The sequence below is a fragment of the Nicotiana sylvestris genome, chromosome 11 (assembly GCF_000393655.2).
Source record: "Nicotiana sylvestris chromosome 11, ASM39365v2, whole genome shotgun sequence".
NCBI lineage: Eukaryota > Viridiplantae > Streptophyta > Magnoliopsida > Solanales > Solanaceae > Nicotiana > Nicotiana sylvestris.
In genome coordinates, this window is record NC_091067.1 from 98,069,161 (window position 1) to 98,213,339 (window position 144,179).

A 144,179-nucleotide genomic window follows, 5' to 3' on the forward strand; every position below is an offset into this window, starting at 1 on the left:
AGTGGTGTTTTAGGCCTGTACGGATGTGTCATGCCACCAGAGTAGTGTGTTGGATTAGAGGAGATCGTTGGGATCTTTAATGAATACAAACAGATTCGATTTCAGCATGTCGGGAGGATAAATATCGAGGTTCGGCTCAGAAATTTGCTATGGTCCTTGCCAAAGGAGAAGTGGCCTTATGAGTGGTTGATCCGAGAAATGGTTATGGTTTATTGCGTGTTTCATTTATTATTGGCAGTATATGGAAGTGTTGGAATGAGATTTTAGTTGATAAGAGGTTTTCTGTCAGTATTCAGTTGTTATATGCAGCTGCAGTGAATAGAAGTTATCGCTACGAGTGTTTGAGTTATATGGTATATCATATAATTGCACATGAGGTTGCAGGCATAGGCTATTACAGCTGATTCGGGTGTATGAGTGTGAGGTTTTGATCGCATTGATGGTTTCAGAAGTGAAAATGTGGTTCTATGATTCATGGGCTAGATTGGGTTGTGTAATTTCAGCTTCTATATGTTATCACACCTATATGAGATAGGGTGACGTGGGATCACCCCCAAGTTATGCATGGTAAAGTTATTCAACTATTGGTTGGCTTTTAGAACAACTCTGAGTACGTTCGAGGACGAACATGTGTTTAAGTGGGGGAGGATGTATTGACCCGACCGGTCGTTTTAAGCTTTTGTACTTTGATCTCCAGTTCTCGGGCATGACTTACCCCGTGTAACGTATTATGACTGATGTAAATCGTTGGTTTTGGTTTTCAGGAAAAAAATCGGAATGAATTTGAAGAAACAGTCTAAGTTGAAAGCTTTGAATTTAAAAGGTTGACTAAGAGTTGACTTATTTGTATATGAGCTTGGATCGAAAATTTTATGATTTGGATAGTTTTGTTGGGTGATTTATGACTTAGAAGCGCGATCGGAATGCATTTTGGAAGTCCGTGGAAGGATTTGGCTTGAATTGACAAAGTTAGTATTTTGGCGAATTCCGGTTGATAGGTGAGATTTTGATCCGAGGGTCGGAATGGAATTCCGATAGTTTTTGTAGCTTCGTTATGTCATTTGTGATGTGTGTGAAAAATTTCAGGTTATTCGGACATCGTTTGGTCGGGTTTTTGATCGAAAGTGTATTTCAGAAGTTCTTGGAAACTTAGACTTGAATTCGATGAGTTTGGGTAATTTGATGTTGTTTGAGGTGTTTTGATGATTGGAACAGGTTTGAATGATGTTATGAATTATGTTGGCATGTTTGGTTGGGGTCCCATGAGGCTAGGATAAGTTTTGGAAGAGTTTTTGGAAGATTTTTGCCATTTTGAGCATAAGCATGTAATGATCCAAATGTCCATTTTTAGTTCTAGAGATCGAAATTTGATTTTGAGACTTCCAGAATTTTGATAATGAATTATAGGACTGATCTGAAAAGTTTGGTCTAATTTCATCAAGTCGCGATTGGGTTTTTGACACGAAACATGAGTTAATTGTTTAACGAGCGAAATGGGTATTAAACTGAGCAAATGATCTCCGAATTGAGTTTCGACTGAAGGGCTATATTCGTATTATTATTTGACTCATAGGAACAAGAATCATCGAATTTTTGGGTTCGTATGATGGAGTTAGAGCCTTTTTAGTGAACAGAAAAGCTGCTGCAATTTTCTGGGCAGTTTTTGCATTTTTCGCACGTGTGAACAGTATCCGTGTACAGTACCAGGTACAGTAAACATGAACAGTATCCGTGAACAGTATTCGTGTACAGTACATATGAACAGTACCCCGTATACAGTACCCGTGCACAATACCCATGAATAGTAAAATGCGTGAACAGTAACCACGAAAATTTCTGGACAATGTATGATTCGGGCAGTCCGAGAGTTTTCTCATTTTTTGGAGCTATGGAGCTGGGATTGAAGCGATTTTCGAAGCGATTTTTACCATATGGATTGGGGTAAGTGTTCTATATCCAAAAGTGATTATATTTAATGATTTCATGGTTATTTTCATCAAGAATTAGTGAATTAAATGGAAGAAATTGGAGAAAATTTGTAAACTTTTCAAAAATAAAAATTCTAGATTTGGAGGCCGAATTGTTATCGAAATTTAGTAATTTTGGTATGGTTGGACTCGTGGTTGAATGGGTTGTCAGATTTTGTGAGTTTCGTCGAATTCCGAAGCGTGGGCCTGGGGGCCGGGTTTGAGCAATTTCGGGATTTTGATGTTAAATTGGATATTTTCGAGTGGGCTTCGCTCCCTTAGCATATTTTAATGATTAGGTACTGATTGTGGCTAGATTTTGAGCATCCGGAGGTCGATTCGTGCGGACGAGGAATCGCGGGCTAGATTTTGGACCGGATCGGGATAAGTAATGATTGCAAATACTGTCCCGAGGGTTTGAAACCCCGGATTATACGTCGTTTTGTTACTTTGAGGTGACTTGCACGCTGGATGACGAGCGTGGGGTAGAGCACCGCTGGGGATTGTTACCTAGTCCATCCCGAACGAATATTTTAATGTGTATTTGATAGTTAATTATTTGACATTATTATATTTTTGGGTTGTATGCCATGTTGGGGCCTTGTGCCGACTTGTTGAGACCCTTAGGGACATTTTTACTATCTTTCCTCACTCTATTTGTTTGAAAGCATATTCTCACTCATGTTTTACATGTTTACTGCTCAAATCTGGCTTTATCACTATGTTCTTAAAATGTGAAAATTATTTTGGGCTGAGTTCCCTGTTTTACTGAGATAGACCGATGGTCTGATTGTGAGATTGATGACTGAGATAGATTGAAAGTCTGATGGTGAGGTTAATGACTGAGAGAGGCCGAGGGCCTAGTTGTGAGGATTATATATCTATGGATCGGGCTGCACGCCGCAGCAATGTATATATATATATGTATATGGATCGGGCTGTGCGCCGCAGCAATATAGCGCTTGGGCTGTAGGAGCCCCTCCGGAGTCTGTACACTCCCAGTGAGCGCAGTCAACTATTTATATGGATCGGGCTGTGCGCCACAGCGATGCATGGATCGGGCTGCATGCCGCAGCGGTTACTTTGATTTCAGTTATTGTGAGAGATATACGGATCGGGCTGCACACCGCAACGGTTGCTATATGGTACCAATTGAGCGTGAATGTTGAATGCGAGTACTGATTGGTAAGAGTTGAGTCACGAGTGACAGAGAGGCTAGCCCGAGGGGCGATAGATAGATATATACATGTATATGAGTGATGTTTTTGCCTGAGAGGCCTGTTTATGGACTTATTGATTTCACTCCTCTTTAAAGTGAATTTCTATCGAATATGTTGATTTATCGACTGTTTTCACTCATCTTTATATTGAGCCTCTGTCGGAAAGTTGAACAAATGTTTTAAAACAACTTTTATTTAAACTGGGGTTTATGAGATGTTCAGAAATTAATCACTGATTTGGCATTGGTTATTTCCACTGAGATTTTTAAGTTATGAAGTGTTTATGATTACTGTTTTGCCCGAGGGGCTGTTTTACAAACTATGTTTTGCCCGAGGGGCCGATTATGGCTTTAATCTCTATTATTATCTTAAATGGTATTGAACCCCTACCGAAACCGCTGGAAAGTATTTCAAAATGATTTTTATTAAAAGCTGGATTTTAAAAGAGAAGATTGACTCGTATTATGATTTGAAGGCCTGTTGTCTTTATTGAGCCTAACGTGAATGTGGATTTATTTTTTCCTACTGCTCAGCCATTATTTACTCTTATTACTTACTGGGTTGGAGTACTCACATTACTCCCTGCACCTCGTGTGCAGATTCAGGTATATCAGAACCCGGTAGCGGGTGTTGATAGCTCAGCCGCGGAGTCATCAGAGTTAGCAAGGTGGCTGCATGATGTTCGCAGCACCGCTTCCTTCCCCTCATTGTTGTTACTATATTTAGTACATTTTTAGACTTTTGTTGTATTCAGACCTTGATAGTTGCTCATGACTAGTGACACCCCGATATCGGGCTGGTATTTTATTCCGCACTGTTGTTCCAAGATTTTATTATGAAACATTGTTTAATTTAAAGACTTAAAAATGACTCTTAATGCTCAAAGGGTTAAGGTGAGTGTTGTGTCAGATGGCCTTGTCTTCAAGAGAGACGTCATCACGATCGGACTGGTTTGGGGTCGTGACAGTCTATCTATTTAATAGAAGAAGATCCTAAGACTTATGATGAAGCAATGAGGTCAATGATGCTAATTTTTGGAAAGAGGTCATTAAAAGTATATTAGACTCTATAGTTTCTAATTACACTCTTGGGACTTGTCTGATTGCCTAAAGATTATAAACCCATAAGTAGGAAGTGGCCATTTAAGAAAAAATTAAGACCTGATGGTACAATTGAGAAATATAATGCTAGACTTATTATTAGGAGTTTTAACCAAAAGAAAAGCATTGATTACTTTGACGCTTATTCTCATGTGACTAAGATAGCGACCATTAGAACTCTTGTTGCTTTAATCGTTATTCATAATTTAGTGATACATAGAATGGGTGTTAAAACGGCTTTTATAAATGGTGATTTAGAGGAATAGATCTATATGACTCAACATGATGGGTTTGTGATCCAAGGACAGGAGAATAAAGTATGAAAATTGAAAAAGTCTTTTTATGGTCTAAAGCAGACACCTAAGTAGTGGTATGAAAAGTCTAATAATACATTTGTGGATAATAATTTTGTTGTTAATGCATCTGATACTTGTGTTTATTCCAAGATGATATGATCAAATTGTGTGATTATATGTTTATATGTTGATGACATGTTAATCTTTGGCCTTAATGTGAATGTTGTAAATGAGACTAAGAATTTTTTTTTTATCTTCTAAATTTGAAATGAAAGATCTTGGAGAAGCAAATGTGATTTTAGAGATTAAAATTAGGAGAACTTCTAATAGGTTTTCATTGTCCCAGTCTCTTATATTGAGAAAATGTTGAAAAGGTTTGATTGTTTTGATGTAGCTCCTGTGAGAACTCCTTATGATCCTAGCATACACTTAAGAAAGAATAAAGAACTCAGTGTTTCTCAAACAGAATATGCTAAAATAATTGGTAGTGTGATGTTTCTCATGAATTATATTCGACTTGATATTGCTTATGTTGTTAGTAGATTGAGTAGATATACTCACAACCCCAATAGTGAACATTGGAATGCTCTTCATCGTTTGCTAAGGTATTTGAGAGGCATTATGAATTGGTATTTGTATTTTAGTAAATTTCCTGCTATTTTAGAAGGATTTTGTGATGCAAACTAGGTTACTGACAATAATGAAGTAAGCTCCACTAATGGCTATGTATTTACTTTGAGTGCACGAGTTATTTCGTGGAAGTCTTCAAAATAGACTTGTGTAGCACGATCAACTATGGAGTCTGTAACAAACTAGGTAGTAGACAACTCTCTTTCAATAGAAATGGGCGATTATATTGAACATTAAGCTGGAATTACAAGGAAAACTAAAGGAAATTGCTAAGAACAAGCATAGTAGAAAAAGGGTTGAGGAATACAAAGAGAATTGGGGATGAGGAAACCTAAACTTTGACATAATTCGCCTTTCCTTCCAAAACTGCCGATGACACCTTTTTATTCCCTTTGTCATGTACTTCCTACTCAACCTGGATCCCAAGCAAATGTATTGTTAGGCTGTTTGATTCCTTGGCCATATCGCGGAAAAAATTGCATGGGAACCCTATTTGGCCGCCCCCATTTAACCTATACTCATTTTTTAAAATTTTTTTAACTTGTACCCACTTTTTAAACAACTTCAGCCCTCTTTCTCCTTCGTTTTCTTCTTCTTTCCTTTTACGTTCAGTTTCGTCTGTAGGATATTTTTGTAACAAAATTATTTATTTGTTCATTCTGCCAATGAAAATTCAGGAATAAAAATATATGCGCCTAGTTTCCCATTTCAATTTATCCACCCCTTTTATATTATATAGTCTAAAGGACCGAAACATGCGAATACACATCATAAATCAGTCTGTTTGATTGGAGAGAAAAACCAGAAAGGAAACCAAATTGGGAAAGACAAATAAAAAGGAACAACAATTTTCAACTTCAGCTCGTTCGCCAGTTGCAAAAACAAAAACTTCAGCTCTAGAGCTGAAATTTTTGTGTTGTAACTAGAAAACTTCAGCTCTAGTATGTAATATTAATAGGTGGTAAAAAAACTTCTGCTCTAGGGCTGAAGTTTCCCCTTTCCCCCATATCGCGGTTTAGCCCCAGGCCCAATAGCTTGGCCAATCTTTGTCCAAATAACTGGCCCATAAGAATTATCTAACTTATCCATGTTCACAACAATACTCCCCTCCTCGATAAGAACCTTGTCCTCAAGGTTCGAGTTAAGAAATCCCAGGCTCACGGGCTTTAGTAAACCAGTTGTAGTTATATGGACTTCAATAAGCTTGAAGTGCACTGGATGGCAAGCACATGCCAATTCCTCTTGAGCAAAATTAAGAGCGCCATACCAAGCTCTATTCTTGTCTGGCACACCAATAATGACTGCATAGTGGACTTCATTTTGGACAAGGACATGATCAGATATATATTGTGTTTCTTTTGAATACTTCATAAGCCACAAAAGCAATGGAATGAATAGCAAAATAGCTATTATTCTAGAAGTGGGTTCCACCATCATCTCTGCTTTCACTTTCTTTATTAGTGTACCAGTTAAATTTGAGGCATGGATAAATGGGTATCTACTCCAATAACATGCTGGGGTCCTAATGCCCAAATCATCCATTCTTCTAGATTGCGTCCTTGTAGCATATTCGAAGTGGTTGTGATGATCTTTGGAGCCTTAGGTGTAACTTTGGCTCTCCCCTGTTGGCCAAAATATGGGTTCCCAAGATCAAAAGGCAGTAGACAATCAAGGGGCTTTTCCAACTTAGACCCATTCTGGTGTATCCAAGCAATTATAATATGCTGGGCTGACTTTCCATCGCAGGAGCAGCCACAAATCAGTTCCAAAATTCTAGCATTGGACATAAACACAACAAGAATCACATCATCTCCAAGCGTAAGAATGGTGTCACTACAGATCTGCTCATTTGAAGCATTAACATAAGCAAAACGCAAGTGATTGATAGCTCCCCTTCTAGTTGAGGGATTCACAACATCATGAGTAAGTGCAAGCGCTAGCTTACTAGACTGGACAGACTTAACAGATCCAAGAAGCATCACATGGAAACTACCATATATAGTAGTTGGTGGTACAAAAGACTCGAGCACAGTGAGTATGTTCTTGTCAATCATGTCATCGATTATCCCTCTCCAAATGTCCAATCAACTAACTTTGACATACATACACCTATCAATCAGAATAATCACAAAGGAAGCTAGAGAGAACTTACTACCCTTACGTCGCTGCCCAATGCCAAACAAATTAGCTATATGGACATTGATATCATGTTGGAAGCACAACATACAATTAGAAACTCCCTTCTGTTTTGTCAAATGTTGCCTACTTGGGTTTGAGTGTGTAAAATGGTCCTCTAACCTTCTCTGAGGTGACTGCACCCTGAGTAAAGGAACAGCACCAGGGCCAGGATCAAACGGAAACGGAAAATGTAATTCAAATGCATCATGTGGAAACCGATGCAAACGAGACTTCTCCTCTAACCACTGGGCAAGCCCAAGTCGATGTTGAGGGCAAAGTCTTTTAGGATGTTCAGCAAGTAATTGATTCGAACAACCATATCCCATATCAAATTCAATGGCAGGAATTGGAATTTCTGCATTAGATGTAACATTCACTACACCAATCGTACTGCTTTGTTGAGAGAGCATCGGATTGGTATGGCTAACAACCTCCCTGATGCGCATCGTACCGGTTTCTTTTCTCTGAATAATTTTATGCAACATTTTATTCGCATCACTTTCTAAAATGTATGCAGTTTCTTCAATGGATATCCAAGGTGGTATATCATCCAAAAAAACAGTTCCTTTCCTATGAGCAGATTTGTCAAATAATTGAACTACAGCGTAAGTTGAATTTTTCTCCACCATCGCGTAGACTTGCTGGTCCTTCTCTGATTTGCCATCATTTGAACTAGAGTTTATTTTCATTGTATCAAAAAGTTCCTCCGAGTCTATAGACAAAATCTCAGTACTAGCAATTTGTTCAATCCTTTGGGGAGTTTCAGCGAACACCTTGTCTACGATTGCCACAGACTTGTCTCCATCAACGAGAAGAGAGTCAGTTTCAAGAATTTCGGGGATTTGAGTAGATGTAGACTCAGGAAATTTAGGAATATGGCTCGGTGCAGCAAAAGGAGACACATAAGTTGCTGGAAGAATCAATGTAGCGCAACTCACATGGTCAACACAGGCTCGGGAAGTAACTTCCATTCTCGCCGAATCAGTGATGGTCCGTCGTCGAAATCGCATAAGCAATTTTTCCTTAAAATGCGTCCAATTGAAGAATTGCTTGTTGCGAAACAACCAATTGAACCAAGTAATTGCTTGTTGCAAAACAACCAATTGAACCAAGTAAGAGCTTCACCATCAAGGTAAGATGAGGGGAGAGGTAACTAATCCTTCTCCGTGAAACCAAGATAGGTGAAGTACGGCTCAGCCCGAAAAAGCCAGCTTAATGCATTGTCGTTGCCATTAAATCGATCTAATACCTTCATTGGAGTGCGATGGATGAAAGCACTGATGTAACAAACTAGGTAGTAGACAACTCTCTTTCAATAGAAGTGGGCGATTATATTTAACATTAAGCTGGAATTACAAGAAAAACTAAAGGAAATTGCTAAGAACAAGCAAAGTAGAAAAAGGGTTGAGGAAACCTAAACTTTGCTTTGACATAATTCGCCTTTCCTCCCAAAACTGCCGATGACACCTTTTTATTCCCTTTGTCATGTACTTCCTACTCAACCTAGATCCCAAGCAAATGTATTGTTGGGCTGTTTAATTCGGGGCATTTGTATCTATACCCGTTTTTTGTGTCACCATTTAACTTGTGTCTGCTTTACAAAAAAAATACAAGTGTATCCGCGTTTTCGCATAACTTCAGCACACGGGGCTGAAGTAGCAAAGGCAATCACGCAAAACTTTAGCATTCTAGTAGCCGGGCCTTAAGCTGAGCTCTAGAGCTGAAGTTTTTGTTTTGTAACTGGCGAACTTCAGCTCTAGAGCTGAAGTTTTTGTGTTGTAACTGGGAAACTTCAGCTTTAGAGCTGAAGTTTTTGTGTTGTAACTGGGAAACTTCAGCTCTAGAGCTGAAGTTTTTGTGTTGTAACGGAGAAACTTCAGCTTTAGAGCTGAAGTTTTTGTGTTGTAACTGGGAAACTTCAGCTATAGAGCTGAAGTTTTTGTGTTGTAAGTGAGAAATTTCAGCTCTGGCCTTTGAAAAAAATAAATTGCACAGCTCGCCAAAAGTTGGAGTAGTTCAGTTGTTGGAAGAAGTTGCCACTAAGTTGGGGAAAGACTTCAACTGCAGGTATGATCAGTTTCTGTTTGATTATGAAAGAGAAGGATCATGAAATATCTGGTCTTCCTTGCGTGAAGAAAAAGTGATAAGCTAAGCAAATATAGGTAACAATCCTGTGTACATATACATATACTAATCGCCTTACATAACAAAAGCTTCTCTGTAATGGCAAAAATCACTAAGAAATTGCTTTAGGTCCCATGTCCTGCCATTGCTATCTTGGATCAAGAATAGTTAATGTTTAAGACATTGTCAGTGAGACATCTTTTCTCATTTGAATCATCTGTTTTAGATGCATTCCTCTCATTTTACTCACCAATGCTGATTTCTTCCGAATGACCAACAAAGCAGCAAGAACATCGATGCCTTTGGAAATTAGGAACAGGTGCATGAAGTTTCTTATCTAAAGCTGAAGAAAGAGAGCAATGTTGAAGTCATCGTTGTAGAAGAAGAAAAAAGAAAATGAAGGAGGAGACGGAGGAGGAGGAGAAAGGGAACTGAAGTTATTTAAAAAGTGGGTACAAGTTAAAAATTTAAAAAAAATGGGTATAGGTTAAATGGGGGCGACCAAATAGGGTGCCCCGTGCAATTTTTACGTTTAATTCCTTTGCCATATCGCGGTTTAGCCCCAGGCCCAATAGCTTGGCCAACCTTTGTCCAAATAACTGGCCATGAGAATTATCTAACTTATTCATGTTCACAATAGAGTCTGAGTTCATTGCTCTTGAGTTAGTAGGGCAAGAAGCCGAGTGACTGATAAACTTATTGGCAGGCATGCATTCATGGGGAAGATAAGTTTCACCAGTTCCTCTACATTATAACTCACATGCGTCAATTTAGAATGGCTAAAAATAGTGTGTGTAACGAAAAAGAAGACATACTCACATTAAATACGGTACAATAAAATAATTATTAAATTATGATGTTATTTTCTTGAATATATAAGATCCGAAAAAAATTTAGCGGGTCCTTTAACCAAGGGGTTTGGAAGGAGAGTTATCCTTGAAACGTTGAGGGGATGGGGCCAAAGTCCATGAGTTGAGGAAGTACAGTGGATACCCGTTTGCGGTCAAACGAAGACATGTGAGACCTCAATATGCACTACATTTCCTATCCTTATGGCGTGTGGGAATGCTTTATAAGATTAAGCATATTTTGTTCTTAATGATTCCATAACCTTAAGGTGGTCTATATGTAGATAGACTTGATGGAATCATCTATGTGAGCGTAAAGATACGGTCACCTTTTATGAAAAACTTGAGATGTCTTTCTAGAGCACTCATGAGACCCAAAGTGTGTGCATGACCATAAAAGTACTTTATTCGTATCGTGGAGTTTGCATAAAATTAAGGATATAGTATGTCTTGTGGGGGTCTCAACTCATGTCCATTCAGTTCAAGAGTACTTCACTTTGTGGATGTTAGTTGTTGCCTCATTTCACTACGTGTCAATCCAAATCGAAAGATATTGACACTTAAGTACATGTTCCTTCTTTTGCCTAGAATTATTCTTATTCTATTTTATCTTTGCATTAGTGGGAGATTGCTAATATTATTTATACTTGGTAATGCAAAGTCAAAGATTTCTTTGTGGTCTCTTTTCTTCTCTACTTCTTTGTCTTTTGTGAAAGATAAAGTGTCCATCATCGCTTGTGAAAAGTTTCTTTCTTCTCTTTATATTGAATTACTCTTTGTTGGGCTTGTGAAGAGCTAGTAAAAGGGAGTGGCCTCGCACACATGAGAAATTGGTCCTGAAAGCATAACAGATCGATTTGCCCCCTCCTTGCGTGTGAGATATACGTGAGGCCTAATCTAAATTTGGTTTTGCTAAAAAAATTATTTCTTCATTTTTTAAACTTACCAGAAAAGTGTCCAAATACATGCTTACCAGAATATGTCCAAATTCATTCTCTTTAAATTCAATTATGTAACGTCTAATTTATTGCTTTGTAACAACTATGCTTTAAATTGTTGTAACTGCTACTTGAATTCTATAACAACTCTTTTAATTTTATAACCCTCAACTTAATTCTCCTTCTTGTAACACTTCTAGCATCTTACCTATATAAGGTGTTGTTTGTTAAGTTTTCAAACACAGAAAAACACCATCGCCTTCTCTTCATCTTTAGTCACTTCTGGGGAATTGTTTTGTGTAAACTCTAAATTTCCAACCACGAGTGCACGTGTTTAAAAGTATTGTGGAACCTTAGGGAGCGACCGGTCTTAACAATTTGCATTCAGTCGGGTCAAAATCACTTTCAAAATATTGGCTTGCGACGACACAATATTTATTCGATAAGTTATTTTTATTTCCTTCTTGTTCTTGATCAAAATTATCAGATATTTTTCCTACAATGCATAGTCAATAAGACCTAGAAAATTTGAAGTAACTAAGAATTATGACAGAATAGATAGAATTCTTCCGTTCCTAACTAGAAATTTCGAGTTGAACCTTAGGTAAGGAAAAAAATCTTACTAGGAAACGCTTTGAATGTTACCCAATAAGTATAGGACATGGAATAGCACAATCATAGCAAGGAAAACACAATCGATGGTCGAAATGAGTGCCACGATCAACGACTTCATTCTTGAAACGTGTGCACAAGCAGCCAATCATACTTTTGCTGAATATTAGAATATGACTTGATTCTCTTTTAATTCATCGAGTGGTTGGTTTGTACGCTGCACAACAAAACAAACATGTCACAAGTATCACCTACTCATCCATGACTCTTGTTTCACAAAATTCCAACACTCGAATAACAACTTTTAAAATTGAATGAAAAAAATCTATCTATATTATATGAGGCATGAACATAAATATACCCACATTGCCTATTCATGAGGTATAAGTTCGCTAGAATATCGAATTATCTCTCATATGAGGTCTTAGTGTAATAATTAAGATTTTCAGTTTGGGTTTAATAAAATGTCTTCTGCTTTTCTTTTTTCTTACATTAATAAAAAGATAAAGGGATTTCTCCTTTTCATCATGCAAATTAATCTCAAGTGCTAGTCTCATTTCTATTGAGATAGTTTCAGAGGATGGATCTTTGTTCATTTATTATCTTTTAAACTAAAATAAGCCATGTTTATTTAATTAAAAAGAATTGAGGTTTCTTCGGTACTAGTAATAAGGAAATAATTCTACTATTTAACTTATAAAATAAAATATTAAGATAAATAGTTCTAGATCTGTCACGACCCCAGTCCGCCCTCCGTGAACTATCTTGACGGCACCTAGTCTCTATGACTAGGTAAGCCAAAAAAATTGCGGAATACAGAAATAACAGAATAAAACTAACCATAAACTACAGAAATAACATAACGAAGCGTTTAAGATGCCGCTCGGCATATACAATACAAAATCTCGAAACTGAAACAACATTTTCCAAAATCCGGAATCTCATGAAATCACAAGCTTTTTGAATGTCTACAAGTATCTAACCCCAGAATGTCTAACAAAAGAAAATACAGAAGGGCTAATACTTAAAGAGAGAATTGAAAGGGACTCCTCGGTCTGCGGACGTGGCAAATATACCTCGAAGTCTCTAGGAAAGCCGCCTCGCCTCAAGGGTGGTATGACTAAGTCGAAGTACCTGGATCTGCACATGAGAAACATGCGCATAAAGGGCATGAGTACACCACAGCGATACTCAGTAAGTGCCAAGCCTAACCTTGGTCGGGTAGTGACGAGGAAGGTCAGGACCCTACTGAGGTTAAATGAAATACAAGGTATAACAGTGTAGAATAAGATGACATAATTAAGTGCAATAGTAAGAACTAACACAAGAGAGAAAGAACAACAACAGCTACCATAGAGACAACATAATCACAGAAGGTATACAGCTCAACACAGAGATAACAACCGGGAATCTCCCATGATACCGTCCTGTAGTCCCAAATATAAATATCCGATGGATCTCCCGCGATACCGTCCCGTAGTTCAACTCATAATGTGCGGGGATCTCCCGGAATACCGATCCGTAGTCCCAAATGTAAATACTCAGTACAGGGGGAATCTACCGGGTGCAGTCCCGTAGTTCCAATATAAAAGTGCAGGGGGATCTCTCATAATACCGATCCATAGTCCCAAAGTAAACATGTAGGGGAATCTCCCGGGATACCGTCCCGTAGTCCCAAAGTAAACACACAGCAACAATACGAAGAATACACAATTCAATTCAAATTTCATACCAAGGTAAAACAGGTATTTCTAGCCTAGCATGCTGCACATAATCCAAATAAGGCAGTTTGGGCAAGTAAAACAATTAAATCAATTAGACATGCTTCTCTAAGCTAACAACAGACCTAAATTGCAAGTAGTATAAACAGGAAAAGAAACACAATTAAAATTACTTAAAAAACCGAATTTTTCAACAATTAGCACAAGTACGCCCTCGTCACCTCACGTACAAGGCATTTCAAGTATCAATAATACCAAATCCTAAGGGGAGTTTCACCCACACAAGGTTAGGCAAGCCACTTACCTCGAACTAGCTCAAAATCAACCCGAGACCACGTTTTTGCCACGAGTACTCGACTTCAAATGACCCAAATCTATTCAATTCAATTGCACAATGTAAATATAACTTCAAGTAACTGATTCCACAAATAAATTCTAAGCTAATACGCGAAATTAGGTAAAATGACCAAAATGCCCCCTGGGCCCACGTCTCAGAATCGGGTAAAAGTTACGGATTATGAACCCCCATTCACTCACGAGTCTAACCATACCAAAATTATCTAAATCCAATGTCAAATCCCCAATCAAAACTCGAAAATTAGGTCTATGAACTTTTTCAAAATTTTCCCCAATTTCTCACCCCAAATCCAAAATTAGATGATGAATTCATGTTTAGATTAATGAGTTATAAGCAAAAAAGGAGTTAAGAATCATTACCCGTAAACTCCCTCCGAAAATCTCTCCAAAATTCGTCTCCTACCGAGCTCCCAATTCAATTTTGTGCTATGAACTCAAAACCCTCGATTTTGAAATTTAAGTTCTGCCCATATGCATTCTTCTTCGCGAATGCGAGATACCAGTCGCGAACGCGATGCACAAAAATCCACTAGCCAGTCTTCCTCTTTCGCAAACGCAATGACCATCTTCCCTCCTCCTACACGAACGCGAGACCATCTTTCTGAACGCGTAGGTATAAGAACCCAAAGCCTCGCGAACGCGGGAATACCTTCGCGAACGCGAAGCATTAAACCTTCACCAACCCAAGCTCCTCTTCGCGAATGCAAGACCCCACTCGCGAACGCGAAGAAGGAAACCGGAACTGACTATTGCAAGTTTTTTCTGCAATTCTCTAAGTTCCAAAAATGATCCGTTGAGCATCCGAAAAACACCTGAGGCCCCTGAGACCTCAACTAAACATGCCAACCAATCCTAAAACATCATTCAAATTTGTTCCAATCTTCAGAACGCTCAAAACAACATCACAATACCAATTTAACATTGGTTTCAAGCCTAAGAACTCCAAAAACTCTCAAATTACGCTTTCGATCAAAAAGTCTATCAAACCTCGTCCGAATGACCTGAAATTTTGCAAGCACGTCACATTCAACACTACGGAGCTACTCCAACTTTCGGAATTCCATTCCGACCATGATATCAAAATCTCACTATCGAACCGGAAACTTCAAAAATTCCATTTTCGGCATTTCAAGCCTAAATAAGCTACAGACCTCCAAAACACAATCCGAATACGCCCCTAAACCCGAAATCACCCAAAAGAGCTAACAGAACCGACAAAATTACATTCCGAGGACATCTTCACACTGCTCCGACTACGGTCCAAATTCTAAAGCTTAAGCTCTTATTTAGGGACTAAGTGTCCCAAAACACTCCAAAACTCAAAATCAAATATCTCGGCGAATCAAAATAGCAGAAACAAACACGGGAAAGTAGTTAATAAGGGATCGGGGCGTTAATTCTTAAAACGACTGATCGGGTCGTTACAAGATCATGATGTTATTAGTCTTTACTTTGACTTTCTTAGAAGTACTTTAACATAGTAAAATGCAGCAATTAAGGCAGGCAATTCACATAGCACATACTGAGAAGTCTCGAAACTAAAACTCATATCGAAAACTTGATCTAACACTTATAACGGAAATTGAAAATTGAATATGTGTATGATAATTGAAAGCTAAAATTGGAAACTGGGTCTTTATTTGATAACTGAAAGCTAACTGAGAACTACGTCTTTATCAGATAAATGAAAGCTAACTTAAAATTGAGTCTTTATTTTACTACTTAACTTATAAATAAAATATTAAGATAAATAGTTCTAGATCATGATGTTATTAGTCTTACTTTGACTTTCTGAGAAGTACTTAAGTAGCTAAAATTTTAAAAGTGAACAACTAAGTCTTCTTCCAGTAGTTGGAATCAAATTGACTTTGGATATAACTGAATTATATTAGTAGGTGATGATAGATCATAATTACGTATTTTAGTCGATTACTATATTTCAATTCACTGCACTTTAATTGAGTTTGAGCTTTAATCGCTAGTGTTTTGCACTAATTATGTGTTTTATGCCTTGTAGGAGTGATTCCGAGATATGTAGATGTTATGGAATGAATTCAGGTGATTTGGAGTTTTGAGGCCTGAGTAAAAACACAAGAAATTAAGTCGGGATCGTGTTCGGGGATCAACGGATGATAGAGTAACGAAACGAAGAATCAAGTAGGTATAATGCGCACTGTCTAGTAAAATACACATAACGTTTTTCTCAGAACTCTATTTGGTCTCGCAATATATGGTTGGAAATCTAATTCAAAGGTCTACAACTTTCATGTTTTATGTTTTTCCAAATTCTAAGCAGAACAGGATGAAAAATGCGTGACAAGTGTGTAGTCGCGCACTGGCCGCGGATGTAAGGCAAAAACTGGCCAAAATCTGCGGCCAAATCCGCGGTTGAATCCGCGGCCGCAGGCGTCCTGACCTAGAAAAGTGTCTTTTTTCGTGTAGGAGAAGGTATAATTGTTTGGGTCTGACCCTACTTGGTATATATACATGGAAAAACGGTATTTTGAGCACCTTTGACATGCTTTTGACATAATTTAGACCTAAGGAGGTTAAGGAGACCGGGATTCGACCTAAGGAGGCAAGAATACACTGGGAGAAAGGCGGAGAATTCTTCTACGAGTTTTTCACTTCCTTCTTCCTATTTTCATTATTGGTTATGAATTCTAATATTGTAATTATGCATACTATTATGAATAGCTAATTTGTTATTTTCTTGTTATATTTTTATATAATTAAGCCGTTGGACTTCTCTACTTATTCAACTACGTGTTTGTTGTTGTTGATTGAATGTCCATCAATTGATTGTGCCTATTTAGTGTGTACTGCTTGAGAGAGAGTAAATATTTAGGTAGTTGTTGAATAACATCACTACTAACGTATATGAGAGATCAATACGGAGGGTTTAAAGGCGAGATTAGAGATAACAAAACCTTGGTACGATCATAGTGAGTAGTGAAATAGTGCTAGCTAGTGTAGTTTGAGAGAATACATCTAGTAAATTGTGGTATTTGCTCGAGAGAGAGCTACGATGTGACGACCCGGCCAGTCATCTCATGAGTTACCACTCAGTTTCCCCAATTTCTGCTTCTTATTGCTTTGTCTAATGGTTCTATATGTGATCGGGTTGATTGGTTCGGGTTCAGAAAGGATTTGGTAAGGTTTGAGACACTTAGTCTCTTTTGAGGAAGCTTAAGTTGGAAAAGTCAACCAGATGTTGACTTATGTGTTAGAGGGCTCGGATGTGAGTTTCGGCGGTTTGGATAGCTTCGGGAGGTGATTTGGGACTTAGGATCGTGATCAAAATGAGTTTTGGAGGTTCGGAGTAGATTTAGGCTTGAATTGGCGAAGTTGATATTTTGGCAATTTCCAGTTGGTAGGCGAGATTTTGATATAGGGGTCGGAATGGAATTTCGACAGTTGCAGTAGTTCTGTGGTGTCATTTGGGATGTGTGTGCAAAGTTTCGGGTCATTCGGACGTGGTTTGGTTGGGTTTTTGATCAAAAGCGGAATTCGGAAGATTTTGAAAACTTAAGCTTGAATCCGATGTGTTTTGGTTGATTCGATGTTGTTTGAGGTGTTTTGAAGATTGGTATAAGTTTGAATAAGGTTTCGGGATATGTTGGTGTTTTTGGTTGAGGTCCTGGGGGACTCGGGGTGATTTCGGATGGTTGACGGAGAGTTTGAGATTTTGTTGAAGGTGCAGATTTTTCTGCTTTTGGTATTTCCGCACCTGCGGATTGGGGACCGCAGGTGCGATGCCGCAGAAGCGAGGAAAGGCCGCAGAAGTGGTCAGCCGCAGATGCGGTTGGTTGACCGCACCTGCGATGGCGCAGGTACAGCTACTTGGTCGCAGATGCGGTTTTGGACCATTAAGTGAAAGCCACAAAAGCGATTCATTGACCGCAAATGCGGTACCGCAGAAGCGGAATCTAGGCCGCAAGTGCGGAATCCCTGGGCCAGAAGGTATATATTGTTTCCTTCGCGAAAATTTGCTAAGTTCTCCATTTTTTAAGACGGGAAGCGAGCTAGGGTAGTGATTTCAAAGGAAGATCGAAGGGGATCAGTTGGGTAAGTTTTCTAAGCTTCATTATTTGGGTTTATGATCATTTTTCCATTGTTTAATCATGGTATTAGTGGAGATTAAAGGAGAAAAATTGGAGATTAGGGCTTGAGATTAAGAGACTTTAAAATGGGAATTTGAGAGGTCATTTGGACTCCGATTTCAGTGTGCTTGGTATGTATGGACTCGTAGAAGGATAAAGATTCCGTTGATGTAATTTTTACCGAGTTTCGAGACGTTAGCCCGGGGGTCGGGTTTTGGCAATTTCGAGATTTTTGATATTAATTGATTATTTTCGCTTGGGCTTCGTTCTCTTAGCATATTGTGATGTCGTGATTCTGATGTTGGATAGATTTGATGCGAGTGGAGGCCGATTAGTGGGGCAAAGGCGTCGCGGAGTAGTATTTTCACCGGTTTGAGGTAAGTAACCATTGTAAATCTCGAACTGAGTGTGCAAACCTCGGTATTTGAATTGTTTTGATAAATGCAGTGATGCACATGCTAGGTGACGAGCGTGTGGGTGTGCACCGGTAGGGATTATGACTTGGTCCGCCCCGTAGCGACTATTAAGCCACGTATTTGATTTGAAGTCTTATGATATTCCATACTTTAGTCATTATACTGTATTATGGATTATATGCCACGTTTGGAGCCTTGTGCCAACCTGTTGAGATTCTTAGGGGCATTTTTACTGTTTTTCCTCACTCTACTTGTTTGAAAGCATATCCTCAGTCATGTTTTACCTGTTTATTATTTAAAATTGGTTTTATCACTCTACTTCTTAATGTGAGGACTGTTCGGACTGAGTTCCCTAATTTCTACTATTGTGCTCGAGAGGCTGTAAGGTTAATGACTGAGAGAGGTTGAGAACCTAAAGGTAGGGATATTTATAGACGTATGAATTATGGATCAGGTTGCATGCTGCAGCGATACTTATATGGATCAGGCTGCATGCCGTATCGATATATATATATTGGATCGGGTTGCGTGCCGCAGCGATATGACGCTTAGGCTGTAGGAGCCCCTCCGGAGTTTGTACACCCCTAGTGAGCGTAGTCAACTATAAACTATGGATCGGGCTGCACGCCGCAGCGGTTACTATGATTTTTTACTACTATGAGATATTAATGATCCTGAGTGCTGAGTGTGAGTACTGAGTGGCGAGAGCTGAGTCATGAGTGACTGAGAGGCTGCCCGAGAGGCCATATTCTGAGTGATATCTTGCCCGAGGGGCCCATTTATGATATTTTCACTACTTTCACTCTTCTCTTAAAATAAACCTCTGTGGATGAATTGCTAAGTAAATGATTTCAAGTATTTCAAATGAAACTGGAGATTTAATGACGAAACTGGTTTTAAACTGCAGAGTTTGATCTATTATCCTGTTGTTTACTCCTTTATATGATTTAACTGCTCGTCACTGCTTTCAGATCTTATTTACGTTAGTTACTTACTGAGTTGGCGTACTCAAGCTACTCCTTACACCGCATGTGCAGATCCAGGTGCCCAAGCGGCACAGTGAGGGTCCTCAGCATTATCAGTGTTTGCCGGAGACAGCAAGGTAGTTGCATGGCGTCCGCAGCCCTGCTTTCTTCCTCTATCCTTGTTTTTCCACATTTAGACTTGTTTTGTATCAGACAGTTAGATTTGTATTTGTTAGAGGCTCTAGACTTGTGACACCAGATGTTTAGGCTGTATTGGTTTAACATTGTATTGATTTCCGCACCTTTTGGCTATTTATGCATTTCTTATGAAAAAATGAGGTTTCAAACTTGTGTTAGAAAAATGGTTTTATAAAAGGAATTTGTTGTAGTTAATGGTTTGGGTTAGCTTGCCTAGTAATATGATAGGCTCCATCGACCGGGTAATTTAGGATCGTGACAAGTTGGTATCAGAGTCTAGGTTACATAGGTCTCGCGAGTCATGAGCCGGTTTAGTAGAGTCTCGCGGATCGGTACAGAGACGTCTATATTTATCCTCGAGAGGCTACAGAACCTTTAGGAAAAATTTCATATTCATGAAATTCTTGTCGTGCGAATCTGTTGACCCGAGTACTAAACTTTTGTTATTCCATTCTCTCACAGATGGTGAGGACACGTGCTACCGGGTAGGGTGGACGACCACTAGTACCACCAGTTGGGGCCACTAGAGGCTGAGGACGTGGTCGAGGCTGTGGCAAGGGCAGAGCAGCTAGGGCAGCACCTGCAGATCCACCAGCTACCCCAGTTCCGGATCAGGTCCCAGTCGTGGATGCTATAGTAGCACCAGCTCAGGCACCAGCTGTGCCTATAGTGATTCCAGCCCTTCAGGAGGCTTTAGCTCAGATTTTATCAGTGTGTATCGGTTTGGCTCAGGCGGTCTCAATTACTATGGCCGCATCTACTTCTCAGGCCGGGGGAGGCACCCAGACTCCCATTGCTCGCACACCTGAGCAGGTTGTGCAGGGACTCCAGACACTGGGGGCACCTCCACCCCAACCGGTTGTACCAGCTTAGGAGTATGTGGTACCAGTTATGCCGGATGACGAGCAGCGTCGACTAGAGAGGTTTGGCTGACTTCAGCCTCCGACTTTCAGCAGTGCAAGAGGGTGAGAATGCCCAATGTTTCTTGGATAAGTGCCAGAGGATGCTTTGTATAGCGGGTATTCTAGAGACCAGTGGTGTAGAATTCACTACCTTTCAGTTTTCTTGGGTTGCCTTCACTTGGTGGGAGGCGTATGAGAGGTGTAGGCCTGTTGGTGCAGCGCCCCTTACCTGGAAGCAGTTCTCTGTTCTCTTTCTGGAGTGTAAGCACGTGATTTTTTCCCTATATGAGAATTACTCCCAAAAAATTCAAAAATAAAATAAATTTTCTTGGTGTGCAATTTTTGTGATATTTTGTGTAACTATTTGTATGTTTGTCTATGCATGTTTATTTGTTAAATTATTAAAAATACAAAAATATGTCACATTTTGCATGTAGGATTTAATCTTACAATTGTTAGTAACTAAGTTTGTTTTACAAAAAAATAAAAATTACAAAAATAGGCATCATTTGCATTTTTAGCATTTAATGTCCAAATATATAATTTTATGCTTAATTATTACTTAATTGTGCGTTAATTGTTATTGGGAGTTAATTTGCGCTTTTATAACTTAATTTAGTTCTTAATAATAGTTTAAGTATTTTTATAATTTAGTTTTAGAAAAATAAAAGAAGAAAAGAGAGCAAAAATACAAAAAATCGGAATTGGGCCTTTTCTTCAAATTCAAGCTACAGGCCCAAAAAATGGCCCAATCTTCCCAAACGACCCAGTCCATTTCGAACTGGGTCGACCCAGTCCATAACCCAACATCCTATTATCTTACATTTTACAAAAACAACAAAAAAAAAAAAGAAGAAGAAAACCCTAAGAGCTAAGCCATCCCCCCCTCCCTATCTTCTTCTTCTCAAAGTTTCTCCAAAGCTCATCCATGGCTTCCCCCCTCAAGCTCATCCATGGCTTTTCATTGTCACCCCGTACACACTTACACACCTCGTCTCGTCTCTAAGCAGCCATAGCTGCTACCCAAGCTCCTTCATCATCGTCAACGTCCAACAACCTCCGCCCATATCCTTCATTGACGAGCTTGTCAAGCTCCCATGGCTGCCTCGTCCTCATCTTCTTCATCGCACCATGAACAACCCAACATCAAGCTCGCTTCAGTTGTGTCTGCTATTGTTGCATCGCCACTGCTTCGTCAACCAGCTTCACGTCGCCATGGACGCCGCTGTTTCTTCTTCATCGTAGCCCAACTCCATCGCGCTACTGCTGCTCCATTCCAGCTGCTTCTTCCACGTTCGACGCGTCCAAAACCAACTCCTCCGAGCTGCTGCTTCTTCGCCACGGCCAGCTGCGTCGACCAGCTGCGTCTCCTTCAAAAGAATGCTTAAAACAGTCCATCGTCGAAACAACCTGCCTGCTTCCTCCGTCGTGTTGCTGCCGGCGCTTCTGCTTCATGCTGCTTCTTCTTCCTCACTCGATGAACTGCTACTGCTGTGCTTCACGTTGCTTCATCTTCTTCGTCTCGTCAAAGTTCGAAGGTTTTTTATTGAGTCGAAGTCCAGACAGATTTGTTTACAATCGTTGTTCATCGTTTCATTTCCGGTTAGTTGGTTTTTGAATCTCATTTATTGTCCGTAATTTTTGTCCTTTATTTTCGGATCCAGAATCAATAAATGATTCAATTCTTGTTTTGTTTGTCTATCGTTTGAATTAATTTTTAGTTTGTTCATGTGTTTTGTTGATTTTAATTTTCAGATTCAAATGGGAAATTAATTAATTTGTTTTTCATGTTTATTTCATGTTTGTTTTATTGTTTAGGTAAAAATTTGTTAGTTTAATGTTTGTTAGATTCAAATTAAAATTTAATTGATTATTTCTTCAATTTGTTTCATGATTGTTATGTATTTTCCAGAAATTATTAATGTTGTTTGAGTCATTTAATCCGTCATGTTTGTTGTTTAAAATAGATTTAATTCATGTTCATACTTTGTTTGATTGTTCTTGAATCCGAAATTTGTATAGCTTGATTTCTTGTTTACCATTTATGATTATTTCTTGAATTTGTCTCATAATCTTATTTAAAGTTTAATATAGGAATTGTTTGTTGTAATGTTGTTAGAGTTGATTTTAAGTTCAATATTATTGAATTTAGAAATCTAAATATACTTGTTTGATTGTTGTTGTTGAATCTGAAAATAGGTTTGTTTGTTGCTAAAAATATTGTTCAATCAAATTTTAGTTGTTCTTTGTTGTTCAATTTGTGTTCATATGATTTGTTGTTGAAATCATGTTCATGTGATTTGTTGTTGAAATGTTGAAGAAATCATGTTCATGAGATTTGTTGTTTGAATTTATGTAGAAATTGGTCATATTGGCTATATTTTGGTTGAGTTTGATTAATTGATTTGTTATAGCTGATAGGGGTAATTTGGTAAATCGCAGTACGTTTGGGGGTAAAATAGTAATTGCAATAAGGTCGGAGGGGTAGTTTAGGAATTGTACATTTTTGTAATTTTTTATGTGAAGCATGGGGGACAAACTGTAATGGGGTGGGTTGTGATATAGTTGTTTAATATAAAGGGGGAACAAGACAAAATTTAGTGGGGAGAAATCTTGTATTTGTTTATGTTAGGCATGGGGGACAAAATGTAATGGGGTGGGTTTGATATATTTATTTAATGTAATGGGGGTGAGTGGGAAGATAATGGGTTTGGTAGGAGAAAGTGATTGATTTTAATTGATTTTGGGAATGTGTTATATATAGAGAGGTCTTGATACAAAAGATGGGGACAGAACCAGAGATAGAGAGGAGAAGAACAAAAGAAAAACAGAACTAAGAAAAAAAAGAGATGGAAAGAGAACAACTGAACAGAAACAAAAGAAAGAAAGGAAATCTGCATTTGAATCTGAAAAATATAGAAAGAAAAAACAAAAAATAGACATAGAAAGAAACAGAAAAAGAGAATAAGATAGAGGGGAACAAATCTGAAACAGATAGAGAAGAAAGAAAGAAAAATCGAAACATTGTTTTCTTGAATCTGTCTGTGTTTGTTTGTTGATATTGTTTGGTTTAAATCTGAAATTTTTCTTAAATTTCTGTTACTGTTCGTCTGGGTTTCACGGGTCCTGTTTGTTGCTCAAATCTGTTGAAACATTGGCATTTTCTGCTGATTTTGTTGCTGCTGCTACTGCTGAAATTTGCCTCTTTACCCTCATTTCCAGGTATATATCTTTAGACTCATGTTGTGGAAAGCTTCAACATTGCCAAATAAATGAAGTATGGAATTATAATTATGTCTTCTACTCGTTTAAGTCTATTAGTTTAAATTTCAGTTTTGTTTCATTTGGTTAATATAATAGTATGCTTGACATAATGACTATTACTTAATCATTCCCTTTTGAAGTTCGTATAAGCGTTGTAATAATGTTAACTATTTCAGAATTTCATTAAGTATAGTTATGTTCGAATTGTCAAGACAGGGAACATGGCAGAAAGTTGGCCATTGATTAAATCTTGTGATATTGTTAGCTAAGTAAAGAATAGTATGGAAATATCAAGAAACTACGTCACTAGCCTATTTGGTCAAATATCCGATTTTGTTTAAAGCTAGATGATGTTAGTCGTATTTTTGGCGTAATAACGGTTATGTGTATAACCATAGTGGAAAGATAAATTGATATAATCCGTTACGTTTACGATGTTGGAATATTATGAAATGGTTCAGATATATAACTACGTTATATGTAATGTCATTTTATTAAATCAACAGGTAGATTAGTTCCCTTTCTTAATAACAAATAGCCTAGTTATTTTAGGGATGCGATCAACTCATTTCTTAAAAAATAAAGTATAAAATAATGTCGACGATTTACAAAGTATAGAGTTAGTATTTGTAAATAGCTTGCATAAGCCTAAAATTTGGTTCAATTTTACCTATCCCAAATTCAATCATCATGAGCAAATTAACCAAATAATCATACCTTTGGATTAAAAACAAGTGGTGTAGAAGAAGGTTGGATTTATAAATTGTAACATTTTAAGTCAAAAAATGTATAAATAGCATTCGCTCCAAATAGAATAATGAACAATTCTTCGAAAACTATTAGTTTGTGTATCAAATTAATTCTTTTCCTTTTTGCAAGCAATTCGTTTTTTTACCATATTCATGAAAAAATGGTAAATTTAGTCGCACGTTATTTATTTTTCATATCATTAATTCTTTAACTTTAGATAGTTTTGAGGTATATAATTCATACATTTAAAATACAACCCAATAAATTTTGAATTCTTTTCAAGAAATTTAAAGGCATCCTAAATAGTGATTTTCCATGACTTTCATATAGATGGATGTAATAAACAATTTGTAAAGGATTTTATGTTACCATCAAGAATATTTTTTTGTGAAATTAGGGATACGTTCGCGTGACCTAATTACATTTTTTAAAGGCAGTTCGGATTATGCGTTCGCGCAATTTTGAGCAAAAAATTTTAATAAAAGGAAATTCGTCGGAGGATATTAAATTAATTTTGTATAACCCGAGATGTGCAGTTCACTATTTAGTCATACAAGAGTGACGAATTGTTCTTAATTTTATTTTAATTTTGAACATAAGTTTTTTTTATAAAAAATATATAAAAAAAATTCTCAATCTTATTGTGTACACGTATGCGTAACACGATTCTTTACATTTATGAAAAATGTATAATACGAATATACGTGCGCGTGATTCATTTTCAAGGAAAGTCTATAATTATAAACAATCTGAACAAAAGCGGAAATAAAATCAGGCAACAAAAAAAAATATTTAGTAAATCGAGATAATTAAGCCAAGTATAAAATGGTTAAGCGACCGTGCTAGAACCACGGAATTCGGGAATGCCTAACACCTTCTCCCGGGTTAACAGAATTCCTTATCCGGATTTCTGGTTCGCAGAATGACAAACAGAGTCATATTCTCCTCGATTCGGGATTAAAACCGGTGACTTGGGACGCCATAAAATTTCCAGGTGGCGACTCTGAAACAAATAAACAGATCCCGTTTCGACTGTCCTTTAATTGGAGAAAACTCCTCTGTACCCTCGCGGGTGCGGGAAAAAGGAGGTGTGACATGGAGAAGTATGTGCCACAGTCTCGCTGAGAGGAGCTGCGCAGGCAGTTCGAGCAGTTGCGTCAGGGAGAGATGACTATGACGCAGTATGAGATGCGGTTCTCTGAGTTAGCTCATCACGTGGTCTGGTTGGTTCCCACAGATTGAGAGAGGATTAGGAGGTTTGTTGATGGCCTCACATATTAGCTTCGGATTCTCATGACTAGGGAGAGGGTGACAAGTGCTACGTTCGAGAAAGTTGTTGACATCGCCCGTGAGATTGAGTCAGTTCGCCACCAGGAGCGAGAGGAGAGGGAGGCCAAGAGGCCTCGGGGATCTGGTAGCTTTAGTGGTGCTCCTTCGAGAGGTTAGTTCCAGCAGGGTTGAGGTCGTCCATTCAGACAGGCTCAGTTAGCTCGCCCAGGTTATCGTGGGGCATCATCGGTTCATGGTTCTCATAATTCTCATCAAGGCCATTCATCACTCAGTGACCTTCCAGCCCAGCGTTCGTCCCGTGCTCCATCTGTTCAGGGTTCTTCCATGGCAGGTCCTTCTACTGGTCATTCCGGTGCCATGGGTTCCCTTCAATCCCCATCTCCAGCACCGGGGAGTTGTTATGAGTGTGGAGAGTTTGGGCATATGAGGAGGCAGTGTCCTCATCTTCATGATGGTCTGTCTCAGCAAAGGGGTCAGCCTTCGACTTCAGCTCCAGTTACTTCACCACCCACCCAGCCAGTTAGGGGTAGAGGTCAGTCAGCTAGGGGTAGCCCTAGAGGGGGAGGTCAATCAGGTGGTGTTCAGGCTCGTTTATATGCCCTCCCAGGTAGACCAGATGTTGTTGCTTTAGATGCCTCTTTCAGGTAATGTTTCAGTCTTCCACAGAGATGCCTCTGTATTATTTGATCTCAGTTCCACCTTTTCTTATGTGTCATCATACTTTGGCCGTTATTTGGATATGCCCCGTGAGTCTCTTATTTCACTTATTCATGTATCCACTCCGGTGGGCGATACTGTTATTGTAGACCGTGTGTACCGGTCGTGTGCGGTGACTATTGGGGGTCTAGAGACCTGAGTGGATCTTTTGTTATTGTGTATAGTGGATTTCGATGTCATTTTGGGCATGGATTGGCTATCTCTGTGTCGTGCTATTCTGGAATATCATGCCAAGACAGTCACATTGGCTATACCGGGTGTGCCACAGATCGAGTGGCGAGGTTTGACTGATTATGTTCCTAATAGAGTGATCTCATTCTTGAAGGCCCAGCGTATGGTTAGGAAGGGATGTCTTTCGTTTCTAGCCTTTGTGAGGGATGTCGGTGCAGAGACTCCCACTATTGATTATGTCCAAATTGTGAGGGATTTTCCCGATGTGTTTCCTGCAGACCTACCGGGCATCCCACCGGACAGGGATATTGATTTTGGTATTGACCTGGTGCCGGGCACTCAGCCCATTTCTATTCCGCCATATCGTATGACACTAGCGGAGTTGAAAGAGCTAAAGGAGCCGCTTTAGGAACTCCTTGATAAGGGGTTCATTCGGCCTAGTGTGTCACCTTAGGGTGCGCCAGTTCTATTTGTGAAGAAGAAGGATGGCACTATGAGGATGTGCATTGATTATATACAATTGAACAAAGTAATAGTTAAGAACAAGTATCCTTTGCCTCGTTCAGGTTATCACCAGTTGAAGATCAGGGACTCGAATATTCTTAAGACAACTTTAAGGACCCGATATGGTCATTATGAGTTCTTGGTGATGTTTTTTAGGCTGACCAATGCCCCAGCAGCATTCATGCATTTGATGAACAGTGTGTTCCGGCCTTATCTCGACTCGTTTGTCATAGTGTTCATTGATTAAATTCTGGTGTATTCGCGTAGTCAGGAGGAGGATGCGGAGCATTTGAGAGTTGTGTTGCAGAGATTGAGGGAGGAGAAGCTTTATGCAAAATTCTTCAAGTGTGAGTTTTGGCTTAGTTTAGTGGCTTTTTTGGGGCACGGGATGTCCACTGAGGGTATTCAGGTTGATCCGAAGAAGATAAAGGCGGTTTAGAGTTGGCCCAGATCGTCCTCAGCCACGGAGATTCGCAGTTTTCTTGGTTTGGCAGGCTATTATTGCCAGTTTGTTCATGGATTCTCGTCTATCGTATCGCCCTTGACCATGTTGACTCATAAGGGTGCTTCATTTGTATGGTCAGATGAGTGTGAGAAGAGCTTTCAGAAGCTCAAGACAGCCTTGACCACAACTCCAGTGTTAGTTTTGTCATCAGCTTCAGGTTCATATACCGTGTATTGTGATGCTTCGAGAGTTGGTATTGGTTGTGTATTGATGTAGGAGGGTAGAGTTATTGCTTATGCTTCTCGTCAGTTGAAGGCCCATGAGAAGAACTACCCTATTCATGATTTGGAATTGGCTGACATAGTTCACGCGTTGAAGATTTGGAGGCATTACTTGTATGGTGTGTCTTGTGAGGTGTTTACTGATCATTGTAGCCTCTAGCACTTGTTCAAATAGAAGGATCTCAATTTGAGGAAGCAAAGATGGTTAGAGTTGCTAAAGTATTATGATATTACTATATTGTACTATCCAGGAAAGGCCAATGTGGTGGCCGATGCTTTGAGCCGAAAGGTGGTGAGTATGGAGAGTTTGGCATATATTCCAGTTGGGGAGAGATCTCTTGCAGTTGATGTTCATGCCTTGGCCAATCGGTTCATGAGGTTAGATATTTCGAAACCCAGTCGGGTATTGGCTTGTGTGGTTTCTCGGTCTTCCTTATATGATCACATCAGAGAGTGCCAGTATGATGATCCGCATTTTCTTGTCCTTAAGGACAGAGTTCAGCATGATGATGCCAGGGATGTGACCATTGGTGATGATGGGGTGTTGAGGATGCATGGTCGGATTTGTATGCCCAATGTGGATGGGGTTCGGGAGTTGATTCTGGAGGAGGCCCATAGCTTGCGGTATTCCATTCATCTGGGTGCCGCGAAGATGTATCAAGATTTGAGGAAGCACTATTGGTGGAGGAGAATGAAGAAAGATATTGTGAGATTTGTAGCTCGGTGTCTCAATTATCAGCAAGAAAAATATGAGCATCAGAGATCGGGTGGCTTGCTTCAGTGGATGGATATTCCGAGTGGAAGTGGGAGCGAATCACTATGGACTTTGTAGTTGGACTTCCACGGACTTTGAAGAAGTTTAATGTTATTTGGGTGATTATGGATTGGCTGACCAAGTCTGCGCACTCCATTCATGTGTGTACTACCTATTCTTTAGAGCGGTTGGCTGAGATCTATATCCGGAAGATTGTTTGTTTGCATGGTGTCCCAGTTTCCATCATTTAAGATAGGGGCACTCAGTTTACTTTGCAGTTTTGGAGGTCTGTGCAGCGAGATTTGGGTAGTCAAGTTGAGTTGAGCACATCTTTTCACCCTCAGACGGACGGGCAATCCGAGCGCACTATTCAGATATTGGAGGACATGTTGCGTGCTTGTATCATTGATTTCGGAGGGTCATGGGATCAGTTTCTACCGCTTGTAGAGTTTGCTTATAACACAGCTATTAGTCGAGTGTTCAGATGGCTCCATATGAGGCTTTGTATGGGAGGTAGTATAGATCCCCAGTTGGTTGGTTCAATCCCGGTGAGGCTAGGCTATTGGGGACAGACTTGGTGCAGGATGCTTTAGAAAAAGTAAAGGTAATTCAGGAGAGGCTTCGTACAGCGCAGTAGAGGCAAAAGAGTTATGCTGACAGGAAGGTTTGAGATGTGTCCTACATGGTTGGCGAGAAGGTTCTGTTGAAGGTTTCGCCCATGAAGGGTGTTATGAGGTTTGGTAAGAAAGGTAAATTAATTCCTCGGTTCATTGGGCCTTTTGAGGTGCTTCGGAGGATTGGGGAGGTGGCTTATGAGCTTGCCTTGCCACCCAGATTGTCGAGTGTGCATCTGGTGTTTCATGTTTCTATGCTCTGGAAGTATATTGGGGATTTGTCTCATGTTCCGGATTTTAGCACGGTTCAGTTGGATGGTGATTTGACCTATGATGAGGAGCTAGTAGATATTTTGGGTCATCAGGTTCGAAAGTTGAGGTCAAAGGATATAGTTTCAGTGAAAGTGCAGTGGAGAGGTCAGCCCGTGGAGGAGGCTACCTGGGAGATCGAGCGGGAGATGCGGAGCAGATATCCTCACCTATTTAAGGTTTCAAGTATGTTTCTTAACTCGTTCGAGGACGAACGTTTGTTTAAGTTGGGGAGGATGTGACGACTCAACCAGTCGTCTCATGAGTTACCGCTCTGTTTCCCCCATTTCTGCTTCTTATTGCTTTATCTAATAGTTCTACATGTGATCGGGTTGATTGGTTCGGGTTCGGAAAGGATTTGGTATGGTTTGAGACACTTAGTCTCTTTTGAGGAAGCTTTAGTTGAAAAAGTTAACCAGATGTTGACTTATGTGTTAGAGGGCTCGGATGTGAGTTCCGACGGTTCGGATAGTTTCGGGAGGTGATTTGGGACTTAGAATCGTGATCAAAATGAGTTTTGGAGGTTCGGAGTAGATTTAGGGTTGAATTGGCGAAGTTGATATTTTGGCGATTTCCGGTTGGTAGGCGACATTTTGATATAGGGGTCGGAATGGAATTCTGAGAGTTACAGTAGTTCCGTGGTGTCATTTGGGATGTGTGTGCAAAGTTGTGGGTCATTCGGACGTGGTTTGGTTGGGTTTTTGATCAAAAGCAGAATTCGGAAGATTTTGAAAACTTAGGCTTGAATCCGATGTATTTTGGTTGATTCGATGTTGTTTGAGGTGTTTTGAAGATTGGTATAAGTTTGAATAAGGTTTCGGGATATGTTGGTGTTTTTGGTTGAGGTCCTGGGGGACTCGGGGTGATTTCGGATGGTTGACGGAGAGTTTGAGATTTTGTTGAAGGTGCAGATTTTTCTGCTTCTGGTATTTCCGCACTTGCAGATTGGGGACCGCATGTGCGATGCCGCAGAAGCGAGGAAGGGTCGCAAAAGTGGTCAGCCGCAGATGCGGTTGGTTGACCGCACCTGTGATGGCGCAGGTACGGCTACTTGGTCGTAGATGCGGTTTTGGACCATTAAGTGAAAGCCACAGAAGCGACTCATTGACCGCAAATGCGGTACCGCAGAAACGGAATCTGGGCCGCAAGTGCGGAATCCCTGGGCCAGAAGGTATATATTGTTTCCTTCGCGAAAATTTGCTAAGTTCTCCATTTTTTAAGACGGGAAGCGAGTTAGGGTAGTGATTTCAAAGGAAGATCGAAGGGGATCAGTTGGGTAAGTTTTCTAAGCTTCATTATTTGGGTTTATGATCATTTTTCCATTGTTTAATCATGGTATTAGTGGAGATTAAAGGAGAAAAATTGGGGATTAGAGCTTGAGATTAAGAGACTTTAAAATGGGAATTTGAAGGGTCATTTGGACTCCGATTTCAGTGTGCTTGGTATGTATGGACTCGTAGAAGGATAAGGATTCCGTTGATGTAATTTTTACCGAGTTTCGAGACATGGGCCCGGGGGTCGGGTTTTGGCAATTTCGAGATTTATGGTATTAATTGATTATTTTCGCTTGGGCTTCGTTCCCTTAGCATATTGTGACACCGTAATTCTGATGTTGGATAGATTTAACGTGAGTGGAGGCCGATTCGAGGGGAAAAGGCGTCGCGGAGTGGTATTTTTATCAGTTTGAGGTAAGTAACTATTGTAAATCTGGAACTGAGGGTGCAAACCCCAGTATTTGAATTGTTTTGATAAATACGGTAACACACATGCTAGGTGACGAGCGTGTGGGCGTGCACCAGTAGGGAGTATGACTTGGTCCGTCCCGTAGCGACTATTAAGCCGCGTATTTGATTTTAAACCTTATGATATTCCGTACTTTAGTCATTATATTGTATTATGGGTTGTATGCCATGTTTGTGGCCTTGTGCCGACCTGTTGAGGCCCTTAGGGGCATTTTTACTGTTTTTCCTCACTCTACTTGTTTGAAAGCATATCCTCAGTCATGTTTTACCTGTTTATTGTTTAAAACTGGTTTTATCACTCTACTTCTTAATGTGAGGACTGTTCGAACCAAGTTCCCTAATTTCTACTGTTGTGTCCGAGAGGCTGTGAGGTTAATGACTGAGAGAGGTTGAGTACCTAAAGGTGAGGATATTTATATACGTATGAATTATGGATCGGGCTGCACACCACAGCGATACTTATATGGATTGTTCTACACGTCGCAACGATATATATATTGGATCGGGCTGCGCGCCGTAGCGATATGATACTTGGGCTGTAGGAGCCCCTCCGGAGTCTGTACACCCCCAGTGAGCGTAGTCGACTATAAACTATGGATCGGGTTGCACGCTGCAGTGGTTACTATGATTTTTTTTACTATTATGAGATATTAATGAGCCTGAGTGCTGAGTGTGAGTACTGAGTGGCGAGAGTTGAGTCACTAGTGACTGAGAGGCTGCCCGAAAGGCCATATTCTGAGTGATATCTTGCCCAAGGGGCCCATTTATGATATTTTCACTACTTTCACTCTTCTCTTAAAATAAGCCTCTGTTGATGAATTGCTAAGTAAATGATTTCAAGTATTCCAAATGAAACTAGAGATTTTATGACGAAACTGGTTTTAAACTGCAGAGTTTGATCTATTATCCTGTTGTTTACTCCTTTATATGATTTTAACTGCTCGTCACTGCTTTCAGACCTTATTTACTTTAGTTACTTACTGAGTTGGCATACTCACGTTACTCCCTGCACCGTGTGTGCATATCTAGGTGCCCGTGCGGCAGATTGAGGGTCCTCAGCATTATCAGAGTTTGCTGGAGACTGCAAGGTAGTTGCATGGCGTCCGCAACCCTGCTTTCTTCCTCTATCCTTGTTTTTTCGCATTTTAGACTTGTTTTGTATTAGACAGTCAGATTTGTATATGTTAGAGGCTCTAGACTTGTGACACCAGATGTTTGGGCTGTGTTGGTTTAACATTGTATTGATTTCCGCACCTTTTGGCTGTTTATGCACTTCTTATGAAAAATTGAGGTTTTAAACTTGTGTTAGAAAAATGATTTTATAAAAGGAATTTGTTGTAGTTAATGGTTTGGATTGGCTTGCCTAGTAATGTGATAGGCGCTATCACGACCGGGTATTTGGGGTCGTGACATACGACACTCAGAGTACTCACGATCGGTAGAGAATACTTAGGCGAAATTACAGAAGACGTAGCAAGAATGATTCCAACAATTGAGGAAATCATAACTCTAGACCTCCTAATCTTTTCTTCAACCCTTACTATCCCTAGTTTTTAATTTACTTTTTTAATTTATTAGTTAATTAGTTAGACATAAAAATCTTAATATTATAACTTAGGAATTGTTCGAGCTTGTCTTTCGAGTGATATTGAACAGTTATAGTGAAACCTTAGTTCTCTGTAGGATTCGACTCCGAACTTTTAGACCGGATTATATTTGCAGCGAACGCTTATCCTTTTTAGGATTAGAGTTGGGCGTGATCAGTAGAATAGACACTTTTCGCGAACTATTATTTATTTTTCTTCAAAATAAAATTTACATATTTTCATTTTTGGTGGGAACTATTTGTGATGGAAATTTAATCCGTCGTCTATAACTCTTATCTATTTTGTATTAGAAATTCAATGACAAATATTTATGTTGATTCCAACATTTAATATTCAATAGTACTCTCATTCAAATTTAATATTTTTGTCAGGCTTTTTTCCTCAAAAGCTTAAAGATTCCCAAAGAAAGTTTTTTTGGATTAATCATATAACTTCTTGTTTGTAATAACAACGCCAATGATCTATTCTATAGTTTAAAGAATTATATAAAGACCTTTTTCTAATATAATATATATTATTATAGAGATCGTTCCTACCATTAGATCATGTTATTGATAGTAAAAGTAACGTAGATATTGTTTTAGTTTTTACTCTTCGCTTTATTTTCTATTTTGCCTTTTTTCCTGCTTTCTTTTGTTATTTTGTTTATTCTTTTGCTTTAATGTTACACTCATAATTATTTTTAAGCGTCTATATCTATTAATGGTAGCCAATTCAACATTGAATTTTTATCGTAATAACTCAATTCAAGTTTTGCTCGTGAATATTTCATTTTCATTGAATTGCCGTGACTTTCCTTGCATAATAATAAATGATCCAGCCGCCCCTTCTTTCGAAACTAGTTGGCGGTAGCCCGGGCGGTGCCTGGGCCCAAGGAGCTTATAAATTTTTGATTTAACATAAAAAACTTTTGTTTACAAACCGTGAAGCAAAGTTGAACAAAATCTACATAATTTGATTCAAAATCTATACAATTAATTAACTTTCTTCTTGTTGTTGCTGTAGTTCTATCAGCTATATTAGGTCCCTAATAGTTGTCGTGCTCTTAGGAAGCAGAGTGTTTTTACCTTGCGACCGAGACAACAAGCTGGCCTGGAAAATGCAAAATAAAAAATGCTTTAGCATATGCGTAATACAAATTACCAGAATGAAAAAAGTAGAAAGTAACACATCCGTACATCACAATTATTAAAAGAAATATTTTTTGAAAATTCTCTTTAAATTCTTGATTGTAACATACTTTAGAGTCTACTAACCTAAATTATTGGCTTAATTCCATAAATTTTAACAAAAGAGGAGGGATAATGTATTGGGTATAGCCAATACATTAGTTATAATTTGTGTTTGAATTTGTTTGACTTGCTTTATAGTCTTATATGAGAGTAGTGCAGATGAAGTCTTCTGTACAGTAACTGCACTTGGTGTTGCACTAATATAAAGTATCTAAAAATATTAAATTTAGATATTTGTACCCTGCCGAAGTAAGGAACCATGATAGTTGAGATAAAAATATTTGCTAGTGCTAGAAGTTAATGAATGTTACTCTCTTATGGAAAATTAATTATGTACCCTTTCTCTCTAAGGCATTTCTCACTATTTTTTCCACCAAGATATGAACGTTCCTGATCTGCTCAATTTAGGCGTTGTTCATCTTTCTTTTATTTGTAGGCATATAAATTTATTACTACTAAAGTACAGACATATTAACACAATAACATGAAATATAAAGCATAACTATTTAGCATTATTAATAAGCATATGACAATAGACTAAAGAAGTGCAGAATCACCTATATAGTCGAAGTCATGTATTTTAGTAGAAGCATTGTTTCTGCTTCCCAGGCCAGCACTTTGAAGAACCTGTGAAATCAAGCCATTATATTTCCAACAAAATTTATCAACCAAAAAAAACATAGAAATGTGGATAAGATGTAAACATGTAGGTTAACACTATTATAAATTTACATATCCAGAACAATGTCCTTCCTTAGACATAAAGATCTTTTTGAATCATTTCCGTTGTTCCTTCAATGATCATTTATCAATATTGTAGGGATGGTGATAGTTATTATTTCTTCTAATTTAAATTCTAACAATATATTTTCTACGGACTTTATATGTTCCCAATAGTACTGTAGTTCTATCTGTGATTCATTTAGGGATAAACATTTTGCTGAAGAATAAGGATTAACTAAATTATTCCTAAAGAAAATCATTTTAATTAACACTGACACATGTCTTTCGAGGAAATGCAACAATTAACTCTCAGAAGAAAATTAGAAAAATGAAGTGATACTCAAATGTGCAAACATGTATGTTTGTCTGTGTAGAGACAATGTCATAAGGGACCATCTAGGTTTATTCCTCTAAACATGTAGACCAAAAATTCAAAGAGCAATCTGTTGCAAATTGCCATAATGGAAGACTAAATAATTAGAAAAATATTTTAAATATTCTGAAGGCTTTGTTTTCTGTTGTGCAGTACATTTTAAAATTTCAGGAAAATCACCAAATCAGGAATGTTTACCTGTTAGTCCAAACTATATATACAAAAATACATAGTAGTAGTCGAACCAAAGTCCAAAATTACATGTACAACTAAAGATATTAAAAGATTAATCTAGTCATACCGGATATTGATAAAAACCTTCGATGGATTAACTTTGCAAACAAAGTATACTTTATATATTCTCTCTATGAAATCCCTACGGGAGAAATGGATAAATTTTGAGAGAATCCATTCATAACCCCATGGAAGGATTAGGAGAAAGAATAGATGGAAAGACTTTGAAGGGGAACAAGAGTTGTTTTAAGGCCAAAATTTGGGTGAAAATTAGCCACTTTATGCCATCACTATATTATGCTAGACTCGACTAATCAATACTCTGCATCATTCATTACTTGTACGGTAGGCGCCCCACGAAGAAGGTCATAGAAACTAAGTTTTATAAAATTATGGTTTTCCCTACACGTATATCAATAACAACTACTGAATAGTATATCTAATAAACGTTTTTAAGGAAATTATTATTGGAACCCACAAAAGAGATTTCAAATGCCTCGTCGTAAAGAAATTCAAGGGTAGAAACTGCTGAAATTTACTGATCCATAGTTATGGCAGATACTCCTGATAATTCAAATCTCATCAATCTGTTCACCAAGCATTGTCGCTACAAAAAATTCACTTTCAGACATTAACAAAATTATCACTTAGTATATTTTCGTTGTAAATTCAACAAATAGTAGCCCAGGCAGGTTGAACAATAAGGTAAACAGACACACATTATGATACAACAGGTACATCCAATTGGGATAAAAATCATAACCTTAAAATATAAAAAATTACATTTGATATTCTCAGGTAGAGAATATAAAAAATTACACGATATTATTAGGTAGAAAACTTCCCCTTTCTACATCAATTTTGAATCTATATAGTTATTGGTGTCGCTAGAGCCTATATTTTTAAGATAGTAAAGTAAAAATAATAGATACTTTAACAAACTGAGAATACTACTCAGATTTCAGTTGTGCTGACCAATTAACTTCCGTTTGTTCTCTTTTAAGGATAAATTCAAGAAGCACCACGACAAAACTAAGATTTTTAACAAACTGAGAATACTACTCAGATTTCAGTTGTTCTGACCAATTAACTTCCGTTTTTTCTCTTTTAAGGATAAATTCAAGAAGCAGCACGACAAAACTAAGATTTTCATGTAACTAAACCATTTAGTCAAACATTACTGGAAATAATTCATACACAAAATAGCTATCTATAAGGAATAGCAATTTTTACCTCTTTGTTTTGTTCCAAGTACTACTTCTCGTCTTTATCTCTCGGTATACATGAAGTTTATAATCTAACTCTGAAGGACAAAGATGGATTAACAAGCATATGCAAATTTGAAATACCACAAACATTGCAACAAAAATTGCAGACCGAAATTGGAATAGAGAAATTTTAAGGGCTTGGATTATACAAATTGCATAAACAAATCGAGTGTAAACTGCTAAGTTGAATTAATTTAGGCAGATCCTCGAGAAAACAATCCAAACCCAACAACAGTTGAAGGAAAAGAAACGGAAGAGTAAAACTAACCTTCTAACTTTGTGATTATCTTGATGGAGCAAATATTGAATTGCAAAAACTCAGCAAAAATCACAATCTCTTGTCAATATATAGCAGAAATTGATGCGTCAATGGAGAAGCCAAGGGAATCTAAACAAAGCGAAAAGAGAGATGCGAAGGAAAATCTTGGTAAAGCAGAGATTTAGGCGGTGACAGTTAGAGTGGTTTGCGAAATTACCTATGTAGTCTTTCTCTAAACAACTCAAATATTTCTGCTTGACTGGTCACTTTTATCTTTTTACCTTTTTTCGAAATCAGTGTTTGACCATAATATTTTCAATTTCCATTTGAATATGAATTTCAGAAAAAAATTTAAAAACTCCAAAAAGTTATTTTCAAAAAATTTACTTCAAATCACTCACAAAAATCCAAAAACAACCCAAAATTGTATTCTTGTCCAAACACAACTCTAATTTTCAAATATCATTTTCACTTGAATTTTTTTCCTCACTTTTTTACGTAAATTTTACAATTCTTATGTCCAAACGCTCACTAATTCACGGACTTTTTCTGTATTGCTGAAAACATGCACGCAAACTAACATCGACTGTATCGACAACCGGCACTTCCCTAGGGTTAATCAGTGGTACACCGGCTCCTGGAGCAACTACATTATCGTTTTCCCCGTGAAATCCAAGACTATCATCGCCGTGTATGGGTGCGTATTGTGAGTTTGACATGTTTGAACCTGAGAAAGGGATCCCCTTTATACAGTAAGAAAATCCTAAATAAGGTATACTTCTAATTGTAGCAAGGAATCTTATTATACAACTGTCTAACCATCTAGTACAAATCCATTCTAGAATTTACGTCGTGATCTTAGGTCCACTGCGAGAATCTTGCTCTTTCTGTTATGAAATCATAACGGTATTATTTCGTGGTTGGTCACACTTGGCCTCGGTGTCCATCGAGCACTTCGATCTTCGAGTCTCGTACTCCACTATTTAGCTCGAGCCCGGTCTATTTTAAACATGTTCTCGAAGCAAACCCTTGAGCCTACGAAATCGGGCATACCTGATTTCGACCGTATATAGATAGTCCTTGCATTTCTTTGAATAAGATGATAAGAAACGATTTGATCCTTGATCCTTTGATGCCTCGATCATGATATCAATCCTGTAACGTCAGTGACAGAAGTGATTGAAAGGTCGCGTCTGCATAGTTCCCAAGGTCATTAATTGAAGGCGGCTGATGGTCGGCCATTGGCTTCCCCAAATCGTTGACGCGACCACTATAAATAGGTCAATTTCACAACCTTTGCAATCTTTACTTCTCAAATCTTTACTAGCTTCTTCATCTTCTTTGAGTCCATCCTTTTCTTCAATTTGTGCTTGTTACAATATCAACTTCTTCTCTTCTCTTGAGTTTCACAACAGTGATGGCTAAAACATCTAAAACTGTTCCTCAGAAAGAAAAAGCCTCATCATCATCGCGGCCGGCCGGTGGCACCTCGTATCGAGGAGTGCATTCCTGGGCCATGCAGCTATTTTCCGATTTCAAAATCGATGAGCCTGCATCAATTCTAGGCCGATGCGAGCCCATGTCCCAATACATCTGCTCGATAACTAAAGACGATATCGAGCAGGTGAAAAAGGATTGCAATTGGGAGGATAAGGAGGTGGCAATTCCTTCCCCTGAGGAGGACATCACCACCCACGTGGAAGGATACTTAAGCGTGTATACTTATCCTTTCACACTGGTCCCGTAGACTCAGTTATTCTCGATTTCTGTCATCAATATTGGGTGACCCTTGGCCATATCTACCCTTCTTTCTGGCACATCGTCAATTTGCTCAGGTATTTTTTAAGCAAGGTCAAGGGGATGTCTTTTACCCTCGACCATCTGATCAGGCTATACAGCCCTCGCCTCTATCGAGGTGGGTTGATAAAGCTCCAGCGTCGATCCTCGAAGGCGTTGTTCTTTAGCATCGATGAAGACAAGGATCGAGGATGGATGGTCCGGTTTATCCGAATCAATACCTCCAACCTACTTCATGCCGAAAGGATGACATTCCCCGAGGAATGGAACATGAAGCGTAAGTACAACCCCATCGATGATGCTTACTGCTATGCTTTCTCTATTCTTCTTTATTCTACTTTCTTTTTGATGGTGCAGCTTCCCCTTGGTTTCCTAGTGTGATTCTGGACCTCGCAGTTTGGGTAGACAATTGGCCTCCACTTCTTCACATGCTGAACATTGTTGGCGCGATTTGGCCAAGAGTCGGTGGGAAGCTAAAAACAATAGTGAATTTCTTTGTTCATATGTTGTCGTTTCTCTGTAAAATACTTACTTTCCCCTTACGCAGGCCTCAGGGACACTGTTGTTATGAGGCCGCCTTCGCCCAATGAATAGGAAATCCCGAAGCCAACCAAAGAGAAGAAACGGAAAAGGGCTTCTCCACCAAGTTCCCCGAAGCCCATAAAAAATAGAGCTCGAAAGCCTAGGGTCGATCCTGCAGCCCTATCATCTAACGTGGTCCAACAACTTCGGGATGACGAGGAAGAATGAGAGGATGATGACTGCTTGCTGGTATCTCGGAAGAGGGAAAACACTAAAGCTTCAAAGACTGCTGAATCGGCGGTGGCCGATGCGGTTCAATCTCGAACCGGAGAAATCTCGGAGGGGAGCTCGAGTAGAGTCCCCGATCTATCGGGTGATAAAAGCGCACCTCATCATCTGGCAGGTGAGCCCGAAGGGCATAATTTTGAGGCCCTTCAAAGAGAAGAGAATGTCCCAAGTGAATCACTTGGGATAATTAACATAGATGAATCGCCGCCCGACACTGTGTTTTCTGAAGGGAAGTTCCGAGATGCCCGGGCCATAAAGACTCCCAATGTGGGGACGACCCATGAAGGGAATGATATTTTTCGAGAATGCTTTGCGGGAGTCGAAGATGGTCTCGACCCGGATGCTTCGTTTATTTTTGACGAGGCTCAGCGACTTCTCAAACAAGTAAGTTTCTGCCTCCATAATTATGTTCGTGTTTTATTCTCGTTTTTCTAAGTCTGACTCCTTTTCTTTGTGTGAAGGTCGTGACGCTCCATCAACAAACGTTTTCCAATTCTCAACCCGAGCTTGCCCGATGCGAGGCTGAAATCAAGAAGCTTGTGGAAGAGAGGGTTGGCCTCAAACTCCTCTACGTTAAAAAAGAGGAGGAGATCAGGGACCTCGAGCCGACTTGGCGAAAGCTCATCGAGAACAGCCTGAGCTCATTGAGCAGGTAATATAACTTTTTGGGAGTTTGCTACATGTTCATTTGACTCAGCGATTAACATTTTGACTTTGCAGGCCCAGTAGAATGACGAGCTAGTGGAGCATCTTCGAGAGGAGGTCAAGGCGAGAGAGGCCGAGACCTTAGGGTGGAAGCAACATATGGATCGTCTTGCCTCGGAGAAGGACATGCTTCAGGCCCAGCTGACTTTGGTCTAATTCTAGCTTCAAAATGTAAAGGGGGAAATCTTGGCTCGGAGCCGAAAGATTGAAGAGCTCGAAGCTAAATCAGTCACCGAACTTGCAGAGGCTAAATCTGAGGCGGAGGCGTTTATGGCCTCTTATCGAGCTGACGTTGAGGTTGCCAAAATTCGGGCACAGGAGATCACTATCGCTGCTAAAGTCAAATTTTTGTGTGTTGTCGATCACGCCAGGCAAAAATCCTGGAGAGAGACTCTCAAGGAAGTGCACGCTCGTGGCTTTAACCTCTCAACTGATATCAAAAAGGCAAAAACTTTGGAGGATGAGGTTGCCGCTTTACTCTCCGATGATGAAGACTTTGCTAGTAGTTCTGAGAGCGAAGGAGATGAGGATAAAGTCCCCGAGGAGGAGGTTCTCGAAGATGTGGCTCCCAAAGATGCGGGTCCCAAAGTAGACTAGGCCCTTAGGATTTTGTTTTTTGTTTTTTTGTGTAAGGCCCCTTGTGGGCATTGTAAATACCTTTTGTGTATATAAGGAATTCCTTTTCTTTCCGATCCATCTCCGATTTGTTATAAAGTCTGCTTCATTTTAGTTTTGTGAAATTTTTTGATGTTATAACTTCAATAATCGAGTTAGCACTAGCCCAGATTCAGAGTAAAACAAATCTTAAGTTTTTTTAGAAATCGATGGGAAATCTTATAATAGAATACCTCTTAAGGTTTTTTGATGAATCCTCGAGCTATGCTTAAGTTAATATTATGCGAACTCAGGATGGTGGAACCCTTAGGTCCGAGTTGAGTGAGAATAAGGTCTCGAACTCTAAATGTTTTGGCAAACTTAGGTTCTTTTAGGTTGGGCCGATACGACCGTTAAGAAATGGCTATTATTTTCCCTTTTCGGCATAAAGGCATAGTACAAATTTCTTTATGCCTTGGCATGCATGTTTTACCCATTGGGTTTTTTGAATGTTTAGTGTCGATCGAAACTCTTTTATTTTTTGTGCCTTAGCACAAGTTTGTATTTGAATAATTTGATACCTCTTAAAGTTTTTTGAGGGCTGATTTTATCGAAGCCTTTAATTATTTTGCCGAGCGTAGCCTTTATTAGTTGGTTTTCAGAGAATTCGAAGGTTTGTTTTTATTGCGGGATTCAGACATCTCCGAGCCGCGTTATTTTAGCCGTAGCCTTTATTATGGACGTAGACTTCGGGTATACCTCTTGGACTTGTTTCCCGATAACATTTCGAACTTGTTCGAAATGTCAGTCCCGAGTATGATGGCCTTGGCCTTTACGTCGAGGGGTGCCTGTTTGAGGTCTTATGAATCTGAGTTTAGATAACTCGAATGTGTTGACTGTCGACAACAGTCCCCGAGTATTCGAGGTGTATTTGCATTTTGGCCCTTGAGCCGTTTCATACAGAATCACAAGTATGAAGCTCGTATAATTGCAAATTTCTTTGATACACGAAGTGTTTGATATAGAAAGAATGCTTCTTTGAATAATTCATACATGCGTACATATTTTTCCATCAGGACTCGACTATTCTATATGGACACGGTTCATCTGACCGTTTGGCCCATTACAAAGTTTTCCTATCAAGGCCTTCTTTGGCGTGAAGTATTTTTCTCAAAAATATACCCTCCGAAGGTGATGCCCCCCCCAGTATTCAAGGTTGATTGAAAAGAAGCCTTGGATACTGTTGAATTCTCCTTAGGTAGCACATAGTTTTTGCCTCGTTAAAAACCTCGCCAGAAAAACCCATTTAGGATAAAAATCAGAATAAGGAAAAAAGAGTGCAACGCGTGCTTTAAAACCTAAGATCTTCGTGCTAAAACGTTTCCTCGACGCCTCGATCGAACACCTACAATAAGTTAGTATCGAATACAAATAGAAAAGGGAAAAAGTCATACCTCAACAATAATATCGTTTGAGTAGTGATACGTTCCAATTGTTTGGCAATTGTTTGCCTTCCGTCATGCCAAGTTTGTAAGATCCCTTTCCGATGATACCAATGACTCGATATGATCCTTCCCAATTCGGGCCTAGGTTCCCTTCGTTTGGGTCTCCAGTATTGAGGGTGACTTTCCTTAGAACTAAGTACCCGATTTCGAAGTGGCGAAGGTTAGCCATTCTTTTTTAATATTTTTTGATTCTTTGCTTTTGTGCAGCCATCCGAACAAGCGCAAATTCTCATTTTTCATCCAATAACTCGAGGCTAGTATTCATAGCCTCGTGATTTGATTCCTCCGTTGCATGACGAAATCTGGAGCTAGATTCCCCGACCTCGACTGGGATTAAGGCCTCGAAGCCATATACTAAGGAGAACGGGGTTTCCCCCGTGTTGGACTTTGATGTCGTTCGATATGCCCAAAAGACTTTGGGTAGGACTTCTCTCTATTTCCCCTTAGCATCACTCAACCTTTTCTTTATGTTTTGGATAATGGTCTTGTTCGTCAATTAGGCATGTCCGTTTACGCTTGGGTGATATGGCATTGGTAAGATCCTTTTTATCTTGTGTTCTTCGAGGAATGTTGTTACCTTGCTGCCGATGAATTGCTTTCCATTGTCGCATACGATTTCAGCAGGTATCCCGAATCGACACACGATGTGATCCCAGATGAAGTCTATAACTTCTTTTTCTCTGACCTTTTCGAAGGCATGTGCTTCCACCCATTTAGAAAAGTAGTCAGTCATAAACAAAATGAATTTATCTTTACTTGAACCGTTGGTAGAGGGCCGACGATATCCATCCCCCATTTCATGAATGGCACGGGGATATGACTGAATGAACTTGCTCGCCGGGCTGATGGATCATCGGTGCAAAACTTTGGCATTTATCACATTTTCGAACAAATTCCTTAGTGTCTTTTTCCATGCTATCCCAGTAGTGCCCTGCTCTGATGATTTTGTGAATCAAAGAATCAGCGCCGAAGTGGTTCCCACAAGTGCCTTCGTGGACTTAGCATAAAACATCGATGTGCCCCAGCCCTAAACATACTGCCAACGGTCCATCGAAGGTCCTCTTGTATAATGTTCCATCTTCCCATGTGAATTAGGTTACTTTGGTTCGTAGGGTTCTTGACTCTTTAGGGTCCGATGGGAGCTTTTCATTCTTCAAATATTCAATATATTTATTCCTTCAATACTAGGTCAAACTTGTAGAATTTAGTCCCAGGGATAATATCGTCCTCTTCGACTGATGATCCCAAATTTGCAAGTGCATAGACCTCACTATTTTGTTCTCGAGGTACATGATGTAGAGTCCACTCCTTGAAGCAGTGCAATGTTACCTGTAACTTGTCCAAATACCTTTGCATTCCATCCTCCCAAACTTCGAAGCTTTTGTTTACTTGATTCACTACCAATAAAGAGTTGCACTTGGCTTCAATGACTTCTGCCCCAAGCTTTTAACTAGATCGAGACTTGAAATCATGGCCTGATATTCGGCCTCATTATTAGTCAACCTAGAAGTTTTGATAGATTGTCCGATAGTGCTACCTGTGGGCGGCTTCAAAATAATGCCAAGCCCGGACCCTTTCACATTCGAGTCACCATCCGTGAAGAGGGTCCATACCCCCGATGATTTATCCGACTTTAATAGAAGTTCCTTTTCCACTTCGGGTACAAAGGCTGGCGCAAAATCGGCCACGAAGTCCGCTAAAATTTGAGACTTGATGGACGTTCGGGGTTGATATTTGATATCATACCCGCCAAGTCGACGGCCCATTTGGCCAATCGGCCCGATAACTCAGACTTGTACAAAACATTTTAGAGTGGATAAGTGGTTATCACACATATGGGGTGACACTAGAAATATGGCTTTAATTTTCTATACGCGCTTATTAATGCAAGTCTCAATTTCTCTAAGTGTGGATACCTTATTTCAGCATCTCCTAAGGTCCAACTTACGTAATAAACAAAAAATTGCGTACCTTGCTGTCACGACCCGTATTTTCCACCCTAGGGAGTCATGATGACTCCTACTAATATGAGCTAGGCAAGCTAGTCCTTTAAACTAATTACTTCATTATCCATTTATTTCTTTTTACAAACATAAAGCGATAACGTAAAAATAGCGGAAATTTAAATTAAGCAGAAGAAAATAATAAAATATCTGAAATCTGTATCTATTACAATTGCTTAAGCCTTAATCACCCAAAACCTGGTGTCACAGTACCACAAACGGTCTAAGACTGCTAAATACAAGGTCTGAAAATAAAAGACACATTGTTTCTGAAGCAGAAAGATGAAATAGGAAAATAAAAGATAGAGGAGATGTCAGGGCCTGCAAATGTCTGCAGGTCTACCTTGTATCTCCGCGTAGACTGAAGGTAGCCTCCAAACTACGGTCCAAGAGCTACTCTGGGATCTGCACATAGTGCAGAGTGTAGTATCAGCACAACCGACCCCATGTGCTGGTAAGTGCCTAGCCTAACCTCGGCGAAGTAGTGATGAGGCTAGGACCAGACTACCAAGTAAACCTGTGCAGTTATATAATATACAGCGGAAAGTAAAGCAAAAATAAACAAGTAAAAAGGGGAGGGAACACATACTTCGGGGAATAGCAGGTAAAAACAGAATATCAAGAGAATTACAAAGGAACCAAAATCTAACTACTAACAAGGATAAGGAAAACAAAGGCAGATTTCACTTTCATTTCACATCTTGTTGCAGGCGTGCAACCCGATCCCATTTTCTATATCTCGTGGCAGGCGTGCCACCCGCTCCCATTTTCTGTATCTCGTGGCAGGCGTGCCACCCGCTCCCATTTCATGTATCTTATGCCAGGCGTGCCACCCGCTCCCATTTCGTTTATATCGTGGCAGGCATGCCACCCGCTCCCATTTCAATTATCTTGTGGCAGGCGTGCTACCCGCTCCCATTTCATTTATCTTATGGCAGGCGTGCCACTCGCTCCCATCTCATATATCTTGTGACATGCGTGACACCCGCTCCCATTTCATTTATCTTGTGACAGGCGTACTACCCGATCCCATTTCATTTATCTTGTGATAGGTGTGCCACCCGATCTCAGTTACAAATCAACAACAATCACAAAGAATCCCGGCAAGGGAACAAGAGCAATATAACAACATCCCGGCAAGGTAACAAGGGAAATATAACAACATCCCGGCAAGGGAACAATAATATTTCAATAACCTCCCAGCAAGGGAACAATAATATTTTAATAACCTCCCGGCAAGGGGACAATAATATTTCAATAACATCTCGGCAAGGGAACAAGGGCAATATAACAACATCTCGGCAAGGGAACAATAATATTTCAATAACATGTGAAGTGCAATAATTCACAACGGAGTCATAACAATTATAATACAAGACTCACGGGCATGCTTGACACCGACGTATAGATACTCGTCACCATGTCTATACGTCGTACTCCACAATTAACATGTAGCAAATAAGACACGACTTTTAATCCTCGAGCTAAGGTTAGACCAAACACTTACCTTGATGCCACGAACACAATTCGCGTTTCAATTATAGCTTTACCCCTTGGTTCCACCACCAATTCGCTTGTATCTAGTCACAAGTTACTTAATCACATCAATAAATGCTAAATGAATCAATTCGAATGCATGAAAATGAATTTCCCAAAGTTTTACCCAAAAAGTCAAAAATCGCCCCAGGCCGACATGGTCAAAACCTGAGGTTCGAACCAAAACCTGATTATTCATTCCCTCACGAACCCAAATATATAATTTGTTTTGAAATCGGACTTGAAATCGAGGTCCAAATCCCCAATTTTTGAAAAACCTAGGTTCTACCCAAAATACCCAATTTCTCCCATGAAAATCATTGATTTTGAGTTGAAATCATGTTAAATGATGTTAATGATTGAAGGAAATGAGTTAAAACCAACTTACAATTGATTTTGAAGAAGAGTTGTTCTTGAAAAATCGCCCTAGAAAGTTTGTGTTTTGAAAAAAATGTGAAAATAGGTTAAACATTTGTCTAAGTATAAAAGTTGCAGGTTGCAGATGGGGAAAATGCGAACAGGGGTTCGCAATTGCAAACCCCGACCTCTGCTAGCTTGGGAATTGCGAAAAGACTCTCACATTTGCGAGTTGGGAATTGCGAGAGGGGCGTCACATTTGCGAGTACAGGCTGGGAGAAGGGGCATCACATTTGCGATGGATTTCCTCGCATTTGCGAGATGGAGCTGGCCTGGGCTTCCTTCGCAATTGCGACAAGCCACTCGCATTTTTGATATCGCATTTGTGAGCCAGTGCGAAGCCTGCAGGCCTGCTATGCACAGTTGAAAATCTACAATTTTTCTAAGTCCAAAATACACCTCGTGGCCTATCCAAAACTCACTGAGCCCTCGGGGCTCCAAACCAAACATACACACAACCTCAAAAACATCCTACGGACTTATTCGTGTAATCAAATCACCAAAAAAACATCATGAACATCGGATTAAACCTCAAAATCACTAAAATTTCTCAAAACTTCTTTAAACATCAAAATTTTCATTTAAGGTCAGAATCACGTCAAATGGACTCCGTTTCTTACCAAACTTTACCAACAACACATAAATAACCATATTGAACCTGTACCGGGCACCGAAACCAAAATACGGGCCCGATACTATCAAGTCTTAATCAAAATTCATTTCCAAACCTCATAAATAATTTTCTTTAAAAATTTATTTCTCGGGCTTGGGACCTCAGAATTCGATTCCGGGCATACGCCCAAGTCCCATATTTTCCTACGGACCCTCCGGGACAGTCAAATCATGGGTCCGGGTCCGTTTACCCAAAATATTGACCGAAGTCAATTTAGTTCATTTTATATTCAAAATTTATCATTTTTCACAAATTTTCACATTTAGGCTTTCCGGCTACGTGCCCGGACTGCGCACGAAAATCGAGGTGATGCTAAAAGAGGTTTTTAAGGCCTCGAAATGCAGAATTCATTTTAAAACAAGTGATGACTTTTTGGGTCATCACACTTGCTCTTCTCGAACTAGTACACCACTTACCGCTATTTTGGACACTACCAAGTATAAGTACAACTTCTCATCTGCCTTCGGAGTGTAGAGAAGAGGTGGACTCGATAAGTACTGCTTCAATTCATCAAATGCTCGCTGAAATTTCGGGGTCCATGCGAAATCATTTTTCTTTTTGAGTAAGGAAAAGAACATGTGGCTTCGATCTAATGACCTCGAAATGAATCGGCCCAAGGCAGCTATCCGTCCGGTTATCCTTTGTATAGATTTCACACTGTCTACAACGGTGATATCCTTTATGGCCTTAATTTTATCGGGGTTTATTTCGATTCCCCGATTTGATACCATAAAGCCAAGGAATTTGCCCGAGACGACCCCCGAAGGCACATTTTCCGGGGTTAAGTTTCATGTTGTACTTCCTAAAGATCTCGAATTTTTCCTGCAAATGAGTCAAATGGTCCTCTGCACACAGGGACTTAACTAACATATCGTCAATATAAACTTCCACTGATTTACTTATCTGTTCCTCATACATTTTGTTAACTAGGCGTTGGTATGTAACTCCTTCATTTTTTATCCCGAAGGGCATTATATTGTAACAATAAGTTCCATACTTGGTGATAAACGAGGTTTTCTCCTGGTCTTCTGAGTTCATCTGAATTTGATTGTACCCGGAATAGGCGTCGAGAAAGGTAAGGATCTCGTGGCCAGCCATGGCATCGATCATGCGATCGATGTTAGGCAGTGGAAAAGAATCTTTAGGGCATGCCTTGTTCAAATCCTTGTAATCTACGCACATTCTAAGTTTGTTCCCTTTTTTAGGGACTACAACTACAATGGATAACCATTCGGGATATTTTACTTCCCGAATGGATCCTATTTTAAGAAGCTTAGTTAGCTCATCCTTTATGAACGCGTGCTTTACCTCGAACTAGGGCCTTCTCTTTTACTTCACCGGTTTGAACCTAGGGTCGAGGCTTAGCCGGTGTGTTGTTATCTCTGGTGGGATACCTGTCATGTCTAAATGGGACCAAGCAAAACAATCCATGTTATCGATAAGAAATTGAATAAGTTTTTTCCTAAGTTCAGAGGTCAACCCCGTTCCTAGGTATACCTTTCGTTCGAGTAGATACTCGATTAGTATCACCTGTTCCAGCTCCTTGACCCTCGACTGGGTGCATCTGATTCTTCGAGAACAATGAAAGTTTGAGGAGTAAGGAAATCCTCTTCTTCTTCTTCGATTACCTGTTTCTCTAATTCGGTCGAGGCTGGGGAGGGTGATTGTTATTTGGATGTCTCCTTATCTTTGGTACTCGATTTTTCTGAGGTTTAAGGTGTTGATATCGGGTCACCTCGTCGACTGCAAATATTTCCTTTGCAGCGTGTTGTTCCCCGTAAACTGTTTTTACATCGTCCATTGTTGGAAATTTCATCATTTTGTGAGGGGTTGACGATACCGCCCTCATGTTGTGGATCCAGGGCCTTCCGAACAGTGCATTATATCTCATGTCACATTTGATGACATGGAATTTTGTATCTTGGATGGTCTCGGCCATGTTTACTAGTAGGATTATCTCCCCCTTTATTGTTTCACTTGCCATGTTGAAGTTGTTCAGGACTCAAGACGCAGGCACAATTTGGTTCTGCAGGCCGAACTGCTCTACGACCCTCGATCTGATTATGTTTTCTAAGCTACCTGGATCCACTAGCACACGTTTAACTTGAATTTTATTTAACAAAATAGAAATTACCAGGGCGTCGTTGTGTGGCTGAGAGATGCCTTCCATTTCTTCGTCATTGAACGATAGGATGTCTTCGGGCACATAATCCCGAGTCCGCTTTTCTCGGGTGATCAACATTGGTACGTTTGAATACAGGCCCTTGTGGAACATCGACCCACCAACGATCATATGACTGACATGTTGCGGTTCTTCCTGTTCATTCTTTCTGTTGGCGTCTCTTTCTCTGAAGTGATTCTTAGCTCGATCACTGAGAAACTCTCGAAGGTGACCCTCGTTGAACAATCGAGCTACCTCCTCCCTCAACTGTTTGTAGTCTTCGGTCCTATGGCCACGTGTGCCATGATATTTACACATCAAGTTTGGGTTCCTTTGAAAAGGATTGGTCTGTATAGGTCTGGGCCACCTGGTGTCTTTGATCCTTCCAATAGTCGATACAATCCCCAATGTATCGACACTAAAATTATACTCCGATAACTGAGGTGCTTCTACGGGATCAACATGTTTATCAAAACCACTATAACTCATAAGTCCCCGAGAAATTTGCCCTGGATCACTCCAAGGAGTATTGCGCCTCGAATCATCGTTTCTTCGATCTACGATATATGGTTGATATCGTTCTCTGCTCGACTTTGGTTCCCTGTCAGTATCCCTCAGAGTTTTAACCGCCAATCTATTTGGATGAACTGAACCCGATGAGGCTCACAGTTGGTTGTCCTTGACCCTGATCTTCCATGGATATCGATTGTGCACATCCGCTCAAGTTACAGCTGGATACTCGATCAGATTTTGCTTCAACTATCGTGAAGCTATCGAACTCCGCTCGTTCAATCCCTGTGTGAAAGCTTGAACGGACCAATCATCTATGATCGGTGGTAACTCTATCCGCTCCATTTGAAATTGGGACACGAACTCCCTCAGCATTTCGTTATCCCTTTGTCTTAATCTTGAAAATGTTTGATTTTCTTGTTGCGACTTTTATGGCCCCGGCATGCGCCTTCACAAAAGAATCAGCTAACGTGGCAAATGAATAGATGGAATTCGGTGGCAAGTTGTGATACCAAATCATTGCTCCCTTTGATAGAGTTTCCCTAAAAATTTTCAACAAAACGGATTCGATCTCATCGTCTTCTAAGTCATTTCCCTTTATCTCGCACGTGTACGTAGTGATATGTTCATTAGGATAGGTGGTCCTGTTGTATTTAGGTATATCTGGCATACGAAACTTCTTTGGAATAGGCTTCGGGGCTGCACTATGAGGAAAGGGCTTCTGTACGAATTTTTTTGAATCCAAACCCTTTAAGATCGAGGGTGCCCCCTATATCTGATCAACTCGGGAGTTGTATGTTTCCACCTTTTTGTCATTATCTTCGATCTTCTTTTCTCCCGACTCGATTCTTTTAGTGAGCTCCTCGAGCATTTTCATAATTGTAGGATCAGTCTCTGATCTGTTACCGCTTGTCCTTTCCGGTACTTGCTCGGTACGATGAGTGATTTCTGGCTCGACCACACTCGGAGTTCTATATTGACTCTGAAGCTGAGCAATAGCGGTCTGTTGAGCCTGTAGCATCTCGAATATTACTTGGAGACTAACTCCCCCGTCTCCTACACCCTGTGTTCCATGGCCACCAGATCGGTCGTCCATGCGTACACTTCCTCCGGGATCTGCGCGTAAGTCCGCGTTCAAAGCAATGTGCGAACTAACATCGGCTGGATCGACAACCGGTACTTCCCTAGAGTTAATCGGTGGTACACCGGCTCCTGGAGCAACTACATTATCATTTTCCCCGTGAAATCCAAGACCAGCATCGCCATGTACGGGTGCGTTTTGTGAGTTTGACATGTTTTAACCTGAGAACAAAAATTCTTAACAAGAACAAGTGTGAAAATAAAATGTGTTATCAGAATCAGTACTGAAACAATCATTATTATCCTTAGCCCCACGGTGGGCGCCAAACTGTTTACCCTAAAATCCGAGTAACAATTAAACTTGTATTGTGGTTTTAAAGATATGTGATTTAATCCAATATTAAATGATAAACAACGAATCAAAGATATAAATTAAAGAGTAGATTAAGTCAAACCAGTATGCAAACAAATCTCGACCTCAAGCTAAGGCAGCCTCGAGGTGGGTTAGCAAGAACAAAAAAATAATAAGGTAATTCTGATTAGAAGTAAGCAAGAAAGTGAAGTATGTATATTCTCTTGTCAATGATTGATGTGTTACAAATGATTGGGATCCCCTTTATATAGTAGGGGAATCCTAAATAAGGTATACTTCTAATTATAACAAGGAATCTTATTATACAGTTATCTAACGTTTAGTACAAATCCGTTCCGGAATTTACGCCATGATCTTTGGGCCATTGCAGGAATCTCGCTCTTTCTGTTATAAAACTATAACAGTATTATTTCGTGATTGGTCACACTTGGCCTCGGTGTCCATCGAGCACTTCGATCTTCGAGTCTCGTACTCTGCCATCAGACTCGAGCCCAGTCTGTTTCGAACTTGTTCTCGAACCGAACCCTCTAGCCTACGGAATCGGGCATACCTGATTTCGACCGTATACAGTTGTATAATATGTTTTCATAATATGAATATTATATCAACAGAATGGCTTCATATATACAAAGAAATAATATAATATAAAAAAACAAAAAGAATGTTACAAAAGAGAGAAACCAGTAGCATGGAGATATTTGATTATGTTGCCGAGTTTAGATCATAGCATATTGTCAAATTGGCATGTAATTATTTGCAGGAAAGAGTGGTCCTCTGCTTATCGTTGAATTCTTAATCAAAGGATCGGTTTGATGGACAAGTAGATCTGTTAGGTTGGACCACTTTGATTGTGAGCCCCAAATTATAAACAGAACTAAAAATGAATACTTTACTTTTACTACTACAAAATCTAAGTTACTACTTTCATAGTCCTATTTTCTCGGACACTCCATTTATTGAAGATCAATTTGACAAATTTTTATACATAAATCTAACCACATTAAATTATTTTTTCTGTATCAAAATGTAGGTACATTTAAATTATAACTTTATAGTATGTAGTTGGAGTTGTTCTCATATCAAAAAGGATATAATTTAAAATTAGTTTAAGATCAATTTACTTGATTCTAGGTAAAAGATAAGTTACATTTATTGTTTAGGCAGCCAATTTTCAAAAGTCGGCCAAATTTAATGTATACTTTTTCTAGTCCGTATATATAAATTATATATTGATTATCCACAATTATATATATATATATATATATTATATATTCGTCAGCTATTTTAGTTTAAGAGATTAAGTCGATAGCTATTTGGATTAATTCTTAGCAACCAACAATTCAGGCATTGCCTTTCCTATATTATTAAATTACTTTTATGTTCTGTGATCTCTACCTTTATATGAATTTGAAATCTACTATATGAATATCATTATTTAAGTGAATTTGACACTATTAATTGGGTGTTTATTTTACCTTTTAAGTTTTAACTACTTTTATCGAGATTTATTAAAAATGTATTCTTATCCAATTTCTTTTTTTAGAACAACGATTCTTATAATTTTTACAATATGTATAATAATACTATTTTCACCTTATTATTTTGTTAGTTTTATTATGCTTTTATATGGTTTTTGGGTACCGTTCTTATTTATAATTTTATTGACGTGATACTTATGATTTCCTTAGCGGAAGGTACTTCTTGAATTTGTGCCGACTAACCTACTAACTAAAGTAATAAAACGTTTCTTACGAAAAAGTTTTCACTTGTAAAGCACAAAATGAGACATTTCGTTAAGGGTTCAATAATTAGAATAAAATACTAGTAATTGGTATTGTTGAATTTATGGTTTGGCGGTAATATGAAGTTTTTCATTAGTCCATTTGCCAACTAACAGTAACAGCAACAACTTACTGAACTACCAACTATTGGTAAACTAGTAACTACCAACTATTGGTAACTATTCCTTCATCCTATAATTAGAGGTTTGTGTTAGAGCTCTTGGTACGAATATCCAAATTTAGTCAGACCCCAATGTGAATACCGGACAACGAGTGCAAAACAAAAAAAACAACTTACTCAACTAAAATGGACCAATAACCACCCAGCAAAAAAAAACCATTTCTAAAACCTTCCACAACTGTTCCACTCTCCTCCTCTTCTTCTTCTTGTGGCCTTTAAGCCATGCCTTCAAACTTTGGTGCAGAATTTTCAAGCTTAATATCTTTTAACTTTCCTAGTTAAATAAATACTTTATTCCCACTTCAAGATTTTATTTTATTTTTCCCTTCTGGTGATTTTAGTTGGCCAGCAAGCTCAAATTTGCCTCTTGTTGGACACCAGCAGATGCAGGTTCGTCTTGTTTTTCTCTTTTATATAAACACTTGATTTTCATTTTTTGGTATTTTTTATTTGCATATGTTGTTTTTATTTCAAGAATTGGGTGAGTCTATTTAAGCTCAAAATGCTAGCAATAACATTTCCTTTCCACTGATTAGAGCTTAGTGTGGAGATTTGTCAGATGGGATTCTTGTATGTTTGGAAATTTTGATTGTCTTTACTTAGTGATGGACATAGGGAGTTTTTTATTACTACAATCTTGATTGCAATAGTAATTTGTCTACAACTAGCTGAAGATAATTTATACTTTCTGCTTCTATGTATTGTGATGCATTAGGCTCTTGCAATGTGGATGTCTGATCTTTCCTAATTGATAATGTTCGTTAATTTTTATGATCTTTCTTTCCTAGTGTGATGCATTTAGTAGAAAAGACTTAATCTTTGTGGATAATTTGATCCTTTGGCAAGTCAATTTTGTTGTAGCTTTTCAATACTTCTTTGTTATGCCATACTTATACAAATAAAAAAGACTCTTTGTTACAACTTATGATGGTATTGCTGATGCTAGAGTTTGTTCCATTTTGAACTTTATTACGCATTACCCTCCCCATCGCTGGGTTTTTTGTTGTTGTCGTTAGTTGGTAGGCATTCTGCTCATTCAAAAGCCAACCTTTTCATTTTCAGCAGTATAGTTCCTCGAGTAGTCCTAGTTGCGGTGTTAGTTAAAGACACAGCAATTGATTCATTTTCAGCAGTATAGTTCCTCGAGTAGTCCTAGTTGCGGTGTTAGTTAAAGACACAGCAATTGATCACCTTACAGGGCCCGATAGGTCACATATCTGTATCCGGTAGCAGTCACTTATTCTTTTAGATTTGTGGCAAAAACTGACTTGCAAGTAAAGACAATGGGGACCTTCAGAGAAATGCCTGTTTTCAGCTCCCAGATTGAAGCTGGAAATTATCTTTGGTTTGGTATTTCGTAATCTATGCTAATCTCATCTCATGATGAGAAATAACTTTAGGACTTCTAATAGGAGGAAAATTTGTCATAAATCACATATAGTATCTAGATAGACAGGTTGCAGGATTATCAGGTACATTCATTCAACTCTACTATGTCAAATCACAGATTGGAGAAATTATCATGCACTTTCTAAATTGTTCCTGATGCATATGCACCTTCTTTGATAGATAATTGATTTCATTATCGTTTTCCCCGAGAAAAAGCAATTTTTTGGTTCCAATGCCTCTTTTTGATCTCCTTGCGCCGACGGTCTTTTGGAAACAGTCTTTCTACCCCCAAGGTAGGGATAAAGTCTGCAGGAAGAGTATGAAGGCTCATTCATTTATTCATGATGTACAAAGCTCTTTAAATACAAAGGATGGACCAAGAATTACTCCTAAATTATAGGATAATGAGCTGTATTTGACAAACTAAAGATACACCAAAATCTGCACAAATAAAGAAATAAAATAACAGTACAAAAATATCTACACAAATAAAGGAAACAAAATAACTAAGGATAATCGCCAATACGCCTCCGCAAGTTGAAGGTGGGATCGACAACCTTCAACTTGGGAAGGTGCCGGTGAAAGAGCAGACGAGGCAAAGGCTTTGTAATTGTGTCTGCAAGCTGATCAGCAGAATGCATCTGCTGAACTAGCACCTCTTTTCGCTGCACTTGATCTCTAACAAAGTGAAAATCAACTTCAATGTGTTTCATCCTACTATGTAAGACCGGATTTTGACAAAGGTAGGTAGCACCAACATTATCACAAAATATTATTGGTGGATCAGGTAGCTGCACATGTAGTTCTGCGAGAAGTTTTTGAACCCAATTGACTTCAGCAAGAGCAGAATCTATGGCACGATACTCAGCTTCAGTGGAGGAGCAAGCAACAGTACGTTGCTTCTTGGATGACCAACTAATTGGATTTTGACCTAGGTAAAGAATATAGCCTGAAGTGGAAGTCCTATCGTTAATATCACCAGCCCAATCTGCGCCAGCATACATAAACAACCTAGGAGATGTCTTGCTCATTATCTGTAAACCATGATTTTTGGTATGTTGAAGATACCGCAGAAGTCTCTTAACAAACGACCAGTGTGTTTGGGTAGGAGCGTGTATAAATTGAGATAATTTATTGACCGCAAAGCTTATATGTGGTCTGGTAAATGACAGATACTGAAGCTTACCAAGCACTTGACGATACAAAGTGGCATCCACGGAAGGTGTATCATCCTTTAGTAACAGGGATACAGTGGAACTCATGGATGTTTGAACAGGTTTACAGTCAGACATATTACGGGCAACAAGAATATCAGAAACATATTTGGCTTGAGAAAGAATGATGCCATCTGTTGTTCGAAGGACCTCAATACCCAAGAAAATAGTGCATTTGTCCAAGATCTTTGAGAGTGAATCTCGCAGAAAGAACCTGTATAGCTTGTTTAATAACATCAGAGCTGAACCAGTGATAATAATGTCATCGACATATGCAAGAATGTAAACCAACGCTCCATTATGATGACGAATAAATAAAGAGGAGTCAGAGTCTAAGTTGCGCAGACTCTTCGATTTTGATGCCGTCCCTGTCCCGATACGAGACCGGAGCGGGAGCGGGATATGTCCCGGATACGGTCAACTGACTCCAGACACTTTGACCAGAGTCCATCGACAAATTTGGGAGAAAACTTGAGATTTTGATTTCTCAAAGAAAAATAAAACAGATTTAGGAGAATGAAAGAATAATGTCCATCTTGGAGAGTGAAAGATTGAATTCTACAATATTCATGTAAGTTTTTCACAGAATATCTCTCAAAATTTACATATTTTTATAGCTCTATTTTTTATTAGCCGAATCCCTACACCCGTATCCATATCCGGACCCGCACCCCCGAATCTTAAAATTTAGATTTTGCCGAATTCGATACTCGGATAGGTCGGGTATCAGATACCCGCACCCGAGTCCGAGCAACTTAGGTCAGAGTTATACTTTTGAAAGCCAATCTGAGCCAAGAATTGCTTTAATTCAGAGTACCAGGTGCGAGGGGCCTATTTGAGGCCATAGATTGCTTTATTTAATTTGCACGCATAATGAGGACAATAAGGATGAACATGCCCTGGAGGTTGACACATGTAGAGATCTTCTTCTAGGTGTCCTTGAAGAAATGCGTTATTCATGTCCAGCTGGCGCAAATGCTAATTATGCTGAACTACAAGTGATAAATGAGTCTAACAGTGACAGATTTTACCATTGGACTGAATGTAGAGTGATAATCTACACCTGGTCGTTGGGTAAGACATTTTGCAACCAACCGATCTTTATACCTGTCAACACTTCCATCAGGTTTGGTTTTGATACGATAGATCCATTTGCAATCAACTACATTTTGGGAAGAGGATGGAGGCACAAGCTCCCACGTCGTATTGTTAATCAATGCTTCAAACTCAAGTTTCATGGCTTCTCTCCGGTGTGCGCTCTTTTGGGCTTGATTATAGGTGGTGGGAAGTGGTTCAGTAATGACAATGGCAAGGTAATCAAAAACTTGTTTGGGTTTGATGATATTGTTCTATGAGCGAGTTAGAGATCAGTTAACAAAGGGCAGTTGGGTATATGGTATAGCTGTGGTAGATGGTTGGTTGAGATTCAAAGATGGGCTAGTTATTTGGGCGGATTGTTGGGTTTGCCGATTTCGGCGTTGATACTGGATTAGTGGCTGAGGTGTTGGTGGAGGAACAGTAGAGCAAACTGGATCAGTTGGGTGTTGCGTGTCAGAATTAGAGACAGTAGCAGGAGCTGGCGTGGCCATGAGAGATGGACTTGGAGATGAACCTACGGAGGAAGCCACTAGAAATTGTAGACCTACCTTGATTGGCAATGAAATTTCATGATTTTCAGACGGCATAGATTTGGGGCTAGAGTCATGTGACTCTTTTTGTAGGATATCCCAATCTATATTTGAATTTTTTTTGTCTTTTAAGGATAAAAATATATCTGAAAAAGGAAATTTATTTTTCATAAAAAATAACATCTCTTGAAATATATATCTTTTGAGAGATAGGATCATAACATTGATGGTTGTGATAGGTATTCAAATAGCCTAGGTATACACAAGGAGTGGACCTGGGTTCTAATTTGTGTTTTGCATATGGTTTAAGCCATGGATAACAGGGACAACCAAATAACCAAATTACGAATTGTGTGGTAATTTGGAATTTCACCAAATAACCATTGGTATGGAGAATCATTACTTAGTGTTGGGGTAGGCAGTCTATTAATCAAGAATGTGGCTTGTTGACAAGCAAATGACCAAAATACTAGAGGCATGGAGGCTTGATGTAAAATGGTTTTTGCTGTTTCAATAATGTGTCTGTGTGTACGTTCAGCCATGGCTACTCTTTGTGGTGTGTATGGTGATGATACAAGGTGTTCAATGCCATTAGTATGAAGAAATGGTTTGAGGCCTTCAAACTCACCACCACTATCAGTGTAGATTTTGTATGAAAACAAGGGGTTTGAATTTAGAAAAATTGTTTGGACCTCGCTTTTGTTTTTAATCGTATATAACCAAATATATTTTGTGAATTGATCAACAAAATTACATAACATAATTTTTTATCAATTGACAAAATAGGCGAGGGCCCCCAAAGATCATAAAAACAATTTGTAAAGGCTTCTTGCTCAATAGAGTGTTTTGAGAAAAAGGTTGCATGTGGCTTTTATTGGAACAACACGAATTACAATGATCAAACTTTGTAGAATTTGAAACTGGAATTGAAAACTTGTATAAAAGTGTCTTGAGCACTCTTTTATTTGGATGTCCTAATTTCTATGCTAAGACTGCTGAGATTCTGCCTTGTTGGGTTGGTAGCTCAAATTGCATTGGTATCCTCCGGAGGGCCACTCATAAAGTCCTTCTTTATTCTGGCCTTGTGCCAACAACGCCCCTATGCTCAAATCCTTCACAAGAAAATCATAGGGAAAAAATTCAATTGATATTAGGTTATCGTTACAAAATTGAGACACATATATAAGGTCACGTTTAATATCTGGGGCACACAAAGTATTCGAAAGCTGAAACCTTTTGTTTGAAGCATTTATTTGAACATGACCAGTGTGAGTTATAGGGATTTTATTACCGTTACCCATCGTAATATCCTTTGTACCAGTGTAGTCATCTGAATGTTGAGGATTCTGAGTATCAGTAGTCACATGATGTGACGCTCCTGAGTCAACAATCCAAGGCATGGCAGCAAAGTTTGCCTTGGCTTCCAAGTGATTATGAGAGCATGAGCGGCATACATTTGGCAGTATGCCCAGTGCGACCACATAACTGGCAAACTGGACGATTTTGTTGGGGAGGGGCTGTTGGACGCTAGTTAGGTGATGATAGTGCATTTTGCTGCCTGGGATTTTGTGAACGCCATGGTTGTCCTCGCTTATTGCTGCGAGGCACAAAATTGTTTGAGGAAGCTTTTTGTGCCACTGCGGCAGTGATTGAGGATGTTGATTGGTTCATCTCTTGATGCTTCAGGAGAAGTTCCCGATTCAGAAGCTTGTTATACAATTCTTCATACGAGATAGGTGCATCTCGTGCTAGAATCTCCGCCAAAATCGACTCATACTCAGGTCTTAGACCACTGAGTATTTTGACTGCAAGTTCGTCATCTGGAATAGGAGCTCCAGCAGTTGCAAGTTCATCAGCATCATTCCTGATCTCTCGCAAGTACCCAGTCATACTGCGGGATTTTTTTTTTAATTGTTGCTAAGGAGTTTCGAAGACTGAACAGTATGAGATTTGTTCGCATACAAGTTATGTAACGAGTCCCACGCTTGCTTGGAAGTGGAAGTTTTTGTGATTGCAGAGGTGATCTTCGGATCAATAGATGCCATCAATGCATTGCGGATCAACTGGTCCTGACGAAACAGAGTTTATATTTGGGATTGGGTTCCTCTTAGTTGTTGATGGTGACAGTTTTTGGTGGTATTGTCATAGTTCCGTCAAGATAGCCATAGATGTCGTGTCCCAACATCAGAGAATCGACTTGGGCCTTCCAATTGACAAAGTTGATTGGACCAGTGAGCTTTAGAGGAAGTTGGGAACCTGGATTAAGTTGAACCAGGTAATTGGTGTTATTAGCAGGGATGATGGAGTCACTTGGATTAACCATGGATGACATAGAAATTATGAGGTAGGTTTTAAAAAGACGAGCAGACAATTGATTATTGTTGGAGCTTTGAAAAGCTCCGATTCCATAAAGGTGCACAGTAGGAAGAGTATGAAGGCTCATTCATTTATTCATGATGTACAAAGCTCTTTAAATACAAAGGATGGACCAAGAATTACTCCTAAATTATAGGATAATGAGCTGTAATTGACAAACTAAAGATACACCAAAATCTGCACAAATAAAAGGAATAAAATAACAGTACAAAATATCTACACAAATAAAGGAAACAAAATAACTAAGGAGATTCACCAATAGGTACGTGGAAAATATGGATGCTAGGAAGAGGGAAGTGTGGAAAGAAGCTCCTCTTGTGTGTTTGACCAATTTGGGCATAAAGGAAAAGTAAAAAAACAGGATGGAAGTCAAAGCAGATCTTTTGTTTCATTGGTAATTTTGATGAAAATGGAATATTCTTTTTTGCATAGATGGGTGGGTGGATCTTTGGAAACATAATGACACTACCTTTGTGTGATATTCAGTGCAAAAATCTTGGCTTTATCAAAATGGAGTTCATTAATTAGAGCAGATCAATTATGCTCCTGGGAAGTGGAAAGATATTGTTCCAATTTCATCTTAACTGGGAAGTGGAAAGATATGAGTTCCTTGCACAGAGAAGTGATGTTTACTTTCTTTATCCTGAAATTTTATGCTTAATACATTAGGTTTGATCTTTCATTTACACTGTTAATTCTTCCATTTTTTTCCTCAGGTGATTTATTCTCCTTTATTGAGAGATCTTAGAAGTAGTAATACAAGTTATAGCCATGGCGTATTCGAGCTTCATGGAGATATTTAATGTGCTTGCAGTTAGCTAAAATGAAGACCACACAGGTTCTTATGTTTATATCTTAACATAATTCCTTTTTTGACATGTTCAGATCCTTGATGTTTTTCTCTGCTTTGCTTTATGGATTTTTCACGTTTTTTGGCATTGCTGTATAATTTTTTCAAAAAAGTTTGTCAGTGCAACTTATTGAAACAAACTTATGAATCATTTGACTTGCTGCTTACATTTGTGGCTTATTATTTAAGGCTGAGTGATCTCAGGTCTATAATATAGGTTGTTCCTTTTTATCCTGTAATAGTTAACTGTTTATCTATGTTATTTTCTTATAGAGCCAGCAAATAATATAATCAGATGACTAAAATTCTGAAACCCTATTAAGTTTAGATATTCATTTTTACAACGGAATTCCTTTAATTCGGATGTGGAACTTTTTGTCATAAATTGTTTGTTGCAATAACTGCAGGATCTACAAAACACAACTGAGAAACAATCTTCCAACCAGGCTTCTCACGAGGCTCAAAGTGATCAGCAAAACAATACAACGGAAACACCTGTAGCAGATTCAGGTTCAGTTTCTGCATCAGGCAATGACAACCGGAAAGTTTCACGTGAAGATATTGAGCTAGTAAGATAGTTCTTTTTTGGAGAACATACTATTATACAAGTGTGTGTGAATGCGTAGGGGAAGTTTCTGTTCCCTGTAGCACCTTGTTCTTTAACTTAATTATGACACAATTGGTGATGTAGGTCCAAAATTTGATCGAGCGGTGCTTACAATTGTATATGAATAAGGATGAAGTCGTTAAAACACTTCTTAACCGTGCAAGGATAGATCCTGGATTTACAACTCTTGGTATGTATATCAAGAATGCAGTTGTTTGTGATTGTGGTGTTTTATGCATTTGCTGCTTGATTGAAATATGCTTTCTCATATTTATTGTTACTGAGTGGCTATCGGGTCTATAACTTTGGCTGTTAGGTGTCAGTTCTCAGTCCTTTAAACATCTTTATACTGAATACAGTTTGGCAAAAATTGGAAGAGGAAAATGCAGATTTCTTTCGGGCCTACTACATTAGGCTTAAACTGAAGAAACAAATCATCTTGTTCAATCATTTGCTTGAGCATCAATATCATCTAATGAAATATCCTGTGCCACCTAAGATTCCATTGACTCCGATGCAGAATGGAATAAATACCATGCCAGGTAATTTTATTTATCATTACTGTCATTTCAATTTCATAGCCATTTTTTGTCTTCGTCTTTCCCCCTTTCACTTTCTGAAAAGGAGGAGGACCATCACCTCTTCCCTTTCTGGCACAACGTTAAACTATCAGTCCCTTTCAAATAGGAGTTAAGCTACTTTAAGAGAGAATGATCTTAATTTTATCTACAGAGCTATTGAACAATACTCGTGCATGCTTTCTTGCCATTGTTATTCATTACCTCTTGTTTTCAGTGCAGTCAACAACTTTCCCATGGGATACCCCGTCCTACAGCAACCTCCACTTCCAGCTGCAGGTCAACCTCATTTTAATTCTATGGGCATGTCAAGTTGCCATGTGGTTAATGGTGTCCCCGCACCAAGCAACTATCATCCAATGCGGATGAATTCTGGAAATGAGTGAGAATCCATGTTTCCCTTTAAAATTTTGAAATGTGAGACTAGAACTCAATACTAGAACACTTTCCCAGCTGACCAGTGTGCCCTATTAGGGTCCATGTATTTCTTATTTAGTGACCCTCTTGTACTTGCATGTGCCCAAGGATCTTGAATTTGACTCTACTCCGTTACAAGTGCATATATTTCATGCTTCACAAATCTGGTGAAGACTCCAGCCACTTCTCATTGTTTAAGTATTACTGAAAAGTATAATTGGGTTTAATCAGTGTAGGTTGGTGAAAGAGGTTGCTTTTTTCCTGCACAATCTGCCATACTTGTGTTTTATTGTTGTCCATGCCTAGTTTGTTAATTTTCTCTATCAAGCTTTTCAAATAGGAATAGACAATCAATCTGGTGGAATATAATGTTTTTGGGCTTCAAATGATGAAAAGCTGTTTCTATTAGTTTCTTAAGAGAAATAGCATGACTAATGGCGCTCAACATTTTCCTATCTGTTGACAGTATGGTGGTAGAAACCAGTGTATCTGATGTGGCACCAGCTGTTCCACCTAGCAATGCCATGTCATCTATGTCCGATATGCCTGTAAGCCCTGCATCAGTGGCTTCAAGTGGCCACTTCCCCTTCACTGCTTCGGAGATTTCAGGGATGGGAATTGACACCTCAGCCCTTGACACTTCATTCCCATCTGATGTAGCAAGTTCAGTAGAATTGCAACTTCCGCCAGATAACGGGGTTGGTAATTCTAGAGATATGCTGAGATCTTTTGATCAGATTCCTTGGAATTTCAGTCTTTCAGATCTAACTGCAGACTTGTCAAACTTAGGAGGTAACTTTCTTCATACAAAATTCAAAGTTTTTTAATCGCACGACTCCTGGAAAGCAAATTTTGGTTCTAAGCATTGCTCTTTGAACTTCTTTAATAATTGTGTTGGCTGCATAAAGTTTTGAATTTGAGGATTCCTTTCCTGCTCTTAGCATTTTCTAGTCCCGGTTTCTCGTATATACAAGCTTGTCCCATATTTTTCTTCCCTTCTATCATTTTTCTCTCTTCCTCTTTGGTCTGATTAATTGTAACTTCTGATTCAATACTAATTGCAGATCTAGGATCTCTAGGAAACTATCCTGGTTCCCCTTTTTTGCCTTCCGATTCAGATATTCTGCTTGATTCTCCAGAACAAGAAGATATAGGTGAGAATTACTACTTTCTTACCCATGTAATATTATGCTTTGAATCAGAAACAGATTGAGAAGTTAGAAAAAGCATTAGCTTTAACTATCTCACATCTGTGTGCTCTTTCTGAAAGCTATTCAGATGTATATTAATGGCTGGGGTCTTTTTATAGTCGATATTCTTTTTCTTTTACTTTGAAATCTTGTTGGAATCTGGCTCTGATATTTGTTAATGCAATCTGGCTTTCATGCCTTTGTGTGACATGGTCTGGTCATGAACATTTAGTGCCACCTTGAATGTTCAAATGCAAATTTCTGACTAGCCTGATAAGCCACATTTAACTATTGATACATTGATTGCAGCACGGCTTTAAACATTCTAGTCTTTTGCATTTGCATGTTAAACTTACACGGTTCTCTTCTGAAATTATCAGTCTATTTTTCTCACTTGAAGGAGCACAGTGGTAATTGAGCTGCATGTTCTATGCAGTAACAGTGGTACCATCATTATCCCTTTTAGGGGCTACATTGTTTTATCTATCGGCCTAATGGTAGCTTTGTTGGTTGTATATCCTAGTTGAGAACTTCTGATATCATCTGTCAAGGCGCACATCAAATGTGTTTACTTTCGTTAAATGACTAGCGTCTGCTATTTCACAATATTACTTCTTGCTTTGCCTTCCCTTTTTCTTACTTGTTTCCTAGACTCCCTTATTCAATGAGGTTATTACAAGTTTACAACACAATGATGTTATGATTCGTGCAAGGCATGTCTAGAAAGTTGTACTTGTCTTCAGGGGCGGGGGTAGAAACTCTGTAGCTTTTGCTCAAACAATGTGCTTTTATTAATAAATGCATCAAATATGTACACACGTTAAATTTAGAATCTAGTTATTAGCACTTGAAGTCATCGTTCTAAAATCCAGAACCCATGAAGCTGAAATTCTAGCTCCACCTCTAACTGTCTTGGGATCATGAATAAGTTGCTTGGTAGGAATTTTTCTTATAGTTTATAGATGGCATGGCTGCTAAACTTTTTCTCTTTGCTCTGGTTTGGTTATGAACTAATAGTTCTCGTGCTTTTGGTTTTGGCTTTGTTTTAGTTGAGGAATTCTTCGTTGATGTTGATGCTGCCCCAGGACCTGCAACATGTCCTCAATCAGATGAAGAGAAGTCCTAGTTTAAGTTGAGATGTACGCGTTGTGTTGAATACTATAGTCAAAATAAGGAGATTGGTGCAAAATGATGGTAAAACGAGAGACTGGTTAGTTGAGAATATTGATTTACCCGTGTTAGGTATGTCACTGTAGGTTTTAACCAAACTTTTCGGGTGCCAAAGGCCTACCCTTCTACTTTTCAGGAAGCTCCAAAATTCTTATACTGATCGAGCTGCACCAAGTAGATTTCACGTCCCTTGCTTGCTCGACTTCCTCTTTGCTTAAAAAGAAGGGAATATATCTAAGCTTTGAGTTTTCATAGTCGGATATTTCTTTCATTAGTAGAAGCAGATCAGGATATGTTAATTTCATTCCTTTTGAATATTAAGGTTGTATCTTGATCATTGAACATTAGCAATCAAAAAGAATATGTTAACCAACTAATGTACCAATCACCTGAACAATGATTTTGGATGTATGATTATATGAAAATAAGTTATCACTACAGTCAAAGTGTATGCAAAATGTTCTCTATTATGTGTTAATTGCAGCTTTCATAAATCTGAAATAATACTTCCAAGTTCAAGTTCTTTCCCTTCTTTCTTTTCTTTTTGTTTTGAGTATGATCAAAATGAAAAGTTGTTCCCACATATACTGGTAACAACTCATGAAACATAGCTTAATGACAGTAAAGTGTAAAATTATCAAAGTAAATTGTAAAATTACGAAATCAAAGAGAAACGGACAAGTTTACAAAAAGAATTGACAAATATCACAGTTTTCATAATCTAGCAATGGAAAATAGCCATGGTTTTATTTTTAAAAAACAAAAAAAAATTACACCTGGAACTGGGTGCGAAAACCAAACCTACCTCAATGGTGCAAACTAAATTCTTTTAATCAAAATTTTTTATACGGAACAGATCAGCAGTTGATTACTACTTGTGCTTAATGTTGCAATGGTTTAAGCTTCTATATTAAACTAATGTAGGAATTTAATCTTGCTCATGTCAGGGATGGAGTTATTAAACGAGAAAATGATTAAAGTTATATTAAGCTCGAGATAGAAAACGAAGAGAAAAATATACCAACACAAAAATATAGATTATGTTTATTAAGATGGAAAAAGATGATTTCCACCAGGACCTACTGAGAATTTTGTACTAAATTCAACAACACTTCCTAAGACAAGTTCAGTACTAATTTTACAACATTGATGTCCATAGTTCCGCAATGAAACTCTGTTCTATGAACAAAAATTTACAAATACTACCTTCCAGTCCTCCCCCGATTAGAGGGGAAAGTAGTGTCCGATGATGTTACTTCCTCTCTAAAAGGCCGAGTTGATGCATCTGCTATGCTAGGCAACCTTGAAACACTGCCCTTCCCTTTCTTGGCATTTGGTCCAATCTCCTCTATCATGTACTTCCAACCATCTATAGGCCTCCTTCGGCTGAATATATGGGTTTTAATAAAACTAGCAATCTGCATAATGAACATTTATGCAGAGCATAAGAAACAACACCAAACAATAGACCATGAAGTTTCACCATCTATTGTCAGAACCTTATAAAATCCGTGTTAAACTTTACTTTGCTAAATTGCTACTTTATTCATTACTGGACAGAATCACAGAGGAATACTTGGTACATGTTAAAAGGAACACATGTCAAGATAAAAAATTTTAAAAAAAATAGCAAAGGCAAAAAATAATTTACAATGAGGTCCGTCTGGCATATGTGGAAACATATAGCCTATATTCCTGTCTACAAATAACTCACAAGTCACAATCAAGTGCATAAAATACTAAAATTGTACAACTGACAAGAATGGGATTGGCAATGAGCTTAGAGAACATGAAATTGGAGAATAAGTACTTCAAGCTCATATTGTTACAGAGTGAACTTTATAAAGACAGACCGAAAATGACAAGCCATCATGTTACCGACCAAGGTACGCAACAGCCACCAATTTTATTGGTCAATGATATACTAGGATTATAAGGCAAGCTACGTACTTGGTGAATAATGTAAGGCTAGGATCGGAAATAGAACATGGACCTGCTATCAGAAATGACAAGCTCCAAAGAGAATGTTTACCCCTCCAGAGATGTGGACCGCCAAAGAAAATGAATTGGAAGGGAATTTCAGAGGCTATATTTGGCCGAAGAGATTTGTTGCAGACACTCAGCTACACTTCACTGGTAATGGAAGGAAACAAGAACAAAAGTTTTTCCCCGTTTTTCCCCTAAATGGACACTGCTCAGAGGACGTACAATTACAATGGTGTCATCCTCATTAACCAAGTGGTAAGAGGGAACAGAACAAGGAATGTGACAGGGCAACTTAACAAAACCTCTATGCATAGAGTTCCATTAAGAGACCACAACTTCAAAGCACCCAAATCCATTTGCAGGAAAATAACTAAGTGACTAGAAAGGCCAATCTCAGAGGAAGGTGGTAGTATTGGCTCTACAATGAAAGAGGAAGAGGCTTCAAGTTCGGGCATTTTTTTCGCCTAAATACTGCTGGGAAATTATTAGGCAGAATATTCTGATAGCCCTTCAACATGTCATATGACAGCAGACTATAATACAACGATCATTTGCCACGCCCCTAGAACAAAAAAAGTGCCTGGTAGAAGATATGGTAAGCATATTAGCCTTTTTTTTTTTGGGGGGGGGGGGTTGATAAATTCCTGTGGATGTGATGGTTAATGACTGAAAATTTATCACTCCTTCAGTAGCGGACAATGCCTTCGTCGAAGACTAGTTCTGGATATTCAACAGAGAAATACATTTCTAGTTCGACCCTCGTAAAACTTTGGATGGGCTGCAACTAGCACAACCTTACAGGGTGCTTTGCTGTTTTTTGCTAATAAGTAGCACAGTGTTGTCGCCTCAGTTGGTGTGTGCAGTTAAAATGATTTTTTATACGTTTCTGATCAAAGGAAAAATATAAAAAGGGAGAAAAAAAATCTATAAGAAGAACAAATAAGAAGGATCTAAGCAAAATAATCTGATACTTTTGGCAAGGGTGGGCACCAATTTTTTGGAACAACGACACATGCTTAAACCAAAGCTAGCGGATTCACCAAACTTAACAAGTCTGCTCTGCAACTAAGCTTGAATTCATAAATTGGAATTTCTCCACAAACCTGGAATTTATTGAATGCAATTCGGCGTTCAAATTCTTGGACTAAGATATCTTCCTCTCTTTGTGACATCTCCCATATATTCCCATCTTGCGTTTTCGACGTTGTTTCCCAGCCATCAGGTTTGTTTTTGAACTCAGAATTCGTAATGTTTGAATTGCTTAAATCATCATTAGGTGAATCAAAAATCCTACATTTGCACACACAACAAAGTGAAATTAAAAAGATATAGCAGGTCATCACGGTATCAAACTTAACCTTCAGATTGCATTGAAAGCAAGTATTCACCGCATCAGCTCACACAAGTTCAGGAATTCCATACTCACATTCCACCAAGACAAAAGATGCTTGAAATGTGGCAAGATTTCTGAGAAAAGGTATACTAAAGTCAACACATACTCAAGTGATATAGCCGCAATTCTACTACTTACGACTTGCTTTCATCATCAGTATCTTTCAAGACAATGTTTTAGCATAGGTAGTTGAAAACTTCTGTCTCCCCGGAATGAAGATATTTCTCTTTTGGGATGCGCCAAGATTTCTTATATAGGAAAAAGATCCTGAATGGAAGTATACGAAACCCAATACAGATCTAGCCCTTAGAATTGGGTTCAACCGAATGGCTCGCAAGTAATGCATTGGGTTCAACCGAATGGCTCGCAAGTAATGCATTGGGTTCAACCGAATGTATGCAAAAGATGTCAAAAAATGTCAATAAATAATAAGACTTCTACTAATCCGATCCACTAATTCTAAATTCTAGATCCACCTCTGACAAAATTATTAAAACTCACAATTGCATGCAAACTAGTTAATGAATAATGATACGATAACGAACCAATTCAAATGCACATCAAATAAGCACAGCCAACTACATCAATTTTTTTTTTTGATGAAGTAAGATAATTTCATTAAATGGCATCAAGAAGATGCATAGCAAAAATATACAACAAAAGTGTGGCTGCACATATACAAAAACTTACATAACTAAGGAGCAGACACAATCCCAAAAAGATTCAAAGCTAGTTACAGGGGCTTGGTTAAACCAAGTAAATAAATTGATTAGACAAGTTGCTTTAAGAGAGTGATTAGGAGTTGAAATCCCATCAAAACATCTGCGATTTCTCTCATTCCAGATGCACCAAAAAATAGTAGCAGGCACCATTTGCCAAGTTTTTTTGATGGATTTCCCAACTCTCCATGAGCTCTAGCTCTCGTAAGCATCCTTGATACTGCAAGGCATGACCCAAGCAAGTCTAAAAACGGATAAAAACATGTTCCATATGTCAGCTGCTACTGTGCAATGAAGAAACAAATGTCTCACACTCTCAGACTCCTCCTGGCACATAAAACATCTGTTCACTGTCGGAATGCTTCTTCTACTGAGGTTGTTTTGAGTAAGGCATGCTTCATGCAGGCTTGTCCAGATAAAACCAATTACTTTTATAGGGAGTTTGGTTCTCCATATGAGCTTCCACGACCATTTGTCAATCAGCTCTTTATTGGAGCATAGATTGTCATATCCTCTTTTGACAATATAGGTTTTATCTTTGGAATCTCCCCATTCCAGCTTGTCCTTCACCCGAGTATTGACCTTAAAATCTGATAGTTTTGAAAGCAATCTCAGCAAGTCATTTAGTTCCCAGTCTTGGATATCTCTTCTGAACTGCAGGGCCCATGAGTTATATTGCCAATAGTGCTCAATAGTGGAATCCTTGTTGCTAGCCAAAAGAAATAGACTTGGGTGTTCGTCTTTCAGGATCTCTAACCCTAACCATCTATCTTTCCAGAAAGAAATATGAGCTCCATTCCCAAGCTTGAGTGATGACTTGAGTTGAAAGTCACCCCATAACTTTGAAATGTGTTTCCATGGCCCAGAACCATGAGGCAGTCTACTTTGTCTAGTACACCAGTTGTTTGCCACCCCATATTTTGCTTGTATTACAACTTTCCACAGCCCAGGGTTCTCCATGTTGTACCGCCGGTGCCATTTCATTAACAAACTCTTGTTGTGTAAAGTGAGATCTTTTATTCCTAGCCCTCCATGCACCTTGGGGAGAATAACTCTTGGCCATTTAACCAAATGGAATTTGTGAGTTTGACTATTTCCTTCCCATAGAAAATCTCTCCTTAGTTGATCAAGTCTCCTTTGGACCTTAGCTGGGATTGGAAACAGTGACAAGAAGTAGGTAGGAATGCTATCCAACACACTATTGATGAGTGTAAATCTACCACCCAAAGAAAGATACTGCATTTTCCAGGAAGCTAACTTTTTTTTCAAATTTTTCAATTACTCCATTCCAGATAGCTAGAGCTTTGTATCTAGCTCCCAGACGAAGACCCAGATATGTTGTAGGGAAAGAGCCCACCTTACAACACATTACTTCCGCAAGCTCTTCCAAGTTTGGAACTGAATTGACTAGGTAGATGATGCTCTTCAACATGTTCATGTGTAGGCCTGAGATAGCTTCAAAGATCATAAGTGTAAGATTGAGGTATAAGACCTGTGATTTTTCAGCTCCACAAAAAATTAAAGTATCATCTGCATAGAGCAGATGGGAGACTGTAACAGAGTTGCCATCTGCACTTCCCACCTTGAAACCATCTAGCCAATGAAGCTGGTTTGCTTTATCTAACATTTTGCTAAGCCCTTCCATAGCAAGGATGAATAAGAAAGGAGACAGAGGATCTCCCTGTCTAACGCCTTTTTGGGGAGAAAAGAATCCAACTGGTCCACCATTGATCAGGATTGAGTACTTCACTCTAGTGATACAAAATCTGATCCATCTAATCCAACATTCACCAAATCCCATCCTTCTTAGTGTATTTATCAGATAGGTCCAATTAAGTTGATCAAATGCCTTTTCTATGTCAAGTTCGAAAAGTAGACCAGGTTGCCCTGACTTCATCTTCCAATCCAATATCTCATTAGCTATAAGAGTTGCATCTGTGATCTGCCTATTTTTTATGAAAGCATTTTGATGACTAGACACCAATTTTCCTATCACCCCTTTTAACCTTTCTGCTAAGAGTTTGGAGGCAATTTTGTAAACACTACCAAACAAACTAATTGGCCTATAATCTCTCAGCTCAGTGGCTCCTTTCTTCTTCGGGATTAGTGCTATAAAAGTGGCATTGCATGATCTAACTAGGTTGCCATTCTGGTGAAAGTGTTGAAGGGCTCCCATGATATCATACTTGATCACCTCCCATGCTTTCTGATAGAATGCCATAGTGTATCCGTCCGGACCTGGAGCTTTATCAGGTGCACAATTCATAATTACAGCCAAAACCTCTGCCTCTTCAAATGGCCTTTCCAGCCATATTTTCTCTTCCCCATTTAATGTTGCTACATCTTCCAGTCTTGTGGTAGGTCTCCAGCTTTCATTCTCAGTGTAGAGCTGTTGATAAAATTCTTAAATCTCACCCCTAATTAGATCTTTATCTTCAGTGATGTCATCCCCAACTATGAGTCTATCAATACAATTAGTTCTTCTATTGGAATTGACCACCTTATGGAAGAATTTGGTGTTTCTGTCCCTTTCTTTGAGCCACAAACATCGAGATTTTTGTCTCCAAGATACTTCTTCTGCTTTAGCCAGTTGCTGAATTTCCACTTGGAGTTTCATAATATTGGTTTTTTCTTCCTGGGATTGAGCTCTTCCTTCTGTTTGTTGTTGCAAGAAAGAAAGCTCCTCTAATGCCTTTCCCCTTTTCACTGCAATGTTGCCAAATTCTTCTCTATTCCAGATAGTAAGGTCTTTCTTCAAGAGCTTCAATTTTTGCACCAAAATAAAGTCAGGAGTGCCATTGACATCATAACTCTGCCACCATATCTTGATCTTTTCCAGGAAACCTTCTGTATTGAGCCACATGTTTTCAAATTTAAAGTAGGATGGGTTAGAGTCCCAATCCCCACTCTCCAGCATGATAGGGTTGTGATCTGATATAACTTTAGGAAGAGCAATTTGATTAATCTTTCGAAATATATCATTCCACTCAGATGATATAAGGAACCTGTCTATTCTTGAGGCTTGGATATTAACCTCCCCTCTAGACCAGGTGAAGTAAGCTCCCAGTAATGGTAAATCTACTAAGCATAGATCCTAAATCTACTAAGCATATATCCTGGATGACATCAGAGAATCCCCTCATGGCTCGTGATTTTCTCACACAATTGTGCCTTTCACTTTCAAATCTACAAACGTTGAAATCACCTCCAATCACCCATTGTTCATCCCATAATCCTCTAACAGCTCCCAATTCATGTCATAGTTCTTCCCTTTCCCAGTTTGTGTGTGGACCATACACCCCTGTGAAACAAAATCTGAAATTCTCCTGTGTGTTCTCAAGCATACTTGATATGGAGTGAGTTCCCTGTTGGATTTCAATGCAGTTCCACTGTCTTTTGTCCCACATCGTAACTATCCCTCCCCTAGTGCCACTGGCTTTGAGTTCTGCCCATTCAACCCATCTGTTGCCCCAAAATTGCCTTGCTAGAATTCCATTCCAATCTTCAATCTTTGTTTCTTTCAAACAAAGAATATCCGGCTTCCAATCTCTTACTAATGATTTGATAATATCCCATTTCCTGTTGTCATTCAACCCATTCACATTCAAACTGAGGATTTTTGTTTTCATCCAGAAAAAGATTGGTATTTCCTCCCCTTGTTCTTCTTTTTTTCCCATCATAATTCACCAAGGATACCAACCTCTTTGACTTCTGTTTCCCCTTTCTTTTTTGACTTTCTTTCTCCTTCTTTGGACTTTTGGTTTTTCAATTGAAGCTGTCTCTTTTCCTCCATCCTTAGAACCATCTCTAAGATTTCATGTTCAAACCCTTTGAAATTAACTCCGAATGCCTTGCATGCTTTTCCCATGACTAATTTAGTCCATTTTGATGTCTCAATTATTGTAGGGTTCTGAATTTGATCACCAGAATCATACCAGGGAAGAGAGAGATAATCACCAGTTGATTGTAATGAGAATGAGAATTCTGAATCTAAGTCAGTAAGAGGAGAAAGAGTAGGACCAGAGATGGATCTTGGCATGCAGAGAGAAAGAATTGTGCTCAGCTTCATCGCCCGCTTCATAATCATGGGTGGAGGCTGCTGGCTGGTCAGGCCTCGTATCATTTTTTTTTATTAGGCACAACCAACTATATCAATCAACGAACAACTATGCCTCAATCCAAATTATTTACGGTCGAATATATGAATTCCTACATCCATAAGCACATTCAATCACCAATAAACTGCCCCTCAATCCTACTTATTCAAATAAAAGAAAGATAAAAAATACACCTCCATCCCAAACTATTTGGGGTCGGCTACGAGTCTGGTATATTCATAAGCAAAATCAACTATATCAATCAACGATCAACCACGCCTCAATCTATAATGAATCCTCTATATATGTAAACAATGTCAATTATATCAATCAAAGATCAACTACACCTCAATACCAAACTACGTAATACGCCTTAATCCCTAGAAGAATCCTATAAATATATATATATATATATATATATCAATCAACGATCAACCACGCCTCAATCCGTAATGAATCCTCTATATATCTAAACAATGTCAATTATATCAATCAAAGATCAACTACACCTCAATACCAAATTACGTAATGCGCCTTAATCCCTAGAAAAATCCTACATATCCGTAAACACCACCAATTATATCAATCAAACAATTACACCTCAATATCAGACTACTTGGAAATCCTCTATATCCATAACACAGTCAAATATATCAATCAAAGAGCAATTGCACCTCAATCCCAAACTAGTTAGTGTTCACTACATGAATCCTTTATATCCAATATATGCAAAATCAACTGTATCAACCAATGATCTATTACACCTCAATCCCAAACTAGTTTGGGATCTTGAAATCCTCTATGTCCATAAGCATACAACAACAACTACTACTACAACTATAACTCATTCCCAAACAAGTCGGGGTCAGTTAAATGAATCCTCTTTGACCACATTACGCCATTTAAACTCATCTCGTGCCAATTATCTCAACTATACAACATATTTATCAATTTCATACCCAAAAGAAAAACATAAAATCAAAGAAATAACGGCCAAAAAAATTGTAACTTTTAACAAAAACATACTCTGAGCAGCTATCAAGAAGCTTTTCAATATCATCAGCATTGCCACCAATAGAATCCCCAAGCTTAGCCTCTTCCATTTTATCAATCTCCTTCAACCACAAGCCCGCATGTATTCTCTGCTTCTTCAACCTATAATCCCTCTTTATATTCTCCAAACTATACAGCGAACTCTCATTCTCATTCATCTTTATTATGCCCTTTTCATTATCATCATTAGTACTATTTTTCTGTTGCTTCCCCTTTCTTAAGTGCCAATTCTCATTCATGTCCTCTACAAAGGCTTTGGTTTCGGCATCAACTTCCGAAGCTCTAGGCACATTTTGGGTATTTTCGGTAGTATTGGTAGTATCATCGGGAAGTGCAAAATTTACATCGGCTTCCCATGGAGCTCGATTCTTGCCAGAGAGATCGTCCGGAAGCCATGCGGATTCCCATGCGTCGTTCCACTCGTCGTCGCCGCTTTTGGTCGACAATCGCCGGCGGACGGCGGCGGAGAAGGTGGGGTTTATGAGGGGTTTTTTGAGAAAGGTCAGTGGGAGTTTGCGGATTGAGTTCATTAGGAAATCTAGTTTCTAGGGGTTGGCTATCGTAGTTTTTGGAATTGTGCACATAATGTTACAATTTGGATATTTAAAGCTTGTTTGGATATGTAGCGATCGATTTGGTGTGATCATATTTTTAACTTATATTTTTCTTTGAATCTCACCCTTTATTATTATTAAATAATTTTATTTTATTATTTACCATACCTTTTATATAATATTTTTACCCTGTATCATAATTTTTTTATGTGCATGATTTATGAAATGATGGCAAAGGACATAATTTATTCAAATGTTATATTTATCAAACGATACAGTATAATATAAAATACAGTACGATACGATACATTATCAAACGACACGTGACAACCGTCCAAACAAGCTGTTATGTGCGAGCCATATAACTTTTTCCAGTCAAATGTGTAGGATAAGATTCTTATTTTATATACATAAATGTTGAAGTTAGGACACTATATACACACACAAAGTATAGTATTTAAAATACAGACTTTAAAATGGAGAAATCAAATTGCAACAATTTGTTCTCATTTTATAGTGGCAGTAAAATAAATTTAATTTTTTGAATAATAATAGTATCATATAAAATCGATAGGACTAGTCTAATCTATAACTGCAAAGTCCTTAACAATTTTAGCTTTTAAAACCCTAACACTAGATGATATTATTGATAGTGCTTTTATGATGGAAACTGATGGTGGATGTGAATGGTAATAGTGGATGGTAGTGGCAACTGGCATCGTAAGTGCTTTTATAATTATCTTATTTCTTATGTTTATGTCACTGCTCCAACTAACATTTACACATTACTATCAAGTTATTTTAATGTAATCACTACGGGTCGTTTGGTACGAGGTATCAGAAGGTATAAGGGTGGTATAAAAATTTAATATCACCTTAATACTCTGTTTGGTTAGCAAATTAGGTATAGGTTATCCCGGTATTAATTTTAACTCTGGATAACTTATACTTTATAGAAGGTGGGATAATTAGCATCGGTATAACTTATACCTTCTTTTTAGAAATTATGCAATTGTCATTCTTAATACAATATACCAAACAATGAATAAACAACAATCCCAGCATAACTAATCGCTAAGTCGTTTGTTAATATTATTACTAATATTTAATAATTCTTTTTAAAAAATGACTCTCACTCCGCAATCAGACACCAAAATTTTTTTCTTAAAAAAAAATTCACATAAAATTTTTCTACAAAAGTTCTCAAAATCTAAAATTTCGGTCGCATGATTGAATTGAGACTTAAAACTAACAATAATTGTGGGTGAAGTGCAGTAATAGCCACTTTTAAGCCCCCTATTTAAAATAAACCCACGACTTACAATGTATTTAGAAATTGGTCAATTCACTCAAGCTTTAGGACTTGGTGTCCTGAATTTTTGAGCTGCTAATTTAATATTTAAGACTAAGTGTCCTGAATTTTTGAACTACTAATTTAAAATTCAGGACATAAAATTCCTCCAGGACACTATTTTCGAACTTTAGGACACGATGTCCTAAAGTTTGAATTTTGAGGTTTAACTTTAAGATGTCGCACCTTGAAGTTTTAACAAAATTGACTAATTTTTAAATACATTATAAACTGTAAATATATTTCAAACAGTATACTTAAAAGTGGCTACATAGTGTCATTTCCACAAGAATTGTTGGGGGAAAGATAAGATCCATTCATCCTTAACTAAGAGTTTCAGGTTCGAGCTTTATAAAATTCATGTTAAGAAGTGTTTCTCTTGAGTGGACCTTACACGTTGCGAACCCGAATTAACTTAGGCCCCAATACTAAACACCGAGTGGAAAATAAATAAATAAACAATCATAGATTAAAATAGTTCTTAGATGAAAGAAAATAAAATGAGTTGATAAAGTCTAATCTGTCATTTGGGTCACTACACAGAACTATTGGGCCTGACGTTAAACCCAATCAGTTATGAGACATTATAGCCCATTAGGGTTTAGAGTTGAAATATAAAGTGCTAGCTGAAAACCCTAGTCTGTGATCATCCATTTCCCCCCTCCCGTTCCCTTCAGCAGATCGCCGACGACAGCGGCGGTGACCGGAAAACATGGTACACGTCGCCTTTTATCGTAACTGTAAGTCTTCAAATTTGTATTCTTTCTCTTTATCGGCTTGCCGTGTTATTTCTTTATTTATTTAATATATGATTTCTGAATAATCATGATTGCATGTGTTTGTCCTGTTGATTTCTTTATTTTTTTAATAATTAGTAGGAATTTAGGCAATTGTAGGGTTCATTTTGACGGTGTAGATAAATTCGATCGGTTATAAGTTAGGAAGCTAAAGAATCTGATAAGCGATACAAATTAGTAGTTGGTAGCTGTTATTGGTATTAGGCGCAGTGTTATTCAGAGATTTGTATGTCATTGGAGGGATGTAAAAGATTTTGGGAATCTCTAGTTTTAATATTGGAATGAAACATTCCCAAATTGAGCAGAAAGATATAAGCTATTCGAATAGCCGACCCAGCTCGTTTTGGGACTGATGACTATTTTTTGTATGATCATATACTTGGTAATATGGATGCATAATGTTAGAAGAGTTGATATTTTATTTCGATGTTAATGCTTTGTGCTGTTGTATTGGAACATCATTTCTTCATGATCAGCTGATAAATTACTGGGATATTTTAGAGAATTTTATGTCAATAGAGGGATGTAAAAAATATAGAAAACTGCCTAATAATTACTCAGTTCTGTTTAGGTCAGCCTGTTTCCGTACTGTCATATTCTTGCTAGTACCAATTGCTTTATGTTGGAAGAGTTGAATTTTATTTTGATGTTAACGCTTTAGGTAATTGTGTCGGAACGTCAGCTGACAAAAGCACTTAAAATAAAACCAGTATCATGCATCGCTTCCTTTTTAATGATTTTCATGATACATAACATTGTTTCTATCTGTATTTTCTCTTAAAATTTTTAGCATATGTTTATTTATTTTTACTTTGATGTGTACCTCAGATGGAAAGACCTTTAAGAAGCCTCGACGTCCATATGAGAAGGAGCGATTGGATGCCGAGTTAAAGCTTGTTGGAGAATATGGATTGAGGTGCAAGAGGGAGCTTTGGAGAGTTCAGTATGCCTTGAGCCGTATCAGGAATGCTGCAAGAATGCTTCTGACTTTGGATGAGAAAGACCCACGTCGTATTTTTGAAGGTGAAGCACTCTTGAGGAGGATGAATAGATATGGGTTATTGGATGAGAGCCAGAACAAGCTCGATTACGTCTTGTCTCTCACTGTGGAGAACTTTCTTGAACGTCGTCTTCAAACTCTTGTCTTCAAGACTGGCATGGCTAAGTCAATCCACCATGCTAGAGTACTAATTAGGCAAAGGCATATCAGGTAAAATTCATTGCCACTAAAAATTTATTGCCAGTTTTAGTGTCAAAGTTCAAATAAGTAGGCTTAATATGTTTTTTCCTGATATTTCCTGTGTCTGACTGTATGGTAGCGGGACTGCTAAGCGAATATTTTTTTTAGAATTACCTGCTATGGTGCAATAATATGTGGCATTTATAAAGTGTTTGATAGTCCAACATTTTAATATCTAGCAACTGATCTAGCCTTTGATTACACCTTTTGAGGGACTGTTGTGATGAACTTTTTGTTTTGAGATTCCTTATAAAAGAATCATTTATCTCACATTTTTTTTGCTAAAGAACTTTAATATAAACATGATGTTCGGGTGATAATTATTTTTATAGATGTGCTTTTCTCGAAGGTGCTGGTTGAGGTCTTGGCTTTTTTTTTTTCAAGTGCTCTACCGAACACTTGACTTTTTCTTTAGAGAACAATGGAATGAAAATTCTTATGAAGCTTCTGAGCCTCATTTCATAGGATTGTTTCTTTTAACAGTGAGGTCTTTATTTGGAAGCACTATGCAATGCAAATAATCTGTGATCCGATATTCTTGCAGTGAATTTTTGAGGAGAAGTTGTCAGAATAGTATCTCAACAAGGATATATTATCTGTTTTAGAGTTATATTTGCTTCCACATTAAGGAATCTGATTGAAATATCTAGACTGTTTTCTTGAGAAGCTCTTGTTTATTCGCTCACTGTAAGTTTGTTGATGCATCTCAAAATGGTTTGTGTTTCTAGGTGTTCGTAGAAGCTAATTTGTAGTTATTAAACTTCAGCTGGTAGATTTTTTTCCTTAGCTAGAGGAAGAAAGTGTTGGTTGTGTCATATATTGCATTATTTGTGAGTGTTCCTTCTTATATCATGTACTCTGTTCCTTATACAAAGTAGTAGTCTATGTATTATTTGTTCTGTTGTTTAGTACTGCTGTGAACATTAACAACTTCTCTTGGTCTGCGCATTTTGGGTTTTCTCAGATTTCTTTCACTGTGGGCTAGTATCATTTATCTGTCTGGCAGATATAACGCCATGACCTAATAATCTTGTCATGCAGAGTTGGTAGGCAGGTGGTGAATGTTCCTTCTTTTATGGTGAGACTGGACTCCCAGAAGCACATTGACTTCTCTCTCATCAGTCCTTTTGGTGGTGGGCGCCCTGGAAGAGTGAAGAGAAAGAACCAAAAGGCTGCTGCAAAGAAGGCATCTGGTGGCGACGGAGACGAGGAAGATGAAGAATGAGCTCTTATGTTTATTTGCATTTGGATCTTATACTTCGCCTATTTAGTACTTTCTTGTTTTATGTTTTGCAACTTTTATGTACTGTCGCGTGTTAGAAATGTTTTGGTTTGGTTTAGCACTTGTTAGGCTTTGGCCTAAATTTATGATTGAATCAGATGACCTGGTTTTAAGAGCAGTTTTGTCTTTGTTTAAACTAGACAATGAATTGTTGGGGTTTACTTGAATCAAATTCGAGATCATACATAACAGCTCCCAATCGTTTTTTACTGGCAAGTTATAGCAATTGTCTGATTTACAGTACTTAGTATTTGATGCTTGCAGTTGATAGATATTGTTGGAAAATAAGCTGCAAGTATATAGAAGCGTTGGACTGACCGAAATAATAGCGAAAATGAGATGCAACTTGGGCTTTGTTGTCGTGTGTTGCATATAATTGATGCCTGACTCCGAATAAAAGAAAAATAAATTATGTTATGGAAAAAAAAAATCATCCGTATGAGATACGTGTCAAGTTTAGTTAAATATCCAATAACCAATGCATAACTTATGCATTTTGCTTTTTTTGTTTTCCTTTGGCAAAATACATAAGTTACCACCTGACCTATGTATCAAATTCCTCTTACATGTGGACCAAAATTATCTTACACACTTAACCTTTCCAAAGTATATCTAAGATACACCTTTTTTTATGTTTGACCACTTTATCTCAGAGATTGTATCACATGTGTTAATTAAATCTTGACACGTGTCATAACTCAAGTAAAAAAAGAAAATGCATAATTTGCATCCCAATTGATACTAATTTTTAAACAAGAAAAGAAATCAGAAAACAAACCCAAACCCACTCGTCTCTTATCCCCCCCCCTTCCCCCCAACCGTTTCCTCCCCTTGTCCATCACTTTCCTCTCCGATTAATCAGAAAACTTCCTCATAAAATACCTTCTTTCTCCTATTCTTTAAGAAAAACCCAGAATTTCTTTGATTGATATCTGAAATGGATTATTGATTTTGCACCAATTAAGTTGTAATGGAAGTGTGCAATGATTCTTCCTCTAAAATCTTAGCAGCCATGACAGATAAAAGCTTCAAGAAAAAACCCATTAACTCTCCTCTTTTGCCACTGCTATATTCATATAAATGAAGCACCCAATTGTATTAACTTCTTAATTTTTCAACTTGAAGCAGAATTTAAACTATTTCACTGGCCGGAGTTTCAAGCAGAACTCCATTTTCGACTGATAAAAGACGAAAAAGATAAGGGTTTCACTAATAACTCCATGGCTATGGAGAAAAATACGGGTAGAGATTTTAAATCTAAAGATTATTTCTTTTTTATTCCTACTTGGATCTACTGGAGCGGTTGGGTGACGTATATAGTGGGAACAAGACCAATGAGCAGGGAGGTTGGGGACGGAGGTTTTAGCATTAGCAATCTTTTTTCTTTTCTTTTTTGTGTTTTGTATATAATGGTAAAAGAAAAAAAGGATAAAAAGAAAAAAAGGATAAAAAGAAAAAAAATATTTAGACCTTTGGATCAACTTGCTTGAATCTACAACGTTCAAATAAAATTTCAGATTTTTATTTTTTACCTCTTCACGCACCTGTTTTGCGTGTAATTTACCTGGTCAAAAGTGGGGTGTCTTAGACACACTTCGGAAAGGTTGAGTGTGTAAAGTAATTTTGGTCCGCAAAAAGTGTGTGAGGGATTTGGTCCATAGCTTGGGGAGTAACTTACGTATTTTGCCTTTTCCTTTCTTGAATTTTTAGGTATTTTTAATCTACTATATAAAAATTATTTTTTCTTTTTTCTTTTAAGAAACGGTATGTGGTACCACTATAAAATTCTAACACTATAATGAGTATAATCCATGTTACTTAATTCATGGTTGCTTGATATAGTTTCGCGTTAAAAAATAACATAGTCATGTATTTGGTGATTTCGTGCATGCGTCTAATCTAATGTGAGCAGTTTTTGTCTTTCTAAATGTTATATCTAATGGAACTTTAATGATAAAAGGAAGTTTCATAAATATTTAGTACTAGCGAGATGAGTTTTGGCAAAAATCATTCTTGAATTATGCGCAAATCTAAAGTATATCCTTGTGACATCTTAGTAACAAAAAAACATGCATGTACTATTTATGTTATTGCAAAAATCATTCTTCCAATAATTTTTGTCAAAAAGACTAACGGCTAAGCAAAAGAGCATACCAAGCACGTGAGTTTCCTCCTAAAGTTTCCAAGAATGCCCCTCCCGTCCGATCATCTTCCACCTTCACCATAAAAGACAAGGCTTCAAAAATAAAAATTTCTTTCCATGTGATCTTTAGAGTATTATCTAGGGCAAACTTCTGAGCAAAAAGAGAAGCAAGGGCTATTGTTTCAAGCCTCACAAACAAGGTAAAGAATCAATAGTCAAAAAGTTATAGATTCTCCAATTCTATTACGATTTTTGCTATTTTTCAAAATTAAGAAGGAAAGAAGATGATGAGCAAGGAGCCAGCAGGACGAAGTTAAAAAAGAGACCAAAATCAGTCCACAACAGTAGAACTTCCACTTCTTTCTTAGATGCTATTGAAATTCATCCACCAGACTACCTTGCAGTTTGGACTTCATTATGTCTGAGAGAACGTCAAGTTTTCATAATGTTGAAAAGCTACTGGTAAAAACATTTATTTCAATTTTTTTATTACAGTTTACAAATTAAGAGATTCATATTCAGTGTTTTAATTTGTTCTTTCAGGTTAGAAGAGGTACATCGTTGGTCAGTCAACAAAGTTGCATCTTTTCATCATCTCAACAAAATGACAATTCTTGAAGAATTTTGCCTTCTTATTATATTGAAGAAATATTGATATTTTCTTGTCTTTAATTCGTTTTCTGGTGTTTGGAGTTTTTTTATTTCTTATTAATTAGCTATTGGTTTCTGCATTGGTGTTATGTAGCTAGTTTTTATCTTTAATTAATCAATGGTATTGCAGTATGTGAATACTGATTTTTGCTGAAATTTTTTGTTGTTTTTGTTGTTTTTCCCTGCTCATTATTGACTTTTGCTGGTCCTAATATGATGGTCTAAAGGTGTTCCTTGTTGCTGGGTTTTCACTAGTTTTAAGCATTAACAAAGATGAAAAGTTAACTGATAAATACTTTATTGTAACGTCTCACTGCTTCATCTTAACCAAAATAAAGAACTAGCGGTTTAGTGCACTTGTTCAGAAGAAACAAAATGATACTCTTAGGTAGCAACACTACTTTTTATTGAACATGTGCATAGATAATAAATTTAATATAAAACTGCAAATAAACGAATAATACAATCAGATTTTGCCTCAAATTTTCTCTCGAATTTTAAGACTATTCGTTGCTCTTGTTTAACCACGACATCCAATTTGCTTCTCATTGTTGCAACGATCTTTAAATTGTACTTCGCGATCAAGCACTTTTTTCGAGAGTTTTTTTGAATCACATGAAGGATCTTACATTAGTCTATTCCACTGTTGCTGCAACAAAGAGAAGAAATTTAAATATCTCCACGAATGAAATGGTCTTTGATGTAAACTTGTAGCAAGAAAAATATTTTCTTTTGCAGCAGAAAATATAGTTATCTAATGTAGACTCCTGAAACTAACAATTCTAATTCTAGATGAACAACTTCTAAACTAATATCTTCTTCTCCAATATTTTCTTTTGGGGCAGCATTTAGATTATTCAAACCAAGACGAGGAAAAAAATGAAATTAGAAAATCTTTCTGACATTTCAACAAACAGGTAAGGGACTTGGTTACTTCTAATTGTCCTTTAGACTTGCAGTAATCTCTTTCAAATTAAAGTGACAAAGAAGGCTTACAGTAAGAAGCCAAATACATTAACCAACTAATTCAGTCTGAGAAATAGCAAAAATCGTAATAGAATTGAAAAATCATTCTTTACCTTGTTTGTGCGGCGTGAAAAAATAGCCCTTGCTTCTCTTTTTACTCAAGAGTTTGCCCTTGATAATTCTTTGAAGTTCATTTGGAAACAAACTTTATTTTTAAAGCCTTAGTCTTTTTTGGTGAAGGTGGAAGATAATTGGGCAGGAGGGTATTTTTGAAAAATTTAGGGGAAAATCCACGTGCTTGGCATGCTCTTTTGCTTAGGCGTTAGTTTTCTTGACAAAACTTAACGAAAGGATAATTTTTGCAATAGCTTAAATAGTATAAGGATATTTTTTGTTCGCTAAAACATCACAAGGATGTACTTTAGGTTTATGATCTAGTCCAAGGATGATTTTTGCCAAAACTCATAGCGAGATCATGCTAGAATACAAACTAGTAGTCATTCTATTTCTTCATACATCTTACAAGATAAACTACTTTAAATATACTTGTAATATGATTCAATCACCATATATATTTGTATTATAAAAGGAAACTCTTATACCCTTTCTACTACTGGAAGTCCAAATTTGCTTATGTATTATTTAATATCGAGTATAACTTCAGCATGTATTAAATTTTTGGTCCAATCTTATTTTTGCCTTTGATCCCTAGCAAACCTCTAACCCAAGGATAATTTTACACGTTAAAATCTTATTTTTGCCTTTGATCCCTAATAAAGCTCCAACTCGAGGATAATTTAGATCTTGATAAAAGATTGAAGGGTAAATATAATTTTTTTTATCTCAAAGAATCTGAATAGATGGACTCGTGAAGTGCACTAATTTCACGCTGGAACTCAATTAGAGGTAAAAAAAAAAAAAAAAAACTTTTCCTAACACAAGTTTAACGAGGAAAAATTACTCAATTTTGAATAATACAATTCGAACCTTGCAGAGAAATAAATTTCTGCTTTTTATGCGTAAAAAATAAATGGAAATGACAATTCAAAAGTATCTACTATTAGACTACAAATTAGATGCGAGCATTGAGAAAGCTGTAACCCGCCCCGGGACCCGGAGTTGACAATTCACAGGTTGATCGCCATTTCTGACATCTACTAGCAGAAAACACTGGAAAAATCCAACCCCTATTCAGAGAAACATGTGTAGAGACAAAAGGGTCTCGATTTTCATTGCCTACATAGCCCTTCTCTGCTTGGCTTCAAACGGTACCTATGCATTTGAACCAGAATTCGGGTCGACCCGCGTTGTCTTTCAGGTTGATCTTCTTTCACATTACGTCTCTTTATGAATGTACATGTATTGAGTCATAATAATTCATGTTGTACAGCTGAAGTTAATGCTTAAAAGATCAGAACTTGGTATCTTCTTTTTGTAGTGTATATTACTGTAAATTTGATAAGTTTTGGATCTTTGTTGTGAAAAATAGACGGAAAATGGAAGACATTTCTTGATTAGAGGGATAAACTCCAAGAATGTATATTTTCATGTTTAGTACATTATTAACTGTTAGAGTTCACGCTGTTTAGTTAATTTTGCTAGTATATGTGGTTGAAATCAGAGGTGGATTCAGGAGCCTTTAGTCAGTGGATGCGGAATACAATCGCACTCACTTCTAGTTTGTGGCAATAAGTAATCGGTTTCAGACCGCTTCATATACACACAGCGGTCCTCATCGATCATATTAAAGTAATAAGATTGTAATAACTTGATGAAATCTCAACTACAAATGCCTAAATGATTGTTTTAATCCATAAATGGACCTCTTGAGCTTGCGAACGTTGCACTCTTGAACATTTTGGATAAAATCTAATGGTTACTCGAGACTTAGATGATTCGGGCATCTGAAGAGGAGAGACACAGATGCACTGGTGAGGAGGTGTGAGAGGTTGTCCATGGAAGGCCTAAGGAGAGGTAGATGCAGCCCGAAGAAGTATTGGGGAGAGTTGATTATGCAAGATATGGCGTTGCTCTAGTTTATCGAGAACATGACCATGGATAGGAAGGTATGGAAGTTGAGAATAAAGGTAAAGGGTTAAGTAGCCGAGCGTTGTTTTTGTCTGTAACAATAGCTTTAGTACATGACTTAGTGTCATTTGTGTATTTTCGTATTCCTTGGCTTCTGTTATTACTTGTTGTTTTCGTTTCGGCTTTCTGATTGCAATACCTAGTGTTAGTTTTGTATTTTTACTTCGTTTTTCTGATTGGTGTGCTTGTTGTTTCCCTTCCATTTACCTTCCCTAAGCCGAGGGTCTACCGAAAACAGCCTCTCTATCTTCTTGAAGGTAGGGGTAAGTTTACACACTACCCTCCCTAGATCCCACTTGTGGATTACACTAGATTTTTTGTTGTTGTTGTTGTTGTTGTTGTGTTTGTTGTTCATCTAGCTGTCCATTGAGAAGTGGGTTTTTATATCCATTTGATGTAACTTCAAGTTCATGCTTGCAGTAAATCTCAAGAAAATTCTGGTGTTCTGATTTGTCACTGTGTAGATGACATGACATGTTGTACTTTGCAACTGATATTGAAAGAGTCAAGGAAACTAAATCATTTCTCTCTTCTCATTTTGAAATAAAAGATCTTGGAGAAGCTAATGTGATTTTGGCCATTAAAATTGTAAGATTTGTACTGGTTTGATTCTTATTGAAGCCAACTGTATTGAGAGTCTTAAAAAGTTTGGTTATTTTGATACTAGCTTGCTCCTACACCATCTGATCCTAGCATCAAATTAGCACGAAATTCCAGTGGTGCTGTAGATTAGCTGACTTAATTTTCGGATTGTTGGTCTTATATATGCAATGCATTGTACAAGACCTGATATTGTTTATGCAGTATGGACATTGAGCAAGTTTACTAGTCACCCCAGAGTTGAACATTGGAATGCCTTAAGCCGTATTTTAAGGTATTCAAAAGAATACAATTAATGTTGGAATGCATTACTCTCCCTTTCCGACCGTTCTTGAAGGGTATAGTGATGTGACTCGGAATTCTGCGACTCTAAGAGCACGTTTGGACATAAGAAATTTGTTCCCTTTTTTTTTCCAAAAAAATTTCACTTGTTTTTCGAAATCAACATTTGTTTGTAAAATTTTCAATTTTCACTTGAAGATGCATTTTGGAAATTTTCGAAAATTTGAAAACCTACAAAAAGTTTTTTTTTTCAAAATTTTCACTCAAATTACTGACAAAACTTCAAACAACCCAAAATTATATTTATGTCCAAACACAACTCTAAATTTCAAATACCATTTTCACTTGAAAAATGTGTTCACCCTGTTTTAGAATTTTACAATTCTTATGTCCAAACGCCCACTAAGTCAATTATTGCTTGGACACTTTAGCTGAAACAACAATTGCTTGGAAATCAAAGAAGCAAATATGTATTACTCACTCAACAACAAAAGCAAAATTTATAGCTACGTCTTCTGTTGGAGAAGTAGCCGATTGGCTTAGAAGTATTTTAATAGATATTCCTCTATGGAGTAAGCCAGTGCCACCTTTGACTATCTATTGTGATGATAAATGTGGTATATTTCGGGCTTTAAGTGATGTTACAATGACAAATTGAGACAAGTTTGTCCCAAACGTAATAACATGAGAAGATTATGGGAGGATAATGTATTATCCGTTGAATATATTATATCCAGGTTTAATTTAGCAGCTCCTTTGTCTAAAGGATTAGGCAAAGAGTCGGTGAAAACTTGTAAAGGGATGAGAATAAAACTTGTTGTAAATTTACTGTACTTTATGAAAACCCTACCTAATGATACTTTCTTAGGTTCAAAAGGACAAGCAAGTAAAGTTACATTCGTTGAGATGTCTTGAGCACATCAATAAAATTCCCATTATTTGAAAAGATGTAATGGATGTGCATATTTCTCTTGAAAAGGAGGATAATATTCTATTCTCTTAATAAATCTTGGACCAATTTCGACTGTAGTTAGTAGGAACACTCTTGATAGATTTATCAACACTTTGTTGTAAAGGAGTTTGAGACTAATATCTCTTAGTGAATTGATAGACTATTTTGGTCCGAGTATGCAAAGTTACTCTTGATCAATTCACCGGTCTAAGTGCATAGTGCAGGCTGCTTCGATAAGATTTAGAAAGGCAAAATTTTAGCACTTAGATAAAAGGATTCAGAGCACATGGGTGTAAGGTGACAAAGTTTCTCGATTTTCACAGGAAAATAGTAATGTGCATTCTACTTCATACAATGAACTCCTTTGTTCAAGATTCATTCACTAGCAATTCAAGATTCATTCACTAGCAGTTCAATGATTTAGAATGCTTTCACTAGCTAATGGTTCAAGTCCGGAAGATACCACTATTGATGCGTGTAACTAAATCAATTGTCTCAAACCTTCAAAGTTTCTTAAACAAGTAGAGGATTGTTGGAAATAAGTGTTTCAATAAATTTGGAACAATAATTTTTTTCCGGAAGACTTAGTTTTCCGCAGTGAATCAATCTTGAGAAATGAATTTAGAAAACTTTCTAAGTTCAATCTTGAACTCCTAAGATACATTCTTGATTTTGCAAATATATTTTGGGTATTCTAAAAATCATGAATTTATTCATGAACTCTATTTAACTTTGTTTACATTTTTCTAGAAATTCTTTGTGTATAAGTAGAGGTTCTTTCATTCGGAAAATATAAGTACAAACAACACAGACAAGCATGTTCCTTATTCTGAAAACAAAAGAAAGACATTGGTTAGAAGGTGAAATCCTAGATTCAAGAATATAAGATCAACGTTCTTGAATGCTACCTTGTTGAGTCTTAGTTGAACACCAAGACTTGAATGCTACCTTGTTGAGTCTTAGCTGAACACAGAGATGGTATTGTCATTTTTTTTTCATTTGCTCGTGGAAGAAACTTCAACTATCTTCAAACAGTGTATTTACGTGCCTCTACCCACAAGAAGATTATTATTGTTGTTTAACAATTTTGCATATGTTCTGGTCCACCAACTGAAGATATGTTTTATCTCTAGTTACAATGAACGAGTTAAAGTTATTATTATATCTGGTTCTAACAACTTGAAGATATTTTAGTTCGAGCAATTTGACAATTTTATTATCTTGGTTCTAATAGGGAAATATTTCCTGATATATGCCCGCAAGGATACATCCTACATGATATGCATATATGATTCCTATCTGTTTTAATCAAAGGATCGTGATTGTAGGAGGAAAAGAAACTTTGATTCTTTAATTAGGTGATCGCCTTTCAAACCTTAAGCAAGAATATTTTGAGAAATTATGTGTTGCTTATTTATGCGCTATTTTTAGATGTGAAGTGCTTGGTTCAAGAGATATGGAGATATTTCACTGGCACGAGAGTGAAGTAGCGGGGAATGAGAAAGTCATTCTCTTCCAATGTCATGAGAGGAGACACAAAAGGGGATGATATGTGAAGGTAGTCCGAGGCATCACAAGAGATATTGGAAAACAAAGATGATGATTTTTTCTTAGTTCTCAAATATTTTCACCTATGCATCCATATCTCTGAAGTTCAAAGACATGATGGAAATCCATGGTTGATCTAGCTCATGGTAAAAATTGCAGCACGCGATCCACTTTTGGATATGTATTCTTGCTTAATAATGTTACCATTTTGTGGAGTATCAAGAAGCAGACATGCATAGCTTTGTCAACTATGGAAGCAAAGTTTATTGCATGTTCTGCAGCAGTGCAACAAGCTGTGTGGCTAAAGAGGTTTATGAAATACTTTGGGATCATTGGCAAGTTAATGGATCCAGTTCAACTGTGTTGTGATAGCCAAGTAGCCGTAGCTTATATGGAAGACCTTAAGCATCATTTTAGGACTAAGCACAATGACACAAAGTACAACTTTGTTCGACCCATCATAGCGCGTGAAGAAATCACTCTATAGTTCTCGATACAGAAGCTAGAATTGAAGTTGTAAAATCTTCTAAGTGCTTGAACTGAAAAATCTTCAATTTTTTTGAACCATATATAATAACTTCAACCCATTGAACCGGAGGTAAAACCTTTTGCGACAAGGCATTGGCATAATTGTTTTAATATTCTTGTCATTCTTAGAGGCACATAAAATCCGCTTTTTGAAGTCTCCTCTACGAACAGACAGAAGAATAAATTCAACACTATAGAGTTCAACTAAGGCACAACAAGGTAAACATCCAGGAATGTCTTTCTTTTGTTCTTCAAATAAGAGAACTGCTTTCTTGTCCTTCTCATAAAAAGAAATGCTTTCTTGTGCTTTTATTTTCCAAATGAAAGAACTCCTATTTATAGACTAAGATTTCTTGAAAGACTCAAACAACATTAAAGAGAATTCATGCCTTTTATGATACAAAATTGTATTTGCTAAATTAAGAATGTATTTAAGAGTTCAAGAATGAATCTAATAAAATTTCTAAATTCATTTTTCAAGATGCATTAACTTGGAAAGCCAAACGTCTTGCATGTATTTAATAAAATTCATTGTTTCAAAATATTTGAAAAACAAGTCCCAATTTAGTACAAATTAGTATTCTTAAAGATTGTTAAACTATCTAGAGTATTCATCAGGGGCAGCAGGCCCACGCCGCTGATGAAATGTAGTTTTAGTTATGTTACATCTAAGGATTAAAGTTTCTTGGTGACCCTTAGCATGTAATTATTCATAAGAAACAGAACTTGGAATCTTCATGTGTCATCCATAGCATGTAAAGGGCCGCCCAATTCACAAAGCATCCCGCATTCACATAGGGTCCGGGGAAAGGCCGTACCCCAAGGAGTGTGATATAGACATGTTACCCTAATGAAAGCATTAGTGACTGCTTCCACGGCCTGAACCCGTGACCAATAGGTCACACAGAAACAACTTTACCGTTGCTCCAAGGCTCCCCTTCTGTTCCATGGCTCTCCTTCATAGCATGTATTATTTTAAATTGGTAACTTTTGTTTTGTATTGTGAGAAGTAGAAGGATAATGGAAGATTTTTCTTGTTTAGTGTGATATTAAATTTAGTTTGTTGGGTATTTGAATGCAAATAATGTATATATTCATGTTTGATTATGAGCGGTTAGAAATTCACACTGTTTAGTTAATTCTGCTAGTATTATGTTGAAATCAGAGGCAAATTAATGATGTTTAGTTAGTGGGGCGGAGTACCACTGCATGTACTACTGCTTTGTGGCAGTAAGTGCGAACATGGTGTAAATATATATATATATATATATATATATATATATATATATATATATATATTTGGTTCATGCCTGCACCCAATGGTATAGCCTAGTGGTCTATGAAGTGGGTGGAGAACCATGAGGTCTCAGGTTCAATCCTAGTGGAGAGAAAAAACACTAGGTTATTTCTTTCTATGTGTCTAAGACTTGGTGGGCACAGTTACTCGATATTTGTGCTAGTGGAAGGTAGCAGGTAATCGGTGGATTTAGTCGGAGTGCGCGAAAATTGGTCCGAACACCACCATTAAAAAAAGAAAAAAAGAAAAAGTAGATGTGATTCAAGCCGAGGGGCTGTGCCAAAAACACTATATCTTTGCCTGGTTGAATCATTGTATTTATTTAGTTTAAAACTTTGGATAAAAATTTCTTTGTGATCCTTGGCATGCAATGATTCATTAAGAAAATAGAACTTGGAATCTGTATTTTTATCAGTAAAGCAAGTATATTTGTACATAAGTAACTCTTGCTTTAAATTATAGAAGTTGAAGGAAAATGCGGAACTTTTTTTTTGGTTAAACGGATATTCAGTTAAGTGGGTTGGATACTGTGATCCCTAAGAATGTATATTGTAATTAGCTATCAAAATTCTCGCTGTTACTTGATTCTGCTATTATATTGGATTGAGATAGGGTTTTAGTTATGTTTTACAATGTAAGGATATAAGTTGCTTGCTGTGCTGACTCTTAATCTCCTCACCCCGCAAACCTCTAAGTACGAACTTTGTCTTGATCCATCTGAATGATTTTTGACTGATTTTAACTATGTGGCAGACAAATTACGGAGATATTGAATTTGGTTTCTACCCTAGTGTTGCGCCAAAGACAGTTGAGCACATCTTCAAGCTAGTGCGCTTGGGATGCTACAATACCAATCACTTCTTTCGGGTAACTGCCAAGAATTAAAACATTGTGCATTATTATGTTTGGAATTTGATGATGAGAATCTTAATGACGTCGGCAGGTTGATAAGGGTTTTGTTGCCCAAGTGGCTGATGTTGTCGGGGGGAGGAGCGCACCTATGAATGAAGAACAAAGGGCAGAAGCTGAAAAAACTGTTGTTGGTGAACTTAGTGAAGTGAAACATGTGAGAGGGATCCTTTCAATGGGAAGGTAATGTTTGTTGATTTTCTTGGCTATGAATAGCCAGATCTATAGTAAGTGGGCGTTTGGACATAAGAATTGTAAAATTCCAAAATAAAGTGAAAAAAAAAATTCAAGTGAAAATGGTATTTGAAAATTGAAGTTGTGTTTGGACATGAATATAATTTTGGGTTGTTTTTGAAGTTTTGTGAGTGATCCGAGTGAAAATATTGAAAAACTACTTTTTGGAGTTTTTCAAATTTTCGAAAAATTCCAAAATGCATCTTGAAAATTGAAAATTTTATGACGAAACGCTTATATTCAAAAACAAAATGAAAATTTTTCGAAAAAAGTGAAAAATTTCTTATGTCCAACGGGCTCTAAGTTACAATCATGGTACACTTATTCTTTTGAGACGCACTCTTCCTATATATTGCAATTCCTTGCTTATAAGAAATGTTCATCTGGAAAAATGCATGACATAGTCTAATATCTTTTATTGAATGGCGGTGTTTGTTAAGAAGCTGTACAATATAACTTTTAATAAAATAAGGGGAGACTCAGATATGTCAAAGTAGGAATTGACTAGTATAAAGGATTTCGTCTTTTGCTGCAGATAGTCATGGTCTATACTAAAGCCTGACCGAGGTGTATGCCGGTATTGTCTGGGATATGTAAATTAGGATCAAGTTCTATGGATGCTACATGCAATTAAAAATCTTTTCTATTCTCTACCAAGATACCTTCAATTTTGCACTTTCTGATTTTACTGGTATTTCAATTGTGCACCAATTAACTTTAGGTGAACCTTTCTCATATTTGCTTTTCCATAGGTATGATGATCCTGATAGTGGTACCTCATCATTTTCAATGCTCCTTGGAGATGCACCTCACCTTGATGGCAAGGTGTGCTGGTCAAAATCCTAGCTATCATAGTGAATAGAGAGGGATATTTTTAAATTGAGAATCTTACAGTGTTTTTCATTTTTTGTCGAATAACTCAGTATGCAATATTTGGCAAAGTTACAAAAGGAGATGAAACATTGAGAAAGCTTGAGCAGTTACCTACTAGACGTGAAGGGATCTTTGTAATGGTATTATTTCTAGTTCAATTACTTTCTTTTCATTTATTTTCATTTGAAACAGGTATAAATTTATTGTAATGGTATTATTTCTAGTTCAATCACTTTCTTTTCATTTATTTTCATTTGAAACAGGTATAAATTTATGTACTTTGCTTGAAAGTAGTATCTAATGAAAGGTATCTTGACTATGCTAAAACTATTACGTTGGCTGTAGTTTTATCAACTTGATCCTTTTTGAAGCATTTGAAAAGCAACACTTTAAGCACATCATATTTTTACGAATGTTTTCATGGAAGAAAGTTGTTTTTTGAGAAAGTTGGAACGCATGCATTTGTTTGTTGGTTGATAATGCAATGATTGCTCCTAGGAGTTGTGCTGGAGATTTCAGTTTAAACTCGTAGATATGATCTAAACTTTCAGAAGTTCTTCATTTTCTATGTCATGATTGTCCATATATGGAGTACATAGAAAATGTTGTCAAATCAATTTGGTCACCAACATTCGATCGGCAAAAACTGCAGCCATCACGTCTGAAATTATTTCTAATAGCTCCTTTACCATGATCCCGCTGTAATGTGGCTTGCACATGCTAAAACTAAGGAAAAAAGTGGAATATCGCTTCAACCAGCATAGTGAAATCCCAAATTGACTATAAAGATAGAATAGAAGGTGGTGCGGTCGTGCTGGAGGGAGTTGTAATGGAAGAATAAGAATAGGCCTCGGATGGAGGTGCTGGGGTGGGAGGGAAGAAGCTAAGTTGGGAGAAGAAGAAGCCTGGGACCGGAGGGGTGAGGTGCAGGAGGGAATTGTGATGGTGAGAGAGTTGGACGGGAAGAAGAAGGATAATAGAGGCTGGGGAGGGAATCATCCATGAGCGTGGCAGCTACCTGGGGTGCAAAGGAGGGCTATGATGGTCTAGAGGAAGTGAGGAGTAGCATTGTGAACCGGAGGAAGGGGGTGGGGAGTGCAGCGGCGAAGATTAGGAAACGTTGGATACGGAAAGGAATTTGAGGGATTGGATGCGATAGGGCGTTGGAAGATGATGGTTCTGGTAAGTTGGCGTACAGAGAGCATCATCATCATCATTTTTATGTAGTATGTTTTGCTTAATTCTTTTTGCATTTTAGGATCTTTTTCCATTTCTGCCATTAATTCAGCTGCTGGAAAATATACACATGTGGGGTTTGAGGGGGAGATTTCAAGTACTTTTTCTATAACCAGTCTCAGACATTGAGGATGTAATTGACACATCAAAAGATAGTCTTTCTGTATGCTCATTCATTTTCTTATACTTTTTTTCTTTTTTCTTTTTCTTTGTATGAAATATTATACTTTATCTAGTCATTTGGCTGTTTCTTCCAGATAGAAGTTTTTGTCTTTTTACTGAATAATCTTTGTTCTCATTATTCAGCCAACTGAACGCATCACAATTCAATCAACATATTATTATGGTAAGACGACGTTCTAATTTTCAGCTTTGTTTTAATTTTTTTCCTATACACATCATTTCTTTACATGTAACTTACACTTTCCGAAACCACAACACATGCTTAGCCATGGTTATTGCACCTCATGCATTTAAAATTTGACCTGTCAAAAAAGTGAGCATGCATGCATGAATTTGATAGTCACTCTGGATGGATGGTTCTCTTTGGAAATAGATCTGGAAGTGTTCATCTCACTAACATACAATGCCAAGAACACAGCACTTGCCTTTTTAGGCAAGGGGCCGTTTTTTTTTCCTGGTCAAGATGGAATTCATTTTGCTCACAAAGTCCAAATGCTGTTATCTTTGGCTTTAGATAACTCGTTAGGGATCGGGAACCTTACTTTTAACAATTTGAAAGGACGTTTAGATCCCTTCTAGGTGGACCTTTATTACCTTTATGACATTTCCCCCTCATGTCAATTGGGCAAAAAGCAGGTCTGATTCCGGAGGCTCTTACTGTAGACAGCGGGATGAACACTCATGGATGGATGGTTCTCTTTGGAAATAGATCTGGAAGTGTTCATCTCACTAACATACAATGCCAAGAACACAGCACTTGCCTTTTTAGGCAAGGGGCCGTTTTTTTTCCTGGTCAAGATGGAATTCATTTTGCTCACAAAGTCCAAATGCTGTTATCTTTGGCTTTAGATCACTCGTTAGGGATCGGGAACCTTACTTTTAACAATTTGAAAGGACGTTTAGATCCCTTCTAGGTGGACCTTTATTACCTTTATGACATTTCCCCCTCATGTCAATTGGGCAAAAAGCAGGTCTGATTCCGGAGGCTCTTACTGTAGACAGCGGGGCTTCACTTGGTCCCAAAAGCATAATTTGAGATTGGACTGTAGGATTTGGTATTCATGGAGTGAACCAATTGATCTTTAAGCTTTTCTAAGTGAAAATGTTACTTAAATTCACATCAAACCGATACTATTCTTGGCAGAAGTAGACAATATCTACCAAGGAGATCTAGTTTATTTGTTTGCTCCCAGAACTGTATAACAAAATTCTCAAAAATTACAAGGTACCCCATGAAAGCAGTGGAGGAAGGTATACTTTTTTGGAGAACCGGGTGAGGTGACTTTGACAATGTGTTGTTTACATCCTTCCCTTTCTGTGGTTATAGATCAATAAAATGTTGGTCAGTTCAGAATTAGGCTTTCTTATAAAGTGCTTACCTTCCTTGTATCTCTTCCATATGATGTTTGAACGTTCTTCTGTTTTGCTTAGACACCAACATGGAAACTTGTGAAGAAGAGAGGTCGTTGCTAAAAAGAAGACTTTCTGCAGCTGCTGTTGAAATAGAAAGACAGGTTTTCGTGATATAAACCAAACTTTTTTACACAAAGAAATCTTGACATTCTATTTACCAACAAACAATATTCTTTTCTGCAGAGGATGAAATGCTTTCCTTAATCAGGTGGAAAATTTGACAGCATTTCCAGCGACATTCTTATGTAAGCTTTTTACGCCCTCTTCCTCTAACTGAGTGAGTAATTTGTCATTGGCAAGTTGGAGTGCTGTCTAAACTTGTATCATAGGCTAGAGTTTCTACCAATAACTATTGAGTTGGAAATGGCTGGCAGGATTTATTATCTGCAAGTTACCCCACTTGTGGGAAACTACTGGGTTTGTTATTGTTGTTGTATTTATTATCTGCAAGTTTGACTTAAGTAATAGTTTACCTGCATTTGCTCATGAATTTTAGTTTTAACAACTCCTTGTCCATATTTTTGGAACAATCTCCCCATGGCACATGCTTGTCAAAATCATGGAGAAGCCGATATACATCTTTAGTTTGGGTGACTGGGATGGACTTTAGGATGAATTGTAGATCTTTCTTCGCTTTTAGCATAACAAGTTCATGGTCTTCGAATCCCAAAAATCGATTAATATATATGATGTTAGCACATTTTAGCATCTGTACAACATGTGGTTTTAACAATCATTTTTCTCTCCAAGTTCATCAGAATTTTTTAAAATACATCCCGTACCTCCTTGTGATGTATACTATAGAGTGATTCTTTTGCATTCTACAATGTTCATACCAAAAATCTCCCTGCCCTCCTAAGTAAAAGGAAAAGAGGAAAACCCTTTGGACTGTACCACGACTACATTCTTATGGTCATACTTATCAATAGACACACAAAGTTCTTCTGTTCACTCAGCTTGAGGACATGTCCGTTTGTTTTTCTATTCTCTTTTTCTTTTAACACTGTGTGTTGTTTATCGTCATCATTATTATGTACAGATGTAGTTGGTTTCATCTATCTTTACCCTCGCTTATGATGTGATTGGCTTTCCTTTCAAACTTTTGTACTACTACTGCTGATTATTGCTGCTATTAACTTGCAATAGTGGCAGAAGAATATGCATTCTAGAAGCTGGCATTCAAATCGATAATTTTGCAGAGGGAAATGCACTACCTACAAGCTAACTCTTTTTTGCATGATTTATTTCTCCTGGAGTTTTAAAAGGAAAAAAAAAAAAAAAAACAGAGGACGTAAGTCTAGCAAGGCTGCTGCTACAGGTGACGAGTCTGTATTACAGGTTGATTGTGTGCATTTGTTAGGAATATGTGTATCTTAATGACATATTTAATCATGTTTAATGGAATATAATTATATGTAAACTTTTTGTTTGAGATTTCATGCTTCTGCTTCACGGGTTTATCACTCCTCTCGATTTACTTACGATTTTTTTTTAAACGTGCATGCTAAGATTTATTAAATATCAAATATTATTTAATAATTGATAGAAATGGTGAAATATGATGAGTGTTTAGTTTCTCCTGGGGTGGGGGAGCATGATGGAGGAGTTTTTGGCAAAATCATCCTTAAACTATGGCTCAAACCAAGGGTACATCCTTGTCTTATCCTAGTAAACAAAAACCATCCTTATACTATTTAAAAAGTTCCAAGAATAATCCTTCCATTAAATTTTATCACAAAAACTAACAGCATCGTCAAAAGACCATGTCCATCACGTGCCTTTTCCCCTCAATTTTCCAATATTGTCCCTCCTGCCCAATCGACTTTTTCAATAACGTGCTGACCGTTTTCTTTTTCCTTCTTAATTTTTGTTTCCTCCCTTTCTTCTTCTTCTTCTTCTTCAAGAAAACTAGCAGGATGAACTAGGTGTTGCTTATTTCTTCTTTAAAGTTGCTGCTATTTAATGAACAAAAATGGCCTACACTGAAATAACTTCTCCTTAAGTTGTCTTCTTATAACAAGAAGATGATAACAAGAGATTGACACGACCTTGAGGTGGAAGTGCATTATGATCATGTAAAATCTTATATTTGTGCCGAGCTTTGATGAGGGTGCCGATTCTCTTTGTGTCAGTTTTATTAGTCTACCTATAAATGAGAAAAATTAAAAGGTTCTAGCTCTAAATCAAGAACCTGAAAGTCAGAAACTAGATTAGTTCTCTTCCATTTGTCGGAGTGAGTGGTTTCACAATAGTTGAGCTAAACCGAAGTTGGAGTCACATTTTAAAAACAAACCTTGCATCATCACCTCAAATTAAAGATAGAATATCCAAATCTACCGTACGTGCATTGAAATACATACTGCTGCTTAGAAAGTCAAAACTCTTCCACTATTTTTAAAGGCTTTGCACTTTCCTCTCCAAAAGGAAGGTAGCAAGAAATAGTATAGCATGAGATCGGAGAGTTCCAACTATAATACCATAGTTGGATGTGAAGTTCATATGGAAAGAAACTTCTAGTTTTGAAGTCTTAGTCCTTTTTGGCAAAGGTGGAAGACGATCGGGCATGAGGGACAATATTGGAAAATTGAGGGGAAAATGCACGTGATGGACATGATCTTTTGATGATGCTGTTAGTTTTTGTGATAAAATTTAACGGAAGGATGATTCTTGCAACTTTTTAAATAGTATAAGGATGATTTTTGTTTACTAGGATAAGACAAGGATGTACCCTTGCTTTGAGCTATAATTTAAGGATGATTTTTGCCAAAAACTCTGATGGAGAATAACTGAATAAGCATTGAAGAAGCCAATCGCGGAATGCCCTATAAACAACCTAGGAAAGTGGATTTACTGAGTTATATTTTCCTCAGATGGTGACTATAAACAAACTCGACAGGATGTACGCTCTCCTCTCTCGGATCTCTACTCTACTCAAGAGATTAAAAGGCTCGTGATTATGACAGGATGGAACTCAACTAAACATATTTTCTTTCCTGAAGCAGGATGTAATTAAGGGTATTTCCATTGTGAGCACTTTTCTCTGTATTTTTCTATCAGGATACGATGATGGTGAAGGAGATCACCAAGATAATTTTCTCTCCCACAAAATTTAAAATAAAGATGTCTGGCTATGGCGATGGAGTATAGGGAGAATGTAAGCGGAAAACAAAAGCTAGATTGAAGTATGATGCTTTAACAAAACGACTTTAAAAAGTTAGCCGGAAACCTATCAAGTAACTAAAGTAGTAAAGGGATGACCACCAAATCACTATTTACGTTTCCTATTTCAATCTTAAGATGAATCGATAATAGTGATTATCTTTGGCTCAAAAAAGAAAAAAGAGGCAAAACACAAATGCATAGTGTACATGGAAGGAAGGAGCGTAAATAAGTAAAATCCATATTGTCACACCTCCTTTTTGCGCGCCCGCCCCCGAAGGGTTAAATGCGCGAGGGGAGTTTTTCCAATTTAAGTGACAATATTCGAAATGAGATTATTTATTTAATTCAGAGTCGCCACTTGGGAAAGGTTTGGCTTTTGGTGTCCCAAGTCACCGGTTTATCTTGAATCCCAAATCGAGGAAATTTTCGACTTTTCCAAATGAAGTCTGCGAACCAGAAATTCTAAGTAAGGAATTCTGTTGACCCGAGGGAAGGTGTTAGGCACCCTCGAATCCCGTGGTTCTAGCACGGTCGCTTAAATTGTTATAATGGCTAAATATCTGATTTAAATACATGTTATGACTTACGTGCTTTTATTAAGTTTAAACCGCTTTTATCATTATCATTTATTTTTATAGAATTGCAACGTCGTGGAAATGCATCTCGAACCACGTCACAATCAATGCACCCGTGGTCGTCGACACATTTTGACTCCGTTGAGATTTGGATTTGGGTCACATCAATGTGCACCCGTGTTTAAGAAGGTTAAATTATTAAAGGTACGCCTAAAGCAACTAGCGTATTGTTATTTTAGGAAGAGGCCGTGAAGGTTCATTAAACGGCCAAATCCAAAGTCTAGTCAATGGTTATGTATTTTATTGAGGACCCCGGCGGTTTGTGATTTATTTGGCGAGGCTCCGTCTCATTTTTATTTTAAAGGATAAACCTATAGTGACTATATTTTCTATTAAGTTCGTCTCTAAAATAAAAGAAAATCTCTTAATTATTTACATGCTGAAAACGTAACTTATTAGTTATTAGTTTACGGCTAATGCGATTGGAAAATTGCGATCGAGTTTGTACAAAGAAAAACTGCTTTCATTTTTATATTCTATTATTTACTAATGCTGGAACATGAGAGGGATACACAATAATATCAAAGCCGATTAACTATTCTTCAAGTAATTTAAACTAGCATTATTAGATGAAGACATCATACATATGCAGCCTCATTACTAATTAATTAATCGACTACATTTTTATACAAAGAGAGGAAAATTAATATTCAAACACAGATCCAAACAAAAGAATTCAACAGGAACAGGAGCCTGATTAATATTTCATTTTTCGCTTCAAGCCAAGAGTGTACAAATGTGTACCTGGAAACAGCAGTACAAGAACAAAAGAAGTAGGAGTCAGCGACAGTAATAACGCGGCAACAGCAGGTTCAGCAACACCGCAAAACCAGTAAAAACCAGTAGAATAACCCAGTAACAGATTGAAAACTCAGCAGTGCAAAAGTACAATCGCAGTCAAAGCAGAAGAGAGAAAAGATACGAGATGCAGTAGTTTCTGACTTTTGAATAACACTCGAAGAAAAGCAAACAGAATTGTTCGAGTGAAAGTTCAAATTGTCTTTCTCTTTTACTATCACAAACTCTCTCCAAGTATAAAAGTATGTCAACTCTCAAGTGTAAAAAGAATCTGTCAACTCTCTCTAAAAATCCTCTCAATAATATTCAACTCTTTTTCTCTCCCCCCAAAAATCTCTCTTAAAACTCTCAAGTCTCCCCCCAATGTCAAGAAATGACTCTATATTTATAGCAAGACTTTGCCTTGAATTCCTAAACCCAAATTATTCCCCCAATGACATGCTTTGTCCCACTATCAAATGTCTTCTTTATTTTAAAACTTTGTCCCCCATGCCTACATTAAATAAATGCCACATTACCAACCCATTACAATATGTCCCCCATGCCTACATTAAACAAGTGCAAGATTCCTCCCCATTATGTTTTGTCTTGTCCCCCATTATATTAAACAAGTACATCAAAAACCCCACCCCATTATATTTGTCCCCCATGCTTAACATAAAGAATCAAAATAATGTTCAATTACCAAACTACCCCTCCGACCTTATTGCAATTACAAATCTACCCCCGAATGCACTGCAATTTACCAAATTACCCCTCTGCTCTAAACAATCAATTAAATCATAATTTGACCAAAATATAGTCAAGATGACCAATTTCTCAACAATCTTCAACAACAAATCATATGAACATGATGAACAACACAAACTCCAAATTAATGGAAATAAATCAACCATATCGGGAACCAATCCTGGTTAATTTAGATCATCAATGGATGAACAAAGATACAACAATACCAACAACAATATGCATGATTCAAATTAAATCAACAAATCACAAACAAACATAAACTCACATTAAATCACTGGATTTAAACATGAACTTCAAACAAAGATGAACATGAATTAAATCTGTTTTTTAAGCAACAAACATGACGGAATTCTAACGATTCAAACAACATTAACATTCTCTGGAAAATTCATAACAACATGAAACAAATTGAAGAAATAATTAATTAAATTTCAATTTGAATCTAACAAACATTAAACTAACAAATATTCACTTAAACAACAACAAATATTCACTTGAACAACAGTACGAACATGAAATAAACATGAAAAACAATTAATTAATCTTTCATTTGGAATCTGAAAAATTAATTTAACAAACAACACATGAACATGAACTAAAAATTAATTCAAACGATAAACAAAACAAACATTTGCCGATTTTAGATTCGAAAATATCAAAACACAGTACGCACAAAATAAAACTCAAAAATCTACTAACCGAATCGAACAATCATACATACGGACTGTTTCGGCGACCCTCGACCAAAGCTCAACCAAACGACGACGAACAAATCTAAGAAGTCGATTGAAGCCGCGCCGGAGCAGCAACAGCACCTGTCGCGGCAGAAGTGGAGGAACGAGGCAGCTGGGGTTCCGTTTGGTTACGTGACTGAGTTTGGACGACTGGCTCGAGCTTGAAACGTGAAGAAATAGCAGTGGGCAGGGGGGGGACTGGACGACGAAAGCTAAAAGCAGAAGGAGCAGCTACGGCAGCCATGGATGACGCGAAACAGGAGCAGCTGGGTGCGTTCGCTCGTGAAGAAACCATGGACGACGAGCTGGAACCGATGCAACTCGCGTCCAAGTAAACACATGCAACTCAGCCATGAACGATGAAGCTGGAACGAGGTCGGGGGCAAAGACTGCCATGGACGTCGAGCTTCAAACCCAAGCTTGACGTCGACGCAGCAATCGCGGGGTTTACTTGGACGCGAGGGAGGTGGAGCTTGTGTGTGTGCGTGTGTTGTTGATAGGGAGGCAGCCATGGGAGCTGCTCGTGCGGAAGGGGAGGTAGCCATGGATGGCTTGGGGTGTTTGGTGTTTTGGAGAAGAAGAAACCCAAAAATGGGGGCAGATGGTTTAGGTCTCTTTTTTAGGGTTTTTTGTTCTTTTTTCTTCTTTTTTTTCTTTTGTTTTGTGTCTTTGAAATGCAAGATAGGGGTATTGGGTTATGGATTGGGTTAATGGGGCGGACCGGGTCGACCCATGTGGAGATGTACTGGGTCATGGAGAAGGTTGGATAAATGTTTGGGCCTGGGGTTGAATTTTGAAGAAGTGGCCCAATCCGATTTTTCTTTGTATTTTTGTTCTCTTTTCTTCTTTTATTTTCTAAAACTAAATTATAATAATACTTAAATTATTATTAAGAACTAAATTAAGTTATAAAAGCACAAATTAACTCCCAATAATAATTAACGCACAATTAAGTAATAATTAAGCATAAAATTGTTCATTTGGACATTAAATGCTAAAAATGCAAAAGATGCCTATTTTTGTAATTTTTAATTTTTGTAAAACTAATTTAATTACTAACAATTGTAGAATGAAATCCTACATGCAAAATGCGACATATTTTTATATTTTTTATTAATTTAACAAATAAGCAAACACAGACAAATACCAATAATTATCCAAAAATATCACAAAAATACTCAAAATTGCACACCAAGGAAAATTATTTTATTTTGCATTTTCTGGGAGTATTTCTCATATAGGGCAAAAATCACGTGCTTACAGCTGCCCCTCTTTGCCCGAAGACACGAAGGGTTTTCGCGCAAAGATAAAGTGAGCGATTTTTGCCTATCCGAGTACTCCGTGTGAAGCATTTTTTTGAAAAAGATTTAACCGAACCTCTGCTTCAAAGGTTTCCTACATATCCCTGGCTAAAGGGGAATCAGGTTAATGTAGTTCGGGAAGTTTTGGTAGCTGGGACTACCATGGGATTGCAATGCTTGCTGTTACTGTTGTTGCTGTTGTCACCGCTGCTTTACTGATCGCCTTATTACAACCAAAGAAAAATTGAAACTGAACTAAACACTTATATACATGTCAATTGCTAGTTACAAGATTCCTATCTATGATTCTTTTGCGACTTGATCTTGGGTCTTAGCTGATTCTGCTTGTAGACTCTGATCTGAATCTTGATGCTTGCAAGTTGTAGGTGCCTATTTATTTCTGCGATACTGAATAGGACGGGGTTGGTAGAACTCGGGACCTTGATCAAATCTTGGAGCGATCCGCCTTCCATTTTCTCCGGTGTCTCGGGACATCTTTTTTCTTTTTCTTCTTAGATTCTGAGTTAAGACTCATCTTGTGGGTCGTTTCGATCCGTGTGGCTCGAGGTTAGACCTGTGGGAAAACAAATGAACGAAATTTTCTGCCCCAGTTTCACTAGGAAAATTTCGTGAATTATTCGCCAGGAAGTTCATAAAATTGATGAAAGAGGATATGCATGCTCAGTTCAGGGTTGGAGCCCTAATATCGACTAGCTGGGGAAAGGTTCAGTTTAGAGTTGAAACTCTAATACTGACCAACTAGGGAAAAGTTCAGTTTAGGGTTTAAAACCCTAATGCTAACCAAAGGAAAAATTCAGTTTAGGGTTTAAAACCCTAATGCTGACTAAAGGAAAAGTTCAGTTTAGGGTTTAAAACCCTAATGCTGACCAAAGGAAAAATTCAGTTTAGGGTTTAAAACCCTAATGCTGACTAAAGGAAAAATTCAGTTTAGGGTTTAAAACCCTAATGCTGATTAAAGGAAAAAGTTCAGTTTAGGGTTCAAAACCCTAATGCTGATTAAAGGAAAAAGTTCAGTTTAGGGTTTAAAACCCTAATGCTGACTGAAAGGGAAAGGTTCAGTTTAAGGTTTAAAACCCTAATGCTGACTGAAAGGGAAAAGTTCAGCTTAGGGTTTAAAACCCTAATGCTGACTGAAAGGAAAAGTTCAGTTTAGGGTTTAAAACCCTAATGCTGACTGGAAGGAAAAACTCAGTTTATGGTTTAAAACCCTAATGCTGGCTGAATGGAAAAAGTTCAGTTTAGGGTTTAAAACCCTAAGACTGATTAAAGGAAAAAGTTCAGTTTAGGGTTTAAAACCCTAATGCTGACTAAAGGAAAGAGTTCAGTTTAGGGTATAAAACCCTAATGCTGACTAAATGGAAAAGTTCAGTTCAGGGTTTAAAACCCTGATGATGATCAAAGGAAAAAGTTCAGTTCAAGGTTTAAAACCCTAGTGCTGACTGAAAGGAAAAAGTTCAGTTTTAGGGTTTAAAACTCTAATGCTGACTAAAGGGAACGAGTTCAGTTAAGGGTTTAAAACCCTAATGCTGACTGAAAGGAAAAAGATCAGTTTAGGGTTTAAAACCCTAATGCTGACTGAAAGGAAAAGTTCAGTTTAGGGTTTAAAACCCTAATGCTGACTAAAAGGAAAAAGTTCAGTTTAGGGTTTAAAACCCTAACGCTGATTGCATGGAAAAGCTTAGTTTAGGGTTTAAAACCCTAATGCTGGCTGAATGAAAGAGTTCAGTTTAGGATTTAAAACCCTAATGCTGACTAAATGGAAAAAGTTCAGCTTAGGGTTTAAAACCTTAATGCTGACTGAATGGAAAAAGTTCAGTTTAGGGTTTAAAACCCTAATGCTGACTGCATGGAAAAGCTAAGTTTAGGGTTTAAAACCCTAATGCTGGCTGAATGAAAAAGTTCAGTTTAGGGTTTAAAACCCTAATGCTGACTAAAGGAAAAGTTCAGTTTAGGGTTTAAAACTCTAATGCTGATTGCATGGAAAAGCTCAGTTTAGGGTTTAAAACCCTAATGCTGGCTGAATGGAAAAAAGTTCAGTTTAGGGTTTAAAACCCTAATGCTGATTGCATGGAAAAGCTCAGTTTAGGGTTTAAAACCCTAATGCTGGCTGAATGGAAAAAAGTTCAGTTTAGGGTTTAAAACCCTAATGCTGACTAAAGGAAAAATTCAGTTTAGGGTTTAAAACCCTAATGCTGATTGCATGGAAAAGCTCAGTTTAGGGTTTAAAACCCTAATGCTGGCTGAATGGAAAAAAGTTCAGTTTAGGGTTTAAAACCCTAATGCTGACTGAATGGAAAAGTTCAGTTTAGGGTTTAAAACCCTAATGCTGACTAAAGGAAAAATTCAGTTTAGGGTTTAAAACCCTAATGCTGATTGCATGGAAAAGCTCAGTTTAGGGTTTAAAACCCTAATGCTGACTAAAGGAAAAATTCAGTTTAGGGTTTAAAACCCTAATGCTGATTGCATGGAAAAGCTCAGTTTAGGGTTTAAAACCCTAATGCTGGCTGAATGGAAAAAAGTTCAGTTTAGGGTTTAAAACCCTAATGCTGACTAAAGGAAAAATTCAGTTTAGGGTTTAAAACCCTAATGCTGATTGCATGGAAAAGCTCAGTTTAGGGTTTAAAACCCTAATGCTGGCTGAATGGAAAAAAGTTCAGTTTAGGGTTTAAAACCCTAATGCTGACTAAAGGAAAAATTCAGTTTAGGGTTTAAAACCCTAATGCTGATTGCATGGAAAAACTCAGTTTAGGGTTTAAGACCCTAATGCTGACTGGTTGGGGGGTAAAGTTCGAGAATGCTAGCTAGCCTCTTTTTTTTGGATTTTCTTGTTTTAGTAGCAGATAAAAGGGAGTCTCGTAGAAACTTACCTTTCGAGTGAATTCCTTATTGTCAAAATATTTCTTGTACCCATGTACCTTCTTCTTTGGGCGACACCTGCTTCTTGCACGGTTGTCTTGGATTATACCTGTTTCAACTTTTCAGACAAAAAACAATTGTTAGTTCGGAAATGACGGTCGGTTTGGTGACCTTGATCGTTCATGTTGCTTTGTTGCGTCCTTATTTCTGTCGCGAAGTCCCGCCGTTGATTGGCTTCAAATGGCGAAACTCTTTTGACTGCTCAGGCTTTGTATTTCCAGATTCTGTGTTGATTTGCCTCGTAAGGCTCTCTTTTTCTCTTTTTTTTGTCCCATCTTGCTTGGAGATTCTCAACGGGGATTTTATTGGGGATACTCTGTGGGGATTTGTACAAAAGGAAGCTTTGTGTGGGGGGGGAATATTTACAAAGTGGATTCTTTGTGTGGATTTTTGTACAACGGGGCATGCTGGGGATTTATTTCAAAGCGGGCTTTCTAGGATTTGTTGGGGTAAGCTTGTTAGGGAATTTTTACAAAGGGATTCGCTGGGGATGTGCTGGGGAAATTCCAACGGGGATTTTTTTTATATATATATTTTTTTGTTTTTTTTATATTGGGGAGACTCTGTGGGGGATTGTACAAGGGGAGACTCTGTGGGGATTTGTACAAAACGGACTTGCTGGGGATTTGTTGGGGCAAGCTTGCTGGAGAATTTTTACAAGGGGAGGCTTTATGGGGATTTCTTTTTTTTTTCTTTTAACTTCGTGGAGGCGATTAACCATGTGAAACCCAAACCTTTCAACTTCAATTGCCTTTATAGGCTGCCATGACCAGTCGAGGTCGTCTTGATGCCCCCTGCTGAGGCTGGGTGCCCCTTGCACATTAGCGTGTATCCAACGAAAGCCCTGTAAATCAGTCTTGCCATCCTTTCTTTGTCTTGGTTTTGGAACAGTGTTAGACCAAAAGGGATTCAAAGAGAAACAAATAATTGAATGGAGAATGAGTTTAAAACTAGAAGTGTCCCTTTCGGGGAAAGGAGAGAAAGACTTATCCGGAGTACATGCGGACTTCAATGAACATGACATGCCTTTTGGACTGGATGCCTGATCTGAGTAAACCGTCTGACTCCCAAAAATTTATCACAACTTTGTTTCGAATACCGAGAAATCTTGCTAGGACTTTATTGATGACGGTGGTTGTGAGGATCTCATTTTCGATCATGGGCGCCCTTTGCGGGTTTTCACAAGCTGACATTTTCATTTCATTTCTTACCATCTCCTTATAGTGCCCGTGTGGGTGTTCACTAACAAGACTTCTCATTTGATTTTCTCTGCTTACCGTCGTCTTACGGTGCCCGTGTGGGTTTTCACCAATAAGACTCTCTCATTTTATTCTTCTCATTTTGTTGTATCAGGTCCAAATAACTCCATCTTCCTATTTTGAACCGCTTTGCCGATTGATCAGAAGGACTTGAACAAGGTTTGGGGTAAAAAGAATTTGGATTGAACTACAACTTTGGAACCTTTTGGGCGGGATCATTGCCGAACCATTATAACTTCTGCCCCAGTTTCACTTTTGGGGGACTTCTTGGATTTTTGTTTTGGTGTGACTGAACCCCAAGGAGAGGTTGCCTACGTATCCTTTCGGAATCAAGTCAAACGTAGTTCAGGCAACTTTTTTTTTGTTTAGTCTTTTTTTTTTTGATTTTGTTTTGTGCTCTTTTTGTTTTTGTATATATATTTTCTTATTTTTCCAATTATATATTTTCTTATTTTTCCAATTCTTTCTTCTTCTTTTTTCATTTTTCTTTTTCATTTTATTTTCAATAATATTTTCAGGTTCCAAAGAGGGTAATCAAAGAAGAGTAACCAGCTCAAATGGGTTTTGCAAAGGGTTGATAGTGTTTGGGTAGCGAGAATGAAAGCCTTCGTCATCTCAACCGGAAAAGATTTTATTATATAAAGGATCCAACATAGTACCTTTTGACTGCATTTGCATTGACAGTTATTTCAAGGACATTTCCTTCGATGTGTCCCAAGTACAACGCACTCTTTCTTTTTGGCAGTACTCTTGTTGTAATGTATGGACCTTTCCAATTTCGGGAATCAATTTTCCTTCAGTTGTTCCAACTCTTTGTCTTGTTTCCTTAAGCTATTCTTCATTGCGACCCAATTCTTGATTCATTATTTCGAGGTCTGACAGAGTTTTAAGATCCGGGCATGAAGTCCGCAAGCATGTCATATTATTGAAATCTGCATTTAACAGAACTAAAAGAGAATGAGAAAATTGACAAGATTTAAGAAAAGAGACATTCCAGGAAAATGAAATATCAATTTCATTTGATTTTTTTTTTCTTTTTTTTTTCTTTTTTTTTTAATTTTTGAAGATAGAATGGTTTACATTGGAAAGTAAGACAATAAAGTAAAACATCCGGATCACACCCTGAGATAATCCAGATGCAGAAAGGATAGCAAGACTGGCTACCGAGACTCCCATCTGATGGGGAACTTTCAGGCTTGACAATCGTTTTTTGGCCTTTCTTCTGTCTCGGCAATGGCTGCAATAGCCTTCAGTGCCGGATCAAATTCCTCAGCTTCACAGATCATTCCATCTATTGGCCCATTTGTGAGAGTAGGCAGGGGAATGTTCATTATGTTAGGAACCTTTTCGTCCCGGTGAACGATTCTTTCAGCTTCAATCAAATCTTCAACTGCTATTTTGAGGGTCCAATGACCAACAGTCCTTTGTACCGTGCCCCACTGCTCCAGAGTGGCATTCACATCTAGTATTAGCTCGACGCGGGGAGGGGTGACTCGGTGTTTGGCCGATTTGGGGCCACTGGCTGCAGCAGACTTCGCCTGACTAGCTTTTGGAACAAGCCTGAGTATGATTCACCAATAGAGGTGAACTGATTCCTTTTGAAAGACTCTCTTGGGTGAGGATTGTACTGATGAACATTTGATTGGGGGACTATATGGAGCTTGGTAAGGATGGGCGTTTCTGGGAGGTGGAGCTCAGTTTTGTGTATAATGTTGTGGCGCGTGCGAGGCTGCTCATCACTGCATACCAACAAAACCAATCACCTGAACAGAACCTGGCTAATTTACTCACACACACAACCTTGTTAGTTTTGAAGCATTTAACATATAGGAAATCGCAAGATGGGATGCAATGCACCTAAACAGTTAAACGCTTTTACCATGTGTTTGAACGGGTTGCATGTTTCATCCCGACCCTAAACTAGCCCTCTTCACTATGTACCTCTTTTCTTTTATTCTTGCCTCTCTTTAGTCACTCTTGATCTTGTTTTTTTGCCGCTCTTTTATTTTTTGCACTCTTTTTTTTCTTTTTTCCTTTTTTTTTTCTATTTTCTTTTTCACTCGATTTTCTTTTTCCTTTTCTTTCAGTTTTGTTTTCTCAATTTATTTTATAGCTATGATCGAATCCGATGGAGATTGCTTACGTATCATGACCCCGCATGAATCAGATCTTGCGTAGTTCGGACCAAATGAAAGGTAAAAGTAATGAAACATTTTTTTCTTCATAATAAAAATTGGGTTTCAACACTCACAAAATGCAACCGAACGGTTATTTTTTGCAAACGTGGCCCCTTCCAAATTTCACATGAATTTTGAGGCCGGGGAGGATCATTTTACAAACTTGTCCGTTCTTTTACGAAAATAACCTTTCGACAACTGAAAGATACTCTAAGGCTACTTCGGCAAGAACGGTTTAAGACGCGACCGAAGCTGGCTCGGCTTATTATGACAAAATTCAAACGGTATTCACCCGACCGCTGACTCTTTGTTTTTTTTTTGTTTTTTTTTTCAAATTACAATAAAAACCTGGTGTTGCAAACACGACCCTTCAGCGCCTCGGGGCGAAGGTTTTTAAGGCTGTGTGGGTCAACTGGACAAAAAATACTAAACAAGACCCAAAGGTGGCTGTTTATGCAAAGTCAGCCTTCCGGCGTCCCTTTCGGGAACATTCGGCTATTTATGACAAAACAACATCACCTGACTTATTTATGACTCTTTTTATCGTTTTTTTTCAAATTAGAAAACTCAATATTGCCAACACGACCTTTCAACGCCTCGGTGACGAAGATTTTAAGGTTGTGCGGGTCAACTGGACCAAACCTTAAAAAATGACCCAAAGGTGGCTGTTTATGCAAAGTCAGCCTTCCGGCGTCTCTTTCGGGAACATTCGGCTATTTATGATAAAACAGCATCACCTAACTTATTTATGACTCTTTTTATCGTTTTTCAAATTAGAAAACTCAATATTTCCAACACGGCCTTTCAACGCCTCGGTGACGAAGATTTTAAGGCTGTGTGAGTCAACTGGACCAAACCTTAAAAATGACCCAAAGGTGGCTGTTTATGCAAAGTCAGCCTTCCGGCGTCCCTTTCGGGAACATTCGGCTATTTATGACAAAACAACATCACCCGACTTATTTATGACAGATTTAAAATTTGACATATATTTTTGGCTATTTTTAGCAAAAGGGAAGGTTGGACACCACCCAACTTATTTATGGCAAAATTTAAAATTTGACACGTTTTTATTTATTTATTGATTTTTGGCTATTTTAGCAAAAGGTGGGGTTGGACACCACCCAACTTATTTATGGCAAAATTTAAAATTTGACGCGTTTTTATTTATTTATTGATTTTTGGCTATTTTAGCAAAAGGTGGGGTTGGACCCGATGAGGGTTGCCTACGTATCTCACATCCGGTGAGAATCAAACCGGCGTAGTTCGGGCATCGAAAATGGAGTAACTAACCCTTTTTTTGGGAATTTTTGAAATAAATGCTTTTAAAAGAAGAAAGAATTTTTTTTTATTTTGATTTTTGTTTTATTTTTTAAAGAAAGACTTCTAAAAAATTTATTTGCTTTTGACTTGAACTTTGGGAATTTTTTTTTTGTGTTTTTTTTTATATATATGTATATATTTTTTAAAAACGAAAAAGAAAATGTGTTTGGTTGATTTTTTTTCCATTTGTTTCACCTTTTCTACGGAAGAAAGAATGCATATTTTTTGATTTATGATGTTGCCTCTTCAATTTTGAAAGAGGGACTTTTAAGAAAATGAGGTGGAATTTCTGAGTTTTATTTATTTACAAAAGTACTTCTAAAGAAAAGTCCTAATATTTTGGAATTCAATTTTTCAACTATTTTTTTTTTGAACATTTTACAAAAGAGAGACTAAAAAGCAAAGAGTATTTTTTGGATTTTTATTGCTGATTTTTAATTCTTATTTCATTATTTCACATGAAAGACTTCAGAAAGAAGGAGACTATTTTTTATTTGAGTTTAAAGAAAACTTCTATATTATTTTTTATTTCTTTTTTTTTTGTATTTTCTAAGGAAAAATTTATAAAGAAAGAACTAAAGGGAAATGTATTTTTTTTTTATTTTTGAAAATTGGGGCCGGAACCAATGAGGTTTGCCTACGTATCTCACATCCAGTGAGAATCAGACCCGCGTAGTTCAGTAAAATTAACCGAATTATTTTAGAACAAAATTCTTTCCTTTTCAACAAACAACTTTCCAAAAATAAAAGACTATTTTTCTATCTTTTTGTTTTTCTTTTTCTTAGTAAAGCAAATTACTGAAAACAAAACATTTTCCCTTTTATTATCGTAAAATTTTGGCAGAGTTTTGACAGTAATTGGGCATTGCTATTTTTCAAAGTAGAAAATTAGCCCTATACACTGTCATTTTTTTTGTTTATATTTTTCAAATACTCCAAAGTCAGGCAGCATGCATGTCCGAGACAAATAAATGCACGGAAACAAATAGGATGCAACAAGATGGTCTTTTCATTTCAGGTTGCTAGTCCTAGACGGACCCAACCCCTGTGTTGAGTCCCCTTAGTCAAATGCAACATGATGCAAATAAGCGTTCCTACTAGGGATCCGGCATGAAGTCAAGTTATTCTAGGTTCGTAACCTGGGTATTTGTTCTAGACTGTGTACCCGAGCGGACAACTCGAGTCGAGGAGGGGGCTACGTACCGGGGACCCGCGAGATCGTCCGGCTTTGTAACTTGTCCGACCTCTTTCTTATTTCAGGTATTGACACTAACAGAATAGGGAGTCTCGACCAGCGAGCTTCTCCCCGGAGGTAAGAAGAGAAGGGTTTCGGCACAGTTTATATACAGTTCAGATAATATCAAAGCGGTAAAAGACAACATTTAGCACGTTATGCAAAAACATGTAATAAAGATCAGATAATAAAGCCAAATATAACAATTATTCTAAGCTCGAATTCTTGAACCCTGAACCAGTGGTTCTGGGTTTATTCCCCAGCAGAGTCGCCAGAGCTGTCACACCTCCTTTTTGCGCGCCCGCCCCGAAGGGTTAAATGCGCGAGGGAGTTTTTCCAATTTAAGTGACAATATTCGAAATGGGATTATTTATTTAATTCAGAGTCGCCACTTGGGAAAGGTTTGGCTTTTGGTGTCCCAAGTCACCGGTTTATCTTGAATCCCAAATCGAGGAAATTTTCGACTTTTCCAAATGAAGTCTGCGAACCAGAAATTCTAAGTAAGGAATTCTGTTGACCCGAGGGAAGGTGTTAGGCACCCTCGAATCCCGTGGTTCTAGCACGGTCGCTTAAATTGTTATAATGGCTAAATATCTGATTTAAATACATGTTATGACTTACGTGCTTTTATTAAGTTTAAACCGCTTTTATCATTATCATTTATTTTTATAGAATTGCAACGTCGTGGAAATGCATCTCGAACCACGTCACAATCAATGCACCCGTGGTCGTCGACACATTTTGACTCCGTTGAGATTTGGATTTGGGTCACATCAATGTGCACCCGTGTTTAAGAAGGTTAAATTATTAAAGGTACGCCTAAAGCAACTAGCGTATTGTTATTTTAGGAAGAGGCCGTGAAGGTTCATTAAACGGCCAAATCCAAAGTCTAGTCAATGGTTATGTATTTTATTGAGGGCCCCGGCGGTTTGTGATTTATTTGGCGAGGCTCGTCTCATTTTTATTTTAAAGGATAAACCTATAGTGACTATATTTTCTATTAAGTTCGTCTCTAAAATAAAAGAAAATCTCTTAATTATTTACATGCTGAAAACGTAACTTATTAGTTATTAGTTTACGGCTAATGCGATTGGAAAATTGCGATCGAGTTTGTACAAAGAAAAACTGCTTTCATTTTTATATTCTATTATTTACTAATGCTGGAACATGAGAGGGATACACAATAATATCAAAGCCGATTAACTATTCTTCAAGTAATTTAAACTAGCATTATTAGATGAAGACATCATACATATGCAGCCTCATTACTAATTAATTAATCGACTACATTTTTATACAAAGAGAGGAAAATTAATATTCAAACACAGATCCAAACAAAAGAATTCAACAGGAACAGGAGCCTGATTAATATTTCATTTTTCGCTTCAAGCCAAGAGTGTACAAATGTGTACCTGGAAACAGCAGTACAAGAACAAAAGAAGTAGGAGTCAGCAACAGTAATAACGCGGCAACAGCAGGTTCAGCAACACCGCAAAACCAGTAACAACCAGTAGAATAACCCAGTAACAGATTGAAAACTCAGCAGTGCAAAAGTACAATCGCAGTCAAAGCAGAAGAGAGAAAAGATACGAGATGCAGTAGTTTCTGACTTTTGAATAACACTCGAAGAAAAGCAAACAGAATTGTTCGAGTGAAAGTTCAAATTGTCTTTCTCTTTTACTATCACAAACTCTCTCCAAGTATAAAAGTATGTCAACTCTCAAGTGTAAAAAGAATCTGTCAACTCTCTCTAAAAATCCTCTCAATAATATTCAACTCTTTTTCTCTCCCCCAAAAATCTCTCTTAAAACTCTCAAGTCTCCCCCAATGTCAAGAAATGACTCTATATTTATAGCAAGACTTTGCCTTGAATTCCTAAACCCAAATTATTCCCCCAATGACATGCTTTGTCTCACTATCAAATGTCTTCTTTATTTTAAAACTTTGTCCCCCATGCCTACATTAAATAAATGCCACATTACCAACCCATTACAATATGTCCCCCATGCCTACATTAAACAAGTGCAAGATTCCTCCCCATTATGTTTTGTCTTGTCCCCCATTATATTAAACAAGTACATCAAAAACCCCACCCCATTATATTTGTCCCCCATGCTTAACATAAAGAATCAAAATAATGTTCAATTACCAAACTACCCCTCCGACCTTATTGCAATTACAAATCTACCCCCGAATGCACTGCAATTTACCAAATTACCCCTCTGCTCTAAACAATCAATTAAATCATAATTTGACCAAAATATAGTCAAGATGACCAATTTCTCAACAATCTTCAACAACAAATCATATGAACATGATGAACAACACAAACTCCAAATTAATGGAAATAAATCAACCATATCGGGAACCAATCCTGGTTAATTTAGATCATCAATGGATGAACAAAGATACAACAATACCAACAACAATATGCATGATTCAAATTAAATCAACAAATCACAAACAAACATAAACTCACATTAAATCACTGGATTTAAACATGAACTTCAAACAAAGATGAACATGAATTAAATCTGTTTTTTAAGCAACAAACATGACGAATTCTAACGATTCAAACAACATTAACATTCTCTGGAAAATTCATAACAACATGAAACAAATTGAAGAAATAATTAATTAAATTTCAATTTGAATCTAACAAACATTAAACTAACAAATATTCACTTAAACAACAACAAATATTCACTTGAACAACAGTACGAACATGAAATAAACATGAAAAACAATTAATTAATCTTTCATTTGGAATCTGAAAAATTAATTTAACAAACAACACATGAACATGAACTAAAAATTAATTCAAATGATAAACAAAACAAACATTTGCCGATTTTAGATTCGAAAATATCAAAACACAGTACGGACAAAATAAAACTCAAAAATCTACTAACCGAATCGAACAATCATACATACGGACTGTTTCGGCGACCCTCGACCAAAGCTCAACCAAACGACGACGAACAAATCTAAGAAGTCGACTGAAGCCGCGCCGGAGCAGCAGCAGCAGCTGTCGCGGCAGAAGTGGAGGAACGAGGCAGCTGGGGTTCCGTTTGGTTACATGACTGAGTTTGGACGACTGGCTCGAGCTTGGAACGTGAAGAAACAGCAGCGGAGGGGGGGGGGGACTGGATGACGAAAGCTAAAAGCATAAGGAGCAGCTACGGCAGCCATGGATGACGCGAAACAGGAGCAGCTGGGTGCGTTCGCTCGTGAAGAAACCATGGACGACGAGCTGGAACAGATGCAACTCGCGTCCAAGTAAACACATGCAACTCAGCCATGAACGATGAAGCTGGAACGAGGTCGGGGGCAAAGACTGCCATGGACGTCGAGCTTCAAACCCAAGCTTGACGTCGACGCAGCAGTCGCGGGGTTTACTTGGATGCGAGGGAGGTGGAGCTTGTGTGTGTGCGTGTGTTGTTGATAGGGAGGCAGCCATGGGAGCTGCTCGTGCGGAAGGGGAGGTAGCCATGGATGGCTTGGGGTATTTGGTGTTTTGGAGAAGAAGAAACCCAAAAATGGGGGCGGATGGTTTAGGTCTCTTTTTTAGGGTTTTTTGTTCTTTTTTCTTTTTTTTTCTTTTGTTTTGTGTCTTTGAAATGCAAGATAGGGGTATTGGGTTATGGATTGAGTTAATGGGGCGGACCGGGCCGACCCATGTGGAGATGTACTGGGTCATGGAGAAGGTTGGACAAATGTTTGGGCCTGGGGTTGAATTTTGAAGAAGTGGCCCAATCCGATTTTTCTTTGTATTTTTGTTCTCTTTTCTTCTTTTATTTTCTAAAACTAAATTATAATAATACTTAAATTATTATTAAGAACTAAATTAAGTTATAAAAGCGCAAATTAACTCCCAATAACAATTAACGCACAATTAAGTAATAATTAAGCATAAAATTGTTCATTTGGACATTAAATGCTAAAAATGCAAAAGATGCCTATTTTTGTAATTTTTAATTTTTGTAAAACTAATTTAATTACTAACAATTGTAGAATGAAATCCTACATGCAAAATGCGACATATTTTTATATTTTTTATTAATTTAACAAATAAGCAAACACAGACAAATACCAATAATTATCCAAAAATATCACAAAAATACTCAAAATTGCACACCAAGGAAAATTATTTTATTTTGCATTTTCTGGGAGTATTTCTCATATAGGGCAAAAATCACGTGCTTACACATATGTTGTTGCTTTGTTCTTCACATTATTCGCTTGCAACAAGAACCGTAGAGTTAATTTGTTCCTCTATTATTGCAGCTTTAAAAAAACATGTCAGCTCCTTGCTTTTTTGTTTTGTCTTGAAGTTCCTTCTTCACTCATGACTACGTCAAATTAACATTGAAACTTCAAAATTAGCTTTCCTGAGTATTGACTGCGACGAATTAACACAAGCACCGTACACTTTCTTAGTCATACAATCATAACAACTGTAAGAAATCAAAAATAACCATTGAATGCACTATATATAAACATTAGCATCAATTAATACATGAAATGGTACGACGGTGATAAAGCTGGTCCAGACATCACCGCCATAAAAAGATTTAGAAAGTAAATCCAAAAGAGAGAGCGCACCTGTTTGTGAGGCGCTGACCACTTTCTCTGTCGGTGCTTTTGCGAGAGAGTTGAAGGATCTGTTCAATGAAGCCGAATTAGGGCTACATTTTAGTTTTTTTTCAACTTACGGCTTTTAGTTTTGAGAAATTAAAAGAAATGCCTAAAAAGAGGGGAACTAAACAAGGCTGAAAGGGTTATAACAAAGAACCGTAAAGAACCGTAGCTACAGATGAATCTGTGGCAACGGTTATAACAACTGTTTATTTTTAAAAGTGCCTGAATAGGCTAAGAGATGATTTTAGACGTGCTATTGCAACCATTAAAAACCGTTGCCATAGCCCCAGTTTCTAGTAGATTGTAGGAGAAATATTCTTGCTATACCTCTCTTAATGCTCCATCTGTCTAGCATTAAAATGCAACGTTGAATCTTTCAGATCACCAGAGATAAGGGGACAAACCTATCATGTTAATATTGTATATTGTGGCTTGCTGAAACAGGATTGGAGCTCTAACTTTTCGGTTGTCCCTTGGATTCACCATTAAAAAGACAAATTGATACAGAAATGTTATACTCTTTTTTCTTAAATGTCTTCATGTTAGGACCAGTTAGAATTTTTAGCCTGTTGCGGACTCTCCAAAATGATACCGCACCCATGTCGAATTTGTTGGGGTTGAAATGTGGTAGTGTGAATGGGAAATGAGGAAAGAAGGTGAAAAGACAACTTTGGCTTTTGCACTTTGTCCCTCATTGGTTAAAGACAAGTATTTTATTGGGTTTAAATATAGAAGCACTTCCTTAAGCTCTTAAAAGGAGCTAAGAGGAAGGGGCCTTGCGCCATCGTCGTCGTTGCTCGACTTCGGATTCGGTCAATTGATATGATTGAATGACTTAATTTTTTGGACCTTCTAACGATAAATTTATTAATTTCCGTCTTTAATTTTATTTAAATATTCCCGCATTAAACAACCACCAGAGAGGCTGCATTTCGTTGGCTACAAATTAGCAGCCATTCCTTCAGAATTTTTCATCCGTGAACCTTGAGCAACAGTGAGGGGATAAGATTCTTTAAGGACACACAAGGAATTTGTGGGCTCGGGAGATAATACTGGCAATTTCTGTTGGTTATAAATTGAAGTGCCGCTCCCGCTAAGTTGGAAGTTCCGTTCTATCCTGGGAAGAATTTATCCGTGAACCTTGGGCAACAGTGAGGGGATAAGTTTCTTTAAGGACACACAAGGAATTTGTAGGCTCGGGACATAATACTGCCAATTTCTGTTCATTTATTTTCCCTGTTTTAGTCACTTATAAATTTAGATTGACTAACAAGCTTAAAGAATCTTGTTTATATATATATCCTTGCTGTTCTGATTTTCAAAGTGACCGAGGAGACTAAAACCTTCGTGGTTTTCTACTCCTAATCAATTTGAAGAATAATTTCTTCACTGTGTTAAAATCAGTTTGAAGAATAATCTCTTCACTATGTTGTCTTGGGTTGAAGGATTAAACACTTCACCATTTACTGAATCTGTTTGTGTCATATTGACAGAAATGACTAACAGAGAGGAACAAATTGATCCTGTTGTGACTGTTACTGCTAACACAGTTTCGGGTAATTGAACCGGATAATGCTGAATTTTTTGAGACTATTTATCCGTTTAAAATGGAATGTGAGTCGTCTAATAAAAAATCTAAGCGACCTCGTGAAGAAGCAAAGGAAAGTACGTTTGATGAGGAAAATCCAAGACCTAGTAAACATCAAAGGACAGCTACTTCCTTTGGACCCGATTTTCTGGCATTCTTATTGGAAAATGAGCCTCAAACGTTCAAAGAAGCAATGTCTTCCTCGGAACCACAATATTGGAAAGAGGCAGTCAGTAGTGAGATAGAATCCATATTAAGTAATCATACTTGAGAATTGGTTGATCTACATCCGGAAAATAAACCTTTGGGTTCTAAATGGATTTTCAAAAGGAAAACGAAAGCTGATGGTACTATTGACAAATATAAGGCAAGATTAGATGTTAAAGGGTTTAGACAACGAGAAGGTCTTGATTACTTTGACACATACTCGCCGGTAACAAGGATCACATCTATCCGGGTGTTAATAGCATTAGCCGCCGTGTATGGCCTTCAATCCATCAGATGGATGTAAAGACGGCCTTCTTAAATGAGGATTTAGAGGAAGAAATCTATATGGAAAAACCTAAAGGGTTTGTAGTTCCCGGAAAAGAAAAGAAGGTTTGTCGACTTGTTAAGTCACCTTATGGACTAAAACAAGCACTAAAACAATGGCATGCGAAATTGGACCAAACAATATTGTCAAATGGTTTCAAGATCAATGAGTGTGACAAATGTGTTTACATTAAGAATACTCCAAATCAAATAGTCATTGTTTGTTTATATGTGGATGATATGTTGATAATGAGTAACGTTATTGCTTACATAAATGCTACTAAGCGCATGCTTACTAGTAAGTTTGATATGAAAGACTTAGGAGTTGCCGATTTAATTTTGGGAATTAAGATCCTACAGACTCCTCAAGGTCTAGCTTTGTCTCAATCTCATTATATTATAATGGTTCTTGAAAAATTCAAATGTTTGGACTTTAAAGAAGCAAAAACGCCAATTTATTTAAACCATACTGGTAAAGAATAAAGGTGAAAACAAATCTCAATTGGAATATGCTCGAGTGTTGGGAAGTTTGATGTACATTATGAATTGTACACGAGCTTGTGCAATAAGCAAGCTTAGTCTATACACAAGTAATCCCAACCATGCTCATTGGATAGCAATGGAACGAGTTTTGGGATATTTGAAATATACTCAAGACTATGCATTGCATTACAATAATTATCCCGCAGTTATTGAGGGATATAGTGATGCAAATTGGATCACCGGAAACAAAATCCACAAGTGGATACGTTTTTACCATTGGTAGAGGAGAGTGTCATGGAAGTCGTCCAAACAGACATGCATCGCTCGCTCTATAATGGAGTCTGAGTTTATAGCTTTAGACAAGGCGGTGAAGAAGCTGAATGACTCCGAAATTTCTTAGAAGACATTCCTTTTTGGCCCAAACCTTTGGCACCTGTTTACATATATTGCGACAGTCAAGCAGCAATAGCAAGGGCTGGGAGCGTTATGTATAACGGGAAATCTCGTCACATTTGATGAAGGCATAATACCGTCAGACAACTACTCTCTAGTGGAATTATCACAATTGACTATGTAAAGTCAAAAGATAATGTATCGGATCTGCTTACAAAAGGCCTACCTAGAGAGGCGGTTGAGAAGTCATCAAAGGGAATGTGACTATGGCCGAGGACAAGTCACCATGGCGGTAACTCTACCTAGAAGACTGGAGATCCCAAAATTTAGGTTCAAGGAGATCAAACAAAGTCATTAGTGACGGTCCAACATTGTCAAATAAAATTTTGGTCCATTCTCGTGATGCAGACAATGTTCAGTACCAAGGATAAATTGTTAGGACTTTTTAATGATTTCTAAGTTTGATATGAGGTATATTAAATTGTGTATCTACGGGATAACACGTTTAGGAATCACCTATATAAGTGTGAAGTGTAAGTCGCTTCAAAGAGAATGTTATAAAGCCAGTTCTCTATGCACTTATGAAACCATGCGGTGTTCATGGCTAAAACGAACTCAACAATGAGAACCAAAAAATGGATAAGGATTAATTGTGTGACATATGTTGTCTAGGTATACACTAAAGCTCGACGGTTCAAAGATATCAAATCTACCGATTGACCGAGTATATCCGATATATGCTTACTACAGAAAGTTTAAAGGGAAACCTACTTATCCCGATGTAATTAGTCCTTAGTTGCGAATCATACAAAAATTTTCATGCATGTTCATCATTCCCCATTCATGTGGGAGATTGTTGGGGTTGATGTGTGGTAGTGTGAATGGGAAATGAGGAAAGAAGGTGAAAAGGCAACTTTGGCTTTTGCACTTTGTCCCTCATTGGTTAAAGACAAGTATTTTGTTGGGTTTAAATATAGAATCACTTCCTTAAGCTCTTAAAAGGAGCTAAGAGGAAGGGGTCTCGTGCCATCGTCGTCGCTCGGCTCGACTTCGGCTTCAAATTCGGTCAATTGATATGATTGATTGACTTAATTTTTTGGACCAATAAAATGAAATTAAATATTAATATTTTATATTAATATTTTGAGTGACCATTATTTGTAACGATAAATTAATTAATTTTCGTCTTTAATTTTATTTAAATATTCCCGTGTTAAACAGCCACCAGAGAGGCTGCATTTCACGAATAACCACCTACAGTGTGAACAACCACTTTCACACCCTTTCAATCCAGAAATTCGTTGGCTATAAATTAGCAGCCATTCCTTCAGAATTTTTCATCCTGAAATCTTCTTCTTCATCTCTTTCTTCTTCCTGTATCATTACTTTCAAAACAAAGTAAGTCTGTCGTGTGATTTATACCATTATTTTGAGTTCGCTGATAACTTAGTGGTTTGAAGTGCCACTCCCGCTAAGTTGGAAGTTCCGTTCTATCCCGTGAAGAATTTATCCGTGAACCTTGGGCAACAGTGAGGGGATAAGATTCTTTAAGGACACATAAGGAATTTGTGGGCTCGGGACATAATACTGCCAATTTCTGTTCATTTATTTTCCCTGATTTAGTCACTTATAAATTCAGATTGACTAACAGGATCCTCCAAAAATACACTATTTTTGGAGATTTTTAGAGGATCCGACACGCATCCGGCAACATGTTCAAAATGTTTAATTAGAGTTGAAGCTTTGACTCTGCTCTATAATCTTTCATGTACAAACATATGTAGGTATATGGAGTGATAAATGTCATTCAAGTATGGCAGAAGAAGGCCTTTCATTTTGATTGGATTTTTTATGATCTCTATTGCGAAGTAGTATAGTTTTCTGTGTTCTATAGGCTTCCAGTTAAAGCACCTGAACTTAATTTTGTCATTTAAGTGATTGCAGGTTCTTTCTGTCTGTCGGTTCTGTTAATATTACTATCAATTTTCCGGTAAGCTTTGGAATTTATGTGAAATAGGTATCACCTTTCAAAGGTAGGTGCTCACACAAAGCTGCCATTATCTTCATTATTCGGATTTGAATGCTCAATCTTGCAAATAATACTGTATATGTTAGCTTCTGAAACCTTGAAATTTTGGCTTATCCTATCATGGATTTGTCCACTACTACTAGGAGCTAGGACTATATATATATATATATATATATATATATATATATATATTTCTATGTGAAGTTAGAATAATCATTGGCGGGTCCAGCTCGAGCTCTATTTAGCAGACTTGTCTATCGTGGTTTAGTATCATGATTTGGTACATCAAGAAAGTTAAACAAATGTTGTCTTCTTGAGCCGAGAGTCTATCGGAAACAACCTCTCTATCCCATCGGGCAGAGGTAAGATATGCGTACACACTACCCTCCCCAGACCACTATATTGGGTCGTTGTTGTTGTTGTAAGAAAGTTAAACGAATACAGTACTACTCGCATTGCTTGAAACATCACTTGTGGTTTTCTTTTTGAACGAATAGAGCTCGTTGTGAACCATGTGAAAATCTCAAAGCAATATCCTTAGTTGCAGTTGGTGAGTTCTTGCCTGGATTAGAGGTGTAACTTAGATGCAGTAATCTCTGCCCTTGAATCCTAATATGTGAAGACGGTTTGTTTTATCTGGTTTGTAGCAGTGATGCCCGTAGATGGAGGAAGTCGTAAATTTTTTATGCCTTTGATTCTTTTGCCCTTTTATAGAACCTCACAAATATACTCCATATATAGTAAAGTTGAGCCTTCTGATAACCTCACATCCTTACAGCAGATAAGAGAGTCAAATTAGGTGTTTGATTATTTTGATTTTGGCAGAAAGAGAATACTATGCTCTCAAGTTAGATATAACTATTTTTTGGTTTTTTCTTTTTCTAGTTCGAGTTTTATGATTAGTTTTACAAACAGGTAGCATCTTATGAGTTTTTTTTCTTTTTTGTTCTCAAACCAGCCTTAAGGTAGCATTTTACGACATCTGTTTCGTTTTTGTTTCTATTGTCTTTTCCAGTCTAGCTAATTTTATTGTGTTTCTGATGTTATACTTCAATACTACACAACACGGGTGATTTGTGTAGTGTCCAATTTTTCATTTAAACTGATTATGGAAGGGCCTGATTCTTCTAACTATTCCTTATACTACTGTTGCGGAATAATAAATGCAGAAAGTAAAGAACACAAGAATTTTTACGTGAAAAACACCCGGCTCAAAAGGTGAAAAAACCACGACCTACTACCCAGTAGGATTTTCTCCAAATACTTCACTACAACACTGAGCCAACAATAAAGTTTCTCTTGCAAACCTAAGGATTAACTCTAACCCTTATAGCAACCAGCCACAGGTTGTTGCGATTGCTTCAAGTTAACTCTAACTTGAACAATGCAACTCGAGTTTATAACCTCTTGCAAACCTAAGGATTAATTCTAACCCTTATAGCAAAATGCCACAAGTTGTTGCGATTACTTCAAGTTAACTCTAATTTAAAAGATAGAACTCAAGTACCTAGTACAATTTGCTTCTAAGAAAGCTGAAAGGTACAATTCAAAACGCCTACTACACTTTGAACTAGAAAAAAAAAAAGAGAGACATAATACTCTTTATGGAGCTGGTTCTTCAATCTGGTTCGTGTAGCTTCAGGATCGCACTTTTAAAACTCACAAAAATTGCTCTCAAAATGCCTTGCAATTTTCCTCTCAATTCTTGCTTAACTTCAGTATGTGTGCATCACCCATAAAAGAGAAGACAACTGATATATACTGAGTTATTAAATAAAGAGTTCTAGTCAACTTCAACTTCTAACTCTTCCCTTATCTTGGATAGAGTTCTATTCAATTAAGGAGTCCTGCTCCTTATCAAATATGCAATATTTTCGTTCAAGGAATATCAGATATAACCACTTATACTTATTCCTTTCACGTACAAGCTTTATGTTTGATTCTGTCCGTCACCAGTGTACACTATACATCGACCTGGTTCATGCATGTTTCTTTGTCGATCATTAAAACCAAAACTGCTAAGGTCAACAGTTTGCTTGTATATATGACCACTACTGCTATCATTAGCTTGGTTTCTAGTATGACAGAGTTGTCTGCTGATGCTGGTGGTGGTCTTACGTCCCTCGTCAAGGTATTACTAGAATATGCAGTTTGTTTTGTCAAATCTATTGAAACATATGCTGTTTCATTTGGTGGAGGGAATCATGAACCGGCTTTTGCTTTGGAATCTTTGTTTATCCTTGCTGCTAAATCTGAGTAGTTCTTGCAAATCAACAAGCTTCCAATTTGGTTGATACAGTTGCAGAAATATGGCCAGAACACCCTTGTATATGATTGAGCCTAAAAAGGGGCCGCCCGAGCAATAAGCTCTCGGGTCTACCTACATTTCTCCAAGAGGTTGTTTCCACAGCTCGAACTTGCGATCTCCTGGTCACATGACAACAACTTTACCAATCACGACAATATTCCCTTTCATAAAAATATGATAGAGCCTGCAAAAATAAAAGATTGGCAATAAAAGATCATATCATTGTATTATTTCTATCGCTCTCTTTAATTTTTTTCTTATCCAATTCTTGACGTTATTGTAGAATGTAAAAATTTCAATTATAGAACGATATAGCAGTTCTTATCTGTATTTTCAAAGGCGTTTCGAGGCGAGCCTTGGGGCGAGGCGTACCAAAAATGCCCTGAGGCGATGGTGGGGGCGAAAGTCTCAAGAGGTGTATGCCCAACAATTCGGGGTGTACACTCGGCGTTGTGGCGCGTTTTTGTACTGAGGCGTAAGTCCTAGAGACCTTTTCAAATTAAAATAAAATTTGTTGAATAAGTCCTTAATATAATACCCAAATTCTCAAAAGTTAGCTTGTAATTATTCAAATGTTTTAAAAAGGAACTGAAACATTAAATTTTAAAGTAAATACCTTTTTTTTATTGCTAGAATCCCTAATTTATGGTATTTTCCAATTTTTTATCTTGTCCGTTAGTCCGCTACTATTTCCCATAAACAACGAATAGCTTTTCTTTTTTGCAAATACAAAGAGAACTCCATGCTCCTCCATAACATCAAGTTCAAAATTCAAATTGCAGGTTAGTCGTCCTTTTTGTTCCTCCATGTAGAAAACTTTATTCTTTTCAACTCAAGTTATTTGTGCTTGTAAATAACGTATAATAGATTGTTTTGACTAGTTTTTTTTGTGGGGATAAAACATATTTTTCACATATTTATATTTTTCTTCAATTTTTATGCAATTTTAACTATTTATAAATATTTACTGTGATTATATTATTTTATAAAATATTAAAAATAAAATATCCATGGGGCTTACGTCTCACTGAGGCATATGTAAAATGTCTCACCTTACGCCCACGCCTTTTAAAATACTAATTCTTATACGTGAAAGACATTCTCCTTTTCCTTTTAAAAAATATATACTCCTTTAATAGCTATCAAATCATGTGAAAGAGGGGTAAATTATCTCTGTCTCATGGCTGGATAATTTGGCATTTCATTGCAGTTCTGGATATTAGAATCTTTAATATTTCTTTCTTAATCTGTTCGAAATTTGCAAGAATATTTGAATGTTCTTGAACAAGTAGATAGAGGCCTAAATAAGAGACCATGTGCATTTTGGATATATTCAGGAGTTTAAGAAACATATATATGCAACTACAACTAGTTAGCAGAACATGTTGGATTATATTATTATTGGAAGTATCAGAATCTTAGCCTTGTGGATTTGCAGCATAAAAGGTAGCATGTGATGTCCAATAACATGGAATTATTGCATAAATTATGTTTTAGATTCTGAAATGGCTGCCTTATTCTGTTAACGGCTTATTTAATAATCTAAAAAATTTCTTTACAAGAACAATACAAAGAAAATTATTTTATGCTACAGCCCGCAAGTATTTGCAAATTAAAATTACTGATAGAACAGAGACATTTGGATCTAATTTCGAGGTTGCTTGAGTAAAGTGAATAAAGCACACTTTATAAGCCTAATATAATAATTATTGGGGCTAACTCTTTAATCATAGACATTTCACGATGTATAAGAATAATGCGGAATAATGTGTATTAGTAATGCATGGATTAGTAATGCATATGTTAGTAATGCAAGCATTAGTTGTGCTTATATTATTTCTTATTTACTGTTTGATGTGGTATATTAAAATTATAATGCATTGCATAATTTTTAGGAAAAATAGTTGTTTATAAAAATGCCCTCCATATTATCTAGCTTTAAAGGACTTTAAGGACAATTTTGTCTTTAAACATACTAATGCATGCATTAATAGCCTTGGTATTACTAATGCCATAGTTTTCTATGCATTACCGATAACGCCCAACTATGCCTTTTAAAGGACAAAGCGGTCGCTGCAAATATAATCCGGTTTTAAGTCCGGAATCGAATCCTCAAGGAACTAACCTATCTATTACACTCTACGGCAATGTTATTATCAACCCAATCAATCTCTAGATGCAAGATTTTTGATCAATAAAGATTAGATTTTTGTTTAACTACTTCAACTACTATTAAAAACAACAGTAAGTTAAAACAAAGATAATTCAATGGTAAAAAGGTCTAGGGCAGTGATTCCCCCAATTGCTAGTTTAGGTCTTGACTCTTCCGCTATAATCTCGTCGTAATATTCTATGAAGATTAAGAGTTATGGGTTATCGTAATTATCTCTCGATCAACTACAATAGTTTACTAGAGCATTCTCTCGAACTACTCTAGCTGACAATAGTTATGCAACTCTAAATTATCCCACCAAAGTTTTGTTATCTCTAAACCCACTTTTAAGTTCAAGTAATGAATCTCTTAAATTACCCAAAAGTGGTGTTGCTCAATAGCTATCTAACCTAATATTCTCTCTCAAGCAATATAAGGTAATTAGACACGATTAATCAAGGGCCCATTCGATTAATCACCATACAAAACATAGTTGAACAATCATATCATAAATCCGGCTCGATTATAACAACTTGACTCAAAACTTCAACCAACAATTGGTTCCATCAACCCTAGATAAGTATTTAGCTACTCATAACAAAATAAGAGAAAACTACTAAATTGTTCATAATGTAAAATTGCAAGAATTAAAAAGAGATAGAAAAACTCTAATGTTTGGTTGATCTTCTCACTCTTGTTCTTGCCTCCAAAAGTAGTCTAAATTCAGCTTAGCACAATCATGGGCGAGTTTCTAAAGTATATAAGGGTTTTACAAAGTTTCCTCGATTTTACACTTTGGTCCTCAAACTTTCCAGCAGCGTGAACAGTGCACCGCGGTCGACCGCAGTGAATGCTGACCTTTCTGCCTTACGTTGTTAATCTACCGCGGTTCACCGCGGTCGCGGTGGCCTTCTTGCCCAGGCCATTTATACTTCTTTGTGTTCGGGTACTTCTCGAGTGGGTGTTTTTCTTCACATTATCGCCTCCAAAACACTCCATGTTGCTTCCTCTCATATAATATTCTCTACTAAACAAAAGAACACTACTTAGAGCATTTTGTTAGCAATTTATCTATAAAACAACAACAAAGTATGGTCATATTAAGGTGTAAATATCAACTATATAGCCTACTATCAACACCCCACACTTAAATCATTGTTAGTCCTCGAGTAATCCACCACACTCCATCAAAATTCCTTCCCTAAGCTTTTCCCTTACGACTCACACCATGAACATTTTACAAATGTTGTACCTAGTAGTGAACAACCTTTACTTCAAGAGTCAAACCTTTTATGCCATGCAACATCAGCACTTACTCAAACCACTCTATACAAGAGTCAAGACTTACCTTTTCTTCGTGAATCACATGCCCTCACATCACACAAGAGAGTAGTTCCACATATGATGATAATTAGAACAAGTAGGAACTAAGATAGACAAAATTCGCTCACTCTCAGAAAGAACGTTCACATGCCACAAAGATGCACCATAGGCTTGCCCGTAGTGTAATACTTTACTAATTGAGCCCATTCAGTCTAAGATCAATAAGACTTTACTTGGTTGTAATGTAGGCTAAGGGACGGGTATGATATATTTAGATATAGTGACTAGCCTCCCTAAGCACTTTTAATACAATTATATTAAATTTAAAGATCATAGTTGTGCCAACCAAATACTCCACCTCATTTGTTTAAAACATCCCCATCCATTAGGTGCAATTTGTACAAGCCACCACTTATCAACCATTATAATTATTTATAACCCATATTTTTTACTTTTTTTTCGTGGTGCTTTTTCTTTTATGCTTCAAAATTCCACACCTTTTCTCTATCTCAATGGTTCCACTCAAAAACCAAACCACCACCCCACACTTTTGCTTTTGCATATTTTCACTACCATTCAAGTGCTTATTGGGAGGTAAAAGAGTTCAAACGACAAGCTATTCAAACAATTGGGTAAGGTTCGCAATGTGGTTGCCAAAGAAATAGGCTTATAGGCTCAACGGGGTTAACTAAGTGTATTGCATTCAGGTGAGTTTACTTTATATGTTTGGATCAACAAAGAAATGCCTATATCACTTCTAAAACTGAAATAAACTACTATTTCGCTTTGCAAACACACAAGGCAAGTTCTAGGCATCAAATATGAAACATGGAACATAGTAAAACTCGCACACACATGTCACATGACTCACTCCGGATTCGTTTATCAATACATTCTCTTTTGAGTGTTCAAGTTAGATACAAACGACAATTTTAAAACACTCTAACAGGATTTAACCAATGAAACTAGGCGTTATACTCTAGTGTCTATTATGCTCAGGTGTATCAACGCTAAGAGTTTTCCTTCGAATTTAGCTCGTAGCCCATTAGTCCTACTCTAAAAACTAAAAAGAACAAAAATAAATAAAAACTACCGATACCCAGTTCAAGCTAAACCCTTGGAAAAGAATCGTGGCCCAAAGAAAAACCAAGGGGGAGTTACTACACTACCTAAAAATAAAATAAAAAAATCTTTTTGGTCTTTTCTCTAGGCTAACTTCCCTCAAGAAAATTGTCTAAAGGATCCGTCATCAGGAAGAGTCTCCATATTCTAATTTCTTTTTCTCGACTTAGTCCCTCAAGAACCCCGCCAAAAGAGATCCGTCGTCGGGACAAGTCACTTACTATTTTAGCTTTCCTAATGAACTATTACTCTACATCAAAACAATCAAAGCAAGACAAAACAAGCAAAATCAAACAGTTAATTGTTACAATTACAAACATACAATGAAGTATCCCCCACCCCACACTTAAAATGAAGACATGTCCCCATGGCTTAAAAATTTAAAGAACAGTGAGGTTAAGGAACTTCCCTGAAGGCTCACTCCTGATTGGAGACAGTGTCTGTGTTCACGTTGCACGCACGTCCCAGCGCTCTCAACCAGCCCAAGAATTTCTTCTCCGACTTCACTTGCCTTTTAGCCACCGCATCAATACGGGCACCCAAATCAGTGATTGAGGTATGCAACCCAGCCATATCCTGCTCCAAAGTTGTCATACGGGTGCTCTAGCATGGCTGTGATGGGCTTGCCACATCAACTCTCGGAGGAGGAGGAACCGCAACTACCTCATCATCATCATCATCATCATCATCAGAGTCATCAACATTCACCACTGGCTCTCATCCAATTCCAATTTTTTCGCTCGGAACGGGGCTTTTAGTGGCAATCTCCCATCAACCCGAGGGTTTTCAGGGACTCTAGCAATACGGCACAACCGAGTGATCAGCGAAGGGAAGTAGTTGCCCTTGGTTAGCTCAGGTGATCTAATGAACATCTCTTCATGGATGAGCCGAGCCACATCAAAATCATTGTGGGACATGAAATAGTGGATTGCAAATGCCCGTGGTAGATTAGCATCTGTCGTGTTGCTGGATGGCAACAATCGACTGTTGACAATGGTGAGCCAACACTTAGCCTCCCAATTCAGACAGTGGGAGTTGAGAGTAATCTTGTGCTTGATCCATAGGTGTTCTCCGTCCGGCACACAGATAGTATCAAAAAGAGTTCCCCACAAGGCCCGTGTACCGCTAAAAGTACGATAAGGATCAAATTCACCTCGAAACACTGGCAGCCTGTATACCCTGCGGATGGTGTTGAGGGATGCGTTTACCGGGGTATTACGCACCATCACAACCCCATTCTCATGTTCTCGCAAGTTCACATAGAACTCCCTTACTAGTTGAACATTAGCCTCCTCCGGTACCTCGAAGAAGATGTCCAATTGACACCGCCTCAGCTCATTAAACATATTGGGGCATTCCACCTCCAAAGTCGTGCAATCAATGTGCACCTCATGTTGTAACTTCTTAGCTGCTTTCTGGTTGTACCTATCCTCCACTGCTTTGGATACAAATCGAGTGTTATCGAACTGAGGTGCACTGGCTTGGCTCCTAGCTCATGAGGAGCCTCCCGGTCTACTAGTGGAAGGCCCGGTGTTTCGTCTCTTCTTGGAAGAACTCATTATACCTGTCATTCAACGAAACACCTATTAGTGAGTGCGTGAAGTGTGTGACTATGGGTGGTTACTCAGACTTCACCACGACCATATCACATTAGCTCCTTATAACTCCATTGGGGTAATTCCCCAAACACCTTGTGGGCAAGACAAATATCTTCATATACACTGCCCATGTAGCAAAACTTCCCCAAATCAAATATGATACTACACCCACACACCCCACCAACAACACCGTTCCACCACATTAAATAAATAGCCCATTTACCAATCATCATCAAAAACGAAATTTAATATAAAAACAAGAAGAAACTACAAAAATCTACCAATACAACACCATATCAGCATAAAACTACATAAGCTACAACACAATACAACACAAAACCAGAGAAAAGAGAGAGGAGAGGTAAGTACATACCTTAGTTAAAGAATGGGTGAGAGGAATGGCGGTGGGGGATGTTAGTATGAAGAAGAAGGAGAAGAAGAAGGGATTTGGGGGTTAGGGTAGTAAAGAGAGGGAGATGAAGAATTAGAATGAGGGGGGGATGGGTGTCGGTTGTTTTGATATTTGGGGGAAGGGAGTTTTGTTATAATAGGGGGTTATTAAATTAAAAAAAGAGGAAAAGAATAAGTAAAACGGAAAAAAATAAATTAAAAATACCTGGTACCCCCGCGTTCGATTGCGGTCCACCACGGCCGTGGTGGGTTTAAAAATTTGGGGCAGAATGTTCACGCCTCACCGCGGTTTACCGCGGTCCACCACAGTCGCGGTGGGATGAAAAATCTGTGGTAGAATGTTTGCCTTCCAAAGCGGCCACGGTGCTGGCATTGTTTTTTTTATATATATGAAGTTACATGAACACACTAACAACACACTCGTGGGTTGCCTCCCACGCAGCGCCTGATTTAATGTTGCGACACGACGCAAGCATTTGATCATCACTCCTCATTCGCGTACTGGGGCTCTGCCAAATGGACTACCACTCTATCCCCTTTTTCTTCATCCATTCCAAAGTAATGTTTCAACCTTTTCCCATTTACTGTGAACTTGTTTGTCCCATCTTCTGATTCAATCTCTACAGCTACACTTAAGAACATTTGCACTACTCTGAAGGGTCCTGACCATCGGGACTTTAACTTACCCTGAAACAATCTCAACCTCGAGTTGTATAACAACACTAGATCTCCGGGTTTGAAGTTTTGATCCAAGATGTGCTTATAATGCATTAATTTCATCCTTTCTTTGTATAATCTAGCACTCTCTAAGGCCTGGAACCTGAATTCCTCGAGCTCATGTAACCCAGTGATTCTGTTAGTACCTGCTGTCTCCATATCTAAGTTTAACTGCCGCAATGCCCAAAGTGCTTTATGCTCTAGCTCAACTGGGAGGTGGCATGACTTGCCAAACACCAACTTGTACGGTGACATACCAATTGGGGTTTTGAAGGCTGTGCGGTACGCCCACAATGCATCATCCAATTTATTTGCCCCGTCAGTCCTTGTTGCATTCACTGTTTTTGTGAGGACACTTTTAATCTCCCTGTTGGACACTTCAACTTGCCCGCTCGATTGTGGGTAGTACGGGGTGGTCACTTTATGACGAACTCCATATTTTTCCAACAGCCGTGCGAATGCTTTATTGCAGAAATAGGTTCCGCCATCACTGAGTATAGCTCTTGGGTTACCAAAACATGTGAAAATGTTCTTCTTTAGAAAGCCTAGTACCCCTTTAGCATCATTGGTCGGAAGAGCCACTACTTCGGCCCACTTGGAGACATAGTCAACTGTTACCAATATGTACTTGTTACCATACGAGCTGACGAATGGCCCCATGAAGTCAACCCCCCACATGTCAAAATCTCCACCTCTTGAATTGTGGTCATTGGCATCTCGTGTCTACGAGATATGTTGTTAGTTCTTTGGTATTCATCGCAGCTTTTAACCCAAGCATGGGCATCCTTGAACATAGTAGGCCAGTACAAGCCTAACTCCAACACCTTAGCTGCTGTCCTAATTCCTCCAAAGTGTCCACCATATGGTGAAGCATGGCAAGCCTGCAAAATATAATGTTGATCTTTCTCGGGGATACACCGCCGGATCATGTTATCTACACATATTTTAAACAATAGAGGTTCATCCCAATAATAATACCGACAATCACGAAAGAACTTTTTCTTTTGTATTGAGGAGAGTTCATAAGGTACAATACCACTTGCTAAATAATTAGCAATATCAGCATACCATGGTGCCTCATCCATTGCCATTGCCAGTAACTGTTCATCCAGGAATGTCTCTATTATATCCTCAACCTCTACCTTCTTTTCAGCTCCTTCCAACCATGAGAGATGGTCAGCTACTTGGTTCTCTGTCTCTTTTTTGTCACGTATCTCTAGATCGAATTCTTGCAACAGAAGAACCCAGCGAATCAAGCGTGGCTTTGACTCCTTCTTTTCTACCAGGTACCTAATTGCTACATGGTCAGTGTAAACAATAACCTTCGAGCCAATCAAGTATGACCTGAATTTGTCGAATGCAAAAATGACAACCAACATTTCCTTTTCCGTGACGGTGTAATTGAGTTGTGCACCGCTTAGCGTTCTGCTTGCATAGTAAATCGGGTGCATCAATTTATCCTTTCGCTGCCCCAAGACTACTCTTATGCATAGTCACTTGTGTCGCACATGAGCTCAAATGGCTGCTCCCAGTTGGGTGCAACAATGATGGGTGCATTCACCAATCGCTTCTTCAGCTCCTCAAATGCCAACCTGCAATCATTAGAAAACACAAAGGGTGATCCTTTTCAAGGAGTTTGCATAATGGGTGAGCAATTTTGGAGAAATCTTTTATGAATCGCCTGTAGAACCCGGCGTGCCCAAGGAAACTTCTCACCTCCTTGACTGAAGTGGGCGGTGGTAGCTTTTTAATCACGTCAACCTTAGCATGGTCGACCTCAATTCCTTTACTGGACACTCGATGCCCTAGGACTATCCCTTCCTGTACCATAAAATGGCACTTCTCCCAGTTCAATACCAAATTTGTCTCCACACATCTTTTGAGCAGTCTTCTTAAGTTGTGAAGACAGTCCTCGAATGAATATCCCACCACGGAGAAATCATCCATAAAGACCTCCATAATATCCTCCACCATGTTTGTGAAAATGGCTAACATGCACCGTTGAAATATCGTCGGTGCATTACAAAGCCCAAAAGGCATTCTCCGAAAGGCGAAGATGCCATACGGACAAGTGAAGGATGTTTTCTCTCTATCTTCGGAGGCTATTGATATCTGATTGTACCCCGAATATCCATCCAAGAAATAGAAGTGCGATCGCCCGGCCAGCCTGTCCAATATTTGGTCAATGAAAGGTAAGGGGAAGTGGTCCTTCCGGGTGGCTATGTTTAATTTTCGGTAATCCATGCAAATCCTCCATCCCGTGACTGTACGGGTTGAGATCAACTCATTGTTCTCATTTTGCACAACAGTCATTCCCCCTTTTTCGGCACAGATTGGACATGGCTAACTCAATTGCTATCAGAGATAGGGAAGATGATTCTCGCATCTAACCATTTAATCACTTCCTTCTTTACTACCTCTTTCATGTTCAGGTTCAGCCTTCGTTGATGTTCTCTAGAAGGTTTGTGCCCTTCTTCCAAGAGAATCTTGTGCATACAGAAGGCTAGGCTGATACCCTTTATGTCTGCCATGGTCTAACCAATGGAGTTTTACTTTCCTGCAGTACCTGTAAGAGCTGTTCTACCTGCACATCTAGCAAACCGGATGATATAATAACAAGAAAAGTAGAATCAGGGCCTAAGAAAACGTACCTAAGGTGAGTTGGGAGCGGCTTCAGCTCCAGCTTGGGTGGTTCCTCTACTAATGGCTTTGCTGAAGGTGTAGCCCTTTTTTCTAACTCAAGGGACTCGAACTGAGGTTCTCTTTTCCAGAATCCTTGGCCTTCAAGTGCCATGACCCACTCAGCTAACCCTTCACCATCCATCTCTTCTAAATTTGTCAGACATGCCTCCAATGGATCTTTAGCAGTTAAGGTCATATCATCTTCTTGCAGGATCACATCCACTGCCTCCATTAGAGAGCAATTAGCATATTCACTGGGTTTCCTCATATATTGATGAACATTGAATATGACTTCTTCATCGTTCAGTCTCATTTTTAATTCCCAGTCTCACAATCAATCAGTGCTCTCCCAATGGCCAAAAATGGCCTACCTAAAATGATAGGTATCTCCTTATCTACCTGACAGTCCAGAATAACAAAGTCTGTAGGGAACACGAACTTCCCCACTTGCACCAACACATTATCAAGAATCCCAGTAGGCCTTTTTACCGTGTGGTCAGCCAGCTGCAGCAGCATTGAAGCCAGTCTAGCTCAGCCAATGCCCAGTTTGGTGTATACAGCCAGATGCATCAAATTTATGTTGGCTCCCAAATCACATAATGCCTTTACAAAAGCATAACTCCCAATCGTGCATGGAATAGTGAAGCTACCTGGGTCGGACATCTTTTGAGCCACCGGTCAAGTCACTACTTGTCACACCTCCCTTTTGCGCGCCCCTCCCCGAAGGGTAAAATGCGCGAGGGGAGTTTTTCCAATTTAAGTGACAATATTCGAAATGAGATTATTTATTTTAATTCAGAGTCGCCACTTGGGAAAGGTTTGGCTTTTGGTGTCCCAAGTCACCGGTTTATCTTGAATCCCAAATCGAGGAAATTTTCGACTTTTCCAAATGAAGTCTGCGAACCAGAAATTCTAAGTAAGGAATTCTGTTGACCCGAGGGAAGGTGTTAGGCACCCTCGAATCCCGTGGTTCTAGCACGGTCGCTTAAATTGTTATAATGGCTAAATATCTGATTTAAATACATGTTGTGACTTATGTGCTTTTATTAAGTTTAAACCGCTTTTATTATTATCATTTATTTTTATAGAATTGCAACGTCGTGAAAATGCATCTCGAACCACGTCACAATCAATGCACCCGTGGTCGTCGACACATTTTGACTCCGTTGAGATTCGGATTTGGGTCACATCAATGTGCACCCGTGTTTAAGAAGGTTAAATTATTAAAGGTGCGCCTAAAGCAACTAGCGTATTGTTATTTTGGGAAGGCCGTAAAATTCGCTAAACGGCCTGTCCCGAATTCTAAGTATTTTAATATATACATTTAGAGGGCCCCGCAGCTTGTGCATTTTTGTTTGTCGAGGCTCGTCTCATTTTTATTTAAAAGGATAAACCTACAGTGACTATATTTTCCTATTAAGTTCGTCTCTAAAATAAAAGAAAATCTCTTAATTAATTACATGCTAAAAACGTAACTTATTAATTATTAGTTTACGGCTAATGCGAATGGAAAATTGCGACCGAGTTTGTACAAAGAAAAACTGCTTTCATTCTATATTCTATTATTCAATAATACTAAAACGTGAATTTAGCTAAACTTATTTAGGCTAGATTAAAGGAATTGACTACTAGGCATTGTTACTAATGGGGATTCGAACGTGATCCTATATACTGCTTAACGGGACTCGATAAAAGAACTATAATAAAACAGAACAGCATTGTATAAAGTTGAAGTGTTCTATCCTATGCATATCATTATAGCTGAAAAGGAATCTGGTCAGTCACTATGTCAATTATCCATGCATTCTGTGTACTGTACAATTACATACCTCGTACCAATAAACAACTATAAACTAAACCACAAGAGACTAAAACTCAGTTAAGTATCAATTAACTATCCTTTCATGCTATTGAATACAAACCAAATCAATTATACGAGCCCATCAATATACCATGAGTATTACAAAAAATACTTAAACTTCTTCAACATCTTTCATTTCATGCTTTCAAACTGTTTCAGTTACACCAATATGGGACTCGAAATGTGTACCTGGAATGTTGAAAATGCAGAGGAGAAGAAGAAAGAGATAGGGAAAATCAGTAGCAGCAGGGCACAAAGTAACAGCAGCAGACAAAGTAACAGCAGCAAACAGAACAACACAACAGAATAGGCTTGAGTGCAAGAATGCAACTATAGCCGATAGAAAAGGTAGCCAAATGACAGCAGCCCACAATGGAATAGAATCAAAACTCCAGGCAGACCAGAACCAACAATAAACCAATGAAAACACTCAACCAGTAGACTCAATTGGAACTTCAAAGAATCAGAATTGTTTGAACAAGTTGAAAACAAATGAAACCCAAACAACAGTAGGAAGAAACAGTTTCTGATTTTTTGTATGTTTTCTCTATTGCGTATGTGTCTGTTTATATCTAACAAACAAAAATCTGAGTCCAATTTTCATTCTAAAAAAATCTGTCTGCCCTCTTTTTCTTTTCAAAATTCAGTCCCCTCTAATGGAAGTTTTGCCTGTTTTTTATAGCCTAGCAATCATCCCTTTACAGTCTGTTAAACACATTCAGGTCCCCTCCCATGTGGTCTGTGGTTTTCCACTCATCTTTTAAAATTAACAAACCCCTCCCATGATATTCCCTGACAGTCCTCTTTAACATTTTATTAAACTAAAAGCAGGCAGGGCAGCAAGAATATAATCTGACAGCATATGCTGTCAAACTATTTTAATCTAAAAAGGGCCTTTAGGCACATGTTGTGCACAAATGCACATGCCACCAATTCAGACTACGGTTACAAACCAAATCCTTAAGTTTCTGATTCAAATCAACAAATATAAGTAGCTATAGTCGATTCTCAATTTTGATTCAAACAATGTTCAGCAAGAATAGATCAATTTGTTATCATTCAGACAACTGAAACTATTCGACGACACGTATCGAATCGACTATACTAATTATACAATCAAAGACCATGATCAGAAATCTAACAGTATTGAACAAGGGGTTCAGGTTGTAATGTCAATACAGAAATGACCTTGGGAACTAATTAAATGACCAATTACAAATACAATCAAATATGCAGTTTACAAAACACACACATTATCAGTGAATGAAGAAAGACTTTGACCATATACAGAGGGGTCCAGGCAAGGTGGTCAACAACAGTTGATAAAAATTCAAAACACAAACTAAACAAGACGTTTTGGCCATACGAACAGACCTTTAACAATCACATGGAATGAATAAAGAAAAGAAAAACAAACTTACCTTAAAGCCCTTGAAAAAATCAGAAAACCAGCTCGTGTTTGAATAGGCCCTTCTTGGGGTTGAACGGACTTTAATCGAAGTGTTCTCACTGAGAACACTTCGATTAAGGTCCATTAGACCCTAAATACTTTGGCTCAAACGGACACAGACCAGTCACGAGGAACCCTAGGGCTCCTAAAAGCAGATCTGGGATTCATGTTTCCCTGGTTAGATTCGGACCAAACCAAACATGGTTTGGTCACGAGGGAGGTCCGAGGACTGTCTGGTGTGAAACTAGGGTCAATCGGTGTAAGTCAGGTTCCGACTCGAATCTTCAAATGAAGATTCGAGAAGGTGGGAGGGGATTCGAGCTAAGTGGTTGGTGGATTTGGGTTCAGGATGGTGAGGTGATCTATGGTGTTAAGGCGGGGGACATCGGCGTCCATGCCGCTGGGTTTTTGGTGAGGGGAAAGGGGGCGGCTCTAGGGTTCCGGGGTTGGGTCTGTGGAAGGGATGACTAAGGCAGGGGGGTTTGGATATGGGGGCAGGGTGTGATATGAGGCTTTTTATATGGGGTGGATGATTGTGTCTTGGCCGTTGGATTGCCACTGATCAACGGCTGTGATCTTTCCATTAAAAGAAACGGTGTCATTTGCTTTCATACTGGGGTGGATCAGGCCGGGTTTCATTGGGTCGGGTCTGATAACGGGTAAAGGCGATGGGACGAGGGCTGTTAGATCAGCCCGGCTTGAACGACTGAGATTAGACGGCCTTATACGGCGTCGTTTGGGTAAAGGATTGGCCTGATCTGGGCCGTTCCTTTGAACCAATCAACGGCTCGAAGAAATGATGCCTATACAGCATCGTTTGGGGCGTCTTACAGAAGGCCTGGTTGGACTGGGTCATTTGCATTGGTTTGGGCCTGATTTTATTTGAAATCTTGGCCCAAATCTAATGTTTTCCTTCTTATAATTAAAAAAAAAAGAAACAATAAAAAAAATCTTAAAAATAAAATCATACCAATATTAATAAGTACTCAAAACAACAATTATCACTCACATTGACATTTAATTAAAAAATAAAATCATTAAATGCAAACAAAAAAAATAGAATAAAAGACACATATATTTTACGATTTTGCTTTTAAAATTAATTACGGTTCAAATACACATGACACACATTTTTTTTATTTTGTTTTAATAAAAAATAATAAATGGGCAAAAATCATAAATAATTAACAACATGCCACGTAAAATTCCAAAAATTGTACAGCTAGACCAATTGCTATTATTTTTGTTTCTTTTGGAGTGATTGTCGCGTAAAACAAAAATCACGTGCTCACAGCTGCCCCTCTTTGTTCGGAAACACGAAGAGTTTTCGTGCAAAGATAAAGTGAGCGGATATGAGCGATTTTTGCCTATCGGAAAACTCCGTGTGAAGCACTTTTTGAAAGATTTGACCGAATCTTCGCTTCAAAGATTTCCTACATATCCTGGGCTAAACAGGAATCAGGTCAATGTAGTTCGGGAAATTTTGGCAGCTGGGACTACCATGGGATTGCAATGCTTGCTGTTATTGCTGTTGCTGTTGTCATTGTTGCTTTACTGACCGCCTTATTACAACCACAGAAAAAATTGAAACTGAACTAAATACTTATACTCATGTCAACTGCTAGTTACAAGATTCCTATCTATGATTCTTTTGCGACTTGATCTTGAATCTTAGCTGATTTTGCTTGGAGACTTCGATCCGAATCTTGATGCTTGCGAGTTGTAGGTGCTTGTTTATCTCTGGGATACAGAGTGAGACGTGATTGGCAGAGTTCGGGACCCTGATCAAGTCTTGGAGCGATCCGCCTTCCATTTTCTCCGGTATCTCGGGACATCTTTTTCTTCTTCCCCCTTTTTATTCTGGGTTGAGACTCATCTTGTGGGTCGTCTCGATCCATGCGCCTCGAGGTTAGACCTGCGGGAAAAAACAAACGAACGAAATTTTCTGCCCCAGTTTCACTAGGAAAAATTTCATGAGTTATTAGCTAGGAAGTTCATAGAATTGATGAAGGAGTTGGAAAATTTCAGTTTCCAAAATGCCGATTTCGGGATTGGATCTACGGTACGGCCAAAAGATATGAATGCTCAGTTTAGGGTTGGACCACTAAGGCTGGCAGAATGGAAATATTTCAGTTCTGGGTTGGAGCCCTAATGCCGACTAGCTGGGGAGAAGCTCAGTTTAAAGTTGAAACTCTAATGCTGACCAACTGGGGAAAAGTTCAGTTTAGGGTTGGGGCCCTAATGCTGACCAACTGGGGAAAAGTTCAGTTTAGGGTTGGGGCCCTAATGCTGACTGAATGGACAGAAGTTCAGTTTAGGGTTTAAAACCCTAATGCTGATTGAAGGGAAAAAGTTCAGTTTTGGGTTTAAAACCCTAATGCTAACTAAATGGAAAAAGTTCAGTTTAGGGTTTAAAACCCTAATGCTGATTGAAGGGAAAAAGTTTAGTTTATGGTTTAAAACCCTAATGCTGACTGAAGGAAAGAGTTCAGTTTAGGGTTTAAAACCCTAATGCTGACTAAATGGAAAAGTTCAGTTTAGGGTTTAAAACCCTAATGCTGACTAAATGGAAAAGAGTTCAGTTTAGGGTTTAAAACCCTAATGCTGACTGAATGGAAAAAGTTCAGTTTAGGGTTTAAAACCCTAATGCTGACTAAATGGAAGAGTTCAGTTTAGGGTTTAAAACCCTAATGCTGACTGAATGGAAAAAGTTCAGTTTAGGGTTTAAAACCCTAATGCTGACTGAATGGAAAAAGTTCAGTTTAGGGTTTAAAACCCTAATGCTGACTAAATGGAAAAGAGTTCAGTTTAGGGTTTAAAACCCTAATGCTGACTACATGGAAAAGTTCAGTTTAGGGTTTAAAACCCTAATGCTGACTAAATGGAAAAGAGTTCAATTTAGGGTTTAAAACCCTAATGCTGACTAAAGAAAAAGTTCAGTTTAGGGTTTAAAACCCTAATACTGACTAAAGGAAAAGTTCAGTTTAGGGTTTAAAACCCTAATGCTGACTGAAGGAAAAGAGTTCAGTTTAGGGTTTAAAACTCTAATGCTGACTGAAGGAAAAGAGTTCAGTTTAGGGTTTAAAACCCTAATGCTGACTGAATGGAAAAAGTTCAGTTTAGGGTTTAAAACCCTAATGCTGACTGAATGGAAAAAGTTCAGTTTAGGGTTTAAAAACCTAATGCTGACTAAATGGAAAAGAGTTCAGTTTAGGGTTTAAAACCCTAATGCTGACTGAATGGAAAAATTTCAGTTTAGGGTTTAAAACCCTAATGTTGACTGAATGGAAAAAAGTTCAGTTTAGGGTTTAAAACCCAAATGCTGACTAAATGGAAAAGTTCAGTTTAAGGTTTAAAACCCTTATGCGGACTAAATGGAAAAGTTCAGTTTAGGGTTTAAAACCCTAATGCTGACTGAATGGAAAAAGTTCAGTTTAGGGTTTAAAACCCTAATGCTGACTAAAGGAAAAGTTCAGTTTAGGGTTTAAAACCCTAATGTTGACTAAATGGAAAAGAGTTCAGTTTAGGGTTTAAAACCCTAATGCTGACTGAATGGAAAAAGTTCAGTTTAAGGTTTAAAACCCTAATCCTGACTGAATGGAAAAGAGTTCAGTTTAGGGTTTAAAACCCTAATGCTGACTAAAGGAAAAGTTCAGTTTAGGGTTTAAAACCCTAATACTGACTAAAGGAAAAGTTCAGTTTAGGGTTTAAAACCCTAATGCTGACTAAAGGAAAAGTTCAGTTTAGGGTTTAAAACCCTAATGCTGACTGAAGGAAAAGAGTTCAGTTTAGGGTTTAAAACCCTAATGCTGACTGAATGGAAAAAGTTCAGTTTAGGGTTTAAAACCCTAATGCTGACTAAATGGAAAAGAGTTCAGTTTAGGGTTTAAAACCCTAATGCTGACTGAATGGAAAAAGTTCAGTTTAGGGTTTAAAACCCTAATGCTGACTGAATGGAAAAAAGTTCAGTTTAGGGTTTAAAACCCAAATGTTGACTAAATGGAAAAGTTCAGTTTAGGGTTTAAAACCCTAATGCTGACTAAATGGAAAAGAGTTCAGTTTAGGGTTTAAAACCCTAATGCTGACTGAATGGAAAAAGTTCAGTTTAGGGTTTAAAACCCTAATGCTGACTGAATGGAAAAAGTTCAGTTTAGGGTTTAAAACCCTAATGCTGACTAAAGGAAAAGTTCAGTTTAGGGTTTAAAACCCTAATGTTGACTAAATGGAAAAGAGTTCAGTTTAGGGTTTAAAACCCTAATGCTGACTGAATGGAAAAAGTTCAGTTTAGGGTTTAAAACCCTAATGCTGACTAAAGGAAAAGAGTTCAGTTTAGGGTTTAAAACTATAATGCTGACTAAAGGAAAAGTTCAGTTTAGGGTTTAAAACCCTAATGCTGACTAAAGGAAAAAAGTTCAGTTTAGGGTTTAAAACCCTAATGCTGACTAAAGGAAAAGTTCAGTTTAGGGTTTAAAACCCTAATGCTGACTGAAGGAACAGAGTTCAGTTTAGGGTTTAACACCCTAATGCTGACTGAAGGAAAAGAGTTCAGTTTAGGGTTTAAAACCCTAATGCTGACTGAAGGAAAAGAGTTCAGTTTAGGGTTTTTAAACCCTAATGCTGACTGGTTGGGGACAAAGTTTGAGGATACTAACTGACCTCTTTTTTTTTTTTTTGAATTTTCTTGTTTTAGTAGAAGATAAAAGGGAATCTCGTAGAAACTTACCTTTCGAGTGGATTCCTTATTGCTAAACATGTTTCTTGTACCCATGTACCTTCTTCCTTGGGTGACACCTACTTCTTGCACGGTTGTCTTGGATTATACCTGTTTCAACTTTTCAGACAAAGAACAATTGTTAGTTCGGAAATGACGGTTGGTTCAGTGACCTTGATCGTTCCAGTTGCTTTGTTGCGTCCTTATATCTGTTGCGAAGTCCTGCCATTGATTGGATTCAAATGGCGAAACCCTTTTAGACTGCTCAAGCTTGTATTTCCAGATTCTGTGATGATTTGCCTCGTAAGGCTCTTTTTTTTGTGTCCCGTTTTGTTTGGGGATTCTCAACGGGGATTTTATTGGGATACTCTGTGGGGATTTGTACAAGGCGGACTTGTCGGGGATTTGTTGCAAAGCGGACTTGCCGGGATTTGTTGGGAAAGCTCGCTGGGGAATTTTTACAAAGGGAGGCTCTGTGGGGATTTGTACAAAGGGAAGTTCTGTGGGGGATTTGTACAAGGCGGACTTGCTGGGAAAATTTATTATTTTTTTTAAATGCAGTCAAACATCATGATCCATCGGGTTTGGACAAACGTACCAACGAAACGGGGCATTTCCTTTGCGAAACGGAATTCCGTGAAACCAAACCTGCCACCTGTCCTTTCCAGTATATCTGGAGACTTAGGGTTAAAAATGAAAGGGATTTGTAGAAAAACAAAGAAAGGAGAAAGCAAACTTCAGAAAAGAAGTATCCCTTTCGGGACGAAAAGACTTATCTGAGGAAAACAATGCTGACTTTAAATGGACATGACATGCTCTTTGGACTGGACGCCTGACCTTCAATGAACTTGCATTTCCCCCTGAACCAAAATGGGTTTGTGTTTCAAACCGGTGGAACTTTGCCGAGACTTCCTGGGGTGGAGTCATCTTTTCGGCCAACAGCGCCCTTTGCGGGTTTTCGCTAGCTGACCTCTCTCATTTCTCTCCTTGCTGTCGCTTGATAGCACTCTTTACGAGTTTTTACTACACAAGCTCTCTCATTTTGGTTTTTCTACTCCCGTCGCCTCACGGTGCCCGGAGGTTTTCACCGACGAGACTCTCTCATTTTATTTCTCTCAATTTACAGTGTACCGGTCTTCATTCGTGACGCTTTTGGCTTCCCATTACCTTTGGTAATTGATCTGAAAGGCTTGTGCCTGGCAAAGTAGACGATACTACGACTTCTAAGACGCTTGACGTGCCCCGGTTTCAATTTCAAGGTAAATGGGATTTTATTATTGGTATGACTGAACCTCAGGGAGAGGCTGCCTACGTATCCTTTCGAAATCAAGTCAAACGTAGTTCAGGCCTCGATCAATGTTATGTTTTGTTTGTTTTTGTTTGTTTTTTTCTTTTTTTTTCTTTTTTTTTGTAACCGGCTCAAAGGCTTGTAGAGAGAGTTGATTGTGGGAATAAAACCTTCAGCATTTCAAATGTGTCAGGATCGCTGGGGCGTCACTCAGACATAGTATCTTTTGACTGCGTCCGTATTCACTGCTGTTTCGGGATCATTTCCTTCAATGTCACCTAGGTACAATGCTCCTCTCGGCAATATCTTCCTGATGATGTATGAGCCTTTCCAGTTTGGAGAAAATTTCCCTTTTGCTTCCTGGTGATGTGGCAGAATGCGCCTCAGTACCAGTTGACCTACTTCGAAATTCCTAGGTCTGACTTTCTTGTTGTAAGCACGGGCCATTCTTCGTTGGTACAACTGTCCGTGACAAACCGCGGCCATTCGTTTCTCATCAATCAAAGTCAACTGCTCCAATCGAGTCTTAACCCATTCGCTGTCCTCGATTTCTGCTTCAACAATGGTTCGAAGCGAGGGGATTTCTACTTCCGCTGGTATCACAGCCTCGGTCCCATAAACCAAAATATAAGGAGTTGCTCCTACTGACGTGCGTACCGTAGTGCAATACCCCAATAATGCAAATGGTAACTGCTCATGCCACTGTCGGGAACTTTGGATCGTTTTCCTCAAAATCTTCTTGATGTTTTTGTTTGCCGCTTCTACAGCGCCATTGGCCTTTGGCCGATAAGGAGTAGAATTCCTATGCGTTATTTTGAATTGCTCGCATACATCTCCCATCAAGTGACTGTTCAAGTTTGCTGCGTTATCTGTAATGATAGTCGCAGGAATACCGAAACGACAGATAAGATTTGAGTGTACAAAATCCACTACAGCTTTTTTAGTGACCGACTTGAGAGTGACAGCCTCTACCCATTTTGTGAAGTAATCGATGGCAACCAGTATAAACCTGTGTCCATTCGAAGCCTTTGGTTCGATTGGTCCAATGACGTCCATGCCCCAGGCGACAAATGGCCAAGGTGCAGACATGGGATGCAGCTCCGTGGGAGGTGCATGAATCAAATCACCGTGCACCTGACACTGATGACACTTCCGAACGAAGCTAAAGCAATCCTTTTCCATGGTTATCCAGTAATAACCTGCTCGAAGGATTTTCTTTGCCAAGACGTACCCGTTCATGTGGGATCCGCACACTCCTGCGTGTACTTCGTGCATGATCTTTCTTGCCTCCTCAGCGTCAACACATCTTAGTAGATTGAGGTCCGGGGTCCTCTTATACAACAATTCACCGCTCAGAAAGAAACCACTTGCATGCCGCCTAATGGTTCTCTTTTGATCTCCAGTAACATGCTCGGGGTATTCTTGCGTCTTTAGGAACCTCTTGATGTCATGGTACCAAGGCTGCGTATTTGATCCCGCCTCGATTACGTTGCAGTAACCGTGTCTTTCCCTGATTTGGATTTCCAAAGGATCGACGTGGGCGTTGCCCGGG

The 144,179-nt window shown here is 38.0% G+C and overlaps 4 protein-coding genes and 2 long non-coding RNA genes across 9 annotated transcripts; 3 read left to right on the forward strand and 3 right to left on the reverse strand.

Moving 5' to 3' along the window:
- Positions 1 to 33,888: 33,888 nt before the first annotated feature.
- On the reverse strand, positions 33,889 to 37,330 carry LOC104229075 (uncharacterized). Of its 2 annotated transcripts, XR_711511.2 has the most exons (4): positions 37,122 to 37,330; positions 36,819 to 36,888; positions 34,813 to 34,882; positions 33,889 to 34,115 (listed from the first exon to the last, which is right to left on the reverse strand). It is a non-coding gene; the product is annotated as an uncharacterized lncRNA (long non-coding RNA). The 2 variants fall into 2 exon arrangements; XR_711510.2 differs by having other exon boundaries at positions 36,819 to 37,330.
- Positions 37,331 to 53,366: 16,036 nt separating this feature from the next.
- On the forward strand, positions 53,367 to 65,095 carry LOC104229076 (uncharacterized). 3 transcript variants are annotated; one of them, XR_711512.2, is made up of 11 exons: positions 53,369 to 53,628; positions 60,332 to 60,467; positions 60,562 to 60,683; positions 61,103 to 61,264; positions 61,387 to 61,492; positions 61,662 to 61,844; positions 62,103 to 62,262; positions 62,764 to 63,089; positions 63,362 to 63,451; positions 64,537 to 64,697; positions 64,773 to 65,095. XR_711512.2 is itself a non-coding variant. In XM_009781652.2 (10 exons), exons 3-10 carry the CDS (start codon positions 60,648 to 60,650, stop codon positions 64,611 to 64,613), a joined length of 1,140 nt encoding a protein of 379 aa, XP_009779954.1. In that variant the 5' UTR covers positions 53,369 to 53,628; positions 60,332 to 60,467; positions 60,562 to 60,647; the 3' UTR covers positions 64,614 to 65,095. The 3 variants fall into 3 exon arrangements, 2 of the variants coding, with proteins under 2 accessions (XP_009779955.1, XP_009779954.1); XM_009781652.2 differs by having other exon boundaries at positions 64,537 to 65,095; XM_009781653.2 differs by lacking the exon at positions 60,332 to 60,467 and having other exon boundaries at positions 53,367 to 53,628; positions 64,537 to 65,095.
- A 578-nt stretch (positions 65,096 to 65,673) lies between these two features.
- Positions 65,674 to 74,483, reverse strand: LOC104229077 (protein GAMETE CELL DEFECTIVE 1, mitochondrial). The gene is made up of 3 exons (XM_070162765.1): positions 73,879 to 74,483; positions 67,747 to 67,933; positions 65,674 to 66,075 (listed from the first exon to the last, which is right to left on the reverse strand). The coding sequence occupies exons 1-3, from the start codon at positions 74,433 to 74,435 to the stop codon at positions 65,860 to 65,862; spliced, it is 960 nt and encodes a 319-aa protein (XP_070018866.1). The 5' UTR covers positions 74,436 to 74,483; the 3' UTR covers positions 65,674 to 65,859.
- A 1,864-nt stretch (positions 74,484 to 76,347) lies between these two features.
- Positions 76,348 to 79,247, forward strand: LOC104230896 (small ribosomal subunit protein uS4y-like). Its single transcript, XM_009783803.2, has 3 exons — positions 76,348 to 76,550; positions 77,436 to 77,817; positions 78,889 to 79,247. Exons 1-3 carry the CDS (start codon positions 76,523 to 76,525, stop codon positions 79,070 to 79,072), a joined length of 594 nt encoding a protein of 197 aa, XP_009782105.1. The 5' UTR covers positions 76,348 to 76,522; the 3' UTR covers positions 79,073 to 79,247.
- A 2,950-nt stretch (positions 79,248 to 82,197) lies between these two features.
- LOC138882382 (uncharacterized) lies at positions 82,198 to 83,239 on the reverse strand. Its single transcript, XR_011403979.1, has 2 exons — positions 83,003 to 83,239; positions 82,198 to 82,572 (listed from the first exon to the last, which is right to left on the reverse strand). It is a non-coding gene; the product is annotated as an uncharacterized lncRNA (long non-coding RNA).
- A 691-nt stretch (positions 83,240 to 83,930) lies between these two features.
- Positions 83,931 to 96,452, forward strand: LOC104230897 (peptidyl-prolyl cis-trans isomerase CYP23). The gene is made up of 9 exons (XM_009783804.2): positions 83,931 to 84,207; positions 90,938 to 91,051; positions 91,128 to 91,276; positions 92,080 to 92,152; positions 92,251 to 92,340; positions 93,743 to 93,782; positions 95,051 to 95,133; positions 95,216 to 95,277; positions 96,179 to 96,452. Exons 1-8 carry the CDS (start codon positions 84,091 to 84,093, stop codon positions 95,234 to 95,236), a joined length of 687 nt encoding a protein of 228 aa, XP_009782106.1. The 5' UTR covers positions 83,931 to 84,090; the 3' UTR covers positions 95,237 to 95,277; positions 96,179 to 96,452.
- Positions 96,453 to 144,179: the final 47,727 nt, after the last annotated feature.

Excerpts from the sequence above, each read along its gene's own strand:
- LOC104229076 (XM_009781653.2), top strand. The coding sequence starts at position 60,648 with ATGTGCTTGCAGTTAGCTAAAATGAAGACCACACAG. Across the intron at positions 61,265-61,386 it reads CACGTGAAGATATTGAGCTA|GTCCAAAATTTGATCGAGCG; the intron begins GTAAGATAGTTC and ends TTGGTGATGTAG. Across the intron at positions 63,090-63,361 it reads AGACTTGTCAAACTTAGGAG|ATCTAGGATCTCTAGGAAAC; the intron begins GTAACTTTCTTC and ends TACTAATTGCAG.
- LOC104229077 (XM_070162765.1), bottom strand. The coding sequence starts at position 74,435 with ATGAACTCAATCCGCAAACTCCCACTGACCTTTCTCAAAAAACCCCTC. Across the intron at positions 67,934-73,878 it reads CTTCTTGATAGCTGCTCAGA|GATTTTTGATTCACCTAATG; the intron begins GTATGTTTTTGT and ends GTGCAAATGTAG. Across the intron at positions 66,076-67,746 it reads TTGCATTCAATAAATTCCAG|ATTGCTAGTTTTATTAAAAC; the intron begins GTTTGTGGAGAA and ends TTCATTATGCAG.
- LOC104230896 (XM_009783803.2), top strand. The coding sequence starts at position 76,523 with ATGGTACACGTCGCCTTTTATCGTAACT. Across the intron at positions 76,551-77,435 it reads CGTCGCCTTTTATCGTAACT|ATGGAAAGACCTTTAAGAAG; the intron begins GTAAGTCTTCAA and ends TGTGTACCTCAG. Across the intron at positions 77,818-78,888 it reads ATTAGGCAAAGGCATATCAG|AGTTGGTAGGCAGGTGGTGA; the intron begins GTAAAATTCATT and ends CTTGTCATGCAG.
- LOC104230897 (XM_009783804.2), top strand. The coding sequence starts at position 84,091 with ATGTGTAGAGACAAAAGGGTCTCGATTTTCATTGCCTACATAGCCCTT. Across the intron at positions 92,341-93,742 it reads GTGAAGGGATCTTTGTAATG|CCAACTGAACGCATCACAAT; the intron begins GTATTATTTCTA and ends CTCATTATTCAG. Across the intron at positions 93,783-95,050 it reads TCAATCAACATATTATTATG|ACACCAACATGGAAACTTGT; the intron begins GTAAGACGACGT and ends TGTTTTGCTTAG.